The sequence below is a fragment of the Prionailurus bengalensis genome, chromosome B1 (assembly GCF_016509475.1).
Source record: "Prionailurus bengalensis isolate Pbe53 chromosome B1, Fcat_Pben_1.1_paternal_pri, whole genome shotgun sequence".
In the NCBI taxonomy this organism is placed as follows: domain Eukaryota; kingdom Metazoa; phylum Chordata; class Mammalia; order Carnivora; family Felidae; genus Prionailurus; species Prionailurus bengalensis.
Window position 1 is genome coordinate 239,615 of NC_057344.1, and position 143,818 is coordinate 383,432.

General features: G+C 46.6%; 2 protein-coding genes, 4 long non-coding RNA genes and 2 pseudogenes across 11 annotated transcripts; 4 read left to right on the forward strand and 4 right to left on the reverse strand.

Moving 5' to 3' along the window:
- The window catches only part of LOC122469632, a 2,907-nt pseudogene extending 2,817 nt beyond the window's left edge, over nucleotides 1–90 (forward strand).
- Nucleotides 91–4,596: 4,506 nt separating this feature from the next.
- LOC122469745 lies at nucleotides 4,597–34,675 on the reverse strand. 4 transcript variants are annotated; one of them, XR_006293639.1, is made up of 4 exons: nucleotides 34,554–34,675; nucleotides 26,973–27,133; nucleotides 7,603–7,659; nucleotides 4,597–6,392 (listed from the first exon to the last, which is right to left on the reverse strand). It is a non-coding gene; the product is annotated as an uncharacterized LOC122469745 (long non-coding RNA). The 4 variants fall into 4 exon arrangements; XR_006293651.1 differs by lacking the exon at nucleotides 34,554–34,675 and adding an exon at nucleotides 9,944–10,125 and having other exon boundaries at nucleotides 26,973–27,021; XR_006293645.1 differs by lacking the exon at nucleotides 34,554–34,675 and adding an exon at nucleotides 9,944–10,664 and having other exon boundaries at nucleotides 26,973–27,021.
- Nucleotides 34,676–35,055: 380 nt separating this feature from the next.
- On the forward strand, nucleotides 35,056–51,034 carry ZNF596 (zinc finger protein 596). 2 transcript variants are annotated; one of them, XM_043557149.1, is made up of 7 exons: nucleotides 35,056–35,265; nucleotides 44,621–44,681; nucleotides 46,736–46,862; nucleotides 47,591–47,686; nucleotides 48,160–48,242; nucleotides 48,673–49,946; nucleotides 49,988–51,034. In XM_043557149.1, exons 2-6 carry the CDS (start codon nucleotides 44,646–44,648, stop codon nucleotides 49,915–49,917), a joined length of 1,587 nt encoding a protein of 528 aa, XP_043413084.1. In that variant the 5' UTR covers nucleotides 35,056–35,265; nucleotides 44,621–44,645; the 3' UTR covers nucleotides 49,918–49,946; nucleotides 49,988–51,034. The 2 variants fall into 2 exon arrangements, with proteins under 2 accessions (XP_043413084.1, XP_043413085.1); XM_043557150.1 differs by lacking the exon at nucleotides 35,056–35,265 and adding an exon at nucleotides 35,273–37,064.
- A 2,661-nt stretch (nucleotides 51,035–53,695) lies between these two features.
- On the reverse strand, nucleotides 53,696–63,230 carry LOC122469870. The gene is made up of 2 exons (XR_006293754.1): nucleotides 63,123–63,230; nucleotides 53,696–54,246 (listed from the first exon to the last, which is right to left on the reverse strand). It is a non-coding gene; the product is annotated as an uncharacterized LOC122469870 (long non-coding RNA).
- Nucleotides 62,425–68,638, forward strand: LOC122469858. The gene is made up of 3 exons (XR_006293743.1): nucleotides 62,425–63,247; nucleotides 65,601–65,657; nucleotides 66,868–68,638. It is a non-coding gene; the product is annotated as an uncharacterized LOC122469858 (long non-coding RNA).
- Nucleotides 68,639–72,660: 4,022 nt separating this feature from the next.
- LOC122469805 lies at nucleotides 72,661–75,717 on the reverse strand (annotated as a pseudogene).
- Nucleotides 75,718–90,387: 14,670 nt separating this feature from the next.
- LOC122469821 (zinc finger protein 239-like) lies at nucleotides 90,388–97,456 on the reverse strand. 2 transcript variants are annotated; one of them, XM_043557157.1, is made up of 6 exons: nucleotides 96,827–97,456; nucleotides 95,881–96,047; nucleotides 95,017–95,143; nucleotides 94,194–94,289; nucleotides 93,600–93,682; nucleotides 90,388–93,148 (listed from the first exon to the last, which is right to left on the reverse strand). In XM_043557157.1, exons 2-6 carry the CDS (start codon nucleotides 96,016–96,018, stop codon nucleotides 92,492–92,494), a joined length of 1,101 nt encoding a protein of 366 aa, XP_043413092.1. In that variant the 5' UTR covers nucleotides 96,019–96,047; nucleotides 96,827–97,456; the 3' UTR covers nucleotides 90,388–92,491. The 2 variants fall into 2 exon arrangements, with proteins under 2 accessions (XP_043413092.1, XP_043413093.1); XM_043557158.1 differs by lacking the exon at nucleotides 94,194–94,289.
- Nucleotides 97,457–107,971: 10,515 nt separating this feature from the next.
- On the forward strand, nucleotides 107,972–110,594 carry LOC122469847. Its single transcript, XR_006293732.1, has 3 exons — nucleotides 107,972–108,596; nucleotides 109,439–109,540; nucleotides 110,267–110,594. It is a non-coding gene; the product is annotated as an uncharacterized LOC122469847 (long non-coding RNA).
- Nucleotides 110,595–143,818: the final 33,224 nt, after the last annotated feature.

Genomic DNA, 143,818 nt, shown 5'->3' on the forward strand with positions numbered 1-143,818 from the left:
TATAAGGCTGGCTGTCTACGATGATGTTCTTGGAGAGTTTTAGGTTTGTTACTGGATATTTGGAGGATTTCTCTCCTCCATCAGCACCAAGGAGCATTGGGGGGCTATCGGAGCCTGAAAGGGCCAGAGGAGGTGGCCAGTCGGGCATGAAGGGTGGAAACAAGGCTGAGCACCTGGAGTCCCTGTGAAAATGCCTGATACTCACGGTCCTATCATCCCATCCCTTACTCTCTGTTTATTTCTAAAGTACGTTTGCCCAAAGATATTCACGTGCGGACGCTAGGTAAAGATGTGTTTGGAAATATCCAAACATGCACCAACAGAAGAAGGAGTTTGAAACAAACTCAGTGCTTCCACACAGAGAAATGACAAACGACCAAGAAACTGGATGAACTGCAGCTCCAACTGAAGGCAGACAGACTTTTCAGGAAGTTTTTGTGTCAAAGGGGAGGAACAGAAGTAAACAGCAATTGGTTAATTGTGCAAAGTTTTTACTTGCATAAATAATATGTATTCTGTAAAGTCTACACATGTCAACGTGAACATTGGCTGATTGCTTGGAAATGGTAAACAGCAAATAAATGCTTATTTTTCAGGAGATAAGTGGGTGAAGCCTTATTGGCTCGTGTTGATTAAATGAGGCTCCCTTAACAATCACCCTCCCATGAGCCTGCAGAGAAGATGGTGGAAAGGAACCTTCTCCCACCTGTAATCGCTCAGCCACCAAGCAGCTGTATCTTGTCCTGCTGAGTTTGCTACCACCCCCCATCTGACAATCTCCCTACACATGGGTGGAGGCACGGGGATTTCCGGTCGGTTCCATTACAATCTCGGTCCTCAGTTGAACACCTCAGAAAAACAGTCCCAAATGGACACCTAGGCAGCGATGTGGTATTTAAGGTCAGGGTATGGATGGATGTTCTAAGTCATGATTCTATTTCTTGGGAGAGAGAATGACTAAATACGTTGTTGAATGGGAAATTAGTGCATGGTCCTTAAATTCCTCCTATGTGAGTGGGGCCACGTAGGAGCAATCTGGTCATTTGACAAGGGCATTGAAAGGTAAACACTTGCTTTTTTCAGTCCGTGTTAAACATAGAGATGTCACATTTATTAGAAACTAATGTCAGCAGTTGAACTTTGTACAGGAAATCATATTTAATTCTAGATTCTCAAATATCATAGCTGACAGAGGTAAAAAGATACCCTTTTTTCTTTTTTATAATATATTTTAAAATTTTAAGTCCAAGTTAGTTAAGAATTAGTGTAGTCTTGGTTTCAGGAGTAGAATTTAGTGATTCACTGGTTACATGTAACACCTAGTGCTAATCCCCACAAATGCCCTCCAGAAAGCTCATCATCCACTTACCCCATCCCCACACCCATTTCCCCTCTAGCAACCCTCAGTTTGTTCTCTATAGTTAAGAGTCTCCAGGGGCGCCTGGGTGGCTCAATCAGTTAAGCGTCTGACTTTGACTCAGGTCATGATCTTGGGGTTCATGAGTTCGAGCCCCGCATAGGGCTCTGTGCTGGCAGCTCAGAGCCTGGAGCCTGCTCAGATTCTGTGTCTCCCCTCCTCTGCTCATGCTTGCTCTCTCTCTCTCTCTCTCTCAAAAATAAACATTAAAAATTAAAAAGAAAACACAAAAAGAGTCTCCGATGGCTTGCCTCCCTCTCTGATTTTATCTTACTTTATTTTTCTTTCCTTTCCCCTATGTTCTTCTGTTTTGTTTTTTATTTCACATATGAGTGATGCCACTTCACTCTTTAATTAAAAGAGTTCAACTGGGCTAAATAGATGTTAGAGCCTGAATGACTTTAACCAATGAAATCCATTTTTACTTTTCATTTGATTCTTAATTAGGCAGAATCTTAGGTAAAATGCAAATAGTAGTGTATGTGCACCAGAGCCATAAAGGGAAAAGCCTCAGAAAAATAACCACTCTAGGTCAACCTGTGATTTTGGTATCCAACCTTCTCTTCCTGGATTGACATCTGCATCACACACACACACACACACACACACACACACACACACACACACAACTTTGAGCTGGATCTCATGATAGCATCCATAAGCATCCTTTGAGCTCCCAGGACGACTATGGCCAGCTCCTCCTGGCTGACCTTCTGCCATGTGTTCCACCCACACCCGAGGAAGTCCACACACCTGGCTTTGCAACTCACAGGGGAGGTCACAAGACAGAGTGTTGCACGGTGCTCTCTGACCAGAAGGGGGCATCACTGGCCAGCACAGGCATTACATAGGCTTCCAGGAGGACCTGACATTGGGCAGTTGCTCAGCCTGGCAGGTCTGAGTCTCCATGCCTTGCACTGCAGCCTGGGCATTCTCTGGGGCATAAAGGGTACCATGAACATTTACAGAAGGTCCAGTGAGCCCAGGATTTCCTCCTCGTACTCCTAATTTTGGCCATGCTGGACCCTGGACTTTGAGCTAACGTAGAGAACACTGAGCTGCTGAGTGCTCTGGGGAACGGAACCCCAGAGTCTGATTTGTGTGGAGTCATGAAGGAGCAGTGACAGCATCCAGCTCAGTTTCACTGTGGGGACTGAAAGCCTCAAGTATTAGCTTGTTTACTGGAAGTTAAGATCCTTGTGGGTTCAGAGTGGGGCCCTGAGAAGAAAACATTAAGTAAAAACAGTTCAGACCCTCAGTTGGGAAGCTTCCAATTGAGTAGAGGAGAACCTAGGTTTTTGGAAGTAAATTTGCACTTGAAAATGGCTTCCTCTTGTGTCAAATGGGAAATTCAGATGTTGTTTTTAATTTTCTTTCCCATTTATTTATTTTTGAGAGACAGAGAGAGACAGAGCACGAACAGGGGAGGGGCAGAGGAGAGAGAGACACGCAGAATCCGAAGCAGGCTCCAGGCTCTGAGCTGCCTGCACACAACCCTACACGGGGCTCAAACTCACAAACCTCGAGATCATGACCTGAGTTGAAGTCGGACGCTTAACTGACTGAGCCACTCAGGCACCCCAGAAATTCATATTTTTGAGAGACAAGCATACTTCCTTTTCCACATGCAACTCTGTGTGCCACAGAGGGTGTTGCCATAGCATCGATTCTGGTGTCCGTCGGGGTTAGGACTTTGTGTGACTTTGCTTCCGGAGTACATTGTGACAGGCTTCATGGAAGTCTCCCCAATGAGTCGATCAAGACCACCTCACTTGCCTTGCCTGAGGGTGCCCTCCTGGGGTTGGGTCCTCGGGAGAGTGTGCAGGACAGGCAGGAAGGAGAGGTCACACAGGGTGAGGACTCTGTTTGACCTGGTGGTTATGACTCCCCCTCACGCCTCCTGGGAGAAGAAGGCACATGAAGGAGTCCCGTGTCTGTGTGAATGACTCTCCTTTTTCATTAGACTCAGGAAATGCAGAAATCCGTATCCGAGGGAAGGCTGACGTGAACCTCCAAGGAGGTGGGGCAGATGGCGGGTGGTCACTGTGGACCAATTCTCCGAAAGTTCTTTGTGTGATCCCATTTCTCCATTCATAACTAAATGATGGTGCCACTCAGGAATCTGGTGCTTGGCAAGTGCTTGGATTTCAGCATAAGAAACCTCAGGGAAGGACAACATCTCCTACAACACACATGCTTCTCTTCACCTGCGTCTGGGGATGAGCTCCTCTCCAGTTGATTCTGCTGAGATCCCCTCCCCGGGGGAGAAGACGGGAAAACCCTGAAAACGCTTGTCCAACTCTGACACAGTGCCCAGTGCTTTCCTGCCCCTAGCACTTGTCACTCTCCCTCCAGCCCAAGGGTCTGTGAAAATGCCCCACCTTTTGTTTGGGGTTTCCTCAACAGTGAGACCAAGCCCACATTTGTGTTCACCCGATCCGTGATCTGTACAACATCCCAGGTGATGAGGAATAGAACGGGGTGGGGGGTGGGGGAGTCAGAACTTCTGCGGCTAAGGCTCTTGCTTGTGCCACCACAATAAGTCATTATAGGCTTAACTCTTTCATTTTTGACTTGATGCTTTGTCTGCTACTCTGACACCTGGCAACTCAGATGTCTCTCCCCAAGGTCAGCTCAGCTCCTGCCAGGAGAAACACATGAACTGTCCTGGGCCGTGGGGATGAAGAGACGGTGAAATGAGTTCCATGATGGGACTGTGAAAAGGGATGAAGCATCACGTGGGCTGGCAGAGGGTGTAGGCACAGGGAACGCAGACTTTTGAGACTGTCAAGAACTGCTGGCAGAGGGATTAGAAAAACACGACGACAGACATGGGTCACCGGCACAGGGGTTGTAAATACACAGAGGAGGACATGGCGTGGCGATCCTGGAGAACAGATGTGGGCTGCGGGCACATGGGGTGGAGGCCCCGGAGGGCACACACGGCCGACAGCACAGGATTTGAGGAGACAAGAGGGAAGACATAGGACTCAACTAAATCAGTGCTTAGGCGTCCATTTAGAGACTGACATGGACACGGCTGAATACAGGCAAGACTCAGATCCGTCATGTTGGTTTCCTTCTGAGGAAGTAAGAAAAAAAAAAATACAAACGCTGGAATAATACAGAAGGAAGAAAATAATAAAGAGGATAAAATAATGACACAGAAAGAGACAATATAAAAATAAACAAGGGGGAAGTTGGTATGGTTAATAATAATATTCATAAACCGGTAGCAAACGTGCTAAGGAACAGAAATGGAGAGTAAACCAGACTACTGATACGAGGTAGTCCAGATATTCTCTACAGAACCTACAGACATGGACAAGACCAGGACACATTCTGCCCATAACCAGCCCACTTCTCTGCAGGGTCCCTCTCATGGAGCACCGCTTCTTCCCAGGCCACAAGCCCAGGATCCCCACGTAAATGCGCAGTGAGAGGGCACACCCTGGCCAAGTTCCCCCATATCATGTTAAAATCTATCTACAACATGATTCTTTGATATACATACATATATACTGTGATGGATTCCCACAGTCAAGCTAATTAACACATAGACCACCAGTTGGAAATCCGAGTAGAACTTTTGACTTCCCCAGAACTGAGCCACTAATAGCCTAGTGTTGCCTGGAAGCCTTCCCGATAACATAATCGGTCAGTGATCACGTATCTGTAGGGTACGTGTGTTACACACTGTATTTCTACAACGAAGTAAGCTAGAGAAAAGAAATCAATATTGAGAAAATATAAGGAAAATACATTTATAACGTTTTACTGTATTGAAAAAAAGCCACAGGTAAGTGGTCCCATGCAATTCAAACCTGTGTTGTTCAAGGGTCGACTGTGTGTGTGTACACACATACGTACACACATACATAGGTACATACACGTTTGTGTGTACGTGTGGGGTCTTCTCCCACAGCATCCAAACAGGCCTGTGCTTGTCTACGCAACCAAGAAGACATCTACCCTGGGCCCTATTCTCACAAGTCAGCTGCCGGGAAAGAAACCTGGTATGAGACCCATGCGCCCTACAGGGTCTCCCATCAAAAAACCTGAACTGAGCTTCACCTCACTTCAGGGACAAAAAAAGAAGACAGGAAGTGGCTGTCACCGATGCCCTTCTGCCAGCACCCAAGCACTTTGGCCAGGATCTTGCCCTCATCATCATGCTGACACACAACAGGCCTCAAGTTTGCTCCCGTGACGTTCCCCTGGCTGCCTCTAAACCACATAGCCTGAGCCAGTCCTAACCCAACAGACACAAATCAAGTGTCATAATATGCCCTCAACACTGAACTCACATCCTGCTGCATGTATACGGGGCCAGGACTCTTAAGCTCAGCCTCGAGGCATCCGGCAAGAGATTTGACCAGATGCCCGTCCAGACGCGCCTAAAGCCCCCAAATAAACTAAGACACATTCCATGCCAGATCACCCAGGAGAGCACTCAGAGACCTGATCTGGAGGCTGTCCAGACTCTCCAGTTTCTGTCCACTACAAACGGACTTGGACCAAAAGCAACACCCCACTTGACCAGGAAGACACCAGCCCAGGTCCTGACCACTGACCTCTGGCCTCCAGGCAACAAGGCCTCCCCTGGAATGCTGTCTATACCTGTACCGTGCCTCCTCCTCATTCACCACCCAGCCATGTTCTTGGCCGTCCCTCAGCATGGTCGTCACTGGATAAGACAATGGTTGATGGAGCTCCAGATTCAATGGCGGCTCTCATTCCATCCTCCTGGGAAGCAGGAGCCCTCAGTTTCTTGTTTGCAGACACTGTCCCTCTGTCCCCTCAAGGGTCCTCTGTGAAGACCTCTGGTCTCCTCTCTGAGAAGGACTGGGAGCGAGTGACTTGAGGGGACTGTGAGCGAGTTGACAGGAGGAAGATATACGAACAGCTGTTTCTGGTTGTTCAGTGCTTCCTCAGCTGCGGTATGTGTGCAAATGGCGGAATACTGCAGATAATGCTTGGGGGCACACACACAGACACTGCATGTTTAGTCACGTAAACTTAAATTGTATCTATGTAAACGGAACTTATTAAACTGGCATATAAATTATTTTTAAATTAATGAATTTTATTAAAAATGAGTCAAGGGGCGCCTGGGTGGCGCAGTCGGTTAAGCGTCTGACTTCAGCCAGGTCACGATCTCGCGGTCCGTGGGTTCGAGCCCCGCATCGGGCTCTGGGCTGATGGCTCGGAGCCTGGAGCCTGTTTCCGATTCTGTGTCTCCCTCTCTCTCTGCCCCTCCCCCGTTCAAGCTCTGTCTCTCTCTGTCCCAAAAATTTAAAAAAAAAAAAAAAAAAAAAAAAGAGTCAAGTTGTGTGAGTAGGTTTTAAACTGTAATGTAAAGAGAATACTATGAAATTCACCTGCATGTGGTCTGCAAATGATTAAATTTTGATACAATCTGGGAAAAGGACCCATCTATATGGTGTGCGTCTTTTCAGCAGTGTCCTCTCCAGAGACAAGAATTTTTGACTCTGCTGAAGTGTTTCAGTGGAGACCATGGTGGGGAATACTCCACTGTCTGGTACAGTTTGATTATTAACCACCATTGAAACTGTGTCTTTTAAAAGTTATTTCACTATCAATAAAATTCTTACAAATATGATACACTGTACAAGTATTTTAACTTTGAAGCATTGGAGATCATTTTGTAAATCATTTTCACTCATCAAAGTTTATTTATCTGAGAATAAAAAGGAGCTTGGTAGGACCTGTGTCTTATTAAAAACACTAAACCTTAGGCACAATTCAGCCCCAATGCATCAAGATACGCATATAAACAATATCCCTAAGTGGATCTTACGTATATTAAATTGTGAAAAGCACTGTGTGCAAACCGACTGGCGGGTTTTCTCTGTTGGGTTTTAAAACGTTTTGTTCCCTAGCCACTGCCCTAAAGATACCAATCATTTCTTGTTGGTTTGTTTGTTGGTTTGTTTTGAGGCCTGGGCCTTGAGGTTTGAAGTCTCCACATGATGGTTACGGGCAGCAAAATGTGAGAGCCACTGGAGTTGGTGGTGAAAATACTGCAGCACACGCATGCTGTCTATATTTTCTAACTTTGGAAAATCCCTAACGAGCATCAAGAAAAGTTGTGTGGCTCTGGATGACAAGGATTTCCTTCTGAAGAGCAAGTAACTTCTCCTTCCTCCCTGTCTAGCACTTACCTCAAAGGTGCTTTGGTCTTTGGACGGGAATTTTGTCCATCACGTGCAGGCTGCCTCCTGTAGAGCAAGAAAACGTCCGTGAAAAACACGGGCAAAGGAAAGAAACCCAAGGCTGGACCAGCCCCAAATCCACTGTAACCCATGCAATGGTCCAGTCCCCGCGTTGCTTGGGTCACGGGCTGTTTATGTTTCGTGCCAGACGGTGCTCTCGTCGTCTAAATCCTGCCATTACTGTTTCGCGGCTTTTCGCAAAAGCAAAGTAGCATGGCTCTTCATTTCGGGCAATAATGAAAGGGCCTGGAAAAGCACAGGAAATTCCTCTCCCTTCTGGAATCTTTTAACGACCACTGGAGTTAAAGCATTTTAGGGTCTGGTTGGCTCAGTCGGTTAAGCGTCTGACTTCAGCTCAGGTCATGATCTCACGACTCATAGGTTCGAGCCCCGCATCCGGCTCTGTGCTGACAGCTCAGAGCCTGGAGCCTGCTTTGGATTCTGCGTCTCCCTCTCTCTCTCTGCCCCTCCCCCACTCACACTCTGCCTCTCTCTTTTTCAAAAATAAATAAACATTAAAAAAAAAAACTTGAAGGGGCGCCTGGGTGGCTCAGTCGGTTAAGCGTCCGGCTTCGGCTCAGGTCATGATCTCACGGTTGTGACTTCCAGCCGGGTGTCGGACTCTGTGCTGACAGCTCGGAGCCTGGAGCCTGCTTCCGATTCCGTGTCTCCCTCTCTCTCTGCCCCTCCCCCACTCATGCTCTGTCTCTCTCTGCCTCAGACATGAATAAACATTGAAAAAAGTTTAAAAACAAAAAACAAAAAAACCTTGAAATGCTCATGTAAAAGAATAGACATCCATAACAACTATGCCTGGAACTACTGAAAAGCTAATGTTTCCTTAGTTAACAACAGAGTGACTTATTTCCGGAAAAATACATACTTTAAACGTCTCCATACGAGACACACAATATTCAGAAATAGAGAAAAAAATCATAAATCTCTCATATATTTCAAATTATAATAATGGGAGCAAAGATGTGAAAAGATTAAAATACTTTAGAACGGTTCAAGCAAATTGTGGAATGCCATCATCATTCCTCATTTAGAATTCATAAGTCATCTGGACAAGTTCGTTTTCAATACATTTTTTCTTTTTTTTAAGTGTATTTTTGAGAGCGATAGAGCGAGCTATGTGTGTGCACACACAAGTGGGGCAGGGGGAGAGGGAGAAGGAGAGGAGGATGGGGAGAGGGAGAGAGGGAGGGAGGGGGGGGAGAGAGAAGGAGAGAGAGAGAGAGAGAGAGAGAGAGAGAGGGAGAGAGAGAGAATCTCAACCAGACTCCGCACTATCAGCACAGAGCTCCATGAGGGTATCGAACCCACAAACGGAGAGATCATGATTATCAGCTGAAATCAAGAGGCTGAAGCTTAACCAACTGAGCCACCCAAGCACCCCATCACCTGTACAAATTCTAAACAGGATAAAGCAAATGTAAAGAAGAAAGGAGTTCCAGGCCATGTAGGAGCCCCGGGCAGTGCCTCTGCCTCCTGCGTGGACATGGAGTCTGGTTCCACAGTCTCTCAGCCTGGGCTGCCGGGAGGGTTGTTGGGGGGGGGGGGAGGGGCGGGTGTGCTCACAAGCTGGCTTCCCCCCCCCACCCCCGCTCTACCTGCTCCATCCCCTCGCCCACTGGCTGCGGCCACCAATGTCCCCCTGTTCTACCCCTGGTGCCCCCGTGGCCCAGGCCACAACCGACAGCCCTTTACGCTCTTCCTGCTGGATGCCGCTGTCCACCGGGGTCCCGAGCCACCACAGAACCCCTGCTTCTCCTGCTCCACGTCCCCAGCCACCCGGGTCCCCGGCCCCCACAGCCCCCCTTCTCTCATCCGCTCGACGCCCCCGCCCTCCAGGGTCCCCGGCTACCAAACCCAGCTGCTCTCAACCCACTCGCAGCAAACACTTAGAAAAAGCAGTTTGTGACATAAGCCCTTTCCAAGCGGTTGAGAAAGAAACATCTCAGCCCTTATCACGTGTCCTCCCAACTGCATGCTTTGACTTGAAAGTAGCTGAAGTACTTAACTTGCAGAACAGAAGCGGCCCGGCACACCTGCGTGGACGCCCCGAGACTCCCCGCGCGGGACCGGACGGGACGGACCGGAAACGCCGCGCCCGGAGCGGAAGCAAGTGCCGAGAGCGCACACACTGGCCCCGCCCCCCCAGCTCACCAAGCCCCGCGACCCCGCGACCCCGCGACCCCGCGACCCCGCGACCCAGCGACCCCGCGACCCCGCGACCCCGCGACCCCGCGACCCCGCGACCCGGAGGCGCTCTCTGGCAAGACCGCACCTGCTCGCGAGTGTGAGCTTCTGGCCTCTGGCTGAGCTCCGCGCTTCGCGGCCCCATCCCGCCTGAGTCCTGGGCTGGGAGAGGCGAGGGTCCCGGATGCCTTGCCGCTGCTTATGCCTGCTAGGGTGTGTTTACGTTCCGGCCGGGAACGCTCCCCTCGGGGGACTGTCTTGATTGTGTCCCTATGAACGCGGGGCTGGGAGCGGGACTGAGGGGAGCGGGCGGGGGAGGGGGTATAGAGGGGTGACCGTCCCTGTGAGTGTGGTGGCGCGCGCTGGAAAGGGAGGGGGGAGGGGGGAGGGGGTGAGGAGGGGGGATGGGCCCCTGTGAACCTGAGGGCGGGGAACCCGGCGGGGGCGGGGGTGACGAGGGGTGACGGGTCCCCGTGAATGCGGGTGTCGGTGGGTGGGGGAGACCCGGTGGGAGAAGGGGTGAAGAGGGGGGACAGGTCCCTGTGCACATAGGTGTGGGCGCGCGCGGGGTCTGGGCCGGGGCCGGGGCGAAGAGGTGTGAAGGGTCACCGGTGTCAACGCGGTGGTGTGCACGGGGAAGGGAGGATGGACGGCGTGGGGGTAATGAGGGGCGGCAGCTTGCAGAGCATGCTGGTCCCCTGGTCTTGACAGCACACTTGGATAGCAAGGGACAGGTGAAGTGAGCAAGAAGCAGTGGGTCCAGTGAGAACAGAAGGACAGGGCGTTAGTGTAGTCACGGAGTGGGGAGACTAGGAGAAGGGGAGACGGAAGGAAAGGAAGATAGGTACCAACATCTTGACGGTTTTTCACCTTCCACATTGACTGTGTCATACTCAGGTGTGAGGCGTCAACAGTTACCTGCTCTTTATGGTGAAAATATTCTTTGGAACTTAATTTTACACCGTTTCAATGTGCATGCGTTAAGGATAGTGGCTTTTATATTTTTAGCTGTATTTATTTTTGTGTGAGAGAGAGCGCTTTCGTGCACAAGGGACAGGCAGAGAGAGAGGGAGAGAGAGAATCTCAAGCAGGTTCCAGGCTCAGTGCAGAGCCCGAACTGAGGCTTCATCCCACGATGGTGAGGTTGTGACCTGAGCTGAAATCAAGAGTTGGAAGCATAACTGACGCGGCCAGCCAGGTGCCCCTAGTTTTTATTTTTGTATAAACAGTCAAAATTCTGTTTAACCAGCTTGTATAATAAATTTCCTTCACGTGGCCTAAGTAAGTTAAGGGGGGCTCCCGGGTGGCACAGTCATTTAAACATCCAAGTTTGGCTCAGGGCATGATCTTACTGTTCCTGGGTTCCAGCCCTGTTTCATGCTCTGTGCTCAAAGTTCAGAGACTGGAACCTGCTTCAGATCTTGTGTCACTCTCTCTCTCTTTCTGCCCCACTCCTGCTCGCCTTGTGTCTATTATCTCTCAAAAATAAAAACATTTAAAAATTTGAATTCAAATTTGTTGACATACAATGTAGTCTTGGCTTCAGGACTATAATCCAATGACTAATCTCTTACATATAACACCCACTGCTCATCCCAAGAAGTGCCCTCTTTAATGCCCATCAACCATTTAGGTCATCCCTCCACCCACCTTCACTCCAGCAACCCTCTGTGTTTTAGAGTCTATGATGTTTTGCCTGCCTTTCTTTGTATCTTATTTTTCCTGCCCTTCCCCTATGTTCATCTGTTTTGTTTTTAAATTCCCCATATGAGTGAAATCTTATGATATTTATCTTTTCTGAATGACTTATTTTCCTTAGCATAATACATTCTGCCTCCATCCACATTGTTCCACATGGCAAGATTTTATTCTTTTAGATTGCTGAGCAGTATTCCATTGTCTATATCTACCACATCTTCTTTATCCATTCTCCAATGCAGGAAAGAGCCCAAATGTCCATAGGAGCCTATAACTGGTGCAGGATTATTCAGCATGGAACATGGAAAGTCGTCATACCATTTCCAAAGGAGGAATGAAGCTGCACAATGGGGATGATGAGGCCAAACATAAGCTTGGCCCACTCCATAGGCTGGCACTTGAACCTAAAGACTAAGCCTGACCTGCACCCTAACATGCACCCTCAACTCAGCTCTCTGAGACCTCTGAGCTGCTGCAATTTCAGCACCTGGCACCTCTTGGGACCTAACTGTAACCCTACCCAGGGCTCTGGACTTAAGGCAGCCCACCATTGAGGTCTGAGGAAAGAATGGATTTGGGGCCAAAAACCAGTGTGTTTTTCAGCATGGACGCCCGAATTTCTCCATGACACTTCCATGGCCAGGATGGAGGTGCGTGAGGGGAATCTGAGCTGCAACCTAACCCTCTCCCACACAGTCTTCTGGCTCCTGAACCCAAACTCTAAGCCTGAATCGCTGCCTACCATGCGCCCTCCACCCAACCCTCCAGGGAGATCACTGCACTGCCAGTGACTCTGCCCCTGACACCTCTGGGGATCTAACCCTAACCCTAGCTCAGGCTCTTTCTCGAAGGGGGCCCACATCCTATGACAGGGGAAAAATCTTTGGGACCTATGAGTGGTGCACAATTATTCAGCAAGGAACCCAGGAGTCGGCCATGACACTTCCAGGGTAAGAATGGAGCTGCTGAAGGGGATCCAAGACCAAAATTGAAGCCTGGAACATACCAGCCACCCCCTCCCCACACATTCTAAGGGTGTCCTACACCCTAACAGGTGCCCTCAACTCAGGCCTCCAGGGACATCACTAAACTGGTGTTACTTCATGCCCTGGCACCTCCAGGGACCTAACCCTAATCCTAGCCCAGGCCTTTCCTCACATGGCCCACCTGCTAGGTCTGAGGAAAGAACACATCTGGGGCCCATGACTGGCACAGGATTAATCTGCAAGGAACCCAGACACGATAACATTTCCAAGGCAGGGATGGAAGCCTGGCCCACACGATTGGCTGGCCCAATAAGCCAAAGCCCAAGCCTGACCCACACCATAACACTCACCCTCAATTCAGTCCTCCAGGACTGTGCTGTTAGTGGTTCAGCCCTTGGTGCCTCTCAGGACCTAACCCGAACCCTAGCCTGGATTCTGGCCCTATGGGGGGCCCACCATTGAGGTCTGGGAAAGAATGGATTTGGGATCAATGACCAACACGGAATATGTCAGCATGGAAGCCAGAATTTCACCATGACATTTCCATGGCCAGGATGGTGCTGCAGGAGGGGATCCTGCGACCTTGCCTAACCCTGGCCAACACCATCTTTTGGCTCCTGAATCCAAACCCTAAGCCTGACCCACACTTGAACATGTGCCCTTCACTCAGCCCTCCAGGGAGATAACTGCACTGTTGGTGGTTCTGCCCCTGGCACTTACTGGTTGCCAAACCTACCCCTACCCATGGCTCTGGTTCGAAGGGGACCCACCTCCTAGGTCTGAGAAAAGAACAGACCACCAGGGGCCCATGCAGGGTGCCAAAATATTTAGTGAGAAACCCAGAATTGACCATAATATTTAGAGGGCATGAGCGGAGCTTCAGAAGTGGATCCAGGCCCCAAACCTCAGCCTGGAACACGCTATCAGCTGTCCACTGCATCCAAACCCTATGCCTGTCCCGCATCCTAACAGTTTCCCTCAATTCAGTCCTCCAGGGAGATCATTGCACTGGTGATCATGGTTCAGCCCCTGAAACCTCCTGGGACCCAACCCTAACCCTAGCCACAGCTTTTTCCCTATGGGGGCCCAATTCCTAGGTCTGAGAACAGAACAGATTTGGAGCCTATAAGTGGTACAGGATTATTCACCATGGAATTTGGAAAATCGCCATGCCATTTGCAAAGCAGGGATGGAGCTGCACAAGGTGGGAATCCTGAGGTCCAACCTAAGCTTAGCCTACACCATAGGCTGGGCCTTGAACCCAAAGACTTAAGCCTGACCCGTACCCTAACATGCGCCCTACTGCAGCCCTTGGGGGAGACCACTGCATGGCTGGGGGTTCATCCCCGGGTGCCTCCTGGGACCTAACCCGTAACACTAAGCCTAACCCTAAACCCTAACCCTCCTTAGAGGAATTTCCTCATAACTGTGTACCCTCCCCCCATCTCATATGGACCCACTCTCCAAAGAGTGATCTCATACCTGCGTCCCCTTTGGTCATCGCAGGTGTACCCTTCACCCATAGAGTGATGTCCTCATAACTGTGCCCCTTCCCCTCCACTCCCTCAACCCAGTGACTCATACCTGTCACATCCCCTCATCTCAGGTGGACCTCCCTCCATAGAGAGATGTACTCATACCTATCTATGTCCTTTACACTCCTCTAGGGTGGATCCTCCCTCTGTAGTGTGATGTCCTCAAACCTGCATCCCCTTCCCTCATCTCAGTGGACCCTCCCTCCATAGAGTGATTTCCTCATACCTGCTTCCACACCCCTCATCTCAGTGGCCTGTCTCTAGTGATGTCCTCATACCTGTGTCCCCTCCCCTCCTCTCCCTGCACACAGTGACTCCTCATATAAGTGTCACCTCACCTCATCTCAGGTGGACCTCCCTCCACAGGGTGACTTCCTCATACCTTTTTCTCCTCCCCTCCCCAAAGCTCCCTCCACACAGTGACTCCTGTGTCCCCAGTCTTTATCTCAGGTAGACACCTCCAGAGTGTTGTCCTCATACTTGCATCCACTCCTTTCATCTCAGGTGGCATCCCTCCAAACAGTGACATCCTCATAACTGCTTCCCTTCCCCTCAATTCAGGTGGACCCCTTTTCCATAGACTGATGTCCTCATACCTACAGACCCCAACTTCACCTCATATGGACCCACCCTCCATTGAATGATGTCCTCCTGTGTCCCCTCGTCTCAGGTGAACACACCCTCCATAGTGTGATGTCCTCACACCAGCATGCCCTCTGCTAATCTCAGGTGGACCCTCACTTGATAGACTGTATTCTCATACCTGCGTCTCCTTCTCTCCCCTCTGCTCCCCCCACACAGTGACTTTCCATACCTGTCCCCTCTCCTCATCTCAGGTGGACCCTACCTCCACTGAGGGATATCCTCATACCTTCTTTCCCTCCACTCCATTCAGGTGGATCTGCCCTCCATAGAGTGACTACTCATACCTGTGTCCCCTGACCTCATCTCAGGTGGACCCTTGTTCCATAGAGTGATGTCCTCATACTTGCGTCCTCTCCCCTCATCTCAGGTGAACCTTCTCTCAAGAGTGGTGTCCTGGGATGCCTGGGTGGCTCAGTTAAGTGTGTGGCTTAGGTCATGATCTCGCAGTTCATGGGTTCAAACCCTACATTGGGCTCTGTGCTAACAACTCAGAGCCTAAAGCCTACTTTGGATTCTGTCTCCCTCTCTCTTTGCCTCTCCCCTGCTTACACTCTGTCTCTCTCAAAAATTAAACTTTTTTTTTTTTAATTTTAAAAAATAGAGTGATGTCCTCTACATGGGTCTACTCCCCTAATCTCAGGTGAACCGTTCCACCACACAGTGAGTCCTTATACCTGCATCCCTTCACCACATCTCAGGTGGACCATTGCTCCATTTAGTGACTCCTCATACCTACATCCCTTCTCCTCACCTCAGGTCGACCCTCCCTCCATAGAGTGATGTTCTCCTATCTGCATCTCTTCCTCTAATCTCAGGTGGGACCTCCCACCTTAGAGTGGCGTCCTCCTACCTGTGTCCCCTCCTCTCAATGCAGGTGGGCCCTTAGTCCATACAGTGATGTCCTCACACCTGGGTCCCCTCCCTTCACCTCAAGTGCACCCTACATCCATTAAGTGATATCATCATAACTGCATCCCTTCTCCTCATTGCCAGTAGACCCTCCCTCCATAAAGTGATATTTTCACACTGGCCTCCCCTCCCCTTATCTCAGATCATGCTCCCTCCACAGGGTGATGTCCTCATACTTGCATAACTTCCCTTTATCTCAGGTGTACATACACTGATGTCCTTATAACTACATCTTCTCCCCTCAAGTGGACCCTCCATCCATATAGTGATGTCCTCGTACCTGCCTCCTCTCCCCTCGTCGCAGGTGGACCCTCCCTCCATTGAGTGAATTCCTCATACCTAAGTCCCCTCCACTCAGCTCCATTCATAGTGTGACTCCTCATAACTGCCTCATCTCCCCTACATCTCTATAGAGGTGTACCATCCTCTATAGTGTTCTGTGCTCATACCTGCCTTTGTTCCCCTAATCATTGGTGAATCCTCCCTCCATAGTGTGATGTCCTCATACTTGCATCCTCTCCCCTCATTTCAGTTGGCCCTCTCTCCATAGAGTAATGTCCTTATGCCTGGGTAAACACCGCTAATCTCTGTTGACAACCCCTTCATACAGCGATGTCCTCATACCTCTGTGTACCTTCTTCTCAGGTGGACCCCCCTCCATAGAGTGATGTCCTCATAACTGCATCCCTTGCCCTCATCTCAGGTGGACCTTTCCTCCAGAGTGATGCCCTCACACTTGCGTCTCCTCACCTCATCACAGGTGGATCTTCCCTCCATAGAGTGATGTCCTCATACCTGTGTCCCCTCCCCTCATCTCAGGTGGACCTTCTACCATAGAGTGATGTCCTCATATATTCATTACTTCCCCTCATTTCAGATGTCCATAGATGGATATCCTCTTACCTTCATCCCCTCCCCTCATCTCAGGTGGACATTCCCTCCATAGAGTGATGTTCTCATACCTGCGTCCCTTCTCCTCATCTCCTGGTACCCTCCCTCCCAGTACCCAGTGATGTCTTTATACCACCCTAAATTACCCTCCACCTTACTGTGGACACTCCCTCCCCTGACATTGTAATTCTTCATACCTGCATCCTCTCCCCTCATCAGGTGGACCCTCCCTTCCTTCCCTGCACACAGTGACATCCTGATTCCCCTCTTCTTCTCATGGACACTCCCTCCAACAGTGTCCCTGTGTGTCCTTCCACGCACACCCACCTTTCTTACACCTGGTACCTCCACAGGTCTAGAAGCTCCAGGTAGTACTTGCATCTGCCCTAGAGTTTTGGGATGCTCGATCTCTTACAGCTGTTGGGCTGTGAGCCTACCTATGCAGGTGTCCTGGCTCACACTCACCAGCGCTTTCAGCAGCTTCATGGCCACAAGCAGTACATGGCTGTGACCACAGGGCTGGACACCAGTGCTCACAGGGAATCTCCCTTGGAGTGGTCATTCAAGGCAGGAGACATAGGGTGACTAGTGGCTGAAAATGGGCTAAGGCGCTAGGGCCTACAAGAGCTGACATGTGTCACGTCACTTCCAAGTCACAACTGTGCACAGTGAGATCACCTAATCAATTATCAAACATCTGAGAACACATCTCAGCATCTGGACAGCATCGTGCATACCCCAGGGCCTTCCCAGCTGTGAAATCACTCCAGTAAACCACAGCTGGCACTTATCAATGAGGTGGAAAATGACCTCAGAGGGCACACGGGGCCTGGATGACATGTGATCGCACATCCACACCGGTGTGACTGCAACTCTCCCAGACCTGGGGACACTCATCCATATTCCACATGGGGAAGTCCAAACCTCCTAGACCTTGCACCTGGGGTCATCCCTCTACACTGACATGGGGGAACCTGAAATCCCCCAGAACTTGAGCCTGGGTGGTCACATGTCCACACTCACCAGGGTGAATACTCCTCTCATAGTGCCTGCGCCTGGGGTCATCCAGCCATACTTACTCATAGGACCTGCAATCCTCCTTAAGCTTGAGCTGGGGTGGTCACACATCCAAACTCACCAGAGTGACCCCACCTCTCCCAGATTCTGCACCGGGGGTCACTCATCCATATTGACACAGGGTGACCCCCTAATCTCCCAGGCCCTGCAACTGGGTTCACACATCCATACTGACACAAGGGAACCACCAAATCTCACAGACATGGCAACTAGGGTCTCTCTTCATATTGATACAGGGGACCCCCAGATCTTTCAGACACTGAGATGGGGTGGTTACTCATCCACACTTGCCACAGTGACCCCACCTCTCCCAGACACTGGATAGGGTCATTCATCCATACTGACACAGTGGGACCTCCAAATCTCACTGACCCTGCACCTAGGGCCAGTAGTCCATACTGACAAAGAGGAACCCTGAGATCTCCCAGACCCTGAGAGGTGGTGGTCACATGTTCACACTCATCAGGCTGACCCCACCCCTCCCAGAACCTGCACCTGGCATCACTCATCTATAATGACAAGGAGGGGGGGGGGCAAAATCTCCCAGAGTCTAGGAGGTTGTCAAACACCTATACTGACAAAGGGTGACCCCAAAATCTCCCAGTCCCTGAGCTGTGGTCCTCACAGGTCCACACTCACCAGGGTGACCCAACCTCTTCCCGACCCTTGTATGAAGTCACACAACACTACTAACACAGGGAACTCCAAATCTCTGAGCACCTGCCTGTGTGGTCACTCATCCATACTGATACAGGGGAGCCCAAATCCCAAAACTTGCACCTGGAGTCCCTCATCCATATTGACACAGAGGGACCCCCAAATATCCCATATCCTTAACCTGGGTCACTCATCCATACTGACAAATGGGGCCACCCAAGTCTCCCAGAATAGAACTGAGGTGGTCACACATCCACACTCACCAGGGTGACCCACCTCTCCCAGAGCCTTCACCTGGAGTCCCTCATCCATACTGACACAACAGGACCCCCAAATCTCCTAGACCTTGAGCAGGGTGGTCACATGTCCACACACACCACATCTCCCAGATTTTCAAGTTGGATCACTCATTCATACTGACACAGAAGGACCCTTAATGTCCCAGACACTGTGCCTGAGATCACTCATCCATACTGACAAAGGAGGACTGACAAATATCCCAGGCCCTGAACTGTGTAGGTCACACATCTACACTCACCAGGGTGACCCCACATCTCCTAGACCCTACAACTGAGGTCACTTCATTCATACCAGCAGAGGGGTCCTCCAAATCTCCCTGACCCTGAAATGAGGTGGTCATACATCAACACTCGCCAAGGTGACCCCACCTTTCCCAGACCCTGCACCTTGGTATCACTCATCCATACTGACAAAAGAGGATCACCAACTATCCCAAAGCTTGACTTGGGATGGTCACACGCCCACACTCACCAGGTTAACCCCACCTATCTGAGAAACTGCACCTAGGGTCACTCATCCATAATGACACAGAAGGACCCTGTAATCTCCAAGCCCTTGCACCTAGGGTCACTAACAGAGAATAACTCCCATTTCTCTAAGACCTTGATCTGGGATGGTCACATGTTCACACTCACCAGAGTGACCCCACCTCTCCCAGACCCTGCACTTGGGGTCACTCAACCATACTGACAAAGGGGGACCACCAAATTTCCAGACCTAGAGCTGCAGTGGTCACATGTCCACACTCACCAGGGTGATTCCATGTCTCCCAGATCCTGAACCTGTGGTAAAAATTCATACTGATATAGGGCTCCCCCAAATCTACCAAACACTGCAAATGGTGTTACCCACCCATGTTGACACAGGAGGACCCCCGAATCTCCCACATAATTATAGGGGGTGGTCATACATCTTCTCTCACCAGGATGACCCCACATATCGCAGACACTCCACCTGGGGTCACTCATCCATAATGACAAAGGGGGACCTCCAAATCTCCCAGACCTATAACTGTAGTCATTCATCCATAATGACATGGGGGAATGCCCAATCTCCCAGACCCTGCACCTGGGGTCACTCATCCATACTGCTACAGAGGGACCCCCCCAAATCTCCCAGATCATTAAAGTGAGTTACTCATCCATACTAACAAAGAGGGATGCCCCAAACTCCCAGAACTTGAGCTGGGGTTATCACACACCTACAATCACCAGGGTGACCCACCTCTTCCAGAGTTTTCACCTGGGGTCACTCATCCATACTGATAGGGGGACCCCCAAAATTCTCACACCCTGCACCTGGGGTCACTCATCCATACTGACACAGAAAGGACACCAAATCTCTCAGACACTGCATGTGGGATCACTCATCCATACTAACAGACAAGGACCCACAAATCTCCCAGGCTATGAGCAAGGTGGTCACGCATCCACATGCACCAGTGTCACCTCATCTCTCCCCAACCCAGTAGCTGAGGTCACTCATCCATATTGACACAGGGGTACACCAGAATGTCCCAGACTCTGCACCTGGGGTACTCATACGTATTTACATATGAGTACAGCCTAATCTCCAAGACCCTGAGCTGGTGTGGTTCACACATCCACACTCACCAGGGTGAACTCACCTCTCCCAGAGCCTGCACTTGGGGTAACTCATTCATACTTACACAGGGGGACCACCAAATTTCCCAGACCCTATACCCTGTACCACTGAACCAAAGTGACACAGGAGACCCCCAAATCTCTGAGACTGTGCCCCTTGGGTCACTTATCCATCGTGACACAAAGGGACCCACAAAATATCCCAGACACGGCATCTGGGGTCACTCATCCAGCCTAGCACAGAAGGACTCCCAAATTTCCCAGACACTGAGATGGGGTAGTCACATGTCTACACACAAGGGTGAACCCACCATTCTGCCACGGGGGTCATTCATCCATACCGACACAGGGATATCCACAAGTATCACAGACCTTGCACCTGGGGTCACTCACTCTTTCTGACAAAGGGGGACCCCCAAATCTGCCAGACCCTGAGCTGGGGTGGTCACACATCTGCACTCACCAGGGTGACCCAAACTCTCCCATTCCCTGTACCTGGAGTAAATCATTCAACCTTACACATGGGACCCCCAAATCTCCCAGACACTTTAACTGGAGTCACTTATCCATACTGACACAAAAGGACCCCCAAATCTCACAGGCCCTGAGTAGTAGATGTGATCACATGTCCGCACTCACCAGGGTAACCCAACGTCTCCCAGATCCTGCACCTGGTGTAACACATTTGTACTGACTCGGGGGACCCCCCCAGTCTCCAAGATCCTGATTTGGGGTGCTCACACATCCACACTCACCACGGTGACTTCATCTTTCCCAGACACTGCACCTGGGGTCACTCATTCATATTGAAAGAGGAGACCCCAAAATATCACAGAACTTGAGTTGGGGTGGTCACACAGTGACACTCACCAGAGTGCCCCACCTCTCACAGACCTTGCACCTGGGATAACTCATTCATACTGACACAGGGGGACCACCAAATCTCCCAACTCTGAGCTGGGGTGGTCACACATCTAAACTCACCAGGGTGACCCCACATCTCCAGGACACTGCAACTGCAACCAATCATTTATACTTACACAGGAGATCCCCAAAACTCCCAAAAGCTGTGATAGAGTGGTAAAACATCCACACTTAACCAAGGTGACCCCACCTCTCCCAGAATCTGCACCAAGGATCACATCCATACTGAAATGGGGGGACCCCCAAACCTCCCAGACCTACATCTAGGGTCACTCAACCATAATAACAAACAGGGAGCCTTAATTTTCCAGACCCTGATCTGGGATGTCACATGTCCACAGTCACCAGGGTGACCCCCATCTTTCCTAGACCCTGTAACTGCTGTCATTCATCCATACTGAAACAGAGGGGCCTGTGTATCTCCCAGACACTCCACCTGGGGTCACTCATTAGTACTTACACAGGGGGACCCCCAAAACTGCCAGGCCCTGAGAATGGGTGGTCACACCTTCACACTCACCAGGGTGATCCCACCTCTCCCAGACTCTGCACCTGGTGTCACTCAAACATGCTGATAAAGTGGGCCTCCCGAATTTGCACACCATGAGCTCAGGTGGACACACGTTCATATTCACCAGGGTGACCCCACCTCTACCAGATGCTGCACCTAGGGTCACTCATCCATACTGACACAGGGAGACCCCCAAATCTTCCAGACCCCTAGGTAGGGTGGTCACAGTTACACACACCATGGTGACCTCTACTCTACCAAGTGCCTCACCTGCGGTCACCAATTCATGCTATAACAGTGGACCCCCAAATCTCAGTAAACCTGAGCAGGAGTGGTTACACATCCACAGGCACCAGGGTGGCCCCACTTGTCCCAGAATGTGCACCTGGGGTCACTCATCTAAACTGACACAGAGGGACCCCCAATTTCCCAGATGCTTCAATTGGGATCACTCACCCATAATGACAAGGGAGACCCCCCAAATCTCCCTAATGCTGCACCTGACTTCACTCACCCATACTGACACAGGAGGGCTCCCAAATCTCCCAGATCATGAGCTGAGGTGGTCACAGGTCCACACTTACTAGGGTGACCCAACCTCTCCCAGACACCACAACTGGGGACACTCATCCGTAGTGTCACACAGGGGCTCACAAATGTCTCAGGCACTGCACCTGTGGTCACTAAACCATCCTGACACAGGAGGACCCCCAAATCTCCCTGACCCTGAGCTGGGGAGGTCACACATCCACACTTACCAGAGTGACCCCATATCTCGCAGACCCTGCACGTAGGATCATTCATCCTTATTGACAGAGGGGGCCCCAAGTTCCCCAGACCCTGAGCTGGGGTGATCACACGTCCACATTCACCCTGCATCTGGGACCATCACCCATACCGACACAGGGAGACCCCCAAATGTCCCAGACACTGCACCTGTGGTCACAAAGTCTGCAGGAGACCCCAAAGGAAGGTGAACCCCATAGGGAGTTCAAAGCTGGAGGTGCTAACCCAGAAGGTGGGTCCAGGGCAGCTTGCAGAACCAGGGTGCCCAGGGGATGTCTGTGGAGCAGGTGCCCACCTGACATTGTGCCCCATGTGCTCTGCTAATACCCCATGCTGTTATCCCCATGTGCAGCCCTCTGTACCCCTGCAAGTTCCCATCTTTGCAGTGCTGCATTTGGGACACCTCTGCCTTGTGCACAGAGACCCCTATGCCCTGCATCCATCTCCCATGCACCAGGCCCCCACACCTCACTGTCCTCCCAGCCCCCACCATGTGCCAAGACCCCCATGCACCTCACACCCTCGCCAGGACCCATGACTACACTTGGGGTCTTAGCAAAGTTACCCAAACAAGGCAGTCTCAGTTGTGCACCCCAGACCTCAAAGCACTAAAATCTGAACATAGGCCATGGTTGTGCAACTCCCCATACTGAGGTTAAACCATGTGTCTAACCAATTCCAAGGCCTGTTCTCAATCTCCAAACTTTCAGTGCACTTGTGAGGAAAAACTCTGTACACCTTCACTGTTAAAATGGTTTGGACTTGTGAGATGTTAGGGAATTAATGATATGAGGGTCACCTAGAGAGTCACCAACCTCCGTGACACGTGCAGCTGTTGTGCTGGAGCCAGCTTCTCAGGGCTCTAGAACAGTCTCTGTTCTAACTCATGTCCACGCAGGATTTAAAACGCTATAGAAACCCTTTGTGGTCATTTCAACCGTGATCATCAAAACGACGTTTAGAGGCTAATGCACAGAGTACATGGTCAAATGTAAAGGTACCAGGATAGACAACATAGAGAACACAATCAGGACTAAATGCCCAGTGTAAACCGAACACTGGCCTACATGACACATTGTAGACAGAACACACACGTCTAAATGTCCCAGTGTAGACAGCGCTGGGCAGGTCTACATATATTCAGTGTAGACAGAGCATGGCCAGGTCTAAATATACTGAATAGAGAGAACACAATCAGGTCTACAAGTCTTGTGAAGACAGAACATAGTCAGAACTAAATGTCCCAGTGTAGACAGGACACGGTGGGCTCTCCATGTACCATGTCTGCAGAACGTGGTCAGGTAAGTGAGCCTAGCACTGCTCTCTCAAGGAGCACATGGTTCCTCTTAGATGAGCAGGGAGCTCACCGTGAGCTGGGAAGGAGGACATAAACTACACTGAGGTTCAACCCACACACACCCTCACCAGGAAAATACACAGGACCATCCCATTTTTAAACATTTCAAAATGTGATGCAAGTATTACCAATGTCTCTGGCCACCTGATGGTCAGGATCCAGGGGGATGCCAGAAACTTGCAGTAGCACAGACCGGGCTCCTGCACAGAGAGGTGGCTGTGATGTGAAGTGTTCTCACCTGCTGCATGTACCGGGCACTCAGCAGGGACCGGCCCAGGCTGGCCCAGCACGGGGCACCAGGTGCTGGTGTCCATCCACCCCGGGGGCCGGGGCCTATGATTGCTTGGGGCAGCCAAAAGCATGCACACCCTGCCTCTGTGGCAGGGGCCCACGTCCACCTTCACATCAGTGCCCTTGGGACAGAGCACTGATAGACTACTTCTGTGGCGTTTGGCCACTGTGTATACACGGCTGACACTCAGGACACGCACTGTGTCGTCTTTGAAGGCAAGGACGTGAAGAGGTCATGACACAGAAGCCGCTCTGAGCAGAGAACCTGGAAATGTTTGAACTTGCCACACCACCGCAAGGCTACTGCCATGGCCATGCGTGTCACCTTGCCTGCTGTGGGCCCTGCACTCCACGACACTTCCAAACAGACATGTCCAGGTTCATGCTCTTTGAAAGTACAGGGTCTCCCATGAGGGAGATGGGCTGGGGGGCTGGCAAAACCCCCATTGCTGATTCTAAAGTTGGGAGAGGGTGAGCAGGACCCCAACCTGGTGATGAGGACTGTCTGTAGAAAGAGGCCCAGTCCGAGTAGGGTCATGCTGAGTGACCCCAAGGAAGGAACTAAGTTCAGGGACATGGAGACCAGAAGCACAGCAGGGGTGTCTTCCATACGACAAGCCTGGGCTCTCCAACCCACCAAGCTTGTGGCTTAAAGTGAACCCATGCACAGGACAGCTAAATGCAACATGGCCCTTAGTTGGACTCTGAATGGGACAAAAAGAAAGTGTAAAGGGCATTCCTGAGACAGGCATGGCAATCCACACAGATTCTTCACTGGGGTGTTGTCTTCCAGCCATTTCAAGTTCCGGAGAGCAATGACTGTAGCACGGTCACACAGGAGCAATCCCAGTGACGCATGAGGGCCCACTGCAGTTTGCAGCCACCTTGCAAGTGGTTCCGGTAAACACACATGCACATGCATGCAGAGAATAAAGTGAATGCGGCAAAGCATTGATTGCTGAATGCAGGTGAAGTTTTTGAATTCTACCTTTTCCTGTTTGATGGTTTTCAAAATAAAAAGTTAAGGGGCACCTGGGTGGCTCAGTCAGTTAAGCATCTGACTTCGGCTCAGGTCATGATCTAATGGTTCGTGGGTTTGAGTCCCACATTGGGCTCTGTGCTGATAGCTCAGAGCCTAGAGCCTGCTTTTAGATCCTGTGTCTCCCTCTTTCTCAAAAAAAAAAAAAAAAAAAAAAAAAAATTAAAAAAAAAATTTTTAATCAAAAAGTAAAAAGTTAAAGACAAAAGTTAATGGCAAAAGACCTGATTCACAGGACTTTCTGAAGATATTCAAATATTTTAAGATATGAGAAATTAATGTAGATAATACATCTGCCCATCAATAGATGAGTGGATCAGCTAACTGTGGTCTATCCAGACAATGCAAGAATACTCAGTGTTGAGAAGGAAGGATATTCTGACACCTGCTACAACATGGATGAGCCTTGAGGACATGATGCTGAATGAAAGAAGGCAGCCCCAAAACGAACAAATATTGTATGATTCCACTCATAGGAGGTCCCTCGAGTAGACAGGTCCATAGAGACAAGATGGTGGATGCCAGTGGCTGGAGATGAGAGGACTATTTAATAGGGACAGAGTTTCAGTTTTACAAAACGGGAAAAAAGTTCTGGAGATGATGGTGGGGACAGTTGCATAAGAATGTGAATGTGTTTCATGCCACTGAATAGTACACTTAAAAATGATAAAAATGACACATTCTTTTAAAAAAAATTTTAATGTCTATTTATTTGTGAGAGAGAAACAGAGTACGAGCTGTCAGCACAGAGCCCAACACAGGGCTCGAACTCATGAACCATGAGATCATGACCTGAGCCGTTAAGTCGGACGCTTAACCAACTGAGCCACTGACGCTCCCCTAAAATGGTACATTCTTTGTTATGTTTATTTTACCACATTAAAAAAAAAAAGAACTACCCTATGATCAGGCAATTGCACAATTAGGTATTTTACCCAAAGGATACAAAATTACAGACTCAAAGGGATACATGCACCCTGATGTTTATAGCAGTATTCTTAACAATGGCCAAGAGATGGAAAGAGCCCAAATGTCTATTGACTGATGAATGGATGAAGAAGATGTGATATATATATATCACATATATATATATATATATATATATATATATATATATATATACACAATGGAATGTTACTCGGTGATCAAAAAGAACAAAATCTTGCCATCTGCAACAACGTGGATGGAACTAAAGTGTATGATGCTAACTGAAGTGAGTCAATCAGAGAAAGACAAGTACCACATGATTTTACTCATATGTGGAATTTAATAAAACAGATGAACATATGTGGGGGAGAGAACAGAGGGAAACAAACCACAAGAGACTCTTTAACGACAGAGAACAAACTGAAGGTTGATGGAGGAAGATGGGCGAGATGGGTTATGGGCATTAAGGAAGACACTTGTGGGGCACCTGGGTGGCTCAGTCGGTTAGGTGGCTGACTTCAGCTTGGGTCATGATCTCATGTTCGTAAGTTCGAGGCTGGAGTCAGGCTCTGTGCTGACAGCTCAGAACATGGAGCCTGCTTCAGCCTCTGTGTCTCCCTCTCTCTCTGCCCCTCCCCCATTCACACCCTGTCTCTCTGTTGTCTCTCAAAGATGAATAAACGTTAAACAAATTAAAAAAAAAAAAGGAGGACACTTGTGATGAGCACTGGGTGCCACATGTAAGTGATGAATCACTGAATTCTACTCCTGAAACCAATATTGTTATCTAAAACGCAAATTTAAAAAAGAAAACAATTCGGCATTACATAGTAAAGTAAAACATGCACATACTCTGACCTTCAGTTATACACAAACACAAGAACACACACACTAGGACACACAAACACGGACATTCTCAGTACAAAGAGACAAAATCTGGAACCAATCTGAATGCCATCAGAAACACAATGGAGGGGTACCTGGGGGGGCTCAGTCCATTGGGCATCTGACTCTCAATTTCGGCTCAGGTCATGATCCCAGGGTGGTGGCATCAAGCCCCGTGTCAGGCTCCGTGCTGAGTGTGCAGCCTGCTTGGGATTCTCTTTCCTTCTGTCTCTCTCCCAGTTCATGCACACTCACTCTGTAAAAAAAAACAAACCAGAAGCAGTACAGAGACATGAATTAAGCACATGCCTGTGATGGAATATTCCACAGCAATGAATTTTAACTTCACATTAAAATTCATAAAAGTTATTTTATTTTATTTTATTTATTTATTTTTGAGACAGAGCATGAACGGGGGAGGGTCAGAGAGAGAGAGGAAGACACAGAATCCGAAAGAGGCTCCAGGATCCGAGCTGTCGGCACAGAGCCCAACGCGGGGCTCAAACTCACAGACCATGAGATCGTGACCTGAGCCGAAGTCGGATGCTCAATCGACTGAGCCACCCAGGTACCCCACAAAAGTTATTTTAAAGATTGTATCTTCGTAGAAGAATGTCACAGACACAATACTGAGCCAATGACAAGGATAAATCAGACTGCACTAGTACCTCCCACACACACAGGTGAAACCAGGCAGAGCTGGGTTTCTTATTTATGGGTGCATATGTGGAGCGTGCCACAAGCACCACAATACTGTCACCACCAAGTTCAGGGCAATAGTTATCCCATGGCAGGGAGGAGCTTAAGAGGGCCGTGCACCTCTGGGCACTTACCATCTATGCTCTATTTCTTGATCTGGATGACGGCTCCATAATTACAATTTTATGATTATATTTCCCACATATACAACATAATTTCTAACATATAAGGTTATTCTTTGTTTTTTAAAGGGTGGTCTTCCTAAACAAAGTGCCAGAAGTAGGATGGCTTCTACCAGTGAAATCATAATGCCTTGGCTGCTTCAACCCTCAAGTATGTCAGCAAATGCCCCACACTTGGGGGTACAGGGCAATGATGCTGAGAAGGAAGCTCCTGTGACCTCAGGCCCTGGGCTCCTGGACTCCGTGGAGCCCACCACACCTGGTCAAACTTCTCGGTTGTTTTGTGCATCACACTTTTGCCTTGGCTGCTCTAAGTTCGGCTGCCACCATCCCTGGGAGGGAAAGAAGAAATGTACCCAAGAAAGAAGGGCTGTTCAAGCCGCCTCACCTTCTCCTGGGGGGCGATGCCTTGTCTGTAAGGGAGGACAGCAAGTCCACAGAATCCAGCCTTGCTGGCTGAGGTCTAAACATGCTGTGGCCCCACGTGTTTCATGTTGCAGGGATTTTGTAAGGACCCTCAGCGGTCTGGGCAGGTTCTGCCACATTCTCAACTCCTGTGACAGATTCTGGACGTGCAGCTGGAATCCCCTAGCTGTTACTGCCTGACAACAACTTTATTGAGATATAATTCACATACCATACAACCAACTCACTTAAAATATAAACCTCAGGGGCACCTGGGTGGCTCAGTTGGTAGGGCGTGCAACCCTTGATCTCAGGTTGTGAGTTCGAGCCCCATGCTGGGTGTACAGATTACTTAAAAAAAATCTTAAAAAAATAATAAAAAATTAAAAATAAACTGTAAACCTCAGTGTTGTTTTGTAGAGTCACAGAGTGGTACAACCATCGCCACAGTCCAAATCCCCATTATCCTACCCTTAGGTGGCCACCTCTCATTCCCCAGCCCCCAGGGACCACTAGGGTGCTTTCCATCTGTGGACCTGCCTGTCCTGGACGTTTCATGGCCTTTTAGGTCTGGTTTCTCTCACTGGGCACATGTGTCCACCCTACTCCTATTTATAGCTGAATACTATGCACCCTCTCTGCTTTCAATTTAGTAAGTAAGGAGAACTCCCAGCTCCCATTCCACACGGATGGAAGTGCACTTTCCATCATCCTGGCAGAAACACTTGGCACTATTACTGGGCCCCTGGAAGCCCCTGTGTGGAGGCTGAAAGCCCAGATCCCCTTGGCCCCAAGGCCTGTGCAGACCGGAGCCCTGGGAGGAAGGCTGTGATGGCCGAGCCAAGTGTAGATATGCAGCACCCTAGTTTCCCAGGAAACCAGTTGGCTGGTCAGCAGGCTGTGGGAGCTGCTCCACGGCCGCTGTACATGGACATGGAACTGTCAGGGACCACAGCGCTGCCCTCCACTGAGGCCCACCTACAACTCCCAGCTGTTAAAGTGCTGAGGCTCCAGAAGAGGGTCCTTCTGGATTCTTCCAGCTTCTGGGGACTCCAGGTATTCTTTGGCTGTGTCCCTTCCATCACTGTCTTTAAATGGCTTTTCCTCTTCCTACAAGGACATAAGTCATGCAGGATTAGGGCCACTCTAATGACTCCTATTACCTACTTACATCTGCAAAGGTCCTACTCCTGAATGAGGTCACATCCTGGGGTCCTAGGGTGGACCTCTGGGGGCAAAATTTACTTCACTCTGAAATAACAGATATCGTTTCTCAGAAAAGAAACATGTTCTCCTCCTCAAACCTGCCCCTAAAAAAGGTCCTTACCTGCCTGGTCTCTTCAAATCCCCCCTGGGCAGGATAGTGAGGCCCAGTAGGCCCACCTGTGAAGGACACCCAGAAGTCTGCTAATTTCCCCTTGGCCTGTTGGGCTTGGTCAGTTTGCCTAGACCTGCACATCCCAGGGTCCAGAGAGCTTCCTCTCCCAAATTCTTTCTGATGTGGCAGCTTGAAACTGGCCAGACTCCTCTTGCACTGCACACTTGGCTGGCCCCAGGGCTTCCAGGGGTCTGTGTTTGGTGGGTCCCCCAGACAACCCCAGACAGGCCTGCCTGAGGCCTCTGGGGCCTCAAGTGGCTCTCAAACCACCTGAACACCCTCCAGGGCAGAAGATACCCTCCCCTACAAAATGTTTATGAGCCAACAGTCAGTACCCACGCAGCTGGCTGCCTCCCTGATGGGGCTCTGGGCTTACCAGGAATCCGGGTTCCCAGGCCTAGACAGACCAGCCCTGTCTGGCCAAGGCAGTCCACGCTCCACTGGCTTTACCTTTGGGAGGAAGAGTATGCTCATCTATGGAGCACAAAGCTGGGAATCAGGCAGAGGACTTGGACAGCCAAAGGCCTACCCACAACACCCAATCTCTCCACACACTTGCCTCTGCCGGTCCCTGGCTGCCTGCACCTGCACGTCTCATCACACACACTAGCCACCCTTTCACCTGTTTTGAGGAAGCCGGATCTCTCTCTGCCTGTGGAGCTCTGCCCACACCCAAAGCACCCACATAGCCTCCTGGGCAGCAGGATCCCAACCCTGAGGTCACAATACTGAGCCAACCCTCAGAAGTTTCCAGAGGTGGCAGTCAGTCCCCATGTAGCCTGTCTGCCTGCCAAATGGAGTCCCCAGCTTCACCAGCAATCAAGGCCCCCAGGGGTCTTCTGTGGAAGGATACCCCAGCCAGCTGGTGTAATGATAAGGCAGTGCAATTGCTTATAGCTTGGCCTCCAGGGGAGGAGATACGTACGTCCATGTCAGCTAAGGCTTCCAGTGAGACTGGTATCAGGGGCACCCATGACCTGGCCTCTTCCCTGTCAAGTCAGCCCAGATTCCTCCAGCTCTGCTTCAGGGGTGACACATGCAATTGTCTAGGATGTGGCTTGGATTCCGCAGATGCCACGAGCCACTGAGAGCTTGGTCCCAGGCCTAGGCTCTGCTTATGGCTGTTTCTTTAAGGTTCAGGCCATGTGGGTCCTGTGGCAGCCATGTAACGGCCATGTGTGCTCAGCCCCCATCACTGGCCTCCAAGGCCACCCTGCTGGTCAGGGCCATGCTGGGCTGTTGGGATCAGACTGGCCCCCTAGAAGCCTGCTCTGGGGCTGGGTCTGTGGTCTCCCAACTCAGGTCCAGGCTTCCCCTCAGGCCTGAGCGGCCTCTGCATGTGTAGCCAGCCCTCCTCATTTACCTGCCCTACCAACTCTTTCAGCTGAGCCCCTCCGGGAATGTTGGGCTTGGGCCCGTGTCCCAAACTGCACCATCCGAGGGTGGAGAGGGGTTACTCCTTGAAATTCTTCCAAAGGCAGCAGCTTCAGGCCGGCACAGACAGACCCTTTTGGAACTGGGGGCTTCGTGGGTCCCAAGGCTTCTCACACAACCAGTGCTCCCTGGGGTCTGTCTTGAGGTCAGAGGGGTCAATCCACAGCCTGCTCCAGGGCCCAGACTCTCCCTCCCTCCTATTTGTCTTTTCGGCTCCACACAGTCCCTCAGGCCTGGGCCTCCTTTTCACGCCCTGTCAGACATCTCTCATCGTGGGTCCCCAATGATCAGGCTCAGCCTGAGGGTGCACAGTCAAGCCCCTCACTACCACCTTGCTTTTGTCTGCTGGTAACCTCATGGGCTGTTGGGGTCAATTTGGTGCCCCAAACCTACGTACCACCATGGTCCAGACTGGTTACTCCCTGAAATGCTTTCAAAGGTGGCAGCTTGAAACTGGCCACACAGAGCCCTTTCGGACTGGATGCCTGATTGGGCCCAAGGATCCTCTAACACCCGTGGCTCCCAGGGGTCTGTTTGTAGGGTCCCTGAGAACATCCCACACCCCCCAACCTGAACAGAGCTGCCTAGATTCCTCCACCTGTGCCTTCAGGGAAAATATGCTCAGTGGTTCTGATGAGTGATTAAAATGAGGCAGCTTTCTCCTCCTAATGGGCCAACTTCAACGGCTGGCTCACATTGCTGGCTTTGCTGGGTTTTGTGCTCGTGGATGCACAGTACAGCCCCTCTTCGACCGCTTGAGGGCAGTGGGGCCAGTTAAGACCCTCCAGGCCACTGGAGCCATGATTCGCTCTGGAACCACCCCAACAGCCACCAGGGCAGAGAGCCCTCCTACCCCAGAGTGCTTCTTCGGAGGCAGTCCGTACTTCAACTCAGTGGCTACTAATGGGGTCACTGGCTTACCAAGAATCAAGTCTCCCAGGTGTCATAGTGAAGAATACCTTGCAGCCACATAGTCCTGCACAGAAAAGGCAGTCCACACATTTTTAGCAATACATTCTGGAATGAAATGTGTGCATTTTTCTAACACAGAAATATGAATTCGGGAGATTTGGGGGCCGATACTGAAAAACTTCCACAACACTAACAGTCCACGTCTATCTGTCCAATCCCCAGGTAGAGGGAGCCCACACACTGAAAATCTTTCTGAGGCGGCAACCTTCAACTGGCCACAGTCACTCACCCTTTAGACAGGCTACGTGATAGGTTCCCAGGCTTCCCCAACACTCGAGGCTCCCAGGTTCCACCTTTGGCTGGCTCCCTGGTCCTATGGGCAGGCCCAGACCTGGCAGGACAAACCCAAGTCCTCTAAGTCTGCCCTAAGGGAAACCAATATGCCCAAATGTGCAGGTAAGGCTTGGGAAAATGCAGATGCTGACATGAACCCCCCAAAAGTTCCACCAGTCCCCTAGCCTGGCTGGACATCACCCTGTTCTGGGTCCTGGCTCCCCGACCTGCCCCACCCGGCCCTGCACAGTCAGTACCCTGGGAGCTGGCCCCAGGCTGCCAGGGATGTTCCAGGCCTATGAAGGTCTGGCCTAACCTGTTCACCTACACAGCCTGCAGGGTGACGGGCGGGCACTCTGAATGGCTTTCTGAGGCTTCATCTGATACTGTCAGTCCTTTGGGGGACTGGCTGCCTCTGTGGGGTCCGGGGCTTCTTCAGCAGTCAAGGTCTCCCAGGTATCTCTCTTTGCTGGGCTCCTCAAAGTGTCATTTGACCAGAAGGAGCAAATGTCCCTTCTCTTCTGAGCTGAATGATTCAGTCACTCATATTTCTAGCCAGAAAACTTCCTTAAGCCTTATATCATCAATTAGTATAATGACAAAGTAAAACAACCAACCCATCAACTCCAATCCCTCTAGGTTATTCCTACCTAAACCGGCCACCTTCAACAACTGGAATACGAGTCAGGACCCTCAATCTAAATTGAGGAGGTTGGGATATCATGAGAACTCACTTGATAAGCCCATGAGGTGCAGAGAAGTTAGAACGGCACAAAAGGCCTGGGTTGGAATCAAGCGCCGTACCCTGCTGACTACAAGAAATGTAGATGCAAAGTGAACACACCAATTAGAATCTCTAGAAGAAAGAGTTTTATTCCAGCCCAAGTTAGGACAGCTACCCGGGAAACACACTCTTCACAGGGAAGAAAGGGCTCCAGAGAATGAACAGTTTTTACAGGTTTATACACTTTTTACATCTTATACAAGGTCAACAGACTAAAGATGAACACATAGACAGGAATCACAAGTTTTATCGTAATGGAATGCAGGGAGTAGGAAGTGTTGATCCATATCGCAAGGACAAGAAGGTTTTCCTTTAGGCTTTAGGCCACGTTCGCAAAGCAGATGTACAGGCCATGTGTGGTGGAATCAGGGTTGGGGTTTGAACAAGTTTATGTACAGTTATGCTGACCTAGAAAGAAATCTAAAATGGTTTCCTTTGTATATTAGCCCTTTAGAAAGTTTTCGTCTCATCAGTACAATGATACCTTTCGCATACCAGATTTAATTCCTGCCTCCAGGGAGAAAGAGAAGGGTCTGAGTGTCCTAGCATAGCCTGTCTCCTAAGTAATTCTTATTTAAGGAGCACCTGGGTGGCTCAGTCAGTTGAGCATCCAACTCTTGATTTCAGCTCAGGTCATGATCTCACCATTCATGAGCTTGAGCCCTGCATCAGGCTCTGTGCTGACAGCATGGAGCCAGTTTGGATTTCTCCCTCTCTCCCTCCCTCTCTCTCTCTCTTTCTCTCTGCCCCTCCTCTGCTCGCACTCTCTCTCAAAATAAATAAACTTTTTAAAAAAGGGATTTTTACTTAAAATAATCAATATGTCATTGTGGTACATTTTGGAGCAGGCTGCCCCTAGCCCCCACAATATCTGGCCAGATCCCGTATCCTCCAGTAACCCACAGCTGATGTATGATCGCCCTGGACGATCTTCAGCAAGAAACCTATTAGTCATTGTTGTCACAATCCCCCTTAACCCTCATATTTCATCTTATTTATTTTCTACCCACTGACGCCCTGCCTTTGCTCCTTAGCTATACCGCCAGGCTGTATTCAGAATTGAGTCCAATTTCCCCCTCTGCACTACAAAATCCCACTTGTGGAGATAGCCCCGCTGCCTGAAAAAAGTATCCGTAACTGTGCTTTAACAAACGTCACTGATTTTTTTCTTAAACAATTACACACTTTGAGATAGCTCTGGGAGTCTCCCCGGGAAAACGTGAAGCTGCAACACCGACGACTTAACGACCCAAAGCGATTCTCGGTGGCACCCACGCTTCTCCCCAAATCCTGGACACTCAGCCTCCCGCTGAGCACCCCCTGCTCTGGGCCACGTCCCGCCTCTCCCGCCGGCTCTCCGCCAACAGCACAGACCACGCCTGTCCTGCTCGGCCCACTAACTAGCGCCAAGCGCGGCCGCCGGGGTCCCGCGACACCCGTGCCTCCAGCCCGGCGTGTCCAGTCAACCGGGGCTGTGCACAAACCTGTCACCCTAGCGCGGACATACTGGCGCGTACAGTGTAAGAGGCCTCGGGGCTCTAAGTCTCACCTGGAACTGCCCGAAACAGTCACTGCAGGCAGCCGGCTCCTGGGACACCAAACACCCCCAAACCCACCTGAACACGCAGCCCGCGTCCCGTGGGACGTAAGGAGCAGGACCGGAAAGGCGGGAGGGAGGGGGACGCGACCACACCACAACCCGGCCCCGCCCCACCCTCGCCACGTCCAACACCGACCCCGCCCCTCCGGGGACGCACCCTCCCTGTTCACCCTACCTAGGCCCCGAACCACGCGGCCAGGTCCTGCACCGAACCCGCCCCACCGCTTACGTCTCCTTCTGGTCTTTGCTCATCCTCCCTACACGGGCCCCACCCCTCCGCTTCTGCCCCTTTCGGTCTCAGTTCAACCTCACTAGGCCCCGCCTCAGGCTGGCCACGTCCGGCACCGGCCCCACCCCCACCCCACTCACCCTCCCTAGGCCCCGCCCCACGCTGGCCACGTCCTACACGGTCCTCGTGACGTTCCGTCCACTCTCCGCTCACCCTCCCTAAGCTCCTCCCCACGCTAGCCACGTCCTACACCGGCCCTGCCCCTCCACTGTTGTGCGGTCCCCGCTCTCCGCTCACCCTCTCTCAGAGCGGCCCCACGCTGGCCCGCCCCTCCGCAGACGTCCGGTCCCCTCTCTTCCTCCCCAGGCCACGCCCTTCGCGTAATTTCTTACTAACCCGGAAGCGGATTTCCGGAAGAGCAGGTATCGCTCGGTAAGTGAATTGTGATGTTTGAGGTTTACCTCAGCCCCTTCCCGGCCCCATTCTCCATACCCGGGGCCCAAGGATTCCTGCCACTTACTGGTCCCCGCCTCAGGCCCCGTAGCCGCCCGTCAGTCCCGGGGGGAGTTCAGCGTTGCCCTGAGACGCTCGGGACGTCGATCCCAACGCTCCTCGGTCCTCTGGTCCGTGTCCGTTTCCGGTTGAAGTCTTTCGGGGGCCTCCCACAGAACCCAGTCCTCTTCTGAAACCCTCGCCATCCTCGTCCTCCCGCGGCCGGAAGCACGGTCACCGCGTCAGCGAGGCTCGTGGGCCCCGGCCTGACGGCAGAGACCGATCCCGTGCTGGGAACCCCCGTGTACTTAACGTCCCAATCCTGCTCCCGCTGGCTGTGTCTGAGGCTGTGTTTGCCCTGTCCACATCCCACTGGAAAAGGGAGCTCTTCCTGGGCAGAGATCAACTGTGATCCCATCCCTTTGAATGTCCAGTTGTGTCCGCAGGATGAGGATGCAAGAGGCACAATATAGAGACGGAGGGAGTAAGGGAGAGTCAAGTGGAGGATGGGAGGTGGGTGGTTACAATGGACTTTCACAGGAACAGTGACAGTGAGAAAGAAAGTGACCTGGGGAGAAGATAGTTCATTATGTGAAAAGAGACAAAAAGATCAGTACGGAAATAGGGACAGAGTATGTAATCAGACTTTGACCAACAGTAGCATTGGGCGGTAGGAGGTTGGATTGCAGTCTCATTAATTTTTTTTTAATTTCTAAATTTCTTTCCCTATTAAATTATTTGTCACATTCAAACTATGAGGCCACAGTGCTTTTCCTGTCCGCTGTATACTGAAAGTGTTTTGCTGATTAGTAAATGATTTTACAATATTTCTGTGTGCAGTTCAGTTGGAGATACTGATGATTTTTGTCTTGACATTCAAAACAAAGTTTAAACAGGTATTCTAATATTCAACATCTTCCTTTTTCTCGATATTTTAATTATATGGTCTGAGGGCTAAGGTTTCCAACGAAGTTTATGATTTCTTTGAATTCCCTTTGCCCTTTTTTGTTGTTATTCTTTCACCAAATATCGTGGGATGGGCTGTATAGTCCTGGAACCTTTGTTCTGACTTGTCTCATCATGATAAATACATTGCTCAAAGGTACTTCCATACCTGCCTGACCCTGTACGTTTCCTCATGCCAATAATTAGGTCTTAATATTCCATTTTTGATGTGTAAATGTGATGTTCTGGTAAAAAGAGAAGTTAAAAGCTTTTAATCAGTATGAGTAAAACCATGAAATAGAGAAGCTGCTCTTGCTCCGGAGAAATACGGGCAGGAATTTTCAGGAGCAGGGGTGAGAAGGGCAAGCCTTACCATTCACTATCAAATGCAGTCCAACTCATGTATAAGGCCAGTAATGGTGACCTCCACTGGCCTCCTTTTCACATCTCTGCCTGGCCCAAAACACACACAGCACAGGGAAGCTGGGGAGGGAAAGCCCAAGAGTTTTATAAATAATCGCTGAACAAAGGTGTCTCTCTCGTGAGGAGGTGAGACTTGGCTCTGTGATGGAAAGGCAAAGCCCTCGGGATGTTAATGGATGGAAGGGAGCCTGGGAAGCTCAGAGACTGGAGAAAAGGAAAAGCCTGCACATCCTTCCCTGGTGGTCCTGTGTTCAGCGTACGCTACAAGAGTGCAAGGATTGTGACTTGAATGGGACACAAAGACTCACATTCCCACGGCTACCACGTGGCGTGTGGGCTTCACCAGGATTCAGGGTATTGTGAGGCACAAGGTAACATGTGTTCCTCTCCATTTACAAGTTTATTGTCCCTGTTCCCTGGTGGGAGAGTAGAGAGTAGAGGACCATCTATTCCACGCGCTGGTTTTCCTCCCCACTTGAGTGCTCGTAGCCCAGGAATGGGACAAGTTATTCAAAGACCTGGTTGGCATGTTTTCCAAACTGGGAAAGTTCATTTATCTGATTATTACCCTCTCCTTCCTGAAATGGTGTTCTTAGGACATTCTGATCTCTGACACTCAGGTGTCCTGCCGGACACATTTCCTCACTCACCCACGACTTTCCCTCAGAATTCTCCCCACTCCAGACCAGTTCCATCTCTCTGTGAGCCAGTGACATAGAACTTGTGAAGTGGCTCTGTTTAGGGGGTCTTTGTGAGAAGTGCTTCATGCCCAGACGTCAAGTAGGGAAAGGACTGGACACCATGGTATCAGTGAGGGTTGCCCATACATACTGTGCACCAAATCTGGATGTACTGTTAGCTCTTCACACACCAGGATTAAAGAAAGTGCACACATTAGTAGTGACTCTCAGGAGTGCCTGAAAAATCCTGGAAAAGAATGCCAATAAGGGGAAATTTGTTGCACCCAATTGTGTGATGTATTTGAAGGTTAACAAAGTGAATGTGTGCATTTGAGCTAAAACTATTAACAATTTGCAATAGAAGGCAGAGATTACACACCAATAGCCATGACAAAATACGGCGGCACTTCACACATGATGAGTGCTTTATTCACTAATTGTTATTTAAAATCAACCTAAATGTCTGACATAAAGAGGGTTTTAAATTGTTAACAGCACATCGATCCCAGTGAGATTTAGTGTTCAAGGATCTGTAAAGAATCAACGTCTCTGCAGATGGCTGAGGGTTTCTACACTCTGGGTAAGTAGGAGTTTGCTGGGCCAAGAAGTAGCACCTTTCACGTTGTGATAGATTCTGGCCCAGTGACCCCCCCCCCCCCCACAAACTGCAAGGAAATCTTTATCAGTGACCAACTCTTGAGGCATCCCCCCCTGCAAAACCCAGGAATTAATTACATATATACATTACGTGCATACATACATACAGATTTGGATGAAATGACAACCCTTTGTTTTTATTTTCGTTTCACTAGACATATGTATAATTTTTTTTTCGTTTTTGTAGACCTATGTATAATTAATTGTTTTTCCAATTCTTTATTTATTTATTTTGAGAGAGAGAGAGAGAAAGAGCACAAGCAGGGGAGGGGCAGAAAGAGAGGAGAGAGTCAGTCCTAAGCAGGTTCCATGCTGTCAGCACAGCCTGATGTGGGGCTCACTCTCACAAACGATGAAATCATGACCTGAGCTGGAATCAGGAGTTAGACGATTCGACTGAGCCACCTAGGCACCCCTCTAATTCATTTTTGATGTGCATTTACATACTATTTTTTATTTTGTGGTTTAACGATATACACACAGGCACTTACACACTTTGGTATTAAGTTTTTGTGGTGAAGCCAAAATCCTTTCTTCATGCTTTTTATTTTTCCTGTGGAAGGCATCACCTATTTCACATTTAAAAGTGTTATGTCCCATTCAGTTGTAATATATCATTGAATATTGTTTATTTTAAGTACTTCATTTCAATTGTGTTAAAGTTTCAGATAATGTAGCAATGCCTGGATGGCTCAGTTGGTTAAGCATCTGACTTTGGTTCAGGTCACGATCTTGCAGCTGGTGAGTTTGAGCCCCACTCTGTGCTGACAGCTCAGAGACTGGAACCTGCTTCAGATTCTGTGTGTCTTTCTCTCTTTGCCCCTCCCCTGTTCATGTTCTGTGTTTCTCTCAAAAATAAACATTAAAGTTTCAGGTAATGTATTTTCAGATAGAATTTGACCTACTTTCGTGTTTTTTCTGTTCCACATTGTTTTGGCTATGGCCCCACCCAAAATCAAAATTGACACAAAATTGACTTTTAAGATAATTCTCAGTTTGTATGTGAATACATAAAATTTAAATTTAAATTTAAAAATGTAAATTTTTAAAAATTTAAAACTTTTACATTTAGATTGCACTGAATTTCTGTAGTCACTGAGGTTTTTATGTCATGATGTCCTCTAGGTTAAGAATTGGTTTGGCAGCTTTACTCCTGTCATATTATGTCCTCAAAAAGTTTTAAAGACATTTTTATGTGGGTCTACAAAATTATTTCAAATGGAAGCCATAATATTTTGCTGTTGTAAGTAGACTTTGTGTGTGTGTGTGTTTGCTTAGTTTTTAAACTATATTAACTAAGCAGTATTGATTTCAGTATATTAAGAGTAGCTTTGTGTACTTTTAAAAATATTTGTATTAAGTATGATCATTAAAAAGGCTTCTGTTTAGGGGCGCCTGGGTGGCGCCGTCGGTTAAGCCTCTGACTTCAGCCAGGTCACGATCTCGCGGTCCGTGAGTTCGAGCTCCGCATCGGGCTCTGGGCTGACAGCTCGGAGCCTGGAGCCTGCTTCGGATTCTGTGTCTCCCTCTCCCTCTGACCCTCCCCCATTTATGCTCTGTCTCTCTTGGTCTCAAAAATAAATAAACATTAAAAAAAAACAAAACTGGGGCGCCTGGGTGGCGCAGTCGGTTAAGCATCCGACTTCAGCCAGGTCACGATCTCGTGGTCCGTGAGTTCGAGCTCCGCATCGGGCTCTGGGCTGATGGCTCAGAACCTGGAGCCTGTTTCCGATTCTGTGTCTCCCTCTCTCTCTGCCCCTCCCCCGTTCAGGCTCAGTCTCTCTCTGTCCCAAAAATAAATAAACGTTGAAAAAAAAAATTAAAAAAAAAAAAAGGCTTCTGTTGTTTGGAATTTGAAACCCTGTCTTCAAAGAACAGCTTCTGTTCCGGTTCTTTGGCTCTTCTCTTCCTCTCGTTTACTTGCCCTGAATCCAGCGTCCTGTGCAGTGGTGAATGGCTGCAGCCCTCACCAGCCCTCCTTTCTCAGCCTTCGCTTTAGTGAGACTGCTTCTTTCTCTGCTGCTGAATATGGTTGCTGAGCTTTTCTTGATCAGCAAGAATTATTCCCCCCCATTTGACATGATTTTTAAAGATTTGAAGTCATTTTGAAAGGTCATATGTTTTTCTAAGGGTCTGTTGATGTGATCTAATTATTGGGGTATTTAAAATTATTTAATGAAGGTAATATGTTTTCCAGTATTGAAGCATTCATTATTGCAATAAACTACACTCGACAATGTTGTATAAGTGCTTTGGGAGAAATCACAAATCCATTGTATGGATGGAATCTGATATATATAGTTTATGTATTAAAATTGGCTGATGGCATTGTTCTTCTTTGTGAATGAATATTCATAACATTTTCTTGGAAATTAACCAATTTCTCCTATATTTACAATAACAATATAATTCCTGTTTTTCTTACATTTAAGTTACTGCTTTTAAATGAATACATGGTCTGTTCTATTTGCCAATGTTATTTTTTTCATAAGTCCTTTGTAATTGCTTGATTTCACTGTGCAGACTTTTTATTTCTGTCAAATTTGTTTTCTTCATTTCATTCTTTATTTACTCTTTTTATTCTTCTTTTATAAATATGTGGTTTATTTGTGAACATCTGAAAACTGAAAAGTCTTCTTTCCTTTTTTCTTCTCTTGGTTTATAAGTGTTTTTAAACTCATTGAAGGTTTTGGCTTTAACTCTTCTCCAGAGGCTTAAAATGTACAGCAATTCTTGCTTGCTTTACACTGTGGCCAACCAAATGCAAAGGTTACATCTCTAAGAAAATATCTTCAGGTTATATGGTAACATAGTGTTGCAACTTAATATTTATGTCTTTATTGTATTTTAAATGCATTCAAGGAGGAAATTTTTTTTTTAAGTACATACACAGCCTGACTCATGATTAGCTCAAAGTCTGACTCATAATTCGCGATCGATAATAACTGACAAACTCAAAAATGTATTATTTTTATACTTCCTTTTCTTTTGTTCTTATATGCTTCCACTGCTTTCACTGTCAACACCCTATGCCAGACAAATACCTAAGTATGAAAATTAATCAAACTCTTCCTAATTGCTTTACTGCATTCTTCAGCAAAGACTAATTTGCAAACAAATATCTGTTCCTATTTCTTGCTTGCAATTCTCCAGTGGCTTCCCATTAGCTTTAAAAATTGAAAGAAAGACGAGTCCAATTACAATGACCTTTGGGCCCTGAAATCCACCTGCCTGCCACCATCTCAGGTTTATCCCATTGCTCAGCTGCCTGCCAGTATGTTCTCCTTCCCTGGGCACCCTGGGCACTGCAGTGTGTCTGCAGTGTTACGCTTGCTCCCTCATGAGGGTGGGGAGGGTGCAGGTACAGGGGTGAGCTTATTTGTATCTCTGCTGAACTTTCTAATGCTTTCCCAAGTAAAATTTTAAGGTATCAGATAAATGATATGTGCATTTTAAGAGTGTTTCCCCACTTCCGCAAATGAAATGTTTTAGTATATGTATATAGAATATCCTTGTCATTATTTCTTTAAAAATCTCTAGTTCTAAACTAGACAACTCCTCAAGAACAGATGATCTCTCTGCTTTATTCGCCCATGTAATTTCATTGTTTGGTATAGTCTTTGACTTGAAACATATTTATTTAAAATTGTTTAAATGTTTAGTTATTTTGAAAGAGAGAGAGAGACAGCATGAGTGGGGGAGGGGCAGAGAGAGAGGGAGACAAAGAATCTGAGGCAGGCTCCAGGCTCTGAGATGTCAGCACAGAGCTGGACGCAGGGCTTGAACTCACAAACTGTGAGATCATGATCTGAGCGAAAGCTGGATGCTTAACTGACTGAACCACCCAGGTGCCCCTTGAAACATATATTTATTAATGACAAAAGGAGATCATCACTTTTTTCTCAAAGACTCAAATGTTGCAGTAAATAGGTTGAAAAGACAGAACATATCAAAGATACATGAAAATCAAAACATTCGTCAACTAATGGTTTTCTACTAAAATATACTAAAGATCTTTTGCTGTCAGAAGATTAAAATGTTTAGAAAACCACAAAGTATTTCTTTTCTTAATTTTTTTAATGTTTATTTATTTTGGGGAGACAGAGTACAAGCAGGGGAGGGGCAGAGAGAGAGGGAGACACAGAATCTGAAGCAGGCTCCAGGCTCCCAGCTGTCAGCACAAAGCCCAATGTGGGGCTTGAACCCACAAAGTGCAGGATGATGACCTGGGCTGAAGTCGGGCGCTCAACTGACTGAGCCACCCAGGCGCCCCTACAACAAAGTATTTCTTATGGCATCCTACCTGAAAGGAAAATACATTGCATGATTTTTCCTCCAAAATAATATATTCTATTAGGAATGTCTTAATATCTTAAAATTTTTATTCCTTTGCCATCAGTTTAAAATATATACTATTTAGAGACAGTAGAAATTCCATGGTTGTCAGAGGGTGAGGGTGGGGAAGAGGAATGGGAGTGGTTTAATGGGAACAAGGTTTCAGGTTTAGAAGACGGAAAGAGTTGTGGGGGTAAATGGTGGTGATGTTACACAACATTATGAATGTATTTAACACCACTGGATCATACACTTGAAAATGATTAGAATGAGGGGCACTTGGACTGGAGCGGAGCTGTCAGTGGAACGTGTGACTCTTGATCTCAGGGTTGTAAGTTCAAGCCCCACGTTGGGTGTAAAGATTGTTTAAAAATCTTTAAAAAACCATGATTAGAATGGTAAATGTTGTATGAATTTTACCACAATAAAATAAAATAGAAAAATATCCTACTTATAGTAAAATCAATTCTTACAGTGATTGTTCACTCTGGAAATAAAACATCAAGTTATATAATTCATTTACTTAGTGGAAAAATCTCATTTTTGGAAAGTGGGGGGAGAAATCAAAGAGTTCAAAGGCATGGAGAAGATTTGAAATATTTAAGGAACATGGAAGACTTACTAGTTACCAAACAAGAACAGTGTTGCCAGATATATGTGGATGCCACTGTGAGTTGTGACTTCACATATAGAGAAGGGTCAGTATTCTAATGCTGTGCTGCCAGATACAGTCATGGAACAGGCAGGTATTTGGAGTCCCTTTCTGTTGGGGCCTTGATTAGCAGATATAATGAAAAAGACATAAATGACGTTAGTCTGGGCAAATATCTATCGAAATGGGTGACAGAATTAAACTGGGCAGTAACAATGAGGAGGGCTGGAGGCTAACGTTTAGGAATTCTGGCAGTGCCATGGTTCTTACGTGGTAGAAAACATAGACACAGGGACAAATTTTATGAAAAAAAACAAGGAGAGTAAGATAAAAACAGGGTGGCACCTCTGATCGTTAATGTTAGGGGTACTATTCCAGGTAAAATCTGGGTGGGATGTGTAACCCTTAAAGAATCTGATATTAGGAGGCAGGAAAGGAAAATTCAAATTCTACCTATACCACTTTCTAACATATGCTTATGTGTATGTATATGCTGGTGTGCGTGTAGTTGTGTCCTATGACTAAAGTTTCCTGGACTGATGATGATGGCATTGATTAATAAATTAATAACAAAACCATAACTAGCAGAATTATTTTGAGAAATAAATGAACAACTGTATGTAAATTTCCAAGCACAAAGCCACATAAACTAAAACTATTGTTATCTTGTCTTGATGTGAGATACAAATGGGTGAGTTGAACCCACTTATGTTTATGACTTATTATTATCATTTCTCCATGAAATATACTTACTTACTATGGATGTTTTAGGGGGAGGATTTACAATTTATAAATGTTTTCAGAGATATACACATACAGAAAATCAAACCATGAAATTCAGGAAAGTTGTATCTAATGCAGATTTCAGTGAACAATTTTCTAAAACTTTAGTTGGAGTAAATAAATGCCCTCCTAAAATCCTTTCATTGTATAATTTCTGGGAGTATTGCCCTGTAAAGATTGTTAGACATGACAATAATGCCATAACCCACATGTTCCTACAGTTTTCTGATGCAGGGGATTTTAAGGGTTAAATATGTGGCATGGGTGTCATTGATCCTCAAAATGAAGTAAGTCACTGAATTGATTAACCTTACCATAAAATGCATTCTTAATTCTGTTGTTTCATAACCAAACCCATTCAGAACAAATCGAAAGGTAAATGTTGAGGGAGTGATATTGCTGGAGACCCTTCAGAGGGCTGAGGGCAGGGAAGAATAGGAATGGAGTGAGATACCAGAGGGCTGAGGAGCCAAGGAAAGTGCTAGTCAGTACACAAACTAATCCCTCAGCCTGAGAACTTTCACAAGGGTTCCACATATGCCAGAAATCCTATTTTGGAATCAGGAGGAAGTGGGTTTTCACATTCTTCCTAAATTGAGGGTACTTCTATCTTCTCTCCAAGCAACAAGAGTCAGAGCCTTAACTTTTTCCCTGGTAGTGGAGAGCCATCCCCCTGCAACCCCATTTCCTTTGGAGTACAGTGCATGTTTCTGTCGTTTGTGCTGGGGATCACTTCCAGGTAAAGAACTGGGGCTTCATAACAAGTGGGTATGGAAAATGTGGGCAACTGGAGTTTCATGGCTCCTTTCTCCTTCCTCAGCTTTGCCTCCTGTTGCTTGGACTATATGAGTGAAAACCCAGAAGACAGAATGGAATCACAAGTGAGTAGGGAATTATTCTTTCTACTGACCTGTCCATTGCCATCATATGGCTATGTATCTCCTACAAGCATTCATGTTCTAAGTACACTCACGTTTTTCAAGAATCTGAACTTGAAGTTTTCCAAGAACTATGAAATTAAGGATTCTTCATGTGATAATTTCCTTCCCAATGTTACACTAAGATATCAGCCTAGTTTAATGCCGGGTATTTACAAGACAGGTATCAGAGATTTTCTTTTTCCATATCCATCCCATGGCCTTCTTAGCACCAAAAATACACTCATTAACCATTTTATTGACTATATTGGGCTTAGGATTGAGGTCAGTGCAGGTGATAAAGATGATTAAGAGCAAAACCTTACAGCCCAATAGTTAGGCAGCTGTTCCCACAGGTGAGCTCCAATGCAGTATTCTATGTGCTTGCTGCAGGGAGTGCTAATTAATATTGAGGGAAGATGAATGGTGGTCATGCTGGAGAAGCCAATGAGGAGTCATTCTCTTTTTTTCCCCCAAATTTAAACCTTGTAAAAGTTTTGATAGAATGTATTTGTACTTTTTGAAATTTATGAAAGAGAAAACAAATTCTCATTACTTCTCATGTACCAAATCCTACTTTTCCCCTCTTTGTAATTTCCCTCTGTTCAGATTTGGTAACTGGAAACAATGTATAGGGAGTATGGTTTTCTTAGTTTTGGCTGTAATTCAGTAAAAGGAGCATAAGAGGTAAAATAAAATTTAAGGACCTCTGGAAACTTTTGATGAAGAGAAAAGAACAATACTGGCTTTAAGTATGCTTGAACTGAGACACAAGATAAAGAAACAAAAAACAGTGTTAACTGCCATTGGGAGGACTCAGGCCATAGGAAGTGTCAGGAAATACTGTCTTTCATTACACAAGTCTCAGAGCCTCTGGCTTGTGCTCATGAACCATTTAGCTTTATACTTTATAATGAACAATGTAGTTATGTGAAGATTAAAGGATGTGCCTGCTGATCTCCCATCTTGTATGAATTCTTTTCAGTTTTGCAGAATTATGGACAGTGCTTCAATACCATCTGACATTTATTGAATAATAAAACTAGAAGTTGTGTTTAGTGAAATATTTGCTAGGGGTGCCTGGGTGGCTCAGTCACTTGAGCATCCAACTCTTGATTTCAGCTCAGGTCATGATCTTACAGACCTGAGTTTAGGCCCCATACTTGGGACTCTCTCTCTCTCTCTTTCTCTCTTTCTCTCTGCCTCCCCCACACTCACTCACGTGCGTATGTGTGCGTGCACATGCTCTCTCAAAAGCATTTAAAAATTTCTAAAAATTAAAAAAAAAGAAATGTTTGTTCATTAGCAGTTTGCTATGTCATTGGATCTTTAAGAACTCGTAAAAAGTCACTACACCATTTCATGGATGATGAAACTGAAGTCATAAAGAGGAATAATCTAATCATAGTACTTAAAAAGTGGCAGGTTGTATATAATGAGTCCATAGATTTTTTGAAATTGGTGGAGAATAGTGTTTTAAGTTTTCAGGAGAAACTTTTATACTCATGATGTGAAGGCCTTTTTTTTTTTTTTTTTAATAAAGTTTATTTTGAGACAAAGAGAGGCAGCACAAGTGGGGTAGGGGAAGAGAGAGAGGGAGAGATTGAGAATCCCAAGCAGGCTTCACACTGTCAGCGCAGAGCCTGATGCAGGGCTCAAACTCACAAAACTGTGAGGTCATAACCAAGAGTCAGACACTTAACCAACTGAGCCACCTGGGTAACCCGAACTGGAAGTCTTAATTACACGTTTATTGGGAAATTCTCGGGTTATATTATGCCACATCTCACTTGATATCTCTTTATAATGAAAGTTATGTATTTAGAATGTGTATGCCTGTGGGTCTATCTGAAAGTCAGATGTCCAGGTGTGCACTGCAAACGATGACCAAACCCAGCATCCTATTTGAATGTTCTGTACCTGCAGCCCCCACTTCCTTAGTGCTGTTACATATACCACCCTCCCCTGAATATTGGCAGAAATGGCCCTGTCTGAAAACAATGTCCATAATGCTCTAGGAATCAGTGACCTTTGAGGATGTAGCTGTAGACTTTACCCAGGAAGAGTGGACCCTACTGGACTGGTCCCAGAGAAAACTCTTCAGAGATGTGATGCTGGAGAACATAAGTCATCTAGTCTCAGTTGGTGAGTCTCTTACTATTTATCATGTATGTATACGTTTATCCATTCACTCATTCATTCAACAGCCATGTAGAAGAGCTTCCTCATTTCTCACCGCAGATTCTGTCTTGATTCTTTCTTAACTCTCACAACTACCTTACAGCAGTCTTCTTCACATTTTACTTTAATTTTTCATCCCACTAGAATGTAATCTTCCTCACACAATTTCATGCCATTCTTGCTACTTAATCTCCAGAACACTCAAACAGTGGTGAGAACTCATTATTTTTGAATTGATAACTAAATGTATTGACTTTTTAAAAAAGAATTTTTTTTCCTGTGGGGGCTGTGGTTATATCAGACCACAGTATTAAAAAAAACAAAACAAAAAACTTTTCCACATAGAATCTAGATGTTTCTGGTGGAGTTACTATTTATTGGATTTGTTTGGGATACAGTATTTAAACACTGTGAGACCTTGTATCTTCTTACTGTATTAAAATATCGAAGATTGCACGGTTTGTCTTTGAACTTGGTTGGGTGTCAGTAATAGGTCCTTCATGTCTTTGGGAACAAGTGAAGAGTTAAGCTTTTGTTGGTGAAGGACTATCCATGTTGTTTCCAACATATTCTTCCCTGGGATGACTTTTAGAGGTTACCTTATTCTTTCTCATTAGTTGGCCCTATGTTGATGATCATGTACTGTTTGGGGCACAAAACCCAAAATTTGATTATCTTTTTTCTACTAACAGGCAAACAACTCTACAAATTAGATACAGTTTTCCACTTGGAACAAGGAGAGCAACTTTCCACAGAAGGGATAGGTTTGCTGCAATGCCAGAGTCTAGGTGAGCTACATGAAGAGCCTAGTCAGTGAGTGAGTAGGCCCTAAGAATCATGAAATGAAATTTAGTGACTTTTTTTTTTAAGATAGACAATGTGATGGGGGCAATTTCTTCAGATGTTGACATTATACTTTATAGGCGTCAATTTCTATTCTGTCTTTGGCTTGGGGAGGGTAATAGTTATGTACTTACTGGTTACAATTCACAAAAATGTCCCTGTTTCTTTCTTCTATGAAGATTTTCCCTCTCTTTTCATTCCCAAATTGTCATCTCCATCTTATGTTTCTCATATTTCAGTCCTGAAAATGTCAACTGCTGATGTCCTATAATTGTTTCTTCTTAAAGTATTCCTTAATTTGGCATTTTTCCTTCCCATCTCTGTTAGTATTTGAAACCTATTCAAATGAGCATTTAGTGTCTTCAGCATTTTAATTCCCTCAGTGTCACTGTGGCAATTTTTTCCCCAATCTTTTCAGATAGGGAAGATGATCTTAAAAAACAAGAAATAATATTCATGCAACATATCTACAAGAAGGACACGACATTAATCAGTGCAATGGTAAGCTTTAAGGGTGTGGACCTGTTCTTACAAATGATGTGGGTATTGAATAAGTAAGGAATTGGGCATAGTTACGCAACCATAATTGAGATTGGAATCAAGGGCTTTCACAGTAGGAAGTTTTGGTTAGTTTGATTTTAGGGAAGAAATTAATCTGAGGTGAAAACCATACTTGAGTTCTTGTAAAGAGATAGCTGCATAATCATGACTTAAACCTAACAGTTGAAACGTAATAATGATATCTGTGCATTTGGGATGCTACAGAAATCTCTTTGCTTGCTGGAATGTAATACCCTGTGTTTACGTAACTAATATAAAAAGTTTTGTAGGACTGTCACTGAATGATGGCTGTAGAATTTATACGTAGATGAAATGAAGGAATAAATATGAGCAAATTTTTAACAGTCTCTCATTTCCTTTCAAAAACCAGAAATCTCACACCCAAGAAGATCCTTTTGAATGCAATGATTTGGGAGAAAATTTTACTGAAATATTAACGTGGACTCAATATGTGGTACCTAAAATGGGAAAGAATCCCTATATTGGCAACAAATGTGGACAAGACAGCAGTTATTTGACATCCATTAATATACATAAGCAGAGTCATGCTACAAGTAAACCATATGAATGTCATCAAGGTGGGAATGCCTTTATTCAAAGCTCTGCCCTTAGACAACCCAATAATACTCAAAATGGAGAGAAAACATTTGAATGTCATGAATGTGGGAAAGCTTTTGGAAAAAGTTCTAACCTTAGGCGACATGAGCTGATTCACACTGGAGTGAAACCGCATGGATGTCATCTATGTGGGAAGGCCTTCACTCATTGTTCTGACCTTAGAAAACATGAGAGAATTCACACTGGAGAGAAATCATATGGATGTCATCTGTGTGGGAAAGCCTTCAGTAAGAGTTATAACCTTAGGCGACATGAGATGATTCACGCTAGAAAAAAACCTCATGAATGTCATCTATGTGGGAAAGCCTTCACTCATTGTTCTGACCTTAACAAACATGAAAGAACTCACTTTGGAGAGAAACCATATGGATGCCATCTATGTGGGAAGACATTCAGTAAAACATCTTACCTTAGACAACATGAGCGAACTCATAACGGACAGAAACCGTATGAATGTCACCTCTGTGGGAAGGCATTCACTCATTGTTCTCACCTTAGAAAACATGAGAGAACTCACACTGGAGAGAAACCATATGAATGTCATCTATGTGGGAAAGCCTTCACTGAATCTTCTGTCCTTAGACGACATGAGAGAACCCACACTGGAGAGAAACCGTATGAATGTCATCTGTGTTGGAAAGCCTTCACTGACTCATCTGTCCTTAAACGACATGAGAGAACTCACACTGGGGAGAAACCATATGAATGTCACCTATGTGGGAAAGCTTTCAATCACTCTTCTGTCCTTAGACGACATGAGAGAACTCACACTGGTGAGAAACCATACGAATGCAATGTATGTGGGAAAGCCTTCAATAGAAGCTATAACTTTAGACTGCATAAGAGAATCCACACTGGAGAAAAACCATATAAATGTTATGTATGTGGGAAAGCCTTCAGTAAATATTTTAACCTTAGACAACACGAGAAAACACATGTAAAGGTAATAAATGCAGAAGATTCACCACCTATAGCTTCAAACTATAAACACACTTGAGGGCCCAAACACCTAAGAAACACTTTGTATTTCTTACGTATGGGAAAGTACGTTTGTATTTCTTACGTATGTACGTATGGGAGAGCCTTTATTCATCCTTATGACTTCACTCAACTGAAGTTAATCCAAAATGGGAGAGAATCCATATATGGGCCATCTGTATGACAAAGCCTTTAGATAATGGACTGACCTGGGAGTCAATATATGACCTGGGAGAATGTAAATGAAGTGAGTGTGGAAGAATTTTCATCCATAGTTCTGTTACAGTGGAGAAGTCACATGTCAGAGATAAATCAGTGTCAGTAATCAATGTAGACATACTTTTCATTTATCCTTTAAATAAATTGCACAGGAAAGATTCTAGATCAGTAATCACTTTGTACTCATTCAATTGAGCAACACACTTGCATGCAGAAGAAAACTCAGTGATGTGTATCTGCTAAACCAAGAAATAAGTGGGAAAGAATCATTACTGGGAAGACGAGAATTTTGTTGCCAAAGGGTTTTGTTCAGTGAGAACTAGGACATGAAAGTGGCTGAAGACATTTTGGAGTATCCTATTTCCTGAGTGCCTCATATACTTACAATAATCTCTGTAGTGACAAAAAACACTGGCAAAGCTGAAAGCAGAAGCAAAGACAATCTGACCTTGCCTATATCCCCATCACAACAGCTACAAATCCACAAATCACCAAGAATGAGACCTGGGAGTCCCAGCACCTCCCACATGCAAATGCAGAAAGCTAGGAAAGTAGTTGGTGCTTCTCTACTGCCAGGATAACAAGAGAAGGCCAAGTCATTAGTACTCATTTGAACATGATTAGTAATCCTGCTTCACAAGTAGCAAAAGAGAATGTAGATGCTTATTAATTTATAATATTATTATGAGGGAGTATGCAATGCCCTTTTCAATCCCCCACTTTATTTCTGTTCTTTGGTTTGAATATTATATATTGTTGTGTCCTCAAACTGACTTTTGTTTTCAGTGTGTAAAGTCTATTAAACTCCATTAATGTCGGAGGACATAGTTTCTGAAACCTAGAACTACTAAATTTCTCCATCTTTTCATGTTTCTTATAACTTCTTTTTAGTGTAATATAAAATTTTCCTAACTCCAGTCTCAAAATACATGTGGATTTGTTCATTTTGTCTTTTTTATTTTTCCATTACCTTTCCTGTTTTGCAATGGTCTGTTTTTTTGTTGTTTTTTTGTTTGTTTGATTGATTTCACACGTGGTCTTAAAAAAAGGAAGGGGCTGAAGTTGATATTGTTTTACCTAGAGAAGTTTATTATTCTCTTACATCATTTGTTCCATTCAGGAATTGAAATAGTCATAAAAACGGGGCACCTGGGTGGCTCAGCTGGTTAAGCATGCAACTCAGTTTCAGCTCAGGTCATAATCTCAGTTTGTGAGTTTGAGCCCCACATCAGGCTTTGTGCTGACTGCAGGGAGCCTGGTTGGATTCTCTCTCTTCTGCTTCTCCCCTATTCATGCTCGCTCGCTCGCTCTCTCTCAAAATAAACTTAAAAATTACACTCAGGTTAGGTTACAGCTTTGATTTTATTCAAACATCCATGCCTTTCAGGTCATTCTTCTAAACTTATTGAAGACACCTTCTTAAGTACTATAAACTGAGAAGCTAAAATGCTTTCTTTTCCTCTGTATCCCCACCTAAAAAACCTATGGGGAAAAGGATCCCTGTATTGGACATTCTCTATATTTCAATCAGCCTATGCCAGCCCACATGTTTACATATCGATCTACTTGTTATTCCCTGGTAGTGAACTTCTATGAGTTTCACTGTGTGTACTAAGCAAATTCACCCAGGTGTGGAAATCAGATGACCTCTTCTCTTCCTGGAATTGTGGTTCTTACAGCCCTCTCTGATTCCACAAATCTCTGAATTTGGAACAATATAACTTTTATTTGAATCTTTAATTTCCTCTTGTGTGTCTTGTCTCTCTACTCACACATCTTACCTGGAAGCAGAAGCCTCAATATTTTGCTTAAACAAAGTGAAACTAGCATTGTGGCATCAGGCCTGTGAAACTTACTGGGGCCATGGTGAAGGGAAGGCCAGATCCTGACCAGTGAAAAACTAGAATCCAGGATCTGAATGGTTCAGAGCCGGGGAAACCTGTGTGCACTTGTGATGGGGGCTGTGAGTGGGAGGGTTGTTGAGTTTGGACACAACGTTGGGGACTGAGTTATGAAGATATGTGGTGGAAACCCTATAGGTTGGGGGATCAAAGATCCTAAACTCTCCACCAGGGGAAAGGACCAAGGCCACTTTGAGGCAACAATCCCAAGGTGAAAATGTGAGGTGATATGTGTTAGAGGAAGGAGGGGGAGGTACAGAAACACCTGAGAGTAGGCAGATGAGGCATGGACTGCTGACACTGGCCATTTGTTTCTCAAGGCCCAGCACCACCTGACCCAAGTCTCACAGTCCCTGCCCCTTCCTGGGTGAGGAGGGATCTCTGGCCACACCCCTCTTTGACCAACACCACCTGCCCTACAGTTTCCTGCTGAGCTAGAAGCAGATTTCCTGGAGCAAAGGTGCCACTCTAGTGGGGTGGACCAGGTGCTCCTGTCTTTGAGATTCAAATCCTGCATCCATTGGCCCCCTCCCCACCCATTCTCCACATCTGGTTGCAGGGGTCCCTGCAGACATCACAGTCCATGTACCTGTCCATACCATCATCAGAGAGGCCCACATCATCCTGAGAGGCGCAGGATACTGGTCATTCTGCTGCCAGGTATGACTCATTTTGTTTCTGGTTAAGAAATAATGGGAAGCTATCCCTGTCTGCACTTTCTGCCTTTCGGCTTTTCATGGACTCCTGTCCCAATCAATGTCAGGTCACAATTAAGGGAAGTGGATTATTGCCCTTCACCAACCATCAAACCTGTTGGCACTTAAGACCACCCCCCAGATGCCATGCCAACCCCAGCCTTAGGACTCTGCAGACCCCAGTCCTCTCCTGAGACCCCTTTTTTGTCTTGGGAGCTGCACCCGGCTGCTTCTTAGGCCCTCCCTTCAGTCTACCTTAAAGGAGGTCCCTGAGCCTTGGACAGGGGAGGTCACCAACCTCTCCTGACATCCCATGTCCTGTCCCAAACTTCACCTTCCTTGCTGTGCCTGGCATGGTGTGTTTACATCCCCAGTGTTTCACTGGAAAGTGAACTCTTCCCAGGAGGTGGGCATCTTTAGTACATCCATACAGATGTCTGAGTTGCATGTGAGGACAAGGAAGAAAGAACATATCAAAGAGGGAAAACAAGTGAGACAGAATAAGTCAGAGAAAGTGAGGTGGAATGAAAGAGAGTAAAATAAAGGTTGGGTGGTGGGGGAGAGTGGGTCCAAAGAACTCATGAAGATACAATGGGAGCAAAATAAGTGATCTGGACGGGGCACCTGGGTGGCTCAGTCAGTTGGGTGTTCGACTTTGGCTCAGGTCATGATCTCACAGTTCGTGGGTTCAAGCCCCACATCGGGCTCTGTGCTGACAGCACAGCAACCTGGAGCCTGCTTTGGATTCTGTCTCCCTCTCTTTCCCTCTCCTGCTCGTGCTCTGCCTCTCTCTCTCAAAAATAAATAAACATTAAAAAAAATAAGTGATATGGACAAGAATCCGTGGGATAAATGAAAATAGATAAAAATGGGAAGAACAGAGATAGAAGAGGACAGAATAGAAGCAGGCCTTAAACAACAGCAGCACAGGGGACAAAGGGGGCGGATGCCATAATCATTACATTTTAAAAATTGTTCTAAATTACTTCTCCCTCAAAATTTATTGTGTCACATATGAAAAGCACTCAGTGTTTTTCAGTATAATATACTGGAAATATTCTTCAGTCCTTGTTAAACAATTTTGCATCATTTCAATATACAGGGTGTAAGGATATTAGATTTTTTATATAAATCAGTAAAACCTTGTTTAACCAGCTACTCTAATATTCAGCACCATCCTTCCTCTCCTTATGGGATCTTCGGACTTAATAAACAGTAAGCTCAACATTCAACATGATTAATAGATTGCATAAAGTCATTTCTGTAGCAGACTTTTCAGGGTTTCCTGGATCTTTTACTTATAATTTTATGCAAACATAAAAACTTTCCTTCGTACCCTCTTTTTTTGCCTTCCTGTGAAAGGACTCCCTATTTTGTTGTTATGAAATATTACTTTCTGAGAAAACAGACTTCATCAATATGCCAGAATAATTTTCTATTGTCTTCCTCTTAAAGAACACTGATTGGACAATCATCCATGGATGAGAGGGCCTGTGTGGAAATCCAGGAGTCCAGCGGAGAAGCTCCAGCACACTGTTGGAGCAAGAAAAAAGAAGACTGGATGCATTAAAAAGGACAAGAGCCCAAAGTTTCACTTTATCACCCTTCCCCAGGATGGCACATCTCAGTGGCCAAGAGGCCATCCTGGCCCATATCTTCTCCCATGGGGGAAAGGGACAGCATGTGAGTGACATGCTCCTCTAGCTGTGTGAGATGCTGCCAAAGAAACCCAGTTCTTTCTACAGTACTGGGATGTGCTGCATGACTTGGAACTGGGAAGCACCTGTGAGAAGAGCACATGGAGCTCTTTGAGGACCTCAAAGAGGTGTGGACCCTACTAACTCCATAGCAGACTCTATCAGGAAGCATGTCCATAAGCTGCCAGGGACACTGCACTTCTAGACACCCCAGTTGATATGAGTTCCCTCCAGTGCTCAGTACACATCTCCAAACCATGTGGTTAACTACCTTGAGTGCACTCCCAACTGTGTCCAGAGTGAGCACTTGCAGATGACTAGTGAGCAAGCAGACAAGACTGGCCCAACTCTATGGGGTTGTGAGTCAACACAAAACTGAAGCACTTAGCACCATACTAGGGAAAGCAACAGGGAGGCTCTCTGCATGTGATCTGGCTTTGCAGTATCAAGAGAAGGCATACAATCAGGAATTCCACCCCCGCTCCCACAACAGGGGACAAGAAATGCAGTGCAGGACTATACACAGAAAAGGTATGAGAAAGGATATAGCAAATACAAGATGTAAAAGAACATAAAAAATGAAGGAAACATGAAACTCCCAAAGTCACACAATAGTTTTCCAGCAACAACTACAAAGAAATGGAAATGTGCAAGTTTCCCATTAGAAGACTTCAAAACAGTTATTTGAAGGAATCTCAGTGAGCTACAAGAAAACACAGAACAATTCAACAGAATGAAGAAATCAGTACATGAACAAATTGGGAAGTTAAAGTGATAGAAATTTAAAAAAAAAATTTTTTTTTTCAACGTTTATTTATTTTTGGGACAGAGAGAGACAGAGCATGAACGGGGGAGGGGCAGAGAGAGAGGGAGACACAGAATCGGAAACAGGCTCCAGGCTCTGAGCCATCAGCCCAGAGCCTGACGCGGGGCTCGAACTCACGGACCGCGAGATCGTGACCTGGCTGAAGTCGGACGCTTAACCGACTGCGCCACCCAGGCGCCCCAAAGTGATAGAAATTTTAAGAACTAAACAAACGTTGAAGAAGAATACAATAAACGAAATAAAAAATGCAATGGGGTACAGCAATAACAGACTGGATCAAGCAAAAGAAAGAATCTGTGAGTAGAAGAGAGGTCATTTGAAATCACCCAATGAGAGGAGACCAAACAAAAATAATGAAAAAGAGTAAAGAAAGAATATATTAACACAGGGTACCATTAAGACTTTATGTAAGTCCCACAGTAAGAGTTGGAGAAAGTGGCACACAGCTTATTTAAGAAAATAATGACAGAATTTCCCAAATCTAGGGAGAGATAGGACATCCAAGTTCATGAAGCTCATAAATCCCTAAAAAAAAAAAAAAATTCTAACCAAAGAAATTTCTAAGACCTCCTATAGTAAGACACCAAACATCAAAGGCAAAGAGAGAATATTGAAGGCAGCAAGAAAAGAAGTTTATCACTGAATGGGGCAGCCCCTGCCCCAGCAAGACTGTGAGAGTTTCTCAGCAGAAACCTTGTAGGCCAGGAGGGGGTAGACTAACATACTCAAAGTACTGAGGGGAAAAAAACCTGCCAAACTTAACATTTCACCTAGCAAAGGTCTCTTTCTAAATGAAGGAGAGAGAAAGACATTCCCAGATATACAAAGGCTGAGGCAATGCATCACCCATGAACTTCCCTACAAGAAACGCTGAAGGGAGTTGAAACGGAAAGGACACTAGTAACAAAAAGCAAACAAGCAAAAAAGCACATAATGTAGTTAAATGCAGAATTCTACAATACAGAATTCTAACTGTATACAGTTATACAGTGACTCACTAACCACTTACTTCCAGCATACAGGTTAAAGGACAAAAGTTCTGAAAATAACAATAGCTACCATAACTTTTTAAGGACACACAATATGAAAAGAAATTATGATACTGAAAACAAAACATGAGGGGGAAAGTTAAGTTGCTTATCAGCTTACATTAGACTTACATCTAAATGATGTTTTATGTAAGTCTTACAGTAACCACACAGCAACAAAAAATACACAAGATAAAAAGGCAGGAATCAAAGCATACCACTACAGAAAATCATCAGTACACAAAGACAGGAAGAAAGGAACAAGAGAACTGCAGAACATCCAGAAAAGATCTAATAAGATGGCATTAGTAAACCTTGCCTATAATAATTATTTAAAATGTGAGTGGATTAAATTCTACAATAAAAAGGCATATACTGGCTGACTGGATTAAAAACAATTCCCAGGGGCGCCTGGGTGGCCCAGTCGGTTAACCATCTGACTCTTGGTTTGGGCTCAGGTCACGAGTTCATCGGATGGAGCCCCATATTGGGCTATGTGCTGACAGCATGGAGCCTGTTGGGATTCTTTCTCCCTCTCTCTCTGCCCCTCCTCCACTCGTGCTCACACACACTCTTTCAAAATAAACATTAAAAAAATATCCAAATATATGCTACCTACAAAAGATTCACTTCAGTTTTAAAGACACACACAGACTCAAAGTGGTGAAACAGAAAAACATAGTCCATGTCAATGGAAATCCTGAGAGAGCAGAGGTAGCTATACTTTTATCAGATAAAACGGACTTTAACTCAAAAGCTGTAACAAGAAACAAGACTATTATGTGTCGACACAGAGATGAGTTCATCAAGAAAATATAACGTGTTAGTATATTAAATGATATAATACTCAGACTAAAATCAACAGAATGTTTTTATAATAACAGAACAGGGGAAGATAAAGGTGATAACATGAAGATTTATATTTCAATGTATAAAAATTATAACTAAAATAGATCAAAGTGCACATGTTTGTGTAAATGACTGTGTGCGTGATAAAACTACAGAATATGAAATATGTAAAATTACACGAAAAATGAGCCAAGGAGGAAAACCAATTGACAGGGACATGTCTATGAAACACAGCTGTATTAGCAACATTTATTTAGTAATCAGTGAGATATAAATAAGACCCATATTTTTCCTTATATACATAAAAATAAAGAATGTAATATTGAGTCCTGTTTACAGTTGAGTAAAAAGCCCACATTGTGGTTGTTAAGAACATCACTGCAACTCTAAGCAGGGGCGGTCTTGCCAGAATCTATCAAAACATGAATGCACTGTACTTCAAACCAGCTTGCCCAAAGCATAGAAGCATGCACACATCTTCAGAGAAGTCATCATGCTCAGAGGCAACAACTAGAAGATCCTTTACAAATCCACGAATGTCTCTTTGGAATGCAGGTGTTGTGAGCTATTTTTTAAAAACACCTACTCTAAGACATTTAAGTTGTTTCCATTTTTAAAAAGAAATTGTGGAATAAAACCCATCCCATCATGTGGATTAAATGCAACCTTGACTTTCATAGTCAGTTTCTACATTCTCCCAATTCATTCCAAATAATTACTATTTTGAGGCTACACCCACACTGACTCACTTTGCTAACGTCGAAATGCATTATAAAGTCAAGGAGCTCAGGTTTTCCATTATCAATCTTATTTTTTTAGGATTCTCCAGCAATTCCTGCACATTAATAAACAACTTATCTGTGCAGTTTCTTTAATCCTTATTCATAGATACATCCTAAAGCCCTTCCACTGATTCACCCTCAAATGGAGATACTTTCCAAAGTTTGATGTCAATGGTTCATAGTGAGATGGAATCTATCTGGAGATGGAAGAGGGCTCAGAAAACACCATGAATGATTGAAAGAAAATGTTGTTAGGTAGGATACCTGAGAATTGAAGATTAGTAGGTCCTAAAAAAGCATTTCAGGAGGGAGAGAACATATCAGCAGAGAATATATTTTTTTCCTAAGAAAGAGGCTTTCTTTTTTTTTTTTTTTAACATTTATTTACTTTTGAGACAGAGAGAGACAGAGCATGAACGGGGGAGGGTCAGAGAGAGGGAGAAACAGAATCTGAAACAGGCTCCAGGCTCTGAGCTGTCAGCACAGAGCCCGACGCGGGGCTCGAACTCACGGACCGTGAGATCATGACCTGAGCCTAAGTCGGCCGCTTAACCGACTGAGCCACCCAGGTGCCCCAGAAAGAGGCATTCTTGACTCCTGCTCATCTTCCTTCTTGTCTGAGCTTCTTTCTCAGGCAAGATCACTCTTAACTCATTACTGAGTGTTGAGACTATGCCTTTAAGGTCTTGGAATCAATATGCCCCTTCTTGTGCCTCAAGCACACACATACGGAGGAATTCACCATCGGATATGCAGTCCTCTGCTTTCCACTGAAACACTGGGACATCCTCCACAGGAACTCCTATGTGGACAATAATCTTCAACATGGAGAACTAAAGTTAGTTGTTTATGTTCATTTGTTCAGAAAGGCTTCCTACCCTAGTTAAATCCACATGTCACTTGGCAACAGTAGGTACATAACAGGAACTGACTTTCACATGAAATCAGACACTAAAGACACTTCTAATACATGCTGAGCTTAGGATCTCCAGGTGAGGATGGGCAGAGATTTTAATTTCTCCATTTCAGGGCTTCCAAGTGTCCCACCCATTCCAGGCTCTTCAATCCCTTTCAGCACTCTTCTTTTCCTTGCCCAAGCCCAGTTCACATTGCCAGATGCCCCTCTCCTTGGGACAGACACTTGCATTCTGTGCTTAAACAGTCTTGGTCCTCTCCTACCCAACTGCCTTGGAACATTGTTCACAGGTGTTGGGACATGCAAGAAGGTCAGTAGAAGCCAGCAGAATGCAACCAGCACTACCCTAACAGGAATAATGTGACCTGAATGCCACGGGGACAGGCTCTCTCTTCTCACCCCTACTTCCAAAGATTACTCCTTACTCTTACTCCTCAGCAAAAGCAGCTTCTATTTCATGGTTTTAATCATAATGATGTCAAGTATTTCTTTTTTCTAAAACAACATATTAAAGCATCAGAACATATGAAGTTAAAAACTAATTCTTAGCATTGGAAATCATAAAGGATAGCCACCAAAGTAAATAGATCTACAAGAGGTATTCTTGAACAGATGGGCTTTGATAGAACAAAACATAGGTATAATTGAGACCATCCTTTACATTTGCTGAGAAAGGACAAAGGGAGCATATACTTAGTTGAAAACTTTAATTCACAGCCCACAAATTTAAGAGATCACATAAAGGGGGGAAGGAGTTAAGCTGGTGGAGAAGTAGGGAGACCCTGGGTTTTCCTCATCCCTCAAACACAGTTCTGTTGAGGTCTGATCACTTGGACCACCCAGTAAATACATTTGCAGTCTGGCTTATCTCCATAGTTGAGGGAGATGGCATGGCACGTGTGAAGTGCATAGATGGGAATCGGGGGAGAGAAAACCTGCGGTGTCACAGAGGGAGGGAACACTCTGTAAGGAGAGACAAAAGGGACAGAAAGAGAGAGGGGCTAAAAAATGCAGTATCAAGTTAGCACAAGAAGGAAACCTCTCTGCACCATGGAATGGGGAGCAAAAAGTGCTGAGCATCCCAGGTTTTGTTTTTTTTTTTTTTCCAAACTGTGCTTGGAGCTCAAATTCGAAGGTTTTGGAAGTGAGCAACATTCTCCAGAGCATAGCTGTGCTGTGCACTCCTGCAGAGAAGGGAGCTGGCCCCAGAGCATATAGCATGGTGTAGAGATATCCAGGTGTACACTAGGAGAAAATGGTCCCCTTCCTGGAGTATTTTGTGAAGAGGGTTTTTTGCCTCCGTAAGGAAAAAAGACCCTGCAGGTGCCAGCCAAAGGCCTTTCATCAAGCATCATGGAGAGGCTCTAAGGTGGAGGAGGGGAGTGGATCCACGCAAGTGCCAGGTACTTTAAGACTGGGTTTTGAAACCCAGCCATACACCAAAGAAAAAGATGGAGCACAGTTGTGGCACAAGAACAAACAATCCTAAAATTTGTATGCAACCAGGAAAGACCCCAAATAGCCAAAGTAATGTGGAAAAAGAAAACCAAAGCTGGAGGTACCACAATTCTGGACTTCAAGCTATGTTACAAAGCTGTAGTCATCAAGACTGAATGAAACTGGTGCAAAAACAGACATGGATCAATGGAACAGAATAGAGAACCCACAAATGGACCTACAGCTATATGGTCAACTATCATCAATAAAGCAGGAAAGAATAAAAAAAGACAATTTCTTCAGCAAATGGTGTTGGGAAGACTGGACAGCAACATGCAGAAGAATGAAACTGGACCACTTTCTTACACCATACACAAAAACAAATTCAAAATGGATGACAGACCTAACTGTGAGACAAGAAAACATCAAAATTCTAGAGGAGAAAACAGGCAGCAACCTCTTTGACCTCAGCCCCAGCAATTTCTTTCCTAGACATGTCTCTGGAGACAAGGGAAACAAAAGCAAAAATGAACTATAGGGACCTCAACAAGATCAAAATCTTCTGCACAGCAAAGGAAACAATCAGCAAAACTAGAAGGCAACCAACGCAATGGGAGAAGATATTTGCAAATGAGTTAGTACCCAAATCTATAAAGAACATATCGGGGCGCCTGGGTGGCCCAGTCGGTTAAGCGTCCGACTTCGGCTCAGGTCGTGATCTCGCGGTCCGTGAGTTCGAGCCCCGCGCCGGGCTCTGTGCTGACAGCTCAGAGCCTGGAGCCTGTTTCAGATTCTGTGTCTCCCTCTCTCTGACCCTCCCCCGTTCATGCTCTGTCTCTCTCTGTCTCAAAAATAAATAAAAACTTAAAAAAAATTTAGAACATATCAAACACAACACCTCCAAAACAAATAATCCAGTTAAAAATGGGCAGAAGACATGAATAGACATTTCTCCAAAGAAGACATACAGCTGGCCAACAGACACATGAAAAGATGCTCAATATCACTCATTATCAGGAAAATACGAATCAAAACCACAGTGATACCATCTCACACGTATCAGAATGGCTACATTAACAGTTTAAGAAACCACAAAAGTTGGTTAGAATGTGGAGAAAGGGGAACACTTTTGCACCTTTGGTAGGAATGCAAACTGGTGCAGCCACTCTGGAGAACGATATGGAGGTTCCGCACAAAATTAATATAGAACTACCTTATGACCCACCAATTCCACTACTCGGTACTTATCCAAAGGATACAAAAATGCTGATTTGAAGGGGCACATGCACCCCAAAGTTTATAGCAGTCCTAACAGCAATAGCCAAAGTATGGAAAGAGGCATAATGTCCATCAACTGACAAACGGATAAAGAAGATGTGGTAGATACATACAATGGAATACTGCTCAGCCATCAAAAAGAATCTTGCCATTTGCAACAATGTGGATGGAGTTAGAATGTATTATGCAAAGGGAAATAAGTCAAAGAAAGACAAATATTATATGACTCCACTCACATGTGGAATTTAAGAAACAAAACAGGTGAACATAGAAGAAGAAAGGAAAAATAAGAAAAACAGAGAGGGAGGCAACCATAAGAAACTCCTAAATTAAGAGAACAAACTGAAGTCTGCTGGAGGGGAGGTTGGAGGAGGGATGGGATACATGGATGGGCATTAAGGAGGACAATTGTTGGGATGAGGACTGGCTGTTATATGTAAGAGAGTAATCAATGGATTCTACTCCTGAAGCCAAGGCTACAATGTATGTTAATGAACTTGAATTTAAATCAATATATATATTTTTAAAAAGGTCACATGAAGGAAATTTATTATACAAGCTGGTTAAACAAAATTTTGACTGTTTATACAAAAATAAAAACTAGGGGCACCTGGCTGGCCGCGTCAGTTATGCTTCCAACTCTTGATTTCAGCTCGGGTCACAACCTCGCCATGGTGGGATGAAGCCTCAGTTCGGGCTCTGCACTGAGCCTGGAACCTGCTTGAGATTCTCTCTCTCCCTCTCTCTCTGCCTGTCCCTTGTGCACGAAAGCGCTCTCTCTCACACAAAAATAAATACAGCTAAAAATATAAAAGCCACTATCCTTAACGCATGCACATTGAAACGGTGTAAAATTAAGTTCCAAAGAATATTTTCACCATAAAGAGCAGGTTAACTGTTGACGCCTCACACCTGAGTATGACACAGTCAATGTGGAAGGTGAAAAACCGTCAAGATGTTGGTACCTATCTTCCTTTCCTTCCGTCTCCCCTTCTCCTAGTCTCCCCACTCCGTGACTACACTAACGCCCTGTCCTTCTGTTCTCACTGGACCCACTGCTTCTTGCTCACTTCACCTGTCCCTTGCTATCCAAGTGTGCTGTCAAGACCAGGGGACCAGCATGCTCTGCAAGCTGCCGCCCCTCATTACCCCCACGCCGTCCATCCTCCCTTCCCCGTGCACACCACCGCGTTGACACCGGTGACCCTTCACACCTCTTCGCCCCGGCCCCGGCCCAGACCCCGCGCGCGCCCACACCTATGTGCACAGGGACCTGTCCCCCCTCTTCACCCCTTCTCCCACCGGGTCTCCCCCACCCACCGACACCCGCATTCACGGGGACCCGTCACCCCTCGTCACCCCCGCCCCCGCCGGGTTCCCCGCCCTCAGGTTCACAGGGGCCCATCCCCCCTCCTCACCCCCTCCCCCCTCCCCCCTCCCTTTCCAGCGCGCGCCACCACACTCACAGGGACGGTCACCCCTCTATACCCCCTCCCCCGCCCGCTCCCCTCAGTCCCGCTCCCAGCCCCGCGTTCATAGGGACACAATCAAGACAGTCCCCCGAGGGGAGCGTTCCCGGCCGGAACGTAAACACACCCTAGCAGGCATAAGCAGCGGCAAGGCATCCGGGACCCTCGCCTCTCCCAGCCCAGGACTCAGGCGGGATGGGGCCGCGAAGCGCGGAGCTCAGCCAGAGGCCAGAAGCTCACACTCGCGAGCAGGTGCGGTCGTGCCAGAGAGCGCCTCCGGGTCGCGGGGTCGCGGGGTCGCGGGGTCGCGGGGTCGCGGGGTCGCGGGGTCGCGGGGTCGCGGGGTCGCGGGGTCGCGGGGTCGCGGGGTCGCGGGGCTTGGTGAGCTGGGGGGGCGGGGCCAGTGTGTGCGCTCTCGGCACTTGCTTCCGCTCCGGGCGCGGCGTTTCCGGTCCGTCCCGTCCGGTCCCGCGCGGGGAGTCTCGGGGCGTCCACGCAGGTGTGCCGGGCCGCTTCTGTTCTGCAAGTTAAGTACTTCAGCTACTTTCAAGTCAAAGCATGCAGTTGGGAGGACACGTGATAAGGGCTGAGATGTTTCTTTCTCAACCGCTTGGAAAGGGCTTATGTCACAAACTGCTTTTTCTAAGTGTTTGCTGCGAGTGGGTTGAGAGCAGCTGGGTTTGGTAGCCGGGGACCCTGGAGGGCGGGGGCGTCGAGCGGATGAGAGAAGGGGGGCTGTGGGGGCCGGGGGTCCGGGTGGGTGGGGCGTCGAGCGGATGAGAGAAGGGGGGCTGTGGGGGCCGGGGACCCGGGTGGCTGGGGACGTGGAGCAGGAGAAGCAGGGGTTCTGTGGTGGCTCGGGACCCCGGTGGACAGCGGCATCCAGCAGGAAGAGCGTAAAGGGCTGTCGGTTGTGGCCTGGGCCACGGGGGCACCAGGGGTAGAACAGGGGGACATTGGTGGCCGCAGCCAGTGGGCGAGGGGATGGAGCAGGTAGAGCGGGGGTGGGGGGGGGGGGAGCCAGCTTGTGAGCACACCCGCCCCTCCCCCCCCCCCCAACAACCCTCCCGGCAGCCCAGGCTGAGAGACTGTGGAACCAGACTCCATGTCCACGCAGGAGGCAGAGGCACTGCCCGGGGCTCCTACATGGCCTGGAACTCCTTTCTTCTTTACATTTGCTTTATCCTGTTTAGAATTTGTACAGGTGATGGGGTGCTTGGGTGGCTCAGTTGGTTAAGCTTCAGCCTCTTGATTCCAGCTGATAATCATGATCTCTCCGTTTGTGGGTTCGATACCCTCATGGAGCTCTGTGCTGATAGTGCGGAGTCTGGTTGAGATTCTCTCTCTCTCCCTCTCTCTCTCTCTCTCTCTCTCTCTCTCTCTCCTTCTCTCTCCCCCCCTCCCTCCCTCTCTCCCTCTCCCCATCCTCCTCTCCTTCTCCCTCTCCCCCTGCCCCACTTGTGTGTGCACACACATAGCTCGCTCTATCGCTCTCAAAAATACACTTAAAAAAAAGAAAAAATGTATTGAAAACGAACTTGTCCAGATGACTTATGAATTCTAAATGAGGAATGATGATGGCATTCCACAATTTGCTTGAACCGTTCTAAAGTATTTTAATCTTTTCACATCTTTGCTCCCATTATTATAATTTGAAATATATGAGATATTTATGATTTTTTTCTCTATTTCTGAATATTGTGTGTCTCGTATGGAGACGTTTAAAGTATGTATTTTTCAGGAAATAAGTCACTCTGTTGTTAACTAAGGAAACATTAGCTTTTCAGTAGTTCCAGGCATAGTTGCTATGGATGTCTATTCTTTTACATGAGCATTTCAAGGTTTTTTTGTTTTTTGTTTTTAAACTTTTTTCAATGTTTATTCATGTCTGAGGCAGAGAGAGACAGAGCATGAGTCGGGGGGGGGCAGAGAGAGAGGGAGACACGGAATCGGAAGCAGGCTCCAGGCTCCGAGCTGTCAGCACAGAGTCCGACACCCGGCTGGAAGTCACAACCGTGAGATCATGACCTGAGCCGAAGCCGGACGCTTAACCGACTGAGCCACCCAGGCGCCCCTTCAAGTTTTTTTTTTTAATGTTTATTTATTTTTGAAAAAGAGAGAGGCAGAGTGTGAGTGGGGGAGGGGCAGAGAGAGAGAGGGAGACGCAGAATCCAAAGCAGGCTCCAGGCTCTGAGCTGTCAGCACAGAGCCGGATGCGGGGCTCGAACCTATGAGTCGTGAGATCATGACCTGAGCTGAAGTCAGACGCTTAACCGACTGAGCCAACCAGACCCTAAAATGCTTTAACTCCAGTGGTCGTTAAAAGATTCCAGAAGGGAGAGGAATTTCCTGTGCTTTTCCAGGCCCTTTCATTATTGCCCGAAATGAAGAGCCATGCTACTTTGCTTTTGCGAAAAGCTGCGAAACAGTAATGAGGCAGGATTTAGACGACGAGAGCACCGTCTGGCACGAAACATAAACAGCCCGTGACCCAAGCAACGCGGGGACTGGACCATTGCATGGGTTACAGTGGATTTGGGGCTGGTCCAGCCTTGGGTTTCTTTCCTTTGCCCGTGTTTTTCACGGACGTTTTCTTGCTCTACAGGAGGCAGCCTGCACGTGATGGACAAAATTCCCGTCCAAAGACCAAAGCACCTTTGAGGTAAGTGCTAGACAGGGAGGAAGGAGAAGTTACTTGCTCTTCAGAAGGAAATCCTTGTCATCCAGAGCCACACAACTTTTCTTGATGCTCGTTAGGGATTTTCCAAAGTTAGAAAATATAGACAGCATGCGTGTGCTGCAGTATTTTCACCACCAACTCCAGTGGCTCTCACATTTTGCTGCCCGTAACCATCATGTGGAGACTTCAAACCTCAAGGCCCAGGCCTCAAAACAAACCAACAAACAAACCAACAAGAAATGATTGGTATCTTTAGGGCAGTGGCTAGGGAACAAAACGTTTTAAAACCCAACAGAGAAAACCCGCCAGTCGGTTTGCACACAGTGCTTTTCACAATTTAATATACGTAAGATCCACTTAGGGATATTGTTTATATGCGTATCTTGATGCATTGGGGCTGAATTGTGCCTAAGGTTTAGTGTTTTTAATAAGACACAGGTCCTACCAAGCTCCTTTTTATTCTCAGATAAATAAACTTTGATGAGTGAAAATGATTTACAAAATGATCTCCAATGCTTCAAAGTTAAAATACTTGTACAGTGTATCATATTTGTAAGAATTTTATTGATAGTGAAATAACTTTTAAAAGACACAGTTTCAATGGTGGTTAATAATCAAACTGTACCAGACAGTGGAGTATTCCCCACCATGGTTTCCACTGAAACACTTCAGCAGAGTCAAAAACTCTTGTCTCTGGAGAGGACACTGCTGAAAAGACGCACACCATATAGATGGGTCCTTTTCCCAGATCGTATCAAAATTTAATCATTTGCAGACCACATGCAGGTGAATTTCATAGTATTCTCTTTACATTACAGTTTAAAACCTACTCACACAACTTGACTCTTTTTTTTTTTTTTTTTTTTTTTAAATTTTTGGGACAGAGAGAGACAGAGCGTGAACGGGGGAGGGGCAGAGAGAGAGGGAGACACAGAATCGGAAACAGGCTCCAGGCTCCGAGCCGTCAGCCCAGAGCCTGACGCAGGGCTCGAACTCACGGACCGCGAGATCGTGACCTGGCTGAAGTCGGACGCTTAACCGACTGCGCCACCCAGGCGCCCCTTGACTCATTTTTAATAAAATTCATTAATTTAAAAATAATTTATATGCCAGTTTAATAAGTTCCGTTTACATACATACAGTTTAAGTTTACGTGACTAAACATGCAGTGTCTGTGTGTGTGTCCCCCAAGCATTATCTGCAGTATTCCGCCATTTGCACACATACCGCAGCTGAGGAAGCACTGAACAACCAGAAACAGCTGTTCGTATATCTTCCTCCTGTCAACTCGCTCACAGTCCCCTCAAGTCACTCGCTCCCAGTCCTTCTCAGAGAGGAGACCAGAGGTCTTCACAGAGGACCCTCGAGGGGACAGAGGGACAGTGTCTGCAAACAAGAAACTGAGGGCTCCTGCTTCCCAGGAGGATGGAATGAGAGCCGCCATTGAATCTGGAGCTCCATCAACCATTGTCTTATCCAGTGACGACCATGCTGAGGGACGGCCAAGAACATGGCTGGGTGGTGAATGAGGAGGAGGCACGGTACAGGTATAGACAGCATTCCAGGGGAGGCCTTGTTGCCTGGAGGCCAGAGGTCAGTGGTCAGGACCTGGGCTGGTGTCTTCCTGGTCAAGTGGGGTGTTGCTTTTGGTCCAAGTCCGTTTGTAGTGGACAGAAACTGGAGAGTCTGGACAGCCTCCAGATCAGGTCTCTGAGTGCTCTCCTGGGTGATCTGGCATGGAATGTGTCTTAGTTTATTTGGGGGCTTTAGGCGCGTCTGGACGGGCATCTGGTCAAATCTCTTGCCGGATGCCTCGAGGCTGAGCTTAAGAGTCCTGGCCCCGTATACATGCAGCAGGATGTGAGTTCAGTGTTGAGGGCATATTATGACACTTGATTTGTGTCTGTTGGGTTAGGACTGGCTCAGGCTATGTGGTTTAGAGGCAGCCAGGGGAACGTCACGGGAGCAAACTTGAGGCCTGTTGTGTGTCAGCATGATGATGAGGGCAAGATCCTGGCCAAAGTGCTTGGATGCTGGCAGAAGGGCATCGGTGACAGCCACTTCCTCTCTTCTTTTTTTGTCCCTGAAGTGAGGTGAAGCTCAGTTCAGGTTTTTTGATGGGAGACCCTGTAGGGCGCATGGGTCTCATACCAGGTTTCTTTCCCGGCAGCTGACTTGTGAGAATAGGGCCCAGGGTAGATGTCTTCTTGGTTGCGTAGACAAGCACAGGCCTGTTTGGATGCTGTGGGAGAAGACCCCACACGTACACACAAACGTGTATGTACCTATGTATGTGTGTACGTATGTGTGTACACACACACAGTCGACCCTTGAACAACACAGGTTTGAATTGCATGGGACCACTTACCTGTGGCTTTTTTTCAATACAGTAAAACGTTATAAATGTATTTTCCTTATATTTTCTCAATATCGATTTCTTTTCTCTAGCTTACTTTGTTGTAAAAATACAGTGTGTAACACACATACCCTACAGATACGTGATCACTGACCGATTATGTTATCGGGAAGGCTTCCAGGCAACACTAGGCTATTAGTGGCTCAGTTCTGGGGAAGTCAAAAGTTCTACTCGGATTTCCAACTGGTGGTCTATGTGTTAATTAGCTTGACTGTGGGAATCCATCAGAGTATATATGTATGTATATCAAAGAATCATGTTGTAGATAGATTTTAACATGATATGGGGGAACTTGGCCAGGGTGTGCCCTTTCACTGCGCATTTACGTGGGGATCCTGGGCTTGTGGCCTGGGAAGAAGCGGTGCTCCATGAGAGGGACCCTGCAGAGAAGTGGGCTGGTTATGGGCAGAATGTGTCCTGGTCTTGTCCATGTCTGTAGGCTCTGTAGAGAATATCTGGACTACCTCGTATCAGTAGTCTGGTTTACTCTCCATTTCTGTTCCTTAGCACGTTTGCTACCGGTTTATGAATATTATTATTAACCATACCAACGTCCCCCTTGTTTATTTTTATATTGTCTCTTTCTGTGTCATTATTTTATCCTCTTTATTATTTTCTTCCTTCTGTATTATTCCAGCGTTTGTATTTTTTTTTTTCTTACTTCCTCAGAAGGAAACCAACATGACGGATCTGAGTCTTGCCTGTATTCAGCCGTGTCCATGTCAGTCTCTAAATGGACGCCTAAGCACTGATTTAGTTGAGTCCTATGTCTTCCCTCTTGTCTCCTCAAATCCTGTGCTGTCGGCCGTGTGTGCCCTCCGGGGCCTCCACCCCATGTGCCCGCAGCCCACATCTGTTCTCCAGGATCGCCACGCCATGTCCTCCTCTGTGTATTTACAACCCCTGTGCCGGTGACCCATGTCTGTCGTCGTGTTTTTCTAATCCCTCTGCCAGCAGTTCTTGACAGTCTCAAAAGTCTGCGTTCCCTGTGCCTGCACCCTCTGCCAGCCCACGTGATGCTTCATCCCTTTTCACAGTCCCATCATGGAACTCATTTCACCGTCTCTTCATCCCCACGGCCCAGGACAGTTCATGTGTTTCTCCTGGCAGGAGCTGAGCTGACCTTGGGGAGAGACATCTGAGTTGCCAGGTGTCAGAGTAGCAGACAAAGCATCAAGTCAAAAATGAAAGAGTTAAGCCTATAATGACTTATTGTGGTGGCACAAGCAAGAGCCTTAGCCGCAGAAGTTCTGACTCCCCCACCCCCCACCCCGTTCTATTCCTCATCACCTGGGATGTTGTACAGATCACGGATCGGGTGAACACAAATGTGGGCTTGGTCTCACTGTTGAGGAAACCCCAAACAAAAGGTGGGGCATTTTCACAGACCCTTGGGCTGGAGGGAGAGTGACAAGTGCTAGGGGCAGGAAAGCACTGGGCACTGTGTCAGAGTTGGACAAGCGTTTTCAGGGTTTTCCCGTCTTCTCCCCCGGGGAGGGGATCTCAGCAGAATCAACTGGAGAGGAGCTCATCCCCAGACGCAGGTGAAGAGAAGCATGTGTGTTGTAGGAGATGTTGTCCTTCCCTGAGGTTTCTTATGCTGAAATCCAAGCACTTGCCAAGCACCAGATTCCTGAGTGGCACCATCATTTAGTTATGAATGGAGAAATGGGATCACACAAAGAACTTTCGGAGAATTGGTCCACAGTGACCACCCGCCATCTGCCCCACCTCCTTGGAGGTTCACGTCAGCCTTCCCTCGGATACGGATTTCTGCATTTCCTGAGTCTAATGAAAAAGGAGAGTCATTCACACAGACACGGGACTCCTTCATGTGCCTTCTTCTCCCAGGAGGTGTGAGGGGGAGTCATAACCACCAGGTCAAACAGAGTCCTCACCCTGTGTGACCTCTCCTTCCTGCCTGTCCTGCACACTCTCCCGAGGACCCAACCCCAGGAGGGCACCCTCAGGCAAGGCAAGTGAGGTGGTCTTGATCGACTCATTGGGGAGACTTCCATGAAGCCTGTCACAATGTACTCCGGAAGCAAAGTCACACAAAGTCCTAACCCCGATGGACACCAGAATCGATGCTATGGCAACACCCTCTGTGGCACACAGAGTTGCATGTGGAAAAGGAAGTATGCTTGTCTCTCAAAAATATGAATTTCTGGGGTGCCTGAGTGGCTCAGTCAGTTAAGCGTCCGACTTCAACTGAGGTCATGATCTCGAGGTTTGTGAGTTTGAGCCCCGTGTAGGGCTGTGTGCAGGCAGCTCAGAGCCTGGAGCCTGCTTCGGATTCTGCGTGTCTCTCTCTCCTCTGCCCCTCCCCTGTTCGTGCTCTGTCTCTCTCTGTCTCTCAAAAATAAATAAATGGGAAAGAAAATTAAAAACAACATCTGAATTTCCCATTTGACACAAGAGGAAGCCATTTTCAAGTACAAATTTACTTCCAAAAACCTAGGTTCTCCTCTACTCAATTGGAAGCTTCCCAACTGAGGGTCTGAACTGTTTTTACTTAATGTTTTCTTCTCAGGGCCCCACTCTGAACCCACAAGGATCTTAACTTCCAGTAAACAAGCTAATACTTGAGGCTTTCAGTCCCCACAGTAAAACTGAGCTGGATGCTGTCACTGCTCCTTCATGACTCCACACAAATCAGACTCTGGGGTTCCGTTCCCCAGAGCACTCAGCAGCTCAGTGTTCTCTACGTTAGCTCAAAGTCCAGGGTCCAGCATGGCCAAAATTAGGAGTTACGAGGAGGAAATCCTGGGCCCACTGGACCTTCTGTAAATGTTCATGGTACCCTTTATGCCCCAGAGAATGCCCAGGCTGCAGTGCAAGGCATGGAGACTCAGACCTGCCAGGGTGAGGAACTGCCCAATGTCAGGTCCTCCTGGAAGCCCATGTAATGCCTGTGCTGGCCAGTGACGCCCCCTTCTGGTCAGAGAGCACCGTGCAACACTCTGTCTTGTGACCTCCCCTGTGAGTTGCAAAGCCAGGTGTGTGGACTTCCTCGGGTGTGGGTGGAACACATGGCAGAAGGTCAGCCAGGAGGAGCTGGCCATAGTCATCCTGGGAGCTCAAAGGATGCTTATGGATGCTATCATGAGATCCAGCTCAAAGTGTGTGTGTGTGTGTGTGTGTGTGTGTGTGTGTGTGTGTGTGATGCAGATGTCAATCCAGGAAGAGAAGGTTGGATACCAAAATCACAGGTTGACCTAGAGTGGTTATTTTTCTGAGGCTTTTCCCTTTATGGCTCTGGTGCACATATACTACTATTTGCATTTTACCTAAGATTCTGCCTAATTAAGAATCAAATGAAAAGTAAAAATGGATTTCATTGGTTAAAGTCATTCAGGCTCTAACATCTATTTAGCCCAGTTGAACTCTTTTAATTAAAGAGTGAAGTGGCATCACTCATATGTGAAATAAAAAACAAAACAGAAGAACATAGGGGAAAGGAAAGAAAAATAAAGTAAGATAAAATCAGAGAGGGAGGCAAGCCATTGGAGACTCTTTTTGTGTTTTCTTTTTAATTTTTAATGTTCATTTTCGAGAGAGAGAGAGAGAGAGAGAGAGAGCGTGAGCAGAGGAGGGGAGACACAGAATCTGAGCAGGCTCCAGGCTCTGAGCTGCCAGCACAGAGCCCTATGCGGGGCTCGAACTCCTGAACCCCAAGATCATGACCTGAGTCAAAGTCAGACGCTTAACTGATTGAGCCACCCAGGCGCCCCTGGAGACTCTTAACTATAGAGAACAAACTGAGGGTTGCTAGAGGGGAAATGGGTGTGGGGATGGGGTAAGTGGATGATGAGCTTTCTGGAGCGCATCTGTGGGGATTAGCACTAGGTGTTACATGTAACCAGTGAATCACTAAATTCTACTCCTGAAACCAAGACTACACTAATTCTTAACTAACTTGGACTTAAAATTTTAAAATATATTATAAAAAAGAAAAAAGGGTATCTTTTTACCTCTGTCAGCTATGATATTTGAGAATCTAGAATTAAATATGATTTCCTGTACAAAGTTCAACTGCTGACATTAGTTTCTAATAAATGTGACATCTCTATGTTTAACACGGACTGAAAAAAGCAAGTGTTTACCTTTCAATGCCCTTGTCAAATGACCAGATTGCTCCTACGTGGCCCCACTCACATAGGAGGAATTTAAGGATCATGCACTAATTTCCCATTCAACAACGTATTTAGTCATTCTCTCTCCCAAGAAATAGAATCATGACTTAGAACATCCATCCATACCCTGACCTTAAATACCACATCGCTGCCTAGGTGTCCATTTGGGACTGTTTTTCTGAGGTGTTCAACTGAGGACCGAGATTGTAATGGAACCGACCGGAAATCCCCGTGCCTCCTCCCATGTGTAGGAGATTGTCAGATGGGGGGTGGTAGCAAACTCAGCGGGACAAGATACAGCTGCTTGGTGGCTGAGCGATTACAGGTGGGAGAAGGTTCCTTTCCACCATCTTCTCTGCAGGCTCATGGGAGGGTGATTGTTAAGGGAGCCTCATTTAATCAACACGAGCCAATAAGGCTTCACCCACTTATCTCCTGAAAAATAAGCATTTATTTGCTGTTTACCATTTCCAAGCAATCAGCCAATGTTCACGTTGACATGTGTAGACTTTACAGAATACATATTATTTATGCAAGTAAAAACTTTGCACAATTAACCAATTGCTGTTTACTTCTGTTCCTCCCCTTTGACACAAAAACTTCCTGAAAAGTCTGTCTGCCTTCAGTTGGAGCTGTAGTTCATCCAGTTTCTTGGTCGTTTGTCATTTCTCTGTGTGGAAGCACTGAGTTTGTTTCAAACTCCTTCTTCTGTTGGTGCATGTTTGGATATTTCCAAACACATCTTTACCTAGCGTCCACACGTGAATATCTTTGGGCAAACGTACTTTAGAAATAAACAGAGAGTAAGGGATGGGATGATAGGACCGTGAGTATCAGGCATTTTCACAGGGACTCCAGGTGCTCAGCCTTGTTTCCACCCTTCATGCCCGACTGGCCACCTCCTCTGGCCCTTTCAGGCTCCGATAGCCCCCCAGTGCTCCTTGGTGCTGATGGAGGAGAGAAATCCTCCAAATATCCAGTAACAAACCTAAAACTCTCCAAGAACATCATCGTAGACAGCCAGCCTTATAGCTCAGTATTCTCCAGGTCAAGTTGAATGCCATATGTCATGAACACAGCCAGATAGATGGCCCCTCCACATGTCCAGATCACACATAATGTCCTACAAGGGGCCGTGAGTGAATGTTTGTGGCTGAGTGCATTAAAGCCTGCACTCAGATCCCTGGACTGCTTCCCAAGACCTCTGTCCCTTCTTGTTCTTCCTCTTGGTAGCTCTGGCTCTGCCTGTGAGACAAGGGACTTTGCCGATGTTTGTTGCCCTCTGAGGTGGGATGTCCCTGGCTAAGTTGTTGAGCCGGTAGATGTTTTGTTCAGGATGATCCTTTTCCATCTCCTCTCTGTATTTGGACTGGTGAATTAGGACTGCATGGGCGGGAAGAACAAATTCTGTTTTCCTGAGGTTGAATTCAGACTTGGGATGGTGGCTTTCTTGGAAGACTCTCCACTGGTCTAACGTGATTGGTTGCACTGGTGTCTCTTCCACGTGGTCTTCCAAGTCTGGAACTTTGATGCTGGGGTCCGTGTGAGCCCCCCCTCACCCCCCCCCCCTTGGGCCACAGCCACGTCTGCATGGTCAGCCTGGAGTGATGTGGTCTCCCCACTGGCTGGTTCACTCCCATGGTCTCTTTCCAATTCACTCGTCTGGGTGTCAAAGAAGACATAGGCATGTTGGCTCAGGGCAGAAGTCACATCACTGGTGTCATCCATTTTGTACCACTGGCCATTCCCAGCTTTGATGTAACAGAAGTGATGTCCGCTGTGACATTTCCTCCCCGGATGCACCCGCGCGGCATAGAGCAGGTAAATTATCAATCCCGCCTTCTGCTCAGACACGCACTGTCGCAGGTCAAGGCGCTCAGGATATTGCACTTGCTTAGCCAGTTTGCTGCCTGTGGAACCTGAGAATTATTTCAATACCAGCATTAGGTCCTTGGGGCAAGTGTACAAAGTTAACGTCTTGGAAGCAGATACCTTGTCTAGGCAAGTACTACAATGATAGGCATTTTCACCATCCAACTCTTCAGGCTTCACCAACTGGAGCAAAGCTTGGCTCACACTGTGAGCTGCCCTGCCATCCAGGTCAGGGTCCAAAGTGCTGGAAACACCAGGTCAGTGGAGACACTGGACCAGTGCCCTCCAAAGATTTGCCAGATGAGGGTGAGGTCCTCAGACAGAGAGGCTCTTGAAGTCCTGTCCTCACGCAAACGCGCTTGCTGCGTTGGATCCAGAGTGAATATCAGACACTCATGGGTATCTTCCTACTTGTGTGTGTGTGTGTGTGTGTGTGTGTGTGTGTGTGTAAGGCAGCCAGCAGTTCTGGCGGGGCCGGATCACATCTCCAGGGCGGCAGAGGGCCCGGGTCACGTGAGCCTGCAGAGCACACAGCACGCAGAATGGCTGCCTCCCACAGCTTGGGGAGTGCTCCTGGGACAGCATGTAGCTGGCGAGGGGTGGTGTGTACGTCAGACACTGCAGCGCCGCATTCGCATAGCACGTGTTCGTTCCCCAGGTTCTGCAGTCCAGCCCCAACCACAGAAGGTCTCCTCCAACTCACAGGTTTCTTTGCGGGGGGGGGGGAGACCTATTGACATGGGAGCCCAACCGTTAGGCAGGTTGCAGAGTGTCTGCGATGATGGTGATGGCTTCTGAGGTAGAGTGGGTCCCCTGTGGACTTCAGCACCACCTATATTTGACCAGCAAGATTTGAGTTTGGGAAAGACATTGAACTGAAACTCTTCTTGGCAGTAGGACAAAACAGCCCTCATGTCTCCAGAAAGAGCTTTCATAGGGTCTCCCATGTGGAGCCTCACGTTGCAGAGCGATGCTTGTCTCAGGAGACCTGTCTCAGAATGATAGCTGTGGCCCTCTCCCCAGCCCTTTTATTGCTCGCCCCACCCACACGACTAGGAACACGTCATCCAATCAGCCACAGGCTCGAGGTGGGACTAAGGGTTTTAGGGTGTGGTCCCTCTTCTGCAGAGAGACCACTCAGCCCAGCCTGTCACCTTCCCCTGCCTCCCTCAATGGATAGACACACATTTCAGCACTTTCTCCACCTCCCTCATTTCCACTGCTCCCTTTCTGGACAGACTGACTTGAGAGTTTCCAACTTCCCCGTGGAAATCCTTTTTGAGTGTCCACTTTGCTTTCAGAGTGAGTCAAGTGAGTCAAGCACTGATGGATATTATTTTTCCCAGGATGTGGACGATCATTTTGCAAATTGAGCTCGGATGTCATGTAGGAGGACTTCTTCCCCACCAGCCAGAATGCATGTGGCACCAGCAAATTATTTGGGGATGATTACTCTCCATGACTGTGCTTCTAAACTTCCTGAACTCTCTCCATATGGTCCGTATATACAACTATCATGAAGGTTTTTGTAAACATATTTGTCTATCAAGGTGTGGCCTAGAAATGCTAACAAGAGACATCCTGTGGCTGGTTTCATGCTTTGTAAAATCTTTTTTTTTTTTTTAACTCCCTTCCCAATATGAGTACATATCCTATATCCATCGTTTATTTGCCAAATTTTAACTGGTGCTACTGGGACATTACACTGCAAGGTAGTTTTAGGTTCACTTGTTTCAGGACACGTTTGTTGTGGATTTGTGACATCGATACACAGTTGGAGGTTGGAATTTGGAAATGCAGGGAACAGTGCACCCTCATTTAAGATGTGGCTTTAATGTGTCAGTTTCTCTCACTCAACCAGGTGTCAGAACGGCAGGGTCCACCGAAATTGTGTTTTTCCCCCTCTATTGTTTGTTCGTTTTTATTTTTGTACTGTTTATTGAGAGAGAGAGAGAGAGAGCGAGCCCACGTGGGCAAGCCGAGGAGGGGCAGAGAAGAAAGAGAGAGAATCCCAAGCAAGCTCCATGCTGTTAGTGCAGAGCCCAACGTGGGGTTCAAACTGATAAACTGTAAAAACATGACCTAAGCTGAAATCAAAAGAGTTGGATGCTTAATTGACTGGGCCCTCCAGGCTCCCCTTGTTTGTTGCTTTTTGACTTCAAGCTTTTATTTAAATTCTAGTTACTTAACGTGTAGGGTGAGATTGGTCTCAGGATTAGAATTTAGTGATTCATCACTTACATACAACAGCCAGTGCTCATCACAAGCGCCCTCCATAATTTCCATCACCCATCTAGCCCACCGCCCCCCCCCCCCCCCGCTCACCTGCCCTCCATCAGTTAAGTTTGTTCCCTGTAGTTAAGAGCCTCTTAAGGTTTGCTTCTCTCTGTGTGTGTGTCTCTCTCTGTGTCTCTCTGTCTCTGTCTCTCTCTCATCCCTTCCCCTGTGTTCTTCTGTTTGGTTTATTAAATTCGATATATTTTTGAGTGGACAAGAGAATTCTTTCACACATGTTACGATGATCAGGTCCTTTTAGAAAATGAGTAATGCAGGGGCGCCTGGGTGGCACAGTTGGTTAAGCGTCCGACTTCAGCCAGGTCATGATCTCGCGGTCTGTGAGTTCGAGCCCGGCGTCAGGCTCTGGGCTGATGGGTCGGAGCCTGGAGCCTGTTTCCCATTCTGTGTCTCCCTCTCTCTCTGCCCCTCCCCTGTTCATGCTCTGTCTCTCTCTGTCCCCAAAATAAATAAACGTTGAGAAAAAAAAAAAAAAAGAAAAGAAAATGAGTAATGCTAGTGCACCATGTAATTTGCAATGACCAAAAAACAAAAAAAAATCATATCTGGAAGTCATAACACTTGGGAAGAGGAGCTACAGCTTAAGAAGAGAAGACACCAAAGTCTGTTTCTCCTCTTTGGTAAATAGAGGCCAAGAAATATAGGAGCACTTTGCCTGGCCCTTGTCACTGACTTGGCTTCAGAGGGAATGTGGCCTGAATAGCATCTTGATTTTGACTTCTCATCTCCAGACTGTGAGAGAATAATGTTCTCTCCTTTGAAGCCACCAAGTTTTTGGTAATTGCTTATACAACCTCTGGAGATCAATAAGATGTCTTAACCGGAATACCCTTCATGATATTTCATTTTTGTAATTGAAAGAGTTCAAATTGACTAAATGGATTTTGGATCTTGAAGACTTAATCAAAAGAAATTAGTTTTGCTTTTTATTTTATCTAAATTGAGGAGAATCTTAGGGAAAATGCCCACAGAGCAGTGCACATTAGCCATAAAGGAAATAGCTTCAGAAATATCCACAAATATAAGTCAACCTGTAGAAATATTGGTATCCAACCTTCTCTTCCTGAGTTGACATCGGCATCACACACACACACACACACACACACACACTTAAGTGAACTAAACCTCATGTTCCCAGATGGCGGAACAGCATGGAAGTTCTCGGCTTCTCTCATCCCTGAAATGCAGCTAGGTCAGCACCAAACCATTTTGGGCACATAGGTAATTGATCTGAGGATTAACACAATAATCTGCACAACTTGAGCCACACAACTTGGCGGGCACATGGTGTGAGAGGTGAACTGGGGGAGACAGAAGCCACGGAGGGTAGGGAGCTGTTTTTGTGGAGAGAGGACAGAGAAGGGGCGGGGGATGGGGGGAATGTAGAGGGAAAGCACTCCACCCAAAAGTAGCTAGAGAGAAAGAGTAGAAACACCCACCAGTGACTGAACAAGAAAAGGAGAAAGGAGAGGGTTTTAATACCATTACGACTCTATAAACAGGGGTGTGCAGAGTCTGAGGTTTCAGAGGTCAGTGCCTGGCCATGCTCTGGTGGGGAGGAGGGGCGAATCCCCAGGAACAGGCAGTTGGCTCCAAGGAGTCTGTGGGCCACAAGGGGAGAAGTAGTTCCCCTGCTTGGAGGGCATGTGGTAGAGGCCATATGGCTTCCCCACAGGCAAAGATCCCAGTGAGCCCCGGAGAACAGCCACGTTTGCTGGTATGAGAACAAAAATGCCAGAGTTCAGTAAAACCTGGTGCGTGCTGTGTGTTGTGAATTGCCATAATCTCTGAACCTCTGCTGCTGTGCAATTGCACGAACTTTTTCTGGGGCAAGCAGGCACCTGGCCACAGTCTCTGAACCTCTGCTGCAGCGGAATCACACGAATGTTGTCTGTGGCAAGGTGGCACCTGACCATTGCTCAGCAAGACCCTGCCCCAGAGAGTCAGAGTGGGTCCAAGCTGCAGCGGCCTCAGGAGTTAAGGGTTTGGAAACACAGCCTCATCTGAGGTAAAACTCAGGAGGGAGGTCCTGCCTGGCAGGCTGACAGCTTGGACACGGGCAGTATAGAAGCAGGGAGAGGACGGAAGCTGGAGACAGAGAAGGGGTGCTTGACTGAGGGTCGGTAAAAACGTAGAGTTCCTGTGCCAGAAACTAGGAGGCTGGGTGAAGCCATTTACACCTCTCCTGTGCATGTGCATACATGCGCACACGCACCACACGGATCCGCAGCAGTAAGCTAAGCAGCGCCTCCTAGTGGAGAACGGAGCAGTTGCACCGAGCCCCGCCAAACTGCACCAACCAAGCCCTGGAAGACCACCAGAAGTCACTCCTGCTGCTTAGTGTACGGACTATAGAGTGCTTCGTAGTTTGTGTGAGGAAACTAGGGGAAACGTGAGGTAACTTCATTCGGGTTTCATTCTGTTTACTGGTCCGTCTATTTGTGGGGTTTTTTTTCCTGCTTTTTTTTTAAAAAAATTTTTTTTCAACGTTTTTTATTTATTTTTGGGACAGAGAGAGACAGAGCATGAACGGGGGAGGGGCAGAGAGAGAGGGAGACACAGAATCGGAAACAGGCTCCAGGCTCTGAGCTGTCAGCCCAGAGCCCGAACGGGGCTCGAACTCACGGACCGCGAGATCGTGACCTGGCTGAAGTCGGACGCTCAACCGACTGTGCCACCCAGGCGCCCCTTCCTGCTTTTGTTTACTTGCTATTTTTTTTCTCCCTTTTCTTTTTCTTGGATAAAGCAAGAGAAAAGCTTCTTTTCATTTTTCTTTAAATTTTTCTTGAAATTCTTTTTACTATGCTTTTTTATTTTTTGGTAATTTTTTCTCTTTCTTCATTTCATTTTATTCTATTTTATATCCTTTTTGTAGTTTTTAAACTTTTTCTTACTTTTTTTTTCTTTCCCTTTTATCTCTATTTTGTCAAGCTTCTTTCAGCAACCAGACCAAACACACCTAGGGTCTAGATTCCTTTACTTGATTTTTTGTGTTGTTTTTAATTTTTAACTTTTCCATTTTATTAATTCTTTTTCTTCCTGCAAAATGACAAACGAAGGAATTCACCCCAAAAGAAAGAGGAAGAAATGACAGCCAGAGGCTTAATCAATACAGACATAAGCAAAATGTCTGAACTAGAATATAGAACCACGATAATAAGAATACTAGCTGGGCTGAAAAAAAGCATAGAATCCTTTTCTGCAGGGGTAAAAGAAGTAAAAGCTAGTAAGGACGATATTAAAAATGCTATAACCGTGGGGCACCTGGGTTGCTCAGTGGGCAGCTCAGGTCATGATCCCACGGTTCATGAGTTGGAGCCCCGCGTTGGGCTCTGTGCTGACAGCTCACAGCCTGGAGCATGCTTTGGATTCTGTATGTCCCTCTCTCTCTACCCGCCCCCCACCCCTGCTCATGCTCTGTCTCTCTGTGTCTCTCAATAATAAATAAATTGTTTAAAAAATTTTTTTACAGGAGTAACACCCAAATCATAGGAGTCCCCGATGATGAAGAGAGAGAATAAGGGGTAGTAGGTTTTTGTGAGCAAATTATAGCAGAAAACATTCCTAATCTGGGGAAAGACCTATCAAAATCCAAGAAGCACAGAAACTCCCATTAGATTCAACAAAAACCGACCATGACCAAGGTGTATCATAGTCAAATTCACATAATATACAGACAAGGAAAGAGTGATGAAAGCAGCAAGGGGAAAAAAGTCCTTAACTGTGGGGAATAAGCTTAGGAATTCCCTGAGCTTACACCAGTGGGTTAACAAGGCATAAAGAAATAGAAAGCCACAGGATGAACGCCTCTGAGATTAGGTAAACAAGATTAGGTAAACAGGGCAAAGGCCCCCAGTATAGGACAAAGGTGTAGGAATAGGAAATCTCAAGATGAAAACATCCAAGATTAGGTAAATAAGATTAGGTATTCAGGGTGGAAGCGCCCCCTGATCTAGTACAATAGCAGAAAGCTGCTTTCACATGAAGGAAGGAAGGAAGGAGGGAAGGAGGGAAGGAAGGAGGGAAGGAAGGAAGGAGAGAAGGAAGGAAGGAGGGAGGGAAGGAGGGAAGGAAAGCAAGGACAAAAAGAGGAAAACAGGACTTTAGACCACAGAAGGGCAAAATTGCCCAGAGCTGAGCTAATTAGCAAAAGAAAGACGCCTTGTTGACCCTGAGGTAGCATGCTCTGTCTTTCTTATCCCCTAGGCCAGTTTAGGTAAACAGAGGTGGTGCCTCACGTCTGCTGTAAACAACCTTCTGGCCAGTGCCAGGATTTTGTTTTGTATTGACCCAAACCCCTAACAGCACATATCTTCAAAATCCCCTTTCCCTCACACCCATGAGTTAATGTTCACGATTGCATTGTCCCTTTGTGCACATCCATCATGCTTGTAAGCCTCTGATCCTGACAACAATGGAGCAAGGACCCTTACTCGGGGCTCTTGTCTCCTCCCAGACATTAGCCTCTCTCTCATTGTAATCCTGCATCTGCTCTCTTTCTGGACAAGAGAGAACTCCAGACCCAGAGTCTATGACACTTAACCTCTATGGGAAGACAGATCAGGTTCTCAACAGACCTATTCACAGAAACTTGGCAGGCCAGAAAGGGGTGGCAGGACATATTCAACGTGCGGAATCAGAAAAATATGGAGCCAAGAATCCTTTATCCAGCAAGGCTGTCATCCAAAATAGAAGGGAGATAGAATTTCCTAAACAAAAAATAAAAGAGTTCATGACCACTAAACCAGCCCCGCAAGAAATTTTAAGGGGAACTTTCTGAGGGGAGAAAAGATGAAGCAAAACAAAATAGACCAAACGTAACAAAGACTGGAAAGGACCAGAGAACATCACCAGAAACTCCAAACTCTACAGGCAACACAATGGCAATAGATTCATATCTTTCAGTAGTCACTAAATGTCAATGAACTGAACGCTCCAATCAAAAGAAATAGGGTATCAGAATGGATAAGAAAACAAGATCCATCTATAGGCTGCTTACAAGAGATCCATTTTATTTTTTTTTCAATTTTTTAATGTTTATTTATTTTTGCCAGAGAGAGAGACAGAGAGACAGAGCATGAGCGGGGGAGGGGCAGAGAGAGCGAGGGAGACACAGAATCCGAAGCAGGCTCCAAGCTCTGAGCTGTCAGCACACAGCCCGACACGGGGCTCGAACTCACAGACCGCGAGATCATGATCTGAGCCGAAGTCGGACGCTGACCTGACTGAGCCACCCAGGTGCCGCACAAGAGATCCATTTTAGACCTAAAGCCACCTTCAGATGGAAAGTAAGGGGATCGAGAATCATCTATCATGCTAATGGTCACCAAAGGAACCCAGAGTAGCCGTACTTATAGCAGACAAACTAGATTTTAAAATAAAGACTGTAACAAGACATGAAGAAGGGCATTATATCAAGGTGAAGGTGCCTATCCACCAAGAAGATCTCACAATTGTAAACATTTATACCACCAGTTTGGGAGCACCCAAGTATATAAATCAAATAATCACAAGCACGATGAAACTCACTGATAATAACGCCATAATAGTAGGGGACTTCAACACCCCACTTACAACAATGGACAGATCATCTAAGCAGAAAATCAACAAGGAAACAATATCTTTGAATGACACATGGGACCAGATGTACTTAACAGATATATGCAGAACATTTCATCCTAAAGCAGCAGAATATACGTTCTTCTCCAGTGCACATGGAACATTCTCCAGAAGACATCACATACTGGGACACAAATCAGCCCTCAACAAGTACAAAGAGATCGGGATCATATGGTACGTATTTTCAGACCACAATGATATGAAACTTGAAATCAACCACAAGAAAACATTTGGAAAGGCCACAAATACTCAGAGATTAATGAACATCCTACTGAAGAATGAATGGGTTAACCAAGAAATTAAAGAGGAGATTAAAAAGTACATGGAAGCCAGGGTGTCTGGGTGGCTCAGTCCATTATGTGACCGTCTCAGGTCCGTGAGTTTGAGCCCTGTGTCGGGCTTGGTGCTGATAGCTCAGAGCCTGGACCCTGCTTGGGATTCTGTCTCCCCCTCTGCCTCTGCCCCTCTCCCACTCGCACTCTCTCTCTCTCAAAAATAAGCAAACATTTTTAAAAAGTACATGGAAGCCAATGAAAATTATAACACGACAGCCCAAAACCTCTGGGATGCAGCAAAGGCAGTCATAAGAGGTAAGTATACAGCAATCCAGGCCTTCCTAAAGAAGGAAGAAAGGTCTCAGCTACACAATCTAATCTGCCACCTTAAAGAGCTGGAAAAAGAACAGCAAACAAAGCCCCAAACCAGCAGAAGATGGGAAAGAATACAGATTAGAGCAGAAATCAATGATATCGAGGAAAAAAAAAAAAACAAACGAAAACAAATAAAATAAAACCCAGCAGAACGGATCGATGAAACCAGGAGCTGGTTTTTTGAAAGAATTAACAAATTGACAAACCCGTAGCCAGATCGATCAAAAAGAATAAGGACCCAAATAAATAAAATCTCGAGTGAAAGAGGAGAGATCACAACCAACACTGCAGAAATACAAACAAAAGTAAGAGAATATCATGAGCAGTTATATGCCAGTAAATTGGGCAATCCAGAAGAAGTGGACAAATTCCTAGGAATATCTAAGTGACCAACACTGAAACAGAAAGAAATAGAAAGTTTGAACAGACCCATAACCAGTAATGAAATTGAATTAGTAATCAAAAATCTCCCAGAAATCGAGTCCAGGGCCAGATGGCTTTCCAAGGGAATTCTACCAAACATTTAAAGAAGAGTTAACCCTTATTCTTTTGAAGCTGTTCCAACAAATAGAAATGGAAGGAAAACTTCCAATCTCATTCTACAACACCAGCATTACCTTGTTTCCAAAACCAGACAAAGACCCCACTAAAAAGGAGAACTACAGCCCAATATCCATGATGGACATGGATACAAAAGTTCTCAACAAGATACTAGCCAACAGGATCCAACAGGCATGCAAAGAATTATTCACCAGGATCAAGTGGGATTTATACCTGGGATGAAGGGCTGGTTCAATGTCCACAAATCAATCAATGTGATACATCACATTAATAAAAGAAATAATAAGAACCACATGATCCTCTCAATAGATGCAGAGAAAGCATTTGACAAAGTACAGCATCCTTTCTTGACACACACAAAAAAAAAACCCTCAAGAAAGTAGGGATAGAAGGATCATACCTCAAGATCATAAAAGCCATATACGAAAGGCCCACCACTAATATTACCCTCATGGGGGAAAAACTGACAGCTTTCCCCCTAAGGTCAGGAAGGCGACAGAAACGCTTTCTCCCTAAGGTCTCACCACTGTTATTCAACATAGAGTTGGAAGTCCTAGCCTCAGCAATCAGACAACACAAAGAAATAAAAGGCATCCAAATCAGCAAGGAGGAAGTCAAATTTTCACTCTTCACCGACAACAGGATACTCTATGTGGAAAACCCAAAAGACTGCACCAAAAACCTGCTACAACGGATCCATGAATTCAGCAAAGTCGCAGGATTTAAAATCTTGGGGAAACAGGTTCTATTTACGTAATGGGTTAGAAAAATGCTTAGGGAGGAAAGCCACCACCACGGGGCGAAAACGCCCGAGGTTAGCTAGTGAGATACTGTAATGGGATCATGAAGGAAACTTGTTATATCACCTGAAGGAAATTACTTTCCATCTGGTGCCAATGTACCTTGATCACAAACTCCACATGCCCCTAGACCCTTTGCTTCTTACTCACACAAGTTAATGATTACTATGTGACTGTTTGCTCTATGTTCACGTGTGTAAGATCTTGTTTTCTTCACGTTCATTACACGGGTAATATCTCGTGAGCTCAATAAATATGGAGACGAAACCCCTGTTTGGGGCTCTTGTCTCCTCCTGGACATTAGCCTCTCTTGTATTCACTTCTGTGTCCACTCTTCTGCTGCACAAGAGAGAACTCCAGACTCATAGTCTGTGACAAAAATCAATGCACAGAAATGGGTTGCACTTCTAGACACTAATAATGAAGCAGCAGAAAGAGAAACCAAGGAATCAATCCCATTTACAACTGCACCAAAACCCATAAAATACCTAGGAATAAACCTAACCAAACAGGTGAAAAATGTATACACAGAAAACTATAGAAAGCTTATGAAAGAAATAGAAGACACACACACACACACACGCACACACACACACACAGGAAGAACATTCCATGGACATGGATTGGAAGAACAAACATTGTTAAAATGTCGATACTACCCAAGGCAATCTACACATTCAGTGCAATCCCCATCAAAATAACACCAGCATTCTTCACAGAGCTAGAACAAGCAATTTGTATGGAAGCAGAAAAGACCTAATAGTCAAAAACAATCCTGAAAAAGAAAACCAAACCTGGAGGCATCATAATTCCAGACTTGAAGATGTATTGCAAAGCTGTAATCCTCAAGAAAATATGGTACTGGCACAAAAATAGACACTCAGATCAATGGAACAGAATAGAGGACCCTGAAATGGACCCGCAAACGTATGGCCAACTAATCTTTGACAAAGCAGGAAAGAACATCCAATGGAATAAAGACAGTCTCTTCAGCAAATGGTGTTGGGAAAACTGGACAGCGACATGCAGAAGAATGAACCTGGGCCACTTTCTTAACACCATACACAAAAATAAACTCAAAGTGGACACAAGATCTAAACGTAAGACAGGAAGTCATCAAAACCCTAGAGGAGAAAACAGTCAACAGCCTCTTTGACCTTGGCCGCACCGACTTCTTACTCAACTTGACTCCGGAGGCAAAGGAACCAAAAGCAAAAATGAGCTATTGGACCCTCATCAAGATCAAAAGCTTCTGCAAGGCAAAGGAAACAATCCGCAAAACTAGAAGACCACTGACGGAATGAGAGAAGATATTTGCAAATGACATTTCAGATAAAGGGTTCGTATCCAAAATCTATAAAGAACTTATCAAACTCAAGACCCAGAAAACAACTAATCCACTGAAGAGATGGGCAGAGGACATGAATAGGCACTTTTCCAAAGAAGACATCCACATGGGTAACAGACACACGAAAAAATGCTCAACGTCACTCATCATCAAGGAAATACAAATCAAAACCACAAGGAGATGCAACCTCACACCTGTCAGAATGGCTGAAATTAACAACTCACGAAACAACAGGTGCAGGTGCAGGTGCTGGCAGAGAGGTGGAGAAACGGGAACCCTTTTGCATCATTGGAAGGAATGCCAACTGTCAGCTACTGTGGAAAACCCTATGGAGGCTCCTCAAAAAAGTTAAAAAATAGAGCCACCCTACAACCCAGCAGTTGCACTACTAGGTATTTAAACACTACAAAAGTGCTGATTCTAAGGGGAACATGCACCCCAATGTTTATAGCCGCACTGTCAAGAATAGCCAAATTATGGAAAGAGCTCAAAGGTCCATCGACTGATGAGTGGAGAAAAGAGAAGTTGGTGTGTACACACACACACACACACACACACACACACACACGTGCGCGCGCGCGCGCTGGAATACTACTCGGCAATCAAAAGGAATGAAATCTTGCCATTTGGAACAACGTGGATGGAACTAGAGTGTATTCTGCTAAGCGAAATAAGTCATCAGAGAAACACAAACATCATATAATTTCACTCATATGTGGAATTTATGAAGCCAAACAGGTATGCCTAGGGACAGGAAATAAAAGATAAAAACAGAGCGGGAAGCAAACCATAAGAGAATCTTTTTAAAGTTTATTTATTTTTGACAGGGAGAGAGAGATGGAGCATGGGTGGGGGGAGGGGCAGAGAGAGGGAGACACAGAATCTGAAGCAGGCTCCAGGCTCTGCTGACAGCACAGAGCCCGATGCGGGGCTCGAACTGACGGACCGTGAGATCATGACCTGAGCCGAAGTCAGACGCTCAACTGACTGAGCCACCCAGGCGCCCCTAGAGAATCTTAAATAAAGAGAACAAATTGAGGATGAATGGAGGGACGTGGGTGGGGGGTTGGGCTAGATGGGTGACAGGCATTCAGGAGGGCACTTGTGTTGAGCACTGGGTGTTCTATGTAAGTGATGAATCACTAAATTCTGTTCCTGAAACCTGTACTGCACTATACGTTAACTAACTTGAATCTAAATAATCATGTAAAAAAATCATCATCTCTTCTAGTGACAGGCTGTATACTGTTTGGCAAAACTCGTAGCGCAGAAAGAAGCTATGAAAATCTGATTTTTCTCAACAGCCATGAATCCCCAAATCACTAAATGGGAATGAGTCCCATATTAGTCCCTCCCATAAATACAAGTAGAAGTCTGAGATGAGAGAGAGAGAGAGGGCTTCTCCTCTTTCAGGAGGACAAGGCAGTAACTGGCTCCTACTGTTCATTTAGAAATGACTAATATCCCTCTTTCATATGTGGGAACACTGAGAATCTAATTATCCTGTGCTTTTTGAAGGGTATTACAATGCCTTTCTCAGTTCCCCCACTTTATCTCTTGGGGTTTTGTGTGAATATTTCATAGAAACATCCACGAGTTCACTAATTTGGTTTTCTATTTATGTTTTTTTAACTTTTTAAAAGTTATTTTGAGGGAGGGAGAGAGAGCATAAGCAGAGGAGGGGCAGAGAAAGGCAGAGAGACAGAGAAAGAGACAGACAGACAGAATCCCGAGCAGGTTCTGCGCCATCAGCCCGAACTGTGAGTCATGACCTGAGCCAAAACCGAGTTGGGCACTTAACTGACTGAGCCACCATGCGCCCCACTGATTTGGTTTTCTATGTAAAGTCTGTTAACCTCCTCCATTAATTTCACTTATAGACCAGAGTTTGCTAAAACCAGAGCCATTGCACTTGTCTCTATTCAAATATATTTTTATTACTTTACTCTATTTAACATAATTATTGTAAATTCCTTTCTTCATGACTCCAATCTAAAAATATGCATGGGGTTTTTGGTCTTGTCTATATTTGTCCTTTACCCCCACCCCCCATCACGTTTCCTTACTTTTTTTCTCATATACCTGAGATTTTCTTCTTCCTCTTCTCCTCCTCCTCCTCCTGCTCCTTTTTCTCCTTCTTTTTGAAGATTTTACTTTTCAGTAATCTTGATTTCCAACATGGGGCTTGAACTCACAACCCCGAGATCAAGAGTTGCATGCTCCACCGAGTGAGCCGGCAGGGTGCTGCTCTGAGATCTTCTAAAAGGGAGACGCTGGCACTGATGTTGTTTTACATAGAGATGGTGACTATCCCCTTCCTTAGGCAGATAGAATTGGGACACATCACATTTTCCCCATTCGGTAATCGGAATGCACTCTGCCTGTGTTGCCACTTTGATTGGAGTGAATCTGACCTTCATGCCTTCACGTTCATTCTTCTAAAATCACTGCAGATGTCTTCCTGCTGTTGGAAGTAATCTCCCAAAACCATGCGATTGTATTACACCACCTTTCTTGCCAGTCCCGACCTAATAGCCTGTAAAGAAAAGCAGCCCCGTTTGGGGGGACTCTTGCTGATTTCAAGCTGCCACGACAGTCTATGTGCCTATCAGCTTGTTTTTATTCCCTGGTGATGTCTTTCTCCCTGAGACTGTCAGTGTCCACACTAAGCAATTTCTTCAGGTGTGGAAATGTCTGGTGATCTCACCTCCACTAACGAAGGCTTTTACCCGGGTGGAATCTCAGTTCAGGTAATCCTTTCTGGTTCCACAACGTTTTAGACTTTAACAAATACACCTTTTAAGTGAATATTTAATTTCTACTGTCATTCCACCTCTACTCACACCTTATCTGGAAGCAAAAGCCCCACTATTTTGCATGCACAAAATTCAAACTTATTTCGACCAAGCCCAGAAAGGCTCCATCTTTTTTCCTGGAATTTCATTCTCCCACCCCGCTAATTTTCAATTGCCTCAGCAGAAAATCCAGTGTGGATGTGCCAATCATCTCATTGGATTTCCCTAGTCTCATGGATTGTACCTCAAAAGCTCCTGTTTAAACAGGTAACATGACAAATCTTCAAAGATCTGTATATTTTAATCAGGTTTTGATGTTGCTTTTTATGGGTAAGACCAATAAAATCTACTCAGTCATGGCAGAAACTGAACTTCTTTTACTCCAAATATTTTTTATTTCTATTTAATTTTTTTTAACGTTTATTCATTTGTGAGAGACAGAGCACAAGCGGGGGTGGGGCAGAGAGAGAGGGAGACACAGAATTCAAAGCAGGCTGCAGGCTTCAGGCTCTGAGTTGTCAGTGGGGCTCGAACTCATGAACCCTGAGATCATGACCTGAGCCGAAGTCGGACGCTTAACCGACTTAGTCACCCAGGCACGCCAAGTATTTTATTTTTTTTAATTTATTTTTGGGAGAGAGAGCGAGCGAGCGAGCCTGCACAAGCAGGTGCGGGGTAGAGAGAGGGAGACACAGAATCCGAAGCAGATTCCAGGCTCCAAACTGCCAGTGCAGAGCCCAATGTGAGGCTCGAACCCACTGTGAGATCATGACCTGAGCCAAAGTTGGACACTTAACCGACTGAGCCATCCAGGTTACCCCTACTTGAAATATTTTAACGCAAAGAATGCTTCAGTATTTATATGTATACAACATTTATATGCAAGTTTTAAGAGCAATATGAATCTTCTGAGGAAAAATCCTCAGCTGACAGTTTGGACTCATACTGAATCCTTCATGCATTCTCACGGGACCCTGGCTAAATTTTCTGCATTTTTTTCACCAAAAAAATTTTTTTTGGCTGATATGTTTGTATCAAACACTTAGTATGCAGATCCTTAGGCTCCACCTGCCTCTTACACAATATACCAAGAACGAGCACTGCCAGGCTCTGATGGGCATCAGCACACATTCTGTGCCTTGAGCCTCTCCCCTCTAAGCCCTGGGTTGTCATGTTGATGGCAACATGTGAAACGCCTCAACACCAAAACACACATGCACAGCCAGATTCCCTTTATATGATGACTATATGTGTGTCACCAATTCTGTGTGGTCAGAAAGTATATAGTCATATGATCTGCATACAGTTGTGTGTCCCTGCGTTGTCTGACTGTGGGGGTGTTGGCCATTATTGTGTCTGTTGAGAGTGTGGTCAGGGTGGAAGGTCTACATGTGATTGTCAGAACATGTTATCAGATTGTGTGTGTGTGTCGAGGGCGTTTTGTTCACCGTGGGATCAGTGCATGCCGGAGGTGAAAAGCAAGGTCTGCCTGGCAACAGTTCAAACCCTGGAGCACCAGCGAGTCCACTACAGGCCCACAGGCCACTGGGGAGCCTGGGAGAAGGGAAAGTAGCATCGTGGCATCAGGCCTGTGAGACTTGTTAGGGCCGTGGTGAAGGAAAGGCCAGATCCTGACCAGTGTGAAACTGGAATCCAGGGTCTGAATGGTTCAGAGATGGGGAAATCTGTGTGCACCAGTGATGGGGGCTGTGAGTGGCAGAGTTGTTGAGTTCGAACACACCGTTGCGGGGCAGTCATCAAAACATGTAATGGAGGGGCGCCTGGGTGGCTCAGTCGAGTGAGCATCTGACTCTTGATTTTGGCTTAGGTCATGATCTCAGTTCGTGAGTTTGAGCCTCACATCGGGCTCTGCACTGACAGCGCAGAGCCTGCTTGGATTTTCTCTCTCCCCCTCTTGTCCCTCCCCTGCTCATGCTCTCTCTCCTTCTCCCTCTCCAAAATAAATAAATATTAACAATTTTTTTTAAACTATTATTTTTCTTCAATCGTTTGGTGGCCTATGATGGCACCTTTTGAGGCAGTGGCAGAGTGATCACACTCATTCTGGAGCTGCGGGTTGGATCCTGAAAACTGGGAGAGCCAGAATAGAGAGTTCCTTCCAAAGTCAGCTCTCCCAGGTCACGCTCTGTAGCGCCTGGCCAAGAAAGGAAAAGAAACATTACTTGTCCCCATTGCCACCTGAAAACAAGAGCTGCAACCAGAGGCAGATGAGTGTTTACTTGGGATTAAAGATTTGCAGTTTGGGGAGCACCGATTCCAGCAGTAACCAGAAAAGTGTCCTATCTGTGGGGTGAAAGCAAGGGCTTTATAGGAGAAAGAGGAAGAGGGGCAATTACATGGCTTGGGTAAAAGAGAAAAAAAATTACTCATTGCTACTAACAGGCAGTAACTATGACCAATTCTGGAGAATGTCTCATGGAAACTTGCCAAGAGTATGTTATTCTGCTGCTTTGGGATGAAGTCTGCGGTGTACCTCTGTGAAGTCCATCTCATCTAACGTGTCACTTACGGTAGATGTTATCTGGTTTTTGTCCGAATGATTCGTTCGTTGATCAAAGTGTGTATTAACATCCCCCTTCTACTGCATAACTGTCTCTCCCTTGACTTCTGCTCGTATTTGTTTTATATATGTAGGTGCTCCTATGTTGAGCACATAAATATTTACAGATGTTATATCCTGTTGTTGAATGGACCCCCTTATTGTTAGGTAATACCCTTCTTTGTTTCAATAATGGCATTTTAAAATGAAAATTTATACAGGGTTCGGTCACAAACTATCTATATAAGAATCTTTAATTCATCATTACGACCTACATACGTGGTTAACAATATGTAGTAATGACGCATCATCTTGTGTTCTATGTTTTTCAGTTAATATTCAAAGACACTTTCTAGTTGAATCCAATCATCATAATTACTATTGCTGCATGAAAAATAGGACCCTAACCAACATAATGGATTTTTCAGCAACAAGTTTGCCTCATATGCAGTTCCAAGAACTACTGCAAAAAAATTGTTACAAAATTCTGAATTTAGAATTCCCAGATGATGTCACAATTCTACATATCTTTCTTATATTATTATAGTAAGAGGCCGTTAGGCAAAATTACAATTTAATGACTAAACTCTATTAAGACATTCTTGATAAATGTTTTTCCTAGTCAGGGATTTCTAATGCAAAGTCTAACCTTTCATCTGATTCTATCAATGTATATATACAGTGTGAGAAACTACATGTTGACTACGGAATTAAAATCACTGAAGACTTTCATTCATTCACTATTATATAGAGTGTGAAACTTCACATGCCTACAACAGTTTTTCTACTAGTAAAGGTTTTCCATGCATATAATAATGAATAACTTCTCCAGCATTAATTTTTGTTATTGTCCTGGAGCGATCCCCTTCTGTAAAGATTTTCCTGCATAATTTCCCATTTAAAGGAGATTAGATTAGTATTCATACTGGATTTTCTTGTCCAACCTATGACCAGAGACCAGCTAATGTCTCTTCCTCCTTGATTATAAATATAGGGTTCCTCCACATGCAGTTCTCTCATGTTATGTAAGGATAAATTAAAAATGAAGGCATTTCCATAATGAATATGACCATAGAACTTCCCCCACATGAGTCTTGTGGTTGATATATTAGAGCTGTGGCTAAAGGCACTTCCACGTTCATTCACTATAATTAAAGTGAGTTCCCTCATGGTCTCTAAGATCGGAGCTTGTAACAAAGGCTTTTCCACATAGATGACAAATATATTGTTCCTCTCCAGTGTGAGTCCCCTCATGGTCTCTAAGATCAGAATTTGTAACAAAGGCTTTTCCACATAGATGACATATATATTGTTCCTCTCCAGTGTGAGTCCCCTCATGGTCTCTAAGATCAGAATTTGTAACAAAGGCTTTTCCACATAGATGGCATATATATTGTTCCTCTCCAGTGTGAGTGTCCTCATGGTCTCTAAGATCAGAATTTGTAACAAAGGCTTTTCCACATAGATGACATGTATATGGTTTCTCTCCAGTGTGAGTTCCTTCATGTTTTCTAAGATCAGAGCTTGTAACAAAGGCTTTTCCACATAGATGACATATATATGGTTCCTCTCCAGTGTGAGTTCTCTCATGATCTTCTAAGACAAGAGCTTTGAACAAAGGCTTTTCCACATAGATGACATTGATATGGTTTCTCTCCAGTGTGAGTTCTCTCATGTTCTCGAAGATAAGAGCTTTGAACAAAGGCTTTTCCACATAGATGACATGTATATGGTTTCTCTCCAGTGTGAGTTTTCTCATGTTTTCTAAGACAAGAGCTTTGAACAAAGGCTTTTCCACATATGACATTTATATGGTTTCTCTCCAGTGTGAGTTCTCTCATGGTCTCTAAGACAAGAGCTCTGAACAAAGGCTTTTCCACATAGATGACATTTATATGGTTTCTCTCCACTGTGAGTTCTCTCATGTTTTCTAAGATTAGAGCTTTGAACAAAGGCTTTTCCACACTGATGACATGTATATGGTTTTTCTCCGGTGTGAGTTCTCTCATGTTCTCGAAGATTAGACCTTGTAACGAAGCCTTTTCCACATAGATGACATTTAAATGGTTTCTCTCCAGTGTGAGTTCTCTCATGTCGTTTAATGGAACTTCGAACAAAGGCTTTGCCACATAGACGACATTCATAAGGCTTCTCTCCAGTATGAATTCGCTTATGTCTAGTTAAAGATGAAAAATACCTGAAGCGCCTCCCACACTGATTACAAGCAAATGGATTCTCTCCTGTGTGAGTTATTTTATGAGTATGAAGGTTGGCGTTTCGGGTGAAGTGTTTTCCACATTCATTACATTTATAAGGTTTCCGTACAGTGTGAGTTAAGACATGTTGAGTCAGTGTGTACGTGTGAGTAAAAACTTCATACCCACTATATACAGAGAGGTCTTCTCCCGTGTGACATTTCTGCTGTTAGGAAAGAGATGAGAGACTGTTATAGGACTTCTCCCAAAAATGCATGCACCCAGTTCTCTACCTATGAATTCCAGGCTGGCCATTCAGTGGTAATCTCCAACTAAAACCTTCCCCAGATCACTTACTTACATATACATGGGGCATTCATCTCCAGCATGCACATTTTTACCCTTTGTAGCATCCTTATTGCAGGGCTGAGAGTTTATGAAGATATCATTACGTGTCATGCCAATAAACCACAGTTATACAATTATCCGCTTATCAGAATAATTTTATCTTAAGTCCAGGATAATTTCTTCCCCATATTTAAATTTTCAATCACATTCTCTGAGAAGGTACTTATATCAAACTGTAACAATCGTTATATGATCCTTCTAAATTGATAATTTAGGCTCCTCCCAGGCCTTGAACGTGGATAGGCAAGGTTCCTCCTCATGACACTTACTACTGTCCAGCAGTTAGGTGGGTCGTTCATGCAGATATCTTGCATAGGTATTATTTCTTGCTTGTTATGGCTTTTTTTCATGCCTAAAATAATTGAGGAAAAAAAGAAATAAACCTAAGAAATACCTTGAGTAGAGTAGGAAATTAAAGTGTTGAAAAGCTCACGAGACCACGTAAGCACACGTGACCAAATGATGTGAAATTGAGGAAACTACTGGTGAACAGACATACATTTTAGAATAATATCAATTAGAACAAAACTCAATGTTTAAGTTAAAGAAAAATAAAATAATGATGGGTTGTTGCAGAGAATATCAAGAGTGGAAATCCTAAAAGAAATCATGACAAAGACCACAATGTGAAATTTTACCTCCAACGAGGACAGGAACATTTGCTTGCCTGAGGTGAAATGTAAGTACAGGTACATGAAGAGAAACTCATATGGAAGAAATAATGACACAGTCTGAGGAATGTTGTCTCATTGGCCACTCACAGTTTCTGAAGCTGTCGTTCACTCAAGGAAATCTGCACTGACATCAATAAGACCCTGCTTACTCACTAGCCTTCTCACACTGAGCGCATGTCTGCAGCTCACCTGGACTCCAGCCTTGGGGAGGTCCTCTTTCTTCCCTCCACAGCTCCCCTCTTTGCTCCCACGGGGAGATCACATCTGATCTGAAGAAATGACACCCTATATCAATGGAGAATGGTATGTGAATTTTCAGTTCTGTGCCAAGAACAGCGCCTGATATTCTACTGTACAGGCAACCAAGGAAGAACATGAGCGTGGAAGAACAGCCCAGAGAATAACACCTTGAACACTAAAAACATTGATAAATGTTCTGAGCCTGACACTGCACCCAAGGACAGTAAGATCTCTGATTGCTGATGCTCCTGCCCAAGCTGAGAGAGAGCAGAAGGCTTAGTGTTTGCATCCAGAAGGAATTAAATGTTCTCACAAGGGGATTAACACTATTTTCAAAGGAATACAATACACATAAGCTCCACCAGAATATTCTGTGGAGTTTTATGTGGAAAGTGATACAAGATATTACATTTTCTACCGTGCTCACCCTTCATCATAGTGCCCAGGACAGAAAATATTCAGGATATTTATTTATTCATTCAAAAAATATTCATTGTATTCCCAGCATTGTTCTGGGTCTTGGAGAAGGTACAGTAGATATACACTTGTGGCCAAGAAGACTGTATTCAAATTATCATGTAACACACATGATGAAAGTAAAGAAAGTTACAAATTCCATCTAGTATTCAGAAATGCTACAAAAGATATGAGTTAGGGCAGACAGCTGTATTAGAATATGTGGAAGCTCTCCTGGATACAAGGTTAATAAACAAAAAGATGGATGGATGTATGGAAGGATGGATGAATGAATGAATAGATGTGACAGACTCACCCACAGAGACCAGATGACTAATGTTTTCCAGCGTCACATCTCTGTACAGCGTTCTCTGGGATGTGTCCATCAGGGCCCACTCTTCCTGGGTGAAGTCTACAGCTACATCTTTGTAGGTCACAGATTCCTAAAATATCAGATATTGTTTCAGTAGGGCCAGGCTGAACAATCCCTAGGGGGCAGCTGTCACATGATAGTGATAGCAGATGGGGGAGCTGTATGTATAGAAAACTGAAATTCCATTTGTGGTTCAAATCAAATGTTCCTACTGTGCCAATCTGCCTTCTGCCCTTCAGACACATTCAAACAGAAATACACACACAATTACTTTATCATAAAGGAATCTCAATATGAAATAACCTGGCAATTTTCAAATAAGCTGGTAATTTTGACATCCTGGGTGGCAATTATAACCTAGGTTAAATAGTAAGTACTATTGAGAAGCACTTGGCTGGCTCAGTTGGAAGAGCATGTGACTCTTGGCCTCAGGATCATGAGTTTGGGTGCCAGCTTGCTGTAGAAATTACTAAAAAAAGAAAAAAAAATTTGTATATATGTGTATATATATATACACACACACACACACACACACACACACACACACACATATATATATATATATATATATATATATATATATATACACATACACACACACATATATACATACGTAGTGGTACTGAGAGTTCCAGTGAGCTAATGTGCAGATGCTTCTTTTACAGCAAACACTTCATACGTACAAATGTAGGTATATTAACATTAAAGGTAGACACCTATGAAGCAATGCCCAGCATTCTGCAGGATGAACAACTCTCATGCAGAACTTGAGGTCAACAAGTCACACCTCTCATCTTAAAAACTCACTTGTTCTTTATAAGGTATCAGGGCAGACAGGTCCTGCGGTCCGGTTAGGGGCTCCTGAGATGGCTCGTCCAAAGGATGGCCCCACAGTGATCTCTCCTGCAGTGAGCTCTCCATTCTTAACAACAATGATGACTGCATCAATCGTCTGTATGGTAATCCTGTTTTTTCTGTTGAAAGGCAATAGAATCCTCTCGATTACTTGTAGCCTCTCCAATCCTTCTAAAATTGCAACAGGATTCTAAATTTGACTCTAGTTTTACCCACATTCTGCCAAATACAGAGTTAATTTTTTGAAAAATACTCCCTAGGCACTGTTTTCAGATTTCCAATTTTAAAAAGTTTAATTATAACGAGGGAAAATGGGTGAAAAGGGATAAGGGTAGTAAAGAGGATTTAGTCATCTTTGGAAGTTTCCAGATTAGTCAAGTGTATGTTACCAAACCTTTAGTAAGCTTAAAACTGAGGGGAAAAGAAATGATGGCTGATTTCCTCTCTCACACAAAAGTTTCCTGTACTCTCTGGAAAACTGCAGAGCTGACCTGCTCAAAGGCCCGCCTCCTCAGTGGAGCGTAAACTGCTGGTCTTGCTCATCTCTAGCACCAGTCACCACGTGCCGAGGTCACTGCAGCCACTACCATGGCCCACGGGTAAATCACCCCCCAACCGAGCCCATACACTGCATGAGGAAGGAAAACTCTGCATATTTCTTTTCTGCAAGGACATCCTTAAGGAGCGGGAGATGCACTGGTGTAAATGCTGGAAAGGAGACTTCTTCCTGATCCATCCCTGACCAACAAAAAGTATCCGCGCGTCCTGGCAACAATGAACTAGAACCCAGACCCTTGAAAACTGCCTGGATGCACTTAGAAGACTTGGGCCAAGAGAAGCCTTCCCAGCCACAGGCAACAGAGGCATCATTCAGGAGAAGGATCGCATATCCACCCACCTGCAGTTGCATCATCAAGGGTTCGGCCACCACGTCTCTTCCTCCGGATTTCCACTCACAGAGAGTGCAAACCGTATGCAGGAAAAGCTGGGCAAGGAGAGAGAAGCCAAGAGACTCCAGTCTTACCCACAATTCCCAGACCCCCTGGTCATGAATCCCTTATGTGCCTGCATGCGACCCCCCAGCTCCCCCTACAAGAACTCGCCACATGCCCTGAGACAATTGTGGGAGCTCTCACTTCTGCTTGGATCAGAAGTGACAAGGCTTTGGCTACCGCTGCTCGTCAATAAGATAGGAATATTCTTTTTTATTTTCATACGAGGGAATGAAAATCATTATTTCTAAGTTAACTGCCAACTTTTTCATAGGGATATTTAATTCTCTCTCTGAACGCCAAACCTAAAACTGCTTGACTTACAAAATGTACAAGGCAGAGGTTTTGTTTTATAAGGGAATATATTTGTTCAATCTGACATTTTAGTAAAGTTGTAACTGGAATATTGTCGTATATTAGTCATCACCACAAATGACACCCCAGCATTTCATAAATCGTATATTTAAACATATTGGTAAACTAAATTCTTACCAAAATTTTGTTTTTACTTAAATGTATTTCACGGAAAAATGATATTGTATCACAAACAAAAGTAGACGTAACTCACCTCCTTACACCTGGAGTCCAAAAAATAAGGAAGACAAATTCAAAGTTTAATAATAGGACTCTCTGCTTGGAAACTTAAAAACATTCACTTAATTAATCCTCACAAAGACTCTGCTGATTTCAGCATAGTCACTCTTTTTTTTTTTTTTTAATTTTTTTTTCAATGTTTTTTATTTATTTTTGGGACAGAGAGAGACAGAGCATGAACAGGGGAGGGGCAGAGAGAGAGGGAGACACAGAATCGGAAACAGGCTCCAGGCTCCGAGCCATCAGCCCAGAGCCTGACGCGGGGCTCGAACTCACGGACCGCGAGATCGTGACCTGGCTGAAGTCGGACGCTTAACCGACTGCGCCACCCAGGCGCCCCCAGCATAGTCACTCTTATGGACTGAATTCCTGTGTGCCCTCCACTCCCACCCAAATCCCTACGTCAAAGCCCTAATTCCCATGATGGTATCTGGACGTATGGCGTTTCAGAGGTAATTAGGTTTAGATGAGGTCATGAAAGGAGGTCCCCCATGAAGGGATTGAAGTCATTCTTAGAGGAACTGACCACAGCTCACTTGCTCTCTCTCTACCAAGTTGGGACACAGTGAAAAGACAGGCTTCTGCAAGCCAGGAACTGGTCTGTCTGAATCTGCTGACACCTTGGTCTTGGGAGTTCCCAGTCTCGAGAACTGTGAAAAATAAATGTGGGTTGCTCAAGCCCCCACATATTTTACTATTGCAGCCCAGAATGACATTAACAAATGACAGGAACAGTTTCAGAGAGCATTAGAAATATGAGAAAGTTACATGGTAAGGAATGATACAGCCAGTATTTCAATTATGTTGTTTCCCAAATTCAGATTTCTAAACATGGTCACAGGTACAGCCCCCTGCCAGGACTTACCAGGAATTCCCCCTGTCAGATGAAGAATCTGAGATCCCTCCAGCAATCACAGCCTCTCTCATTCCAGCTTGTCCACAGAATCATTCCCCATGCCCAGGTTCTCCTCACACCTGGGAACCTACAGTCCTCTGACACCACTTGAAGTCTATCAGCCCCTAATTCCATCCCTTTTACTGCCCACTTCAATTCCCATGTAATCCTTTCTGCATGCATCCACCCCCCAAAAAATAAAAAAAGCTGTTTTATTCCAACTGCATACGCATCACCTATCCCAATGCCTGGTTACATGGCTCATGTTCAATAACATCTGAGACCAAAAAAAAGCATATTTTGTTAGTTCTGCCTTCTTACCTCCCTTATACGTCCATTTCTTCCACCCACTTACCGACCAACACCCTGTGACAGACAACAGTCATGGATTTCTCAAAATCTAAAAATTCGTATAAATAGTTTTCTTCACCCCAACAACTAATGTTCTGACGTTGCCTGGGTGTCCAAGGATTCAGTTCATTCTGACACCATCTTCCTGGAGTCAGCATCAGATCCCACAAGTTCAAAGTCTTAGCCCCATGAGACTTCCTCTACTTCAGATGCCAACCATAAATGTAGTGCCCAGACTGCCCACATTTTCTGCCGAGAGCATTGTGGATTCAAGGGTTCCCACAATCCCTCAAATTAGGCTTGGCATGTTCTAGAATGACTCCTAGAATTTAGGAAAACACTTTACTCAGTTTTACTGGTTTATTACAAGGATGAACAGTCAGATGAAGAGGTACACGGGGTGAGGTCCAGAAGGGTCCCCAGGGCAGGATCCATCAGTCCCCATGGAGGTGGGCAGGATTACCCTCCAGCAGATGGAAGCTCTCACCAGCCTGGAGATTGGTCTCCAGTGTTCAAGAGTGTTTCTAGAGCTCAACCTCCAGCAACCACTCCCCTCTCCAGAGGCTGCTGGGTGGGGCTAATATCACTTACAAGCACAAATGTCATTCCTAACACTCTCCAGCTTTAACTTCTTCCCTGCTTTCTCACTGGCCTTGCAAGTAGGACCTTTAGACCTGCCATCATCTTCAGAAATCCACTAGCCTGCCTCCCCGTCCAGTCCACCCAACTCACCTGACTGTAGTTTGCTCTCAGCCCCTGGGACACAAATGGTTTGGCTTCTCTCAGCAATTTTACACAAGTTCTGTTAGCAGGGGAGGGGGGAAAGTCTCTAATAGTGCTCCTGTCTAATTGTGCTCCTGCCTACCTCCATGGGGAGTCCTAAGGCTTTGCTCAAATAAGTTTTTAGGAAACTGACTAAAACATCTGTATTTTCTATAAGTTTTCCTAAAAGCTATATCCTTTGAGATTCTGTACACAAAGTTTTCTTGTTTTTTAAAAATTTCTTTAAATGATCTCTTCTAAATGAGCCCTTAAATAATGCAGGATCTGACCACGTATCCTTTTTACTCTCTAATAGAGCTCCACTCTCTGTGTGGCACAAGCCTGGTCCACAGTCTCCTACCGCAGACACTCCTTTCTGATGAGCAGAAGCCCTCACTGCCTCAAGGATGGTGCAGTGTGACGAGGCTGGCAAGACAGGAACGTGTCAGAGAACCAGGGAAACGAGAACCTGATTACCTTAAATTCCCGCTGTAAAAATTATGCTCCCTTTTGAGAGTTACTATAGGTTCACTTTTATATTTGATGCAAACACATTAAGAAGAAAAAAGGGACAAACTGTTCTTTTGGGAACCAAATGCCTGTGCCTGACATGAAAATACATTGCCTGAGTTTTCCTCACAAGTAATTTATTCTTTTATATATGAAGACAGATCCTAAGACGTATATACTTTTTTGTATTATTCAAAAATAGTTGAAACACATCCTATGTATGGGAAAATGAACATTGAAGGTATACTTTATTCATGGAACCTATCCTATTTTGTGCGTGTAGAGCATGGCAGTCGGTAGGATGTCAACTAAACCTGACTTGGAGAAGAGGAAGGGTCTGCTCTAGGATTTCATTTGCTTGCCTGGAGATGAAGAGGAGGGGGCTGCTGAAGGTGGTGGCCTGGGCCCAGAAGAATATAGAACCTCTTCTTCTCCAGGTCTTAACTACAGGCAGGCACACTTTGTTGTATTGTGCTTTACAGATACTGCTTTTTACGAAGGTGTGTGGCAACGCCATGTTGATCGGTGCCATTTTTCCAAGGGCAATTGCTCACATTATCTCTGTGTCACATTTTGGGAATTCTCACAATATTTAAAACATTTTCATTATCATATTTGTTACTGTGGTCTGTGCTCAGTGATCTTTGATGTTACTATTGCAATTGTTTTGGGGTGCCACGAGCTGTGCCCATAGGTGTGGGCTACCTTAATCAGTAAGTGTTGCGTGTATTGTGACTGCTCCACCCACCAGCTGTCCCCCTCCTCCTCTCCTTGGGCCTCTTTGCCATGAGACAGCCGTACACCGGCCTCCTAAGTGTTCAAGGTCTGTCACGTTAAATCAAGAGCTAGAAATGAATGAGCTTCGTGAGAAAGGCACGCTGAAAGCAGAGACAGGCCGAAAGCTAGGTGTCTTGTGCCAAAAGGTCAGCCGAGCTGTGAATGCAAAGGAAGAGTCCTTGAAGGAAATTAAAAGTGCAAGTCCAGTGGACACACGGGTGATAAGAATGTGAGGTGAGGGGAGCCTGGGTGGCTCAGTCGGTGAAGCGTCCGACTTCGGCTCAGGTCACGGTCTCACGGTTCACGGGATCCGGCCCCGTGTCGGGCTCTGTGCCGACAGCTCAGAGTCTGGAGCCTGCTTAGGATTTTGTGTGTGTGTCTCTCTCTCTGCCCCTCCTCTGCTCGTGCTCTGTCTCTATCTCAAAAATAAATACACATTAAAAAAAAGGAAGTGAACTGAAACAGACCTATTGTAGATATGGAGAAGGTTTGTGTGGTCTGTATAGAAGGTCACCATTCCCTTAAGCCAAAGCCCAATCCAGAGCAAGGCCCTGACTCTCTTCAGTTAATTCTCTGAAGGATGAGGGAGGTGAAGAAACTTCAGAAAAACATCTGATGCGAGCAGAGGATGGTTGGTGGGAGTAAGGAAAAGCAGTCGTCTCCATAACATAAAACTGCAAGGTGAGGCAGTGAGTGCTGATACAGAAGCTGCAGCCAGTTATCCAGAGGATCTGGCTGAGACAATTCATGCTGGGGGCTGCACCGACCAACAGCTTTTAAGTTGGAAAATCTACTGGAAGCCTTCTGTCGGAAGAAGATGCCATCCAGGACTTTCATGGCCAGAGAGAAGTCAGTGGCTGGCTTCAAAGTTGCAAAGGACAGACTGACTCTCTTGTTAGGAGCTAAGGCAGCTGGTGACTAAGTTGAAGCCAATGCCCATGTACCATCCTGAAAATCCTGGGGCCCTTAAGAATTATACTAAATCTACCCTGGCTGAACTCCATCAACAGACAACAAAGGCTGGATGATAGCGCATCTCATTACAATGTGGTTTGCTGAGTATTTTAAGCCCACTGTTGAGACCTACTGCTCAGAAAAAATAACCTTTTCAAAATATCACTCTCATTGACAATGCACCTGGTCACCCAAGAGCTCTGATGGAAATGGACACTAAGATTACTGTAGTTTTCATGCCTGCTAACACGACATCCATTCTGCAGAATGGCAGGGGCACTGGGGTCAGACATATGGATTCAAGACCCAGAATGTTGATAAATTATATATGAATAAAAATTTACAAAGATCTCTATAAGAAAAAAATCCAAAAACAGACATAAGAGATTCCCCTTTTTGAATATTAGGCAGTTCTTTTTTTTTTAATGTGTATTTATTTGTGAAAGAGAGAGGGAGAGAGGCAGGGAGAGCGGAGGGGCAGAGACACACACACAGAATCTGAAGCAGGCTCCAGGCTCTGAGCTGTCAGCACAAAGCCAGACATAGTGCTTGAACCCGTGAACTGTGAGATCATGACCTGAGCTGAAGTCGGATGCTTAACCAACTGAGCCACCCAGGGGCCCCTAGGCACAGTTGTAAATATGACCTACTTGAATAAATCCTGAAAATATTTGTTGTTAGAAAAGAAAATTTGTTGTAAAAACATGTGTTCAGAGAATGCGGTTCTGAGAAAGTAGAGAAATGATAGTGGCAGGCGTTCATGACGAGATCTGGGGAAGAGCCATACAGAGAAGAACAGACAAGTACAAATGTTCTAAGGTGGGACAAGCCAAACAGGACTGTGAATGTGCAATTGCGTCTAGGCACTGGGATAGAAAGTGACAGTAACAGCCCTCTGGTGACAGCTAATAAGCTAGCTATGTTTCGGCATTTATTAAATATCTTTTGTGCTGTTTTCATCACTGGCAAAAAGTATTAAAATCAGTTTGTGTAATTTTTAGGCAAACAAAAGACAATATGGAAACTTGTTTTGAAAGGAAAATGGATAGAAGGATTATGATACAATTACTGAGACAGAGCTCTTTATATTTATCCCAGTACAATGATATCTGAGGCAGAGAGGAGAAAGCAGACACTGATCTTAAAGTAATGAGATAGAGACACTTATATTGGGTCCGAGATAGTTGGCTTCCTACTGCTGGTTCCTTCTATCGTTTTTAAAATTATTATTATGTTTTATTTATTTATTTATTTATTTAAAGAGAGTGTGAGAGGGGAAGGGGCAGAGTGAGAGGGAGACACAGAATTGAAAGCAGACTCCAGGCTCTGAGCTGTTGGCACAGAGCCCGACGTAGGGCTCAAACCCATGGACCGTGAGATCATGACCTGAGCCAAAGCCGTTTGCACAATCAACTGAGCCACCCAGGAGCCCAAGGTTCTTTCTACCCTTTAACTCAGCAGTGCGAGATAATTAGTGTTTACCAGACAGAACATGAGCAGTGTTCAATCTGGAAAACAATAAGAGAATATCAAATCCCGAGGCTCTGCCCTGTTGATATATAATTCCCAAAGATTTCCCAGGATATCCTAGTTCTTATGTTGCAATGTTTTATGCATCTTTGATATCTACAGGGCTTCTAATGGAAAAGGCAAGCTTCCTTGATGGAAGCTCAATATGACTGAGAGACAGCTGCTATGTCCAGGTGTCAGGAAGAGGCAGAGTGGCTCAAGGTTTCAATACAGGAGTGGTGGGTCATTTGAAGTTATGACATCCTGATTTTTGCCTCAGTTATGCAGTCGAGTGTTAACATTCAGTCACAGGACAATGGTCATTCAGGTGAGAGAGGAGATGCTATCTTCAACCTATCAGGTTCAGTCATCCTTTTGAGTCTTTACAGATCACCAATGTGATTTGTCATGTGTTGAGTCAGCTGACATCACTCATCATTGTTCTCCATGCCATTAAAGCCTCAATAATCCCCAGGCCTGACCAGCTACTACATTTCAGCAAACGCTACCAGTGGTTTGTGTGTGTATGCTCTGTAGCCATGTGTTCAGAGCTCTTTCTTCAGAGAGTTTTGATAACATGCAGATTCACACACGAAAAAGCCAATGCACAAGTAAAAATTCACAGTTATGTGAAATAACTTGTAACCTCAGTGAAAAGTGGTTTAATAATAGTTTCCATTATAATAAACAGTACTTATGTAGGGTTGAGTTTTCTCCTGAAAAAAGGACCCAGGAAAACAGAGACTTGAAGACATTGTGTACAGAGTTTGGTTTACTCAAGATACCCACCTTTTGGGCTCAGTTACTCATAGGGATATGTACCCCACATAGACCCAAGAAAACTCACTCCATCTAATGTGGAGACTCCCAAGTACATATTATGTATACACCTAAACACTGAAGATTTAACAGAGAAGGTGGTCTGGAGGCTGGATGGGTCAGAGACAGAATTCTATCACTGGACTCATAGGTAAGCATAGAGGGAAAAAGAAAAACCAAACGGAGAGTCCAAATGTCAAGGTCACTTAACCACCAATGATGTAAAGTCCTGGCTCCTTAATGGAGTCCACTTCCCAGCAGGTCTGAGTGGAGTAAGTTGAGCTCAGGGGAATGGAGATTTGGAGACTTGGAGGAGCACTGGGTCCTCTTCTTTATAGGACCTCCAGGGTGGTTACTGTTCTGTTGCCTAACAGAAATATATCTTCCAATTTCTGAACTGATTTGAGTTCAAATACTAATATTAAATCAACTTAAAACTTTTGAGAAAGAGGGTACCTGGGTGGCTCAGTTGGTTAAGCATCTGACTTAGGGTCAGGTCATGATCTCATGTTTCATGAGTTTAAGCCCCGCATTCAGCTCTCTGTTAGCATGTAGATTGCTTCAGATCCTCCGTCTGTCTCTTTGTCCCTCCCCTGCTTGCTCGCTCGCTCTCAAAAATAAATAAACATTAAAAAAAAGAAACTATTAAAAAAAAGTTTCGAGAAAGCCAAAAGAATTCTCTTGTAAATAATCTTTGAGAAGTTATGCAGCAGAGTATTTAGAGTCAGGTAGTGCCAAGTTCCAACCAGGATCAGATTTTCCAAAGGAAATATAAAAAAGAGATGTTAACTTACACTTCCACGTTAAAGTTTATGACGTGTAGTACATTGGGGCACCTGGAGGGGCTCAGTGGGTTGAGCGTCCAACTCCCAATTTTGGCTTAGGTCATGATCTCATGGTTCATGAGTTTGAGCCCCACACTGGGCTCTTTGCTGACAGTGCGGAGCCTGCCTGGAATTCTCTGTCTCCCTCTCTCTCTGCCCCTCCCCTCTCATGATCTCTCAAAATAAATAAATCTTTTAAAAAGATATAAATGAAGCTATTCAAATTTGAAAATCTAATTTCCTTACTGATTTTTAATGTTTATGGTGTGAAACCTAGTAATAGGAAACCTCCCTAAAATGGAGTGGGCAGATGTGGCAGGGAAAACTTTCACACCCTAGAACACACAGTCAATTGCAGGCCCAACAGGAAGAGGGACTGGACCCTTTGGGGATTTGGCCTTGCACGTGGTTACTACTCAACAAGTCCAGCAGGATGAAGAGACATTTTCCTCAGCCCCCAGAACAACAGTTCAGCCAGTGAGAAACCACCACACTTCAAACTCTGTTTACTCCAATGGACTTTTAGTTCACAGCAACCTTCCCAAATTACCCCTTTTCTCCTTAAAAAAGCAAGCCTCCCCTTGGTTCCCATGCTTCCCTACAGTTTTTCTAAAGCTTTGTTTGTCCCAGATTGCAATTCTCTTTTATTCATTCCCCAATAGCTCCAACAGTTGCTGCTAAAATAACAGGCAGTTCTTTTTTTTTTTTTTTTTTAAGAGAGGGAGAAAGAGCGAGCAAGCAAGCGCTCTCGCGCAGGGGAGGGAAGAGGGGCGCAGGGAGAGAGACAATCCAAACATTCTCCACACTCAGCGCGGAGCCCGACTTGGGGTTCGATCCCATGACCCTGCCATCAAGGGATGAGAAATCCAGAGTCCCATGCCCACCGACTGAGCCACCCAGGCGCCCCCTGGCAGTTTTGTTTTTAAGGTTAACAATGGGAAACAAGAAACATCCCTCTCAAATGTCCTCAGATATTGAAAATAAATTTTCATCAGTTAAAATCAAAATCCACACATTCCCTAAATGGAATCCATTTTACAGGCCTCATTCATCATCCCAACTTGACATAAAGCATTAAGAAACAGAAAACAAAAACAGTGATTAAAATACCCCATACTTCTCTGGGCGCCTGGGTGGCTCAGATGGTTGAGCATCGGAGTTGATTTTGACTCAGGTCATCATCCCAGGGTCTGAGATTCAGCGCTGTATTGGCTAGGTGCCTGGTTGCAGCCTGCTTTGGATTCTGTCCCTCCCTCTGCCCCTCCCCCACTTGCACTCTCTCTAAATACAACAAAAAGAAAAGAAATAAAAGAATATCTCATACTTCTCAAAATAAAAAAACCATCTTCAGATAGCTCTGGGAGTCGCCCCAGGAAAACGTGAAGCTGCAACACCGACGACTTAACGACCTAAAGCGATTCTCGGTGGCACCCACGCTTCTCCCCAAGTCCCGGACACTCAGCCTCCCGCTGAGCACCCCCTGCTCTGGGCCACGTCGCGCCGATCCCGCCGGCTCTCCGCCAACAGCACAGACCCCGCCTGCCCTGGTCGGCCCACTACCCGCGCCAAGGGCGGCCTCCGAGGTCCCGCGAGGCCCGCAACCCCAGCCCGGCGTGTCCAGTCAACGGGCTATACACACACCTGTCACCCTAACGAGGACACATCGGCGCGTTTAGTGCAAGAGGCCCCAGGGCTCTGAGTCTCACCTGGAACTGCCCGAAACAGTCTCTGTAGGTAGAGAAGCAGCAGTAGGATCCCTCGGACACCAAAAACCCACAAACCGACCAGAGCGGCCAGGCTGCCGGCGCGTGGGACGGAAGGAGGGGAGGACCCGGAAAGGCGGGGCGGAACGGGGCCACGCCCCGATCAAGCCCCGCCCCACGCTAGCCACGTCAGAAACCAGCCGGACCTTGGCTCAACTTCTCTAGGCCACGCCCCACGCTGGAAACGTCCTGCACAAGCACCGCCCTTCCACTGACGTACAGTTCCCGCTCTTCGCTCACCTTCTCTAGGCCCCGAACCACGCGGGCCACATCCTACACCGGCCACGCCCATCCGGTGACGTACCCTCCCCACTCACCCCCCCCAGGCCCCGCCTTACGCTGGCCACGTCCTGCACCGGCCCCGCCCCCGTTCTTCTTACTAGCGCCCGCCCCTCCGCTGACGCCTTGTTGGGTCCTCCACTCACCCTCCCTGTACCCTGCCTTACGCCAGGCACGTCTCACGCCAGCCACGCCCCTCCGCTGACTTCTTTTCCCCTCCCCCCCAAATCCTCCCAGGCACCGCCTCAAGCTAACCAATCCCTAACCGGCACCGACCCCACCCCGCCCCCGCCAAACATCCTAGGCCCTGCCCCTCTGCAGACGTTCCCACTGTCTCGCCCTCCCTTAGCCCCGCCCCACGCTGGTCACGTCCTGCAACAGCCCCGCCCCTCATCTTACCTCCCATTCTGTTCTCTGCTGACCGTCCCTAGACCCCGCCCTACACTGGCTACGCCCTGAACCGACCACGCCCTTCGGTCAACGCCCCTTTCCCCGCTCATCCTCCGTAGCCCCGCCCCTCCGATTACGTGTCCTTCAGGTTACACTATAACGTCCCCAGGTCCCGCCTATGACGGCAGCGTCCTAGACCGGGCCCGCCCCATGGCTATGGTCCCGTTCCCGCTGACCGTCCATAGGCCCCGCCCAACGCTCGTCGCGTCATATATTAGCCCCGCCCCTCCGTTTACGCCCCGACCCTGTTCTTTACTCTCTCCCCAGGTCCCGCCACACGCTGGCCACGTCCTTCACAGGTCCCGCCCCTCCTAACGCTTCTGGCACCCTCCCTCCCTGAAGTCCTGTCTGAGCCCTAAGATCAACCTTCCTAGGCCCGGCCCCTCCGCTGACGTACCTTCCCCGCTTTCCCTCCCTTTGCCCCGCCCCATGTGTGAGACGTCCGGCACCGCCTCTCCGCTTACGTACCCTTCTGATTTCTTCTTGCCGTCCCTAGGCCCAGCCCTACGCCGGCTACGCCCTACGCCGGCTACGCCCTGCACCGGCCCCGCCCTTCCGCTGACGCCGGTCCCCACATCCCCTGCCTAAGTGCCGCCTCACGGTGTCTACGTTCTGCACAGGCCCCGTTTCCGCTCACCTTCCTTAGGGTCCGCCCCACGCTGGTCACGTCCTACACCGGCCCGGCCCCTCCGCAGACATCCCCTCGTCGTCTCTGCTCTCCCTCCCTAGTCCCCGCCCACGCCGTGTCCGCACTCAGTACATGAAATCTTAGTCTTCTTGTTCCCCCCACACACACCCCGCTAGTGCCGGGGTGCCGCCTCCCGCCCCTGGCCATGACATTCGGCACACTCCATTCCTCGCACAAGACTCACATCCGAGCCATTTTCATCCTCCTGCAGTGAGGCCCTGCCGTCGCCAGGCCTTCCATTCCCGGTCACCTTGTGGGCGAGGCCCCTGGGCCCCGGGCTGGGGGAGGGGACCACCCCGTTGTGTGACACCTCGTGCTGTTCTGTCCCCAAACCTGTTCCCCCGGCCGTACCTGCCAGAGTGTGCCTACATTCCCGATATCCCACTGGAAAGTGAGCTGCTAGGACGTAGACGGCATCCGTTCCGTCGCCGAGTGCCGAGTGGGCGGCGACTTGAGGGAAGAAAGCCCGGGAGGGAGACGCCGGGCGACCGCGAAGGGAGAGTGAGTAAAATGAGCAGCCTAGAGGATGCCACGTGGGGGGTCCTGTGCACTGGGGGAAACGGTCCTAGTGGACGGGAGTGCCCGGGCTCGACCCAGCGGGAACAGCGGAGGGCTGGCAGAGGGGCGGGGGGGGGGGGGGGGGTGGGTAGCAGGGGGCACATCCCAAATGCATTCCCTTTTAACCGTATTGTGTGAGGGTCATGCTAGAGGTCTCCGTGCTTTCCCAGCCTTCGTGACATTTTGAAAATATTGTTGGGTCCTAAGCAATTTTACAGCAATTTCATGTGCACTCCGTGAGGATATTGATCATTTGTTATATTAACAGAACTAGTCTAGCAGCTCCCATCGTTCTTGTCATCTTTTGACTGAGCTGGCTGTGAGCTAAGGTTTCCAACTGTATTTTCAAGTTCCCTGTGTCCTTTTTGTACAAATGTTCAGGGATGGTACAAGTTGTTCCCGGCCCCTCCCCGCCCCCCAGGACTTATAAAATTTATTGTCGTTTTTCAGTGTGCGCATCACCTTCTCAGCGCCTTCTAGTCCTGCAGCAGCCTTTCCAGGCAGGCCTAGAAAGCTTCCCTTGAGATTCCCATTTGGGGCAGTGGCATTTCCCGTGCTCCTGAAGTAACCTAGGAAGTTCTGGATAGGAATTCAGTAGCATAGACACCGTCTCCAACCTTTCCAGGCAGACACTAGTGGCTCTTGGGTCCTCATGGCCACTTAGAATATTTCCAGAGTCAGGCAGAGCATAGGTGAAGTTCGCGGGGGTCCACGGTAACCACAGAGAGGGGTTCCTGGCATGACTTAGACTTTTTTCTTTTTTTTTTTTTCCGGTGGCTCTGAAGGGTCAAAATGCCCTGGCTGCTGTTTTCCCTGTTCCCGTGGCCCACTGGAAAAAGAAGCTGAAATACAGGATGTAGGTTGTCTAATGGACCTGGAACGACGGAGTAAGTGAAAGGGAGTGAGTGAATATCCTATTTGGGTATTCAGTTTTTGCTATGGTACCATACATACAATATCCATTTTTTTCTTCAGATGTGTTTTTCATATGGTACGACTGCAGTGAGCTTGTTTCAGTATTTTTAGAATGGGAATATAAATACGAAATTTATGAGGCTTCTTTTCAAGAAGTAATATCTACTATGTGTGAGATATGATAGACCAATAGGCCAACAGTCAGGACAAAGTTTTTATGTTACGCATAATGTGTCATGTGTCGTGGAAGCCTTATTAGATAATATTTATACCTTTTTTAGCAGCATTCATTAGAAACAGTTACTTAGGGGCAGCAAGAACTCACTTTCATAGAGCTCGTGGTTTTTGTCATCACTAGGTCAAGTGATGCATGGAAACTATCAAACTTAATGTAAAAAAAGTACTCATGGGTTTTATTTCCTTATGATGTGGTTTCCACATGGCACATTATATGTTTAGCATAAGGTCCTAGAATAGATTGTCATCCTTATTTCTTATATAATCCAATTCATATCCTAGGAGCAATATTCATTTTTCTTCTCTCTTCTAAAAATACCAGATTACTATTTATATGTGTTCATTTTTCCAAAATGCTGATATTAGAAATTCACAGAATAGGATAGGGCATGAAAATTCGTCTGAAAACAATCTGTCATTCAGAGACAATTGTTATTTTGGTTTGTGCATGTGTTTTCCAGGGAAGCTGGACTTAGGATCCATTTCTGCCTGTCTCCAAAGCCCTGCCTATACCAAATATCAGGCCACAGCCCTGTCTCCGTGCTGACTGCCTTTCTGCACTTCCTGCCAGCCACCCTCATGTCTGGGCTTCTGGGTTTGTGTTCTTTGTCTGGGGCTGTTGATGGACCACCATGAGGTCCCTGGGTATCCTGTCAGTGTTTCCCAGCCACTAGAGGATAACTTGGGATAGCATCCCAGGTTCTGACACGTACTTAGAAAATTCTGCACAGGCAGCAGCAGGTAGACACCGATGTTGAAATGAATTGTTTCTAAGCTGACGGCCAAGAAGGAATTCTTGAAAAGGTTTTGGTGCAAAAAAAAAAAAAAAAGGTGGTTTTGTTAAAGCATGGGAACAGGACCTGTAGGCAGAAAGCACTGCACTGAGATTATGAAGACTGACTACTAGAAGGTTTTCCATCCTGTAGAGGGGAGGGTGACCTTAAGGCTCCAGGAAATTGAGCCTATAGGTTCCTGGAGGTCCATTGTTAAACATGGTGTTTTTCTTGTAAATCATTAAGACAGTTAGAAACTGGGCGCCTTGGTGGCTCAGTTGTTTGAGTGCCTGGCTCTTGATTTTGGCTCAGGTCATGATGCCAGGGTCATGGGATTGATCCCTGCCTTGGGGTGCTGGCTGAGCATGGAGCCTGCTTAAGATTCTCTCTCCCTCTGACCCTGTCCCCTGCTCACTCTCTCTTTCTTAAAAAACAAACAAACAAAAACGACAGTTACAAACTCTAGTGGAAGTTTCATACCCAACATGACTGTAAATGATGTTATCTGCATTTCCTTTTGCTTTTGTTTTCCACATCAACTAACTTTCTTTTCTCCCTGCCTCTGTTCTCAGGCAGTCACCAGTACCTGAGGAATAGTCTACACATCTCACCCTAACTGGGGGATGTTTGTAGCGTGTCTGCTCAAGTGTAACTCCTCTCGCATTCTGTACAACGCAGTTTCCCAGAGTCTAGATTAGAAAAGTGAATACAGTGGGGCACCTGGGTGGCTCAGTTGATTAAGTGTCTAACTTCAGCCTAGGTCATGATCTTGCTGTTCCCGAGTTTGAGCCCCATGTCCAGCTCTGTGCTGACAGCTCAGAGTCTGGAGCCTATTTCAGATTCTGTGTCTTCCTCTCTCTCTGCCCCTCCCCAACTCATGTTCAGTTTCTCTCTCTCAAAAGTAAATAAACATTAAAAAAATGAATGCAGGTGCAACAGAAATTAGCATTAAGCTTTTTACCCCCCTCCTTTTTTTTTTTTGTTTTTTTTTGTTTTGTTTTTTTGTTTTTTGTTTTTTGCTTCAGCTATACAGTTTCTTGCAAGGTAAGAAAGAAATGCAAAGCATAGGTTGTCATGTGTTTTTGTCTTGAGCAATGTAAAGTTAAATTGCTTACCTAAAATATTTTACATGAGGGAAAGTTACACACAGAATATCAGCCATCATGTTAAATAAAATATGAGATAGGACTAAATAACATTTTACAGAGACCTGGTTTACTCTTTAGAAGAAAAACACACTTCTACAATGTAGAGAATAATGACATGCAGGAGGTTTTCCTAGCTGTTCACCTTTTACCTTGCACTGAACCTGTATTACATCATTTTGCTTTAAAAAAATGGAAATGGACTAGGTTAGGTAATTATTAATTGGCAACATGATACTGATATAAAACTGCTTTTGGCCAGAGATACGATAATGGTCAATTTTGGCAACCTAGATAAAGGGAGAAGTTATGATGTCCCCTTCCCAAAATCATTGTGCCAATCTGTGTTCAGCTCACGATCTCAAGTATTTAAAACTTCCGTTTCTATAAATATAAATAGAATAACCTTTTAAAATAGGGCACAAAGTATAAATCCATTTTTTTCTAATTCAGCAAGCACATGGGATATTCTCACTTCTTTTCAGAAAACTACCTGTAGACACACAGATAGACACGGGGCACCAAGTTTGAATGCTACCGGAACAATTTCCTCACAAATTAACATTTTACCAAGTACTAATATACATAATGTCAAAAGAGGAAGTGCACACTGCTGAAATCAAAACCGTTTTTAAAACGCAAATTATCAGTGTGATACATTATTTTGAACAAAGGAGAAACTGGCAATATATGAAGTTGTGTGCTGTTAGAAGGCCTGTCCCCCTGCTTAAAACAAATGAGAGAAAGTGACTTTGGAAGCCTGTTAGATGTATGTGAAACTTTAAAAGAACTTAGAAATACACTTTCTGAATTTGGAAAAAAAGGTAAGGTACTGGAATACTTCCGTTTGGGGTGTAAATAAAATTTTGGAATTTCAAATATGTTAGTACATCTGTTTTTTTCAGCTACTTTATAGAGGTATAAGGAAATAAAACATTAAAAGCCAGTGGAAGCATGTACGTAGGGGCCCCATTTCCCCTTGGTGTGCTAAAAAACCTGCATTCAACCCTGTCAATTTGAAGGTCTAATTGGCTTTGTTAAACGGCTTGTGGGTGGGGGCACATCGCATCAGGCAAGGAGAGGGGGCTTCTCTGAGCGAACCAGGAAAAGGTTTTTAAAGGCCAAAGGAGGGGCGCCTGGGTGGCGCAGTCGGTTAAGCGTCGGACTTCAGCCAGGTCACGATCTGGCGGTCCGTGAGTTCGAGCCCCGCGTGGGGCTCTGGGCTGATGGCTCAGAGCCTGGAGCCTGTTTCTGATTCTGTGTCTCCCTCTCTCTCTGCCCCTCCCCCGTTCATGCTCTGTCTCTCTCTGTCCACAAAATAAATAAACGTTGAAAAAAAAAAAATTTAAAGGCCAAAGGAGGGGATTAAAAAGAAAAAGTGTGCTAGCAAGGAATTCGTGTTCAGGCAAAGTTGCCTCTGGGTGGAGGCTGGGGTCCATCTGGACCTGCTCAGACTGCCCCGGAAGTTCCACTTTGGCCTCGCAGACTCCCGCGGTGGCTGTCCTTTGAGGGCCCGCGCCGAGTCCCCCTAAAGCGGCACTGCGAAGGTGGAGAGTGGCCCATGCGGGGACACCCTGGAGCGAGGCTCTGCGTTCCCTGCCTGAGAGGAGCCTCCAGGAGGCGGGGGCGCATCCCCTCCCCAGCCCATAGCCGTCAGTGCGCCTGTCCCCAGTGGTCGCTCTCCAGTGTCCCCCAGCTGGCGCAAAGTGCACGCGCCCCCTGCTGGCCTCAGGGAGCAGCGCAGGGGCCCAGAGCTTCCCGTTTAGTGTTTCCTGGCACCCCTCCTGGTCTTCCTGGGTGTGGATGTTAATGAAATGCACCCGCCGCTCCTGGCTTTGACTGCAATGCACTCAGAGACCAGGAATCAAAGCATAAAGTCAGCTTATTAAGGCCAACTGCTTTCCCACCCACTAATAATTAACGGTTGGAATTTGAACATTTAAAAATGCCATTTTTAATAGCCATTTGGCAACCTTCAAATTGAAGTTCCTTTGGCATGAACCTAACAACATACGTAAAAATCTGCATTCAGAAACATCATAACCCTGCTGCAAGGTCGCAAATAAAACGGAAATTCGGAGATGTTAGTTTTTCATGATCCACAGACTCAATATTCTTAAAATGACAATTCTTCCTAATTTGATGTACAGATTCAGCTAAGTCCCAATCAAAATGTGAGCAAAGGGATGTGCTAGAATACACAACATAGGACTGAGGAACAAAGCTAAAGAACTCACACACCCACTTCCAAGACTTACATAAGTATAAATAATGAAGTGAGTGATCTTGGCGAGGAACTAGATGCAGATGATGAAGTTTTGGGGTGATGGTGGGGTGGTCCAGAGCCGATGGTCAAGAAAGAATTCCTGAAGATGTCTTTGGTGCAAAAAGGCGATTTTGTTAAAGCATGGGGACAGGACCCATGGGCAGGAAGAGCTGTTTGGGGTCGTGAGGAGTAACTCATTCTATACCCTCAGGTTGGGAGGGGGGCAGGGATAGAGTAAGTCTCTAAGGTATATTGGAAGCAAGGTTTCCAGGGCCTTGAGGGGCTAGCTGTTGCTAGGGAAATGCCATTTGTTACCGTTTAATAAAACCCCAGTCATGGACCCTTCAGATGTATATGGGGGGGCCATACGCTTGGAGTATGATTGCCAGCATATATCTTGGGGGACTTGAGATAAAGAAAATAGACTTACAGGAGCCTCGAGGTTGGGATAATGTTAAGCTAAGGTTCTCTTTTGCCCCCAGCAAAGTGTCGTCATGGAGGCAGCTGAGCCCCTAGAGGGAGGTCACTCTGCCAGTTCCAAGGACTTGTCAATGGGCTGTAGGCAGTTAGGGAATTTAATTTTTCATTTGCCTTAGTTTCCCACATCACTATGGCAAGCTCCTAAACCGTTTTCCTTTGTTCTTGGGTAGGCAGGAGCGTCCTTGGAATACCACGTATTCCGTGTGTGTGTGTGTGTGTGTGTGCGCCCCAGAATGTATTTGGCCCTCAGCTTGCCCCAAGCTCCCTCATCACAGAGCAAACAGGAACAATGGGAGCCCCCCCAAAAGACCCATATGGGAAAAAGTGAACATTTTATACCAGCCTTACAAACTACACAAAAATGTATTCAGAGTTGTCAATAGACTTAAATTTAAAATGCAAAACTGAAAATTCTGGAGGAAACCACAGAAGGAAAGCTACATGACCTTGGGTTTGGTGATATTTTTATTTACAACAGCAAAAACCAAGCCATGTAAGAAAAAAATTGATTACACGGATTTTAATAAAATAAAAAATGTCTACTCTGTACATGTCAGTCTAAATTTGTCAAAACTCATACAGTATACAATGCCAAGAGTGAATTCTAATGTAAACCGTGAACTGTGGGTGATAATGATGTGTCACTGTTCATGGACCCAACAGATGTACCATCTGGTTGATAACAGGGGAGGCTGTGCATGAGTGAGGCAGGGGGTGTATGGGAAATCTCTGCACCTTTCTCAAGGCGGGGGTCCTGGAGGGGGCTGGGAGTGGGCTGCAGGGCGACCCAGAAAGGGGCTGAAGGGACTGGAAGCAGTATGTGGAGACCAAGAGTGGCACGTGGCAGGTCAGGTCTGGAGAGGGGCACTGGGGACCAGTTCCTGGAGTGGGCATGAAATAAAAGATGGATTGTGTTCATGAAAATATCACCTAGAGGGGCGCCTGGTGGCTCAGTCAGTTAAGCCTCCGTTAGGCTCATGTCATGATCTCACAACCGTGAGATGGAGTCTCACATGGGGCTCCATTGGGCGTGACTGTTGCTTGGGATCCTCTCTCTACCTCCCTGTCTGCCCCTCCCCCCATTTGTGTTCTCTCTCTGTGTCTCAAAAATAAAGAAACATTAAAGAAGAAAATAAAATAAAATATCACTTAGAATCATTACCAGACAAGGAGACCCAGGCACCAAGAAGTGTGCGTTGTATGAGCTAATATGGTCAGTGACCACATGGCATCTGCCACAGAGCAAACACCAGGCTGACAAGTGGATATCCTCACAAGTCTTGTTTTTTACAACCTTGGACAGAGTTTGCTGTAAAAGGCCATCTTATGCATCTTTCCTAAAAAAAAAAAAAAAAAAAAAAAAATGCACTTAATGCTTTCTAAAAACCTAATGCAGTAAAATCAGGTTATACAAAAGTCAAGAAACAGCTCTTTTTTTCACACACAGTTACTTGAAAATAATTAAGCACTTTAGGAACTTTGAGGAACTCTTGAGTCTTTCTGGGTAACTTACCCCTCACAGAAGTGACTGGAGCTCTCGACATGCAATCCTACGTGTTTTCACGCACACACACACACACACACACACACACACACACTAGTTGTGCCCCGAGACTTGCATAAATGAATGAAACTCTTGGCTTCACATTTCATCTTCAACTATCGTCCTGTAACATATGTAGTGGCTGCCCTCTGGACCAATGCCAATACAATGGAAAAGTTAATTTTAAAAAGTTAGGGTGCTGCTATTTATTGAATTTTCTATTTATTGCATTTGTTGCAAAGGCACTTTGACACAGTTAATTATGATTTACATGCGGGATTTCCAAGGCTGCCTCCTCAGAACTCCAAAACTGCACACAGGATCCCCAACTTCATGAGAGGTCACCGTGCTTGCCAGTGTTCCCGGCACACCTCGCCAAGTGTGTTGGCCGAGTGTTCAAGCTGTGGAGACTCGGCCCTGCACCCTCTCCAGACTTCCAGGCAGGCGATGGCTCAGTGACATGGAGCCGACACAGGGGTTTCGGGGAACAAACACTCAGAACCCCCAGTTCTAAAGCCCCCTCCCCTCAGCGCACCTACTGGGTCATTGGGTCACCTGTGCCAGCTGGTGTCTCCGTGTCCCTTCCCAGTTCGTGCCGTGAAGCATCTGTATGGAGGGAGCAGAGAGACTGTTGTGTGTGTTCAAACAATACCCAGCAAACAGACGGTCCTTGGAGGGAAAAGGTTTGTGTCTGTTCAGTTCCTGAGGCCTGGCTGGGTGTGGCACAGACGACCAGCAGTAGGGACAGCCAGAGCCATCCCCGTCCACTGTCACCCTCCTGCCCAAGCCTGGCCTCCTCTTCCCTTGACCACCGAACTCCACCCCCAGCTGCAACTCCCCAGGAGCTCCTCCTGCTCTTCCTCCCCTTCTGGGGCCTTTTCTCAGACAAAGCACGGGTTTCTAAGCTGCTGTGTCCACCTTTGACTTTACCTGTGACTCCCTTGTCCTGTGTCCTTCCTCCTCGTCCACAAGGCTGGATGCGGGCCTGGCTGCAGTCCAGCCCCAGGTGCCCTCTGCCCACCCCTGAGGCACTGCGTGCGGCTGGACACTGGCCACCTGCTCCAGAGGCTGTTCGTGGGGGACCTTTGGCATTCTGCTGGCCGTTGCTGTCCCTGAGGCTCTGGGCAGCACCGTCTGCTCCCGGATTCCCGGAACGCCCTCTTAACCACTTGGTGACCTCACCCTCCATCCTCTGGCATGAAGACCCAGCACTGACATGGTTGTCCCTGACAAGCCGGGTCCCACTATGTCTCCCTTTTACCCAAATCCCTGGTGGCTTCAGCGTTGGAGTTAAAGCCACAGTCTCCGGGGCACCAAGCCGGCCCTCCAGAATGTGCACCCCTGCAGCCTCTGTGATCCAACCTGTGGCTGTCCTCTCACCGTGCCATTCTTCAAACACAGAGAATGCACTTGGGACGCCTCCCCATGCCTCCCCTCTGCCTGGAGAACTCTCCCCCGACAGATGCACCAAGGGTCTCCAGGTGTGCGGACCACCGAGGAGCCACCACAGTATCTCCAACCCAGGACGTCTCTTCTCCGCTTTCTTTGGCTCCTCAGCACTGACACACCGCATGCTTCCTTGTACACAGTCTGGCTCCTGACCTCAGCCTGTGCAGGGCTCTTCCTGGGCCAAAGACGACTCTGAGAGAGACGAAGGCTTGCGTGAAGACCAAGTGAGATGTGACCCCGGGCCACATCCTGAGGGGTGGGGAGGAAGACAGGAGAGAAAGCCAGCATGAGGGGAAGGACGGGGCTGGCTTCTGCTGGGGCTGGCTTCTGCTGTGACCGATGGTGCTCAGCCTCAGGGGGAGGGAAGGAGGGGCAGGTGCCGCTGGCTATTGGCCTGTGGTGTGGGAGGGACGTCACAGGGGGACGCTGGGCAGTGACACCCCCGGATGCTGGCTGGAGCCTGCCTGGCGTGGGTTACCACAGCAGTGCTCCGTTAGCCAGGCTTCTGCAGAGAACCGTCTGGATATGTGGGAAGATTCATCACGAGGGACTGGCCCATGTGATTATGAAGGCTGAGAATCTGCCGTCCGCGAGCTGGAGGCCCAGCAAAGCTGCTGGTGTTGTTCGGTCCAAGTCCAAAGGTCTGTGAGCTGGGGAGCGGATGTCTGAGGGGAGGCGATGCTGTCCCAGCTCACACAGTCACAGATTCGCCCTTCCTCTGCCCTTTTGTTCTATTCAGACCCTCCGTGGATTGGTTGATGGCAGATTCTATTTCAGTCACTGAAGCGCATTAATGCATTTAATCCCCACCTCAGCCCTGAGGCTGGTGTCCTCTTCCGTATCTACAGAAATGGACACAGACCTACTGAGAGACCGGCTCAAAATGATTTGGCTCATAAGCATTGGAAACAAAACCTGGACATTCCCTCTCCCAAACCTGTGCTTTTACCCCATGCCACAGACCGATGCCAGGAACACTGTTGGTGCCAAATAAACCTTAGTGTAATGCATGAGTCTCCCGGGGTTCTGGTCAAGCAGAGACATCCATGCCCTGCCCTGCCCTGGGCGACTGCAGGCCTTTGTTCTCACGGCATCAGACCATCCCACAAACACTGGTATGCAGCCCAGCCTTCCCAGGAGATTGAAGGAGCCATCGGGAACTTCCAACACCTGTCGAAATGCTGGACCCTTGTATGCACTCAGGATGCCGTTGAACTTGTGAGCTCATGGACACATTTTATGATGGTTCTGCTGAAGGACAGGAAGGCTTGGTGGGTGCTGTTTGAAGAACATCCATCCTGTGTGAGTTAGCCCCAGTTTACAATCCAAAGCACAGAATTTTAGAAGTGAGCTGTTTCGTCTGTTGGGAGTTTGGTGCTTTTGCACTGATTTTTACATTTTGGTAATATATTCAGCATCAAGTTCTCTGGCATTTTTTGTTTTGTTTTTGTGGTTTTTTTATTAAAAAAATTTTTAATGTTTATTTCTATGAGAGAGAGAGAGAGAGAGAAAGAGAGAGAGAGAGAGAACGAGCAGGGGAGGGGCAGAGAGAGAGACACACACACAGAATCTGAAGCAGGCTCCATGCTCTGAGCTGTCAGCACAGAGCTTGATGTGGGGCTTGAACCCACCAACTGTGAGATCATGACCTGAGGTTGGACGCCCAACTGACTAAGCTCCCCAGGTGCCCCTTGTTTTTGTGTTTTAATGTGTCCTTGATCTCCCCCTACCTCTCGGGTTTGTGGAAATAATCTTGCATTTTTGTGTCAAATTATTATTCAAATTCTTTTAACATTATGAAATGTTTCTTTCAGAAGAATGTGTATTATTCACATTAAATTAGGTTTTATAATCGTATAGGAAACAACTATTTCCACATGAACCCTCAGTAGTGTGGGTTGTTCTGATCACCACTATTTCTTTATATTCTGTGTCCATCATCCTCAAATATTCCGTAGGCCCTGATCCGGCAAGAGTAAGGGCAGACCTCTCACGTGCTGGATCCTACAGCCTGGCTTGTCCTCACCATATTACTCAGAAATCTCTAAAATTTCCTGACAAGTCTATGATTCTCCTTTCTACTATCAAAAAAGAGTTCCTCATTTTTGGTCATTCTCCTGTCATTGTGGGAAGGAGAGGAAGTTAAATATATTGCCTTATATGAGGATCTTGAATCTTGACAGCCTTCTAAATGGTATCACTTAAAAAATAAAGATGAGGGGTGCCTACATGGCTCAGTTGGTTAAGTGGCCAACTTCGGCTCAGGTCTTGATCTCACAGCTCGAAGGCTTGTAAGTTCCAGCCCCGTGTCGGGGTCAGTGCTGACAGCTTGGAGTCTGGAGCCTGCTTCCGATTCTCCTGCTCGTGTTCCATCTCTCTCTCTCTCTCACAAATAAATAAACATTTAAAAAATTTTTTTAAATAAAAAAATAAAGATGCTTGAGGGTCAAGAAATGCCTACTAGGCTGCCATGGAATTGGGGCTCTGGCATGAACAGTTCATTGTGCACCATTGTGTCCCCTGCCTGTGCGAGCAGCACACCTTCCGTGGAAACCACACCTCGAGAACAGGGACCAATGAGATGCTTCCTTGTGTTCGGGCTGCAGCACATGTTCTGACACATTATAAAAAATGCTTTGTTTAACCAGTTGTGGATCTTCCCCCCCCCCCCCCCCGCCCTCCCTGAGACAGAGCAGGGGAGGGGCAGAGAGTGAGGGAGAGAGAATCAGAAGCAGGCTCCCCTCTCTCTCTCTCTCCCTCTTCCATGTGTGTGTCTGTGTTTAACCCACTGGACCAATTTAGAAAGTATAATATATATATATATTTTTTTTTTCTCAATTAAAGATTTGATTTCTTCAAGTATCTGAAAACATTCTACAATGGAAACTGTTATTAGATGCTGCTTGTACTGTGCTGTGGACCTCACACATACTGCCACACTGTTTTCAGAAGACTTGAAATGCCACCGATAGTATAAAAGCTGTGCACGTGATGGAGAAGGGAAGGAGACCATTTAATGTTTCGTCCAGATCCAGAAGCGTGTCAGTGAAGGGCAGCGGTGGCAGCGACAGAATCCGTGGTCGGGTTCGGTCGTGCGCTGGACCGGACCCTGGCTCGGCTCGCTCGCTCAGCTGAGACCTGGCACTGAGGTCGGGGAGGAGCAGCTCTGAGAATATGATATACTTTTGAAATTTGTTTCAATGTGAACTTCAGCTTGTTTATTAGGGGCCAAATAATGTGCTCGCAGTTCTTACCTAAGACCCACAACTGGTTTGGGGCGCCCAGGTGACTCCGTTAAGCGGCCCCGATCAGCACAGTGCCCCCTGTGGGGCTTGCGCTCACCAGCCGTGAGATCATGACCTGCAGGCCCACCTCAGCCCTCCAGGAGCCTGCTGCCTGTGGGGACGTTTTCTGGAAGGGCAAACGCACTGAGCACACCTGCCTAGGTTCTGGAACCTTCCCCACATTTCCGCCACGGCATCGGCACCTCCACCGCCCTCCCGCAGAGCCCAACTGGAGCACGTCGGATCCTTCACATCTGTGCCCGCGGGAGAGGGTCCTGCGAGCCAAGAGTCGGTGTTCAAACCGGTGCGGCAAGAACACACAGAAGTCCCACATAAAGTGTTACAGTCTCTGCCCCATTCAGCCATGTCACTCTACTCAAGGGCAAAGGAAGTCTCATTGCCGTTGTCTGTGTCCCTCTGCACCGGGATACGCAGCTCCTCCGATTCAGGGAGAAGCAGGACAGCCTGAGTTACCTGTGTGGGTAGAACCCTCCAGGCAGCCCTTGTGCGCTCAAGCTTTCACAGGTCAAATGGGACAAACATGTCACCAGAAACATCTTCTCCCTTCTCTGCACCCAACCCCCTGGAGGCTCTGTCACACTCTGCCACCGTGTCTCCTTTATTTTTTCAAAGAAATCTTTGTTTAAGTTTATTTATTTTGAGAGAGAGAGGGTAAGCGGAGGAGGGACAGAGAGAGAGAGAGGGAGAGAATCCCAAGCAGCCTCCACGCTGTCTGCACAGATGTGGGGCTTGAACTCACAAACCGTGAAATCATGACCTGAGCTGGACCCAACAGCCAGACGCTTAACTGACCGAGCCTCCCAGGTGCCACCATGTCTCTATCTTGACACCCAAACCATTTCCAAGTGTACAACTCAGAGGTCTTGTTTATTTTCACAGCTCATCACTTATGATCGTGTCTAGCATGTGATTATACAAAAGACACTGATGCAATGTCCACTGAACTCATTGTATATGTGAAAAAGAAAATTGAGGGCCTACATGAGTTTTGACCAAGGCTCGTCCTCCCCTCCCGTCCCAGCCTCCAGGGGCCTAGCGCCTGTGACTGCAGAGTCCTCCAAGCCTCAAACAGCTCCCCTTAGCCGCGGGGTGTACTCCTGCCCCTAGCAAAGGCAGCGATGGGGGGACTGAGCCACCAAGAGCCCAGGTCCTGCTTAAATTCTCGCACAACTGCCAGCCAGCCTGCTGTGTGATCAGGACGGGTGAGTTCTTCTCTGGCAGCAAACAAGCAGGAGTCCCAGTGTCCCAGGTCATGTGGTACCGGCACCGTGCATCCCGCCTGTCGGTCAGCATGCGGGGAGACAGGTGGTGAGGGATCCTCCAGCCCTAGATGGGCCGCCTGGAGAATGCTCAGCACTGCTCACGGCATCCATGGCATCCAAACACCCACAGGACACGGTCTGACCACATCTGCCCTGAGCCGGGAACTGGAAACCTCTGCCACATGGAGATTCTGGGGCCACTGAGAAAGGCAGTGCCCCGCAGGCACCCCCTGTGGACTGTTCAGTTGGTGGAAATTTCAGAAACCAGTAAGGGCCTGGAAGGGAGACATTTTAAAATGTCCCCACAGGCAGCAGATCAACCACCCGCTGCCTCCGTTGTGTCTCTGATTTGAGTTGTTTTGGGGGTGCAGTGAACCTGAGGTCTGCCTCAGCGACCCCCATGCCTGGTGCTCACCTTGGGTGGCTTCCTTCTGAAGGAGGCAGCCAGAGGCACCAGCACATCCTGGATCCTGGGACTCAGCAGACGCCCGCCCCCCTCCCCCCATGACCTTTGGCAGGCTGGCAAACATCTCTGAATTCAGTTTCCTCCTGAAAAGAGGCTGTCAGGGAACTGAAATAATGTGGGAGACAGATGTGGATAGGGGCTCAGTAAACATCCTTGCTGTGCTCTTGTGGGTCTTCTCCCCCAAGGACCCTCCTCCAAGCACCACGAGGGAAGTGGGGGACCCAAACACATCTGGTGAGTGCTGTGGTCCGTACGTCTGTGTCCCCCGAATTCACTCCGAGGTGATGGTACCAGGAGGAGGGCCTCTGGGAGGTGATGGGGTCACAAGGGGGGAGCCCACAGATGGGATCAGCAACCTCCTAAGAAGAGATGGGGAGAGTTTGCCCCTCCCTCTGCTCTCTGCCTTATGAGGACACAGAGGAGAGGAGTCTACAAAGCAGGAGGAGCCCCGCCAAACACCGGGTCAGGCAGCACTTTGGTCTTGGATGTCCAGCCTCTGGGACTGTGAGAAAGCGTGTTCTCTAAGCCAGCCGTCTGGCCATGGTACTTTGTTTTAGTGGCCCAAGTGGACTAAGACAGCTGTCCCTTTAGCCCAGGGGCTTTGGGGAGACAAATAAAGTGTAAAATCTCAGAAAATCTTTGAGCCAGGTGGGAATAACACCAGCCGATAAATGATGAAGACTGAATTCAGAGTCCAGTCAATGTTCTCCTATTGCTCAGTAAAGGGGACACACAGAGGAACCTGTCCAGGGACGGTCTGCAAATGGTGGCGGCCACCAAGCCCCGGAAACGCAGGTGGGCTGAATCGGGAAGTGGCGTCAGTGTAGGATACACGCTACAATCCAAAGACTTGGTAAACAAACAAACAAGCAAACAAAAAACAGTGTAAGATACCTTGCTGATAATTAGATTGAGTAGATGTTGAAAGAATAATATTTTGGATCTATGGCTTCAATGAGATACATTATAAAATCAATTTACCTGTTTCTTTCCGCTTTTTTTTTTTTTTTTACTGTAGTTACCAGAAAATTTAAAATTGCGTTTATTCCTACTGGACAGTGCTGACCCAGGACAGTGTGTCAGGCTCCACATTTTTGCCACTTTGGGTAGACAGTCCTCTGTCTGGGGGGTACTAGGTCAAGCCGCATCTCTCTGTCACCCACCGGATAAGCCAGGAGCTGGCATCCCTCTCCTCCGTGACAACCAGAGCATGTGCAGGCATCACCCAAGTGCCCAGGCCCCTGTCCCGTGGGCGTGACTGCCGCTGACTCCCCAGTCCCTGGGCAGGAGGAGATGTTGTAGCGAGACTTTGTAGCAGGAAGTTGTAGCAGGAAGTCAGATCTGTCCCTGTCTTGTTTGCAGCACCACGGGGGTGGGAAAGTGAGTTCTGTTGGGGTTCCTCACTCCTTGCTGTGAGCCCGACACCCCAGCTGTGCATAGGGACCATGGTGATTCCTTCACATTGGAGGTCTGGAGGCAGGAAGGAAGGAGCTGGTGCACTCTCAGTAGGAAAGGGAGCCGTCCCCCCTTGTCCCTCCAGGGTGTAGGGTGTCAGGTGCAGATCACAGAGGAGTGGGAGGACCTGGGTGTGGTGAGCACCTGTCGTGGCCAGGTGGGATGCTGAGGGCACTCCGTGCACCTTCCCCTCTGCATCAGTATATGGAAGCCAGCATCACCCCCATGTACTGGTGCAGGAACTCCAGTTCAGAAAGGTAGAGTATGTTGTCCCCAAAGTACTGAACCACAAAGCCATGATTCAAACCCAGGTCTAGTTTCCGCCCAAGCCCACATTCCTCCTGTGATCCTGCAATTCCCCTGGCCTCTGCCCCACGGAGTTCAGGGACTGGATCCTGAACACAGAGCGGGGGTCCCTTGATCAGACACATTCTCTGGCTCTCTGGAAAGCCACGTGCACTGTGGTGAGGCCAGCGTACAGAAACAGGGAAGCGCATGGCCTTCCCCAAAGCATGCATTCTCATGCTCACCACTCACTAATATCCCTCTGGTGGCCAGGCCTGTGACCAGGATGAGGGCAGGTCCCTGCCGGCTGAGAGGAAGGAGGAAATAAGCCAGAGCAGACAGAGAGCCCACGCAGGGACGGGGAGGTGCAGAGGACGTAGCAGTGGGGCCCCCCAGCTCCTCTGCAGACACATCCCTGGTGCCCTCCCTAGGAACGATGCAATCCAAACAGGCGGGGCAGACTCTCAGACAGGGTTAGCATGGGGAAGCCTGCATACCAGTTGAGGGTTTGAAATAATTCAGTTGTGGAAAAATGTCTACGCTCAGTTCTTTTCAAAGCCAGGTGCTTCCTGTGACCATCCAGGCGTCCCAAGAGGCAAATGAACTTGGTTAAATAAGGATTAAATTCCCTTTTCATGCAGACTCCAGGCTTTCCCCAACATTTAAATCTTTCTGGGGCCCTTGGATAATAAGGCCTCATGGCAGGAAGGCAGTTTGGGAGACTGTCAGCCCAGATGGGGATCAAGCCAACAAAGCAAGCTGATCTGCCGTTTGTTTACACAGCAAATTACATTTTTGAATAATGTATCTTGGCTGATTAAGCCTGAAAAAAATTGTTCTTTCCAGGCCAGTGAACATTTTCAAGGATTTTCAGTCAGAAGGGACTCCTGACTGTCCAGCACTCAAGGTCAAGAGAACAAAATTTCCTTCCGGAGGCATCCAGTCCCAGTCTGAACTGAGCAACTAGAGATATGCAACGCCCCCCCGCAGCCAGGGGCTGCAGCCAGGGGCTGCTCCGCAGCCTCCCCACAGCCAGGGGCTGCTCCGTGGTGACATTTACAGCTATGCCACCTTTTTCTAGAAGAGGCAGCAAGCTTTTATTTAAAGCAAACAGCGCACACTTAGATTGATGATTGTTTTTTATAGTTACTTATTTTTGAGAGAGGGAGAGAGAGAGAGAGAGAGAGAGAGAGAGAGAGAGAGAGAGAGAGAGAGCTCCTGCCTGCACACGAACAGGGGAGGAGCAGAGAGAGAGGGAGCCAGAGAATCCCCAGCGGGCCCTGTGCTGTCAGTGCAGAGTCTGAGGTGGGAACCGTGAGATAGGTTCTTGAGATCGTGACTGAAGCCAAAGTTGGACACTCAACCCACTAAGCCACCCAGGCGCCCCAATGGTGATTTTTTTTTTAATTAACTTGAAATAACTGCAGGAGTTTGGGTTTGGTTTTTCCATAGAAGGAATGTTTCTTCCAGCAGTTGGGGCTGGTGAGCAGAGACCTGACCTGTCCATGAACATCAGATTCCCCAGTAAGACTCTCTTGCGGTCCAGTGTTGCAAGGGCTCAGGACAGATCTTGTCTCTTGACAGCCAGTAACAGAAGGAGGGACAGCATGCTTTTTAGAAGGACAATGAATTTGGGGCCGGGGGGTGTCTGCAAGCGGCCCATGGGCATTTGGGGTGCTTGCTTCTCAGCTCCCCCTGCACAGGTCTCAGCACACTCCTGTCCCACAGCGCCACACCTCACCTTTCTCATGCTGTTGATAAACAGACTCAGAGGCTCAGGAAAGGCTGCCTGGTGCCCCAGATACACTTTCTAAGAGCCTGCACACAAGGCAAATCCACTGAGGGGCGCTTGGGTGGCTCAGCCGGTTAAGCGTCCAACTTTGGCTCAAGTCAGGATCTCACAGCTTGGCTAAGTTGGAGCGCAGTGTTGGACTGTGCTGACAGCTCTGTTTGTGTGTGTGTGTGTGTGCGCGCGCGCGCGCGCGCGCGTCTGTCCCATCCGGTTTGCACTCTGTCTCTCTCCCTCTGTCTCAAAAATAAATAACAGCAAAACAAAAAATTGAAAAGAAAAAAGAAAAATCCACTGAAGTGAAATCTGTCCTTGGCTTAGGAAGGCTTTGCACCCTGCCTCTCACTTTAAAAAAAAAAAAAGGAGAAACTGTCCTGTCGGGGGAGTTCATAGAAAGTTTCCCTGGGGAAACAGCAGGACCCCCATGCCCACTAGGAGGCGGGCACTGTCCTGGGCCCCGTTGGGAGGAGGGGGGCGCACAGGAGCCAGGAGGAGGGCCTGCGGCTAGTGGGCAGAGGAGGAACAGACAACACGGGTGTGGAGTCTGTGAGTCGGGGGCGGCTGTGTCCCATCTGCAGGGACATTGGAGAAATGTAAGACCTGCAAAAGTGAGAGTCAGGGTCCTGGGCGGGGGGGGGGGGGGGGGGGGGGGGGGGTGGGGGGGGGGGGGGGGGGGGGGGGGTGGGGGGGGGGGGGCGGGGGGGGGGGGGGGGGGTGGGGGTGGGGGGGGGGGGGGGGGGGGGGGGCGGGAAGGGCGCTTAGTTCAAAGAGGAGCCCAGGGAGGCTGGAGCCACGTGACTAAGGGGGCGCTGGAGGGGCAGAGGGGTTGCCAGGAGCTCGGACGGACCTACCTAATTCACCTCACCCGTCTGCGCAGAGGGTGGGCAGGAGGCAGACTGGGCGGAGCTGCCCCGAGGCCCCGGCAGAGGCTGCCCTGAAGGGTGGCGCCGGGATGGATCAGCCACCGGGAAGTGCTCTGGGACTGGAGGGAGGGAGGAAGGAGGGAGGGAAAGGAAGTTTGCAGGAGGCCCACCCAGCTGCCAAGGCTCTCCCAGGCGTGCAGAGGCATCAGGCCCAGGCTGTGAGGACAGTGTGCCTCCTCTGGGAGACCCCCAGGGATTCAGCCCTGAGGAGAGGTAAGTGGGCCTCTACTCCTGGTGTATGGGAAGCGGCTCTGCGAGCAGCTCAGGAGGAGGAGGAGGAGGGTTAGGGGAAAGAGGGGGTAGGAGGGGGAGGGGAAGGAGTAGGAGGAGGCAGGTGGGGGAAGGATAGGGAGGGGGAGGAGGGTTAGGAGGGGTAGCGGTAGGAGGAGGGAGAGGGGAAGGGAGAGGGGGAGGGGGGAGGGGAGGAAGGAGAGTGGAGGGGTGGGGAGGGGGAGTGGAAGGGGTGGGGAGGGTAGGGGGAGAGGGGGAGAGAAGGAGGGGTGGGGGAGGAGGAAAGGAAGAGGGGGAGGGGGGAAGAGGGGAAGGGGAGGAAGGGGAGAGGGAGGGAGAGGGGGCGGGGCAGGGAGGAGGAGCCTGAGCAAGCTGGAGAAGGGGAAGTCGGATCCCAGCCCCACACCTCCCTCCTTGGAGCCCCATGGCACCAGGAGGGCAGAGGGAGTAGGCAGGGCCCCACCTCTCAGCAGATGCAAAGGTAGGACTGCATCCCAACCCCCCCCCCCCCGGGGGGAGGGGGCTCCTGAGCAGAGGAATTTAAAGCGCATTGAAAAATACCGTCGTGAATGTGTAAGGTGTACAACAGGATGTTCCGAGGGCCGCACACAGCGGAATGATTCCCGCGGCCAAACGAATTAATGGGTCCTGTCCTCACGGTCAACCGCGTGCGTCCTGAGAGCACCTGAGGTCTGCTCTCCTACCAAGTTCCAGTATTCTGTGCGGTATTGTTCACCTTGGTCACCGTGCCCTGCAGGAGGTCCGGGACTGACTCCTCCCCCATGGCTCTGTCCCCCGCTCCCGTCTACACCTGCTGCTTCAAGTTGCAACAGATAAAACTGACATCCTTGCTGTGCTGAATCAGGGAGACTCTCACCGATGAGAGTTTGGGCACCAGGTAAAGTGCTGCGCGCAGAGCAGGTGCTAGACCTGTGGCCAGGTTCGGCCACTATTGCATTTGCTCCAGCACACAGGAGCCCTGGAGCACCCAGTGCATTCCTGCTCTCATTTAAATGAGTCTGGGGCTTGGTGTGTACTTGCTTTGTTTTTTCTTTGTATTATGGAAATTTACCAGCACATGCAAAAATAGAGAAAGATGTGCATCAGCCAGCTTCAACAGTTCCACAGCTTGGTGAGCCTGCGTCTGTCCTTACCCTGCCTCCCTCTCCCCCAGGGCATCTGCATATCCTTTCATCTACCCTGAGGGTCTCTAAAGGATGGGAACCCTTTGCAAACGTAACTGCAGAACTCCCAGCAAGCAAAAGTTAATAGTAATTGCTTAGCAAAATAAAGCACCGGCTGTAGTCATCTCTTAGGCAGCTGAGTCCTGTTTAGCCAGTAGGATGGGGGGCGGAGCTCCTGGGGGGGCTCAGCCTTCAGGACTGACTCCCTTTTGTCCGACGCCAGACATCACTGTGGCCTTAAGCACATGGGAGAGACCTTTTGGGAAAGGAGAGAGGAAGCGCCCACAGGCCTCCAACGTGGGAGGGCCTCACACCTGGGTGGAGGGGCCATCAGGGCAGGTCAGTCCCCAACCCCCCCCCCCACCCCCGCCCGCCAGACTGCCTCAAAATCAGCCGTCCTGCTGTGCCTGGCTCCAAAATGGGAGCAAACGTAGCGTGCTAGTTTAAGCCATTAAGTTTGGAGTGGCATTTTTGCACAACAGAGGAGCAGAATTCAGCGTTCTTCCTCCAGTGGCTCGAAATTATACTTTTTTGGTTTGGATTGGAGGGCCCCAGCAATGATACGTCTTCCAGTCAGAACGTCATCCCTCCCTCTCCACATTCTCTGGCTTTACAATTTGTATTGCCCAGATGCTTTTAGGTGCCCACAAGGTACACACCACTGACAGCTCTCCTGTGGGGGGTCATTCCACGTTTCACCGCGTCCAGCCTTAGACCTGGAGGTTTGATGCAATTCAGACTCGTGGCTTGTTTCTTGCCAAATGATGATGGGCAAACGTGGGTGGCTGGAGCGTCCTTTGTCTCTCGTCTGGGGTCTCTGGAGAGAGTGGATTCAGCTGGGCCTGTGGTCCTTGGAGCCAGGAGGGCCCTGGTGACCAGGGCCCTGTGACAGACGAACGGCTTGTGTCCTCAAGTTCTTCTGTTGAAATCCTGACTCCCGCCGAGGAGACAGGTCCTGATGGAGTTAGTGCCCTTACACAGGAGGCTGCAGAGCTGCCCACCACCACCCCCTGCACGTGCGGACACAGCTGGAAGGCGGAGGCTGCCACCTGCACAGGTGCCTCCGATGTGCAAACGCGCACACGAGTGAGTGTCTGAGTGGGCATTCGTGGGGGGAGGTGGGGTGGAGGGAGGGTCCTTGGGGCGTTTGTGCCGGGGAGGGTCTGGAAAGTGAGGGTCTGTATCTTCCTGGCACGCTTTCCTCGTTGGCAGGGATCTGACAATGGTTACATAGATTTTCCCATGATCCTTTGCTGCGGCTTATATTAGAAGTATGAAAAGGCAGGAAGGATGTGCCTGCACCTGCAGGAGAGTGTGGCGTGCGCACAGCCGCTGGTGCTGTTCTTTCATGGTCCGGCGCCCCCGGAGGGCCCCCTCCCCTCCTGCACGTGGGTGTTGCCCCTCTCTGACCCCACTGCGCCCCCCACGTGCAGTTGGCCATGAGTTCAGCTCCCCCAGCTTCTCCCCGGTGAGGGAACTTGGGGCTGCAGGGGCCTTGTCTGTCTTGCTAGTTTATGGGGTCTGGATGCTCCAGAGCTATGGGGCCCTGGCCCCTTCCTGTGTGCGCAGCCACAAATAGAAGGCTGTCTCTCCGTGGTCCCTTCCACTTTCCCGTGTCTACTCCAGTGGCTTCGGTCCAGGAGGCCACCAGGAGCTCTGTTCCTTTTCCCAAATCCCTCATGGATGCCTTCAGCTGCAGGCGGCTCACCTGCCCTGCCACTGGGGTTGGTGGGAGCATGTGGTCCTCTGTTTAGTGGTAGCTGTCCTCAGTAGGCCATCAGTTTTCCTGTCAAGTCTACTGTGTCTGTTTCTGGGAGAACTGGGGGAGGTAAAAATGACACCACACTGCCACCATCTCCCCAGTCTCCCTCTAATGGGCTTTTAACTAACTCCCTGATGAAATGTGGGACTGGGCTGGTTATAGGAAACATCAATACATGTCCATCTCTGCAAAAACTCCACATGGAATGTATTCCTGTGCGCTAAAGGGACAAGAGTGCATTGCCCTGTTGTGCAATATAATCTTTCACTAAAATTCAAACTCCGTGTGACTGTCTGGTACCCAGAAGTCTGATCCCCAAAGGTTGTGGCAGGCAGTGAGCTCTCAGGATTAGGAAGTGATTTTCCTGGGGCACCTGGGTGGCTCACTCGTTTGAGTGTCCGACTTCAGCTCAGGTCATGATCTCACAGCTTGTGAGTTCCAGCCGCAATCAGGCTCTGTGCAGACAGCTCAGAATCTGGAGCCTGCTTCCAGATTCTGTGTCTCCCTCTCTCTGCCCACCCCCCGCCGTCTCTTTGTCTCTCTCTCTCTCTCTCTCAAAAATAAACAAACATTAAAAAATTTTTTTTAAAAAGGAAGTGATTTTCATGGCCTGCGACGTGGCCAATGTTATTCTGTCTTCCTGCAGAGCAGAATGTGCCACGCTGATCACCACGTACCATGAAGCAGGTGTAGAAACCAGAAAAACGGTTCATGAGGAAATGAGTGATGAATTAGGCTTCTATTGCTGCTGTTAAAAAAAAAATCAACAAAACTTTACTGGCTTAACACAACACAGATTTTATTATAGTTCTGGAGATCACAAGCCTAAACTGAGAGGGCCAGTTCCCAGGAAGCTCTGGGTGAGAATGTTTCCCCGCCTTTGTCCAGCTTCTGGAGGTGCCTGTGTTCCTTGGCTGTGGCTCCCTTTCATGCAATATTGTTGCTTTTTTCTGGACCCTGTGTCCCCCCTCAGCCTCTCTCTTGGACTCTGATCCTCCTGCCTCCCCTTTATAAGGACCCTTGTGCCTGCTCCGTGCCTGACAGATACTGCGTCCTCAGCTACAGGGGTCCTGAGAAAAGGCTTGGGGCCACTGGGGTGACTGTGGGACTCTGACCAAGGTGGGAAGGCAGGAAAAAGGAGCGTGACTCACGCTCCTGCATCCGTGGCAGGCGTGGCTCCAGTGAGTTCAGGGCCTCAATGTGACATTATTTGAAAGCGCTCATCTGGAAGAGAAAGACAGAAATCAGTGTTTCAGTTAAACCAGTTACAGCCTTGGCCATGGGACCACACCTTGAGGGAGAGGGGATTGGTGTGGGCATGGGGGACGTGTGGTCCCGATGGAGTTGTGGGCACAGGCGGGCTGGGTCCAGCAGGCTGCTGCCCTGAGCCCCTTCTCATGGGATCGGTGTTTAGGAGAAGGCTCCGTGTAAGCAACCTGCACATGGGTGCCAGGCACCCCAGACTAAGGGCGGGGTTTTCACGTCTGGCACCTGGGCCTGGGGTCCTCGGTGGGAGGGCGGGGGTGGTTTCCTGCCCAGTTGGTCCTGCCGAGAGTTGGTCTGAGCCACTCAAGGCCCTGCTGACTGGAATTTGCTCCTGGTATCATTTCTGTTGAATTCTGTGTGTTGCTTTTCCACCACAGGGTCCTCTGCGTGTCACAGTGCTTTATGCAGTCTGTTGCTTCTTTCACTTGGTGACCTGTGTCCAAGTTTCCTCTATGTTTTCATGGCCTCATAGCTCATTTCCTTTTTAGTGCTCAGTTATATCCATTGTCTGGGTGAATCCATTTATTTATGTATCACCTACTGAAGGATGTCTTTCTTGGCTGCTTCCAAAATTTGGCAGTTATGAATTAAGCTGCTGTAAACACCCACTGCAGGTTTTTGTGTGGATATGTTTTCAACTCCTTCAAGTAAATAGCAAAGAGCGTAATTGCTGGATTGCAAGATAAGAGCATGTTTAGTTTTGTTTTTTTTTAATTTTTTTTAACATTTATTTATTTTTGAGACAGAGAGACAGAGCGTGAATGGGGGAGGGTCAGAGAGAGACAGGGAGACACAGAATCTGAAACAGGCTCCAGGCTCTGAGCTGTCAGCACAGAGCCCGACGCGGGGCTCGAACTCATGAACTGAGAGATCATGACCTGAGCCGAAGTCGGACGCCCAACCGACTGAGCCACCCAGGCGCCCCAGAGCATGTTTAGTTTTGTAAGAAACCACCAAACTGCCTTCCAAGGTGGCCGCGCCATTTTGCATTCCTGCCAGCAGTGAGTGCGAGTCCGTGTTCGTCCAGGTTGTCAGCACTTGGTGTGGTCAGTGTTGTGGGTTCTGGCCGTTCTCACTGGACAGTTGTATCTCCTTGTTGTTTTAATATGCCTTTCTCTGATAACTATAATGTGGAGCATCTTTTCATGTGCTCGTTTGCCATCTTCATGAATTTTAGCTTCCAACATCCCGAGGGGAGAAAGAGAGGTAATTGTTGGTTAATTTTTCTGGCAAATTGAAGAAGTAGCTCATATGTGTTCACATCTGCTGATGGTTTGCCTCTGAAATGTTGCTATGCAAGACTCCACAAACATCTGGAGAAGTAGTTTCCATAAGCAGACACAGCGTATTAAGCTCTGAGTATTTTGACTTCAGCTCATCTTGAGAAGCTCCTTCAGGTTCAAGAAATACAGTGCCATGGTTTTAACCACAGCAAAAGGAAGCTTTCTGCAAAGAATGTAATAAAGAACGGGAGTGTTGAATAAAATGTTCCCTTCTTATAACAAACATCATGTGTTGATAAACAGAATGTGTGTGTGTGTGTGTGTGTGTATGTGTGTGTATGTGTGTGTGTAAGCAAGAACACTACTCTTAACTCCCATCAGCCCAAGTGTCCAAATACTGTGGAGAGGAGGACGAGGACTGAGGTTGCCTTTGGGTTTCGCCGACGGGGAATTGATGGAGACTCTGTCAAGAGCAGTTTCAGGCGGGCTCTGGGGTCGGAAGCCTGCTTGGCTATGTTCCAGAGATAACGAGAAGGGGAATGGAATGTGCAATTCTCCTGGAGAATCTGAGGACCCCAGGTTGTAGACCTCACAAGACATGTGCATCACCATGCCGGCACCAAAGCTCAGCCTTATTGCAATGTGTCTGCTGCAAGAGGTCCACAGTGCCACACTCGATTTTAAGAGGCTGGAGAATTTGAAGTAAGGGAGAACGGAAAAGTGAGTGGAATCTGGAGGGAGAGTAAAGTTGGGTTTTTGTTTGATTCCTGTTTTGGTTTTGGGCAGAGATCAGCATGTCTGCAGATTGATGGGTTGATCCAAGAGAAAAAAAAATAAAGCCACGGGGATATGGAAGGACGTCCTTGATGAAGGTAGAGGTTCTCAGTAAGCTCGGGGTTTAGTAACTGGTGTGAATCCTCTTATCAGTATTTCTAGCCTGTGCGAAGGGGTGTCTGTGGTCCCTGTTTTGCTCCTTGTTCGAATGGCTGGCCGAAGTGTCCACTGCGGTTATTATCAAATCCTGACTCATTCTGTCCTACTTTCTCAGAGGGGCCTGTACTTCTGCAGTCGGCAGGAACTTGAGATGGCAGGGGCCGTACCTTCTTACCCCAGTGCGCCCCATGCCTCACTGGCACAGAGCTGTGTCCCAGGCGTTGCTGGGAGCCTGAACTGAATAGTGGTTTGCAGGAAAATGTCGATCCGCTTTGGTGCACATGGATCAAGTCTAACCTAAATTCCCTGCCCTATGGGACAGAGGAGACGGGCTGCCTGATGGCAGTGTCCCCCTGCTCGGAGACTTGGTGGCCGATGTCTGATTTCCTTACCCAGATGCTTCCCTGGCCTCACAGACTGCACAAGAACCGTGGCCATTGCACTCCGTGCCAAAGGGTGGCTTGGAAAAGCAAACTCTCGAGAGAAATGAAGATTCGACCTCAAAGGAACTTGCGGCCTGTGCAGATGTATTTTTTTCCAGTAGAGGGTACGTAGAGGCCACGAGGCCCCACTAGCCTCTGTCTGAAGCAGAGTACAGACAAGTGGGCTGCAGCACCTCTTCTCACAGACAGCTGCCACCCAGGCAATGTTCTTGGTCCCACCATGAGGGGAACGCTGGAGGCTCATTTCTCTGCCTTTCAGGCTGTGAAGTAAGGATGCTCCAACATTAGAATCAGATGTAAGAAGACAAGACATGTGCTGGCATTTAATTTTGTTTTTAATTGAAAAAAAAAATGTCTATTTATTTTTAAGAGAGAGAACACACAAGCTCTCTTGTGTGGGGAGGGGCAGAGAGAGAGGGAGACACAGAATCTGAAGCAGGCTTCAGGCTGTGAGCTGTCAGCACAGAGCCCGATGTGGGGCTGGAATCCACGAACCGAGAGATCACGACCTGAGCCGAAGTTGGATGCTTAACTGACTAAGCCATGCAGGTGCCCCGAATTTTCTGTTTTTGAGAGAGAGAGAGAGAGAGAGAGAGAGAGAATGAATGATCAGCGGAGGGGCAGAGAGAGAGAGAGAGAGAGAGAGAGAATCTCAAGCAGGCTCCAATCTATCAGCACAGAGCCCAACGCAGGACTGGAACCCATGAACTGAGATCATAACCTGAGCTGAAACCAAGAGTCGGACGCTTAACTGACTGAGCCATACAGTTGCCCCGAAAAGCATAATGTTCTTTAACATAACTAAGATTTGAAAAGAAGGTAAGTTTTTCTGCACATTTACGAATTACGTTTGTGTTGTTGGCGTCTTGTCTGTTTCACAGTTCTGACTGCCCACGTCTCCACCTCCTGAGTCCTCACTCCCATGAGTCTCCCGAGGCTCCTCTGTGGATGGGTGTGCAAGGGCCACAGCCCTGAACCGGAAGTCTCTGTGATCAGGATGTACCCATGGAAATGATGAATAAACTCAGATATTAATCCCTCCTGCTTCCCTCTTCCTTTCTGCTTCTGAGTCCTCTCCACAGGCACCAGCTCTTGCACTCCAGCACACGTGTGCACACACACACATGCAGCGTGCACAGGCACGGGACACAGGTGCACTAGGAAACTCAGGCATCTGCAAGACAATGGACGCCCCAGGTGCCAAGCCACTGCATCACCCCCAGGGTGATGGACACACAGCCCTCCGTCTGAGTCTGAGGACCGCAGGTTGTAAACCTCACAGAACACGTGTCAACACGCCAGCACCAAAGTTCAGCCTTATCACAACATGTCTGCTGATAGAGGTCCCCAGGGCCACACTGGTTTTAAGAGGCTGAGGTATTTGGACAGTGTCACGGACTGAATTGTATCCCCCAGATTCATATGCTGAACCCGTAGCCCCCCAAACCTCAGAGGGTGACTGTGTTTGGACCATTAGGGGACCATCAGGGCAGCCGTAATGCAACAGGGCTGCTGTCCTCACAGGGGGAGGAGGGAGGACACAGACATGCAGAGGGACGATGGTGTGAGGACACGGGACACACGGTGTCTGCAGGCAGTGAGTGGCCTCCGGAGGAACCGGCAGGCTCACACCCAGGTCTCAGGTTTCCTGACTGTCTGCTGTAAGCCGCTGTCTGTGCTACTTTGTTGTGGCGGCAGACCTAGTACAGACTAGGAGATGATAGTGTGCGTGGCAGCCTTTATATGAAATCCATATTGTATCTTCTGTCCTCGTGTTTCTACCTTATCTTTCAGATCCTTCTCCACGCCCTCTATGGGCTTGTCCTTATGTGCAGAGAAAGCCCACAGGCTGTCCTCTTTTCAAAGATAGAAAGACAACGTGTTTCCTCCTTGAGTAGCTCATGCTGAGCACCCGTAAATGCTAACGGTTGAGATGCTTTCAAAGCATGAAACCTATTCTCCACATCTTTATGACTGATCACGGGTCATGTTTGCTGTTCAAAATGGAATTATTGAAGCCTGAAGATAAAGCCGTCTATCAATTGGCAAATGTGCTCGTCACCTTCATTATCACATGGTTGTGATAAACCTCAAAGAGTATGGGACATTATCACAGTCATAAGAAGGGGTTGATAATGAGAGTGTTAGTAACACGACCCATGTGTTGGCTGGGTTTTACTTCTCACGTGTCTTCACACCTGTCACGTCTCAGGTGTCAGTTCTTAAACTCTTCTGAGAAACAGGTGAGGCAGGCATCGTCTCTTTTATTTTACAGGCGTGGAAACAGGGCCCCAAGGAGGCTAAGTGCTTGCCAAAGTCACGCAGGGGAAGAGAGAAACCCACACATCCTCATGCCGGCACCAGGCAGGCTCTCACCCCTGGCCTGGTGGAGAGAGCGTGTGTCACACATGTTCCTGTCAGGATGAGTAAGTGGCCGGGGTGGTCGTGAAGGTCATCTGCAGACAGGACATGCAAACAGGAGTGGGAGGGCCTTCTCAGAAAACAGATGCATGCTGTTACCAGGTGCTGGTGAGAGTCTCCATCAGAGGCCGGGGATGGAAGACACTGGGAGGGTGCTGAGGCACTGGAAGCTACTCCTGTGGAAACGGCGTGGAGGCAGCCCAGGCCCTAAGTGGTAGGCGTAGGTGACAAGAGGGACCCAGCACGGGTCGGGGTGGGGGGGGCAGGATGGCACTGGCTTCAGTCACAAGCCCCTGCAGGAGAGTGAGGGTGTGGTGGTAGCAGAACTGGAGGAAGATATACTAGAACAATCCATGCCCTGAACCACAAGAAACATGCAATTGAATCAGGTTCATTTTTAGCACGTTTTTAGCAATTATGCAGGTGTCCTCACAGAAATAATCAGTTAATTGACGGGATCTTAGGTGAAATGACACAAAATAGCTCTAATGTCATCAATGCCACTGTGGAGTTTTTATTTTTATTCATTTTCTTCTTTGTCTTTTTCTTTTTTTCTTTTTTTAATTTACATGCATGTTAGTTAGCATATAGTGCAACAATGATTTCAGGAGTAGATTCCTTAGTGCCCCTTACCTTACCCATGTAGCCCATCCCCCCTTCCCACAGACCCTCCAGCAACCCTCTGTTCTCTGTATTTAAGAGTCTCTTCTGTTTTGTCCCCCTCCCTGTTTTTATATATTTTTGCTTCCCTTCCGTTATGTTCATCTGTTCTGTGTCTTCAAGTCCTCATATGAGTGAAGTCATATGATATTTGTCTTTCTCTGACTAATTTCACTTAGCATAATACTCTCTAGTTCCATCCATGTATTTGAAAATGGCAAGATTTCATTCTTTTTGATTGCCGAGTAATACTTCCTTATAGATATATATACATATATGTATATATAGATATGTATATCTATATAGATATGTATATACATATATGTGTATATATATATCTATATCACATCATTTTTAAAATTTTATTTTTAATTTTTTAAATTAAAATTAATTAATTAGTTAAAATTTTTGCTTCCCTTCTGTTATGTTCGTCTGTGTCTTAAAGTCCTCATGAGTGAAGTCATATGATTTTTGTCTTTCTCTAATTTCACTTAGCATAATACCCTCCAGTTCCATCCACGTAGTTGCAAATGGTAAGATTTCATTCTTTTTGAATGCTGAGTAATACTCCATTGTATATATATACACCACATCTTCTTTATCCATTCATCCATCTATGGACATTTGGGCTCTTTCCATACTTTGGCTATTGTTGATAGTGCTTCTATGAACATGGGGGTGCATGTGTGCCTTTGAAACAGCACACCCATATCCCTTGGATAAATGCCTAGTAATGTAATTGCTGGGTCATAGGGTAGTTCTATTTTTAATCTTTTGAGGAACCTCCATACTGTTTTCCAGAGTGGCCACACCAGTTTGCATTCCCACCAGCAGTGCAAAAGAGATTTTCTTTCTCCACATCCTCGTCAACATGTGTTGTTGCCTGAGTTGTTAATGTTAGCCATTCTGACAGGTGTCAGCTGGTATCTCCTTGTGGTTTTGATTTGTATTTCCCTGATGATGAGTGATGTTGAGCATTTTTTTCATGTGTCGGTTGGCCATCTGGATGTCTTCTTTGGAGAAGTGTCTATTCATGTCTTTTGCCCATTTCTTCCCTGGATTATTTGTTCTTTGGGTGTTGAGTTTGATAACATCTTTGTAGATTTTGGATACTAACTCTTTATCTGATATGCCATTTGCAAATATCTTCTCCCATTCTGTCAGTTGCCTTTTAGTTTTGCCGATTGTTTCCTTTGCTGTGCAGAAGCTTTTTATTTTGATGAGGTCCCAGTAGTTCATTTTTGCTTTAGTTTTCCTTGCCTCTGGAGACATGTTGAGTAAGAAGTTGCTGTGGCCAAGATCAAAGAGGTTTTTGCCTGCTTTCTCCTCTAGGATTTTGATGGCTCCCTGTCTTATGTTTAGGTCTTTCATCCATTTTGAGTTTATTTTTGTGTGTGGTGTAAGAAAGTGGTCCAGGTCCATTCTTCTGCATGTTGCTATCCAGTTTTCCCAGCACCACTTGCTGAAGAGACCGTCTTTATTCCATTGGATATTCTTTCCTGCTTTGTCAAAGATAAGTTGGCCATACGTTTGTGGGTCCATTTCTGGGTTCTCTATTCTGTTCCACTGATCTCAGTGTCTGTTTTTGTGCCAGTCCCATACTGTCTTGATGATTACAGCTTTGTAATACAGCCTGCAGTCCAGGATTGTGATGCCTCCTGCTTTTGTGTTTTTTTTTTTCTTTTTTTTTCAGGATTGCTTTGGCTCTTCAGGGTCTTTTATGGATCCATACAAATTTTAGGATTATTTGTTCTAGCTCTATGAAGAATGCTGTTATTATTTTGATAGGTATTGCATTGAATATGTAGATTGCTTTGGGTGGTATGGACATTTTAACAATATTTGTTCTTCCTATCCAGGAGCATGGAATCTTTTTCCATATTTTTGTGTCTTCTTCAATTTCTTTCATAAGCTTTCTATACTTTTCAGTGAATAGATTTTTCACTTCTTTGGTTAGATTTATTCCTAGGTATTTTATGGTTTTTGGTGCAACTGTAAATGGGATCCATTCCTTGATTTCTCTTTCTGTTGCTTCATTGTTGGTGAATAGGAATGCAACTGACTTCTGTACATTGATTTTATGTCCTGCAACTTTGCTGAATTCATGGATCAATTCTAGCAGTTTTTGGTTGGAATCTTTTGAGTTTTCCATATAGAGTATCATGTCATCTGCGAAGAGTGAAAGTTTCACCTCCTCCTGGCCGATTTGGATGCCTTTTATTCCTATGTGTTGTCTGATTGCTGAGGCTAAGTCTTCCAATACTATGTTGAATAACAGTGGAGAGAGTGGACATCTCTGTCGTGTTCCTGACCTTAGGAGGAAAGCTCTCTGTTTTTCCCCATTGAGGATATTATCGGTGAGTCTTTCATATATGGCTTTTATGACCTTGAGGTATGATCCTTCTATCCCTTGATAGAAGGGATACTTGTATCAAGTATCAAGATACTTTCTTGATGGTTTTTATGAAGAAAGGATGATGTATTTTGTCAAATGCTTTCTCTGCATCTATTGAGAGGATCATATGGTTCTTGTCCTTTCTTTTATTGATCTGATGAATCGCATTAATTGTTTTGTGGATATTGAACCAGCTCTGCATCCCAGGTATAAATCCCACTTGGTCATGGTGAATACTTTTTTTTAATGTATTGTTGGATCTGGTTGGCTAGTATCTTGTTGAGGATTTTTACATCCATGTTCATCAGGGAAATTGGTCTGTAGTTCTTTTTAGTGGGGTCTCTGTTTGGTTTTGGAATCAAGGTAATGCTGGCTTCATAGAAAGAGTTTAGAAGTTTTCCTTCCATTTCTATTTTTTGGAAAAGCTTCATGAGAATAGGTGTTAACTCTTCCTTAAATGTTTGGTAGAGTTCCCCGAAAGCCATCTGGCCCTGGACTCTTGTTTTTGGGAAATTTTTGATTACTAATTCAATTTCTGTACTGGTTATGGGTCTGTTCAAATTTTCTCTTTCTTCTGGCTTTAGTTTCAGTAGTTCATATGTTTCTGGGAATTTGTCCGTTTCTTCCAGATTGCCCATTTTATTGGTGTATAATTGCTCATAACATTCTCTTTTTATTGTTTGTATTTCTGTTGTGTTGGTTGTGATCTCTCCTCTTTCATTCTTGATTTTATTTATTTGGGTCCTTTCCTTTTTCTTTTTGATCAAACTGGCTAGGGGTTAATCAATTTTGTTAATTCTTTCAAAGAACCAGCTTCTTGTTTTCATTGATCTGTTTTTTTGTTTTGTTTTGTGTTTTTGTTTTTGTTTTTTTGGTTTCGATAGCATTGATTTCTGCTCTAATCATTATTATTTCCTGTCTTCTGCTGGTTTGGGGTTTTATCTGCTATTCTTTTTCCAGCTATTTAAGGTGTAAGGTTAGGTTGTGTATCTGAGACCTTTCTCCCTTCTTTAGAAAGGCCTGGATATACATCTGTCTTCTGACCAGCTTTGCTGTGTCCCAGATGGTTTGGGTTGTGGTGTTACCATTTTCATTGTTTTCCATGTACTTTTTAATTTCCTCTTTAAGTTCTTGGTTAACCCATTCATTCTTTAGTAGATGGTCTTTAGTCTCCAACTATTTGTTATCTTTCCAATTTTTTTTTTGTGGTTGATTTTGAGTTTCATATCTTTGTGGTCTGAAAATATGAAAATATTATAAGCAATTATCTCGATCTTTTTGTACTTGTTGAGGGCTGATTTGTGTCCTAGTATGTGATCTATTCTGGAGAATGTTCCAAATGCACTGGAGAAGAATGTGTATTCTGCTGCTTTAGATGAAATGTTTCTGAATATATCTGTTAAGTACATCTGGTCCAATGTGACATTCAAAGATATTGTTTCCTTGCAGATTTTCTGTTTAGGTGTTCTGTCTATTGCTGTGAGTGGGGTGTTGAAGTCCCCTACTATTATGATATTATTATCAATGAGATTCTTTATGTTTGTTATTAATTGATTTATATATTTGGGTGCTTGAACATTTGGAGCATAAATGTTTACAATTGTTAGGTCTTCTTGGTGGATAGACTCCTTATTTATTATATAATACCATTCTTTGTCTTTTGTTACAGTGTTTATTTAAAGTCTTGATTGTCTGATATAAGTATGGCTACTCTGGCTTTCTTTTGTTGACCATTAACATGGTAGATGATTCCCCATCCCCTTACTTTCAATGTGAATACGTCCTTAGGTCTAAAGTGAGTATCTTGTAAACAGCATATAGATGGATCTTGTTTTCTTATGCATTCTGTTACCCTATATCTTTTGATTGGAGTGCTTAGTCCGTTGACGTTGGGAGTGAGTACTGAAAGATATGAATTTATTGCCATTATGTTGCCTGTAGAGTTGGAGTTTCTGGTGGTGTTCTTTGGGCCTTTCTAGTCTTTGTTGTTTTTGGTCTTTTTTTTTCCAACTTTTCTCCCCTCAGAGTACCCCTTAAAATTTCTTGCAGGGCTGGTGTAGTGGTCACAAACTCCTTTAATTTTTGTTTGTCTGAAAACCTTTTTCTCTCTCCTTCTATTTTGAATCACAGCCTTTCTGGATAAAGAATTCTTGGCTGCATATTTTTCTGATTTAGCACAGTGAATATATCCTGCCACTCCTTTCTGGCATGCCAGGTTTCTGTGGATAGGCCTGCTGCAAACCTGATCTATCTTCCCTTGTAGGTTAAGGACTTTTTTCCCTTGCTGCTTTCATGATTCTTTCCTTGCCTGTGTATTTTGTGAATTTGACTGTGATATGCCTGGTTGATGTTCAGTTTTTGTTGAATCTGATGGGAGTCCTCTGTGTTTCTTGGATTTTGATGTCTGTGTCTTTCCCTAGGTTAGGAAAATTTTCCACTATGTTTGCTCACACAACCTTTCTACCCCTTTTTCTCTCTCTTCATTTTCTGGGACCCCTATGGTTTTGATGTTCCTTTGTAATGAATCACTGATTCCTCTAATTCTTAAATCGTGCTCTTTTAGTCTCCCTCTTTTTTTCTGCTTCATTATTCTCTATAAGTTTGTCCTCTATATCACTTATTTGCTGCTCAGTCTCATCCTTCCTGCCACCATGGCATCTATTCAAGATTGCAATCAGTTATAGCATTTTTTATTTCATCCTGACTAGCTTTTACTTCTTTTATCTCCACAGAAAGGGATTCTAATCTATTTTCAACCCCAGTTAGTATTCTTATTATTGTATTCTGAATTCTGGTTCAGACATCTTGCTTATATCTGTGTTGATCAAGTCCTGGCTGTTGTTTCTTCCTGCTCTTTCTTTTGGGGTGAACTCCTTTGTTTCATTATTTTGAAGGAAGAAAAGGAATTAATAAGGTAAAAAAAAAAGGTAAAAGTAAAAAGTTAAAAAACAACACACACACACACAAAATCAAATAAAGGATGCTAGATCCTAGGTGTGTTTTGGTCTGGTTGTTGAAAGGAGCTTGACAGATTAGACAAAAAAGGGAAAAATAAGAAAAAAAAAACAAGAACAAAAGGTAAACATTTGAAATTTTGATAAAATGAGTGCAATAAAATAGAATAAAATGAAATAATGGAAGTAAAATAGAATTTGAAAATTTTATGAAAAAGTAAAAAATACAGTAGAAAAAAATTACAGAAAAATATTTTTAATAAAAATTGATAATAAAAATAAATTTTTTCTCTTTTCTGTATTCAAGAAAAAGAAACAAAAAAGAGAAAAAAGTGAATAGATGGACCAGCAACAGACTGAAATATGATAAAATTACATTGTTTTCTCCTAGAAGTCAAACTATGAAGCACTGTATAGTCCATAAACTAAAGATGCAGAAAGACTTGTGTTCCTGAAGAGCAAGGTTGGCCCACTTGGGCGGGGCTTAGTGCATCGACTCTGTTCTTCACTAGATGGTGCTGCTTAGCTTACTGGAGTGATGGTTGTGGCGCTTGTAGGTGTGTATGCGCATGCCCAGGAGTGGTGAAAATGGCGTCACCCAACTACCCAGTTTCTAGTACTGGAACTCTGTTTTCCCAGATCAGCAATCGTGCACCCATCCTTTGTCTCTGGCTTCCATCCACTTCCTGCTTTTACACTGTGTGTGACAAAGCCATCAGATTGCCAGGTGGCAATCTCCCTCCTTAGTTTTATCTCAGATGGAGCTGTTTTTCCCGACCCCTTATTTCAGAGGGAGTACAGCTTTGACCCATTCTGCCCCTCTGTGTGAGGGTCTCACCAAGCAATGGCCAGGTGCCAGCCATACTGGGGAACATTTGTAGGGCCGTGCTGCTGCTGATGCTGAGAGCTTGTAGATGGGTGCCAGCCAGCCCCAGAAAAAGTTCACGTGATTGTGTAGCAGCAGCATTTCAGGGATTATGGACTATCAACACACACCTGGCACCAGGCTTCCCCCTTAACATCCTTGTTCCAGCACCAGCAAATGTGGCTGTTCTCCAGGGTCTGCTGGGACCTTTGCCTGTGGGGTGACTGCACAGCCTCTACCAAATGTACTTCCATCAGGGGAACCACTTCTCCCTGTGTGACCCAAGGACCCTCAGACCTCACTCTGCTCCTGGGGATTCGCCCTTCCCACCAGAGCATCGCCAGGTATTGAGCTGTGATGTTTCAGACTCTTCACTCCCCCTGTTTATAGAGTATTAATGGAATTGAAACCTTCTCCTTTCTCCTTTTTTTTTTTGTTCAGTCCCTGTGGCTGTTTCCTCTTTCACACCTTCTCTCCAGCTCCTTTTGGGGGAGGGGGTGCTTTTCCCATACTCTCCCCCCATCCCAGTCTCCAT

Coding starts and splice junctions, on each gene's coding strand:
- ZNF596 (XM_043557149.1), top strand. CDS start 44,646: ATGAGTGAAAACCCAGAAGACAGAATGGAATCACAA. Junction 47,687..48,159: donor GCTGCAATGCCAGAGTCTAG/GTGAGCTACATG, acceptor CAATCTTTTCAG/ATAGGGAAGATGATCTTAAA. Junction 48,243..48,672: donor CGACATTAATCAGTGCAATG/GTAAGCTTTAAG, acceptor TTCAAAAACCAG/AAATCTCACACCCAAGAAGA.
- LOC122469821 (XM_043557157.1), bottom strand. CDS start 96,018: ATGCAGTCATCATTGTTGTTAAGAATGGAGAGCTCACTGCAGGAGAGA. Junction 95,144..95,880: donor TGATACCTTATAAAGAACAA/GTGAGTTTTTAA, acceptor CTGATATTTTAG/GAATCTGTGACCTACAAAGA. Junction 93,683..94,193: donor TCCCCAAGGCTGGAGTCCAG/GTGAGCTGCAGA, acceptor CAATTATTTTAG/GCATGAAAAAAAGCCATAAC.